This window comes from Stegostoma tigrinum, chromosome 10 (genome assembly GCF_030684315.1).
Source record: "Stegostoma tigrinum isolate sSteTig4 chromosome 10, sSteTig4.hap1, whole genome shotgun sequence".
Lineage (NCBI taxonomy): Eukaryota > Metazoa > Chordata > Chondrichthyes > Orectolobiformes > Stegostomatidae > Stegostoma > Stegostoma tigrinum.
The window spans coordinates 82,808,511-82,952,689 of NC_081363.1; the positions used below are offsets into that span (position 1 = coordinate 82,808,511).

Genomic DNA, 144,179 nt, shown 5'->3' on the forward strand with positions numbered 1-144,179 from the left:
AGCGCGGTCTCCAGCCTCTCTATGTGGACATGGCACTGCAGGGTAGCCAGCACCTGAACCTCTCTTCCGTGCCGTCCCTGAACTACTCCGTCTCGATTTACGGCCAACGCCATCTGCGCAATTTCATCGTCGGCAACTCGCAGCCAAACACCATCGCCGGGGGCTCAGACACCGATGTGCTGGAAGGACGTGGTGGAGATGATACTCTCCAGGGTTCGGCCGGAGAGGACTATCTCTCCGGGGGCCAAGGAGCTGATGAAATCCACGGCGGTGAAGGCACGGACTGGATCTTAGGCGGCGCCGGCAGTGATATCCTTTACCCTGGGCTGGGGGCAGACCGTGTTCACGGCGGAAGCGGCTCGGACACCTTGTTGTTTGCGGGAGACCCCGAGAAGAGCAAGGGAGTGCTGGTCAACCTGGAGCTTGGCTTCGGCATCGGGGCGGATGCAGACGGTGATTTATACTACACGGTGGAGAACGCCATCGGCACCGGTTACGCCGACGTGCTGATCGGCTCCGGAGGCGACAATATCCTGAGCGGGGAAGGTGGAAACGACCTCTTCCTCCCTTTGGATGGCCGGGATACACTGAGGGGTGGAGACGGAGCCGACCTCTACAACCTGGACGGCTCACGAGGTCTCAAAGTGATCGACAACTTCGCCAAAGACCTGAAATACGATACCATTGTCCTGGGCAGTCGGCACACGAAGGACAACCTCTTCCTGGAGAGAAGGGGTGTGCACCTCATTGGGAGGCTCTTAGATATCCAGGAAGGTGACTTTGCCGGCGCATTCCTAATCAGGGATTGGTTCATGCTGCCAGAGAACCGGCACATCGTTGTGCAGCTTGACAAATCCTATAACATGGAGGATCTCATCTCAGAAAGTGTTCACTCTGGGATAAATCGTCGTCTTCACCTGATCCTTAGAATCTTACGTGGGAAACATGAGGAGTCACACGTGTTAAGACCCCATGTAAGGCCCTTTAACTTACCTGACTTAGATCTTCACCATCCAGAACAAACTTAATTTAACGGCTAAATTGAGTCAGAAAATCACAGCCTAATTCCTTTAGATCTTGATCCAGCACAGTTGACTTGCTGATTGTTCAGCATCATTTCTCGTGTAGCATGAACTATTGCACGCTTTGAATTTTAATATTCTTGGCTCAGTCTTGAACATCAGCAAGATGCAAAACATCAACAGCAATTTTATTTTTAATAATGTTCAATTTCTGGATAAACAAAGAAGCATTTGTTGCCCTAAACCAGAGTTATAGTGATGATCAAATCTGAGTAATCAACCGCACAGCTTCAATCAAAAGGAATGAGTTCAGCACTTAGAACAGTTCGTGAATTAGAGTCATAATGTCACAGAGATATACAGCCCAAAAACAGAACCTTCAGTCCAACCCATCCATGTCAACCAGATATCCTACATAAAACTCATCCCATATGCCAGCATTTGGCCCAAATCTCTCTAAACCCTTCCTATTTGTATGCCCATCCAGATGCGTTTTAAATGTCGTAATTGTACCAGTCTCTATCACTTCCTCTGGCAGCTCATTCCAAGCACACACCACCCTCTGTGTGAAAAAGTTGCCCCTTCGGTCCCTCTCATATGTTTTCCCTGTCAACTTAAACCAATGCCGTCTAGATTTGGACCTGCCCACCCCAGGGATAACACCTTACTTCTTTACCCTATCTATGCCCTTCATGATTTTTTTGAACCTCTGTAAGGTCACCCTCAGCCTCCAATGCTCCAGGGACAATAGCCCCAGCCTATTCATCCTCTTCCTATAGCTCAAACCGTCCAACCCTGGCAACATCCTCAAAAGTCTCTTTTGAACCTTTTCTAGTTTCTCAACATATTCCCTCTCGGAGGGAGACCAGAATTGCATGCAATACTCCAAAAGTGGCCGAACTAATGTCCTGTGCAGCTGCAACATGACCTCCCAAAACCTTAAATGGGAAACATGGAGAGCATTTATTTCCCTGGCCCTTTCTCCATGGCAATGTCTTGGTCATTGAATCGACTTGCCAACTGATCTGCACCTACATTTCTCCTCTCATGTAAATTGCTGCAATCATTTGAAATTTTACATTCTTGTATTAATCCTGATGAGTGAAGGGCAAAGCGTTTCATCAACATGTCTCTCCATGCAGCACTAAAATAAAGTGTATAAATCTTCAAAACTGCTTCTGAGAAATTGCTGGTTATTTTAATTTGGTACTGTTAACAGCCAGATTGGCTTCTATTACAACGAATCCAAGAAATGATAATGATAGCAGTTTAGGATGCTTCTGCAATGGTAAAGGACTTATTTGGAGTGTTGTTGGGATAATCAGGAGTCCATTGATGAAACAGTTCATGAAGAATACTGCCATATATATTGCCGTATAATATACAGCTCCCCCTAGACCCCATGAGATCTAACTGTCACCACCCAGTCTACCATGGAGAACTTTGTCAAATGCTTCACTGAAATCCATACAAACAACGTCTATTACTCTGTCTTCATCAATGTTCTTTGTCACCTCTTCAAAATATTTAATCAAGTTAGTGAGACACGATTTCCCATTCACAAAGCCATGTTGAATGTCAGTAATCAGTCTTTGCCTTACCAAATGCAAGTAAATCCTATCTCTCAGGGTCCCCTCCAACAACGTACCCATTGCTGATGTCAGGCTGACTGGTCTCTCATTCCCTGTCTTTTCCTGACTATATTTCTTAGAAAAAAAAATCAGAACCACATTAGCCAGGCTTCAGTCTTCCAGCTCCTCACCTGTGGTTATCAATGCTACAAATGTCTCAGTGAGGCACCCAACAATGTCTTCCCTAGCTTCTCATAAAGTTCTGGGATACACCTGATCAGGTCACAGGGATTAATCCACCGTTAGGCATTTTAAGATTTCTAGAACCTCCGCTTCTCTAACATGAACACTTTATGAGATATCACTATTTTTTCCAGAAGATCTCTCGTTTCCAGATCCTTCTCCACAGTAAGCACTGACATGAAGCATTTGTTTAATATCTCAACCATCTCCTGCTGTTCACGGAGAGATGGTCTTGGTGATCTTTAAACATCGATAACACAACTTGCGTCAAGCAGCTGCTTCCCAGCATTGACGGATGAAAATATGAAATGACCTTGTAATATCCATTGATGTACTTTGAGGAATGATGTACCTTTGGTTCATAACCTGATGTTCAATTCCATCATACACATCTGTTCAATTTTATAATTAACAGTTTGGCTCTGTCTCTCCCTCTCCCTCACTCCGTGGCTCCCCCACTCTCTCTGGCTCTCTCCCTCTCCCTCTCCCTCGCTCTCTTTATCTCACTCCCTGTGCTCTCTCTCTCTTTCTGGCTTTCTTTTTCTCTTTTCCTCTTTGAGGATCCCTCTCTCTACATGTTTCTGTGGTTCTCACTCTGTTGCGCGCCCTCTCCCTGTCTCTTTCTGCCTGTGACTCTTGTAATCGTACTGAGCTCCCTCAGAGTGGAAGATGCGCATGCTAAGAAATGTTTTTGTTCTTTCTGCAATGTGTTTTTGAAGTTACTCATATTTCTACAACAAACTTGATTTTGTTAAATCAAGATTCCTGACATTATCCACATTAAATTGAGTAATTCTACTGCAACTGTATCCAGGCACCTCCAAGTGAATTGTTTTGTGAGGAGAGTTGATGTTTTCCAAAGAAAATTTATCTCTTGTACAGTGATGCAGGGAGGGCACCAGAGGGTGGCATTGTATCACGTTAAACACAAGTAGGACAGACTCAGCATTTGATCATCGCTTTTTCATTCATTCATTCATACCTCCCTTCACAACAAAGTGTGTCCTGTTGCAGGCAGAGATAGACACATCTGTGTGTGTGTGTGTGTGTGTGTGTGTGTGTGTGTGTGTGTGTGTGTGTGTGTGTGTGTGCGTGTGAGAGAGAGAGAGAGTCCAAGCAATCTATGGTGACCCGGGAGATAGAACACAGACCAAGTCTGAATATCAAAAACATGGTTTGACTCGAAAAGGAATATGTCATGCCTTATGCCTTCTTTCAGAAACTGATTTCTTGAGGAACAACTACATTAAGCCCACTGCAAAGCCTCTTCTAAGGATGCCAGCCTTCCTGCTCCTCTGATGCTGCTTTGCCTGCTGTGTTCAGCCAGCTCTACACTTTGTCATCTTACATGAGCAATTTCATTCCTTTAATCACATGTGTATGCTGTAATGTAGAGTTTTACTACACCAGGTTATAGTCCAACAGGTGTATTTGAAATCAGTAGCTCTCGAAGCCCTGTTTCTTTGTCAGGTGCAGGGCACATCACAGAGATTTAAAACACGGGTAAACATGGAGAGAACAGGTTTGGCCTTCCATGGGACAAGCAGTTTGAAATGTAGAGTATTATATCATGTTAAATTCTTCTTTCACTGAAATAAAATTAAGTACAAATAAATTGATTTAGGCTGATCATTGAGGTATGTCTTATGATTACTTGCATTTCAAAACATTGAAGGATTATTTTGAGGCATGAGAGAAAATGAAGACATGTAGGGTTTTTAACATTGATAAGGGAAATGAAAATCTGGGCAGGATTCCTCCTGCATTTTTTTTAATTAACCACCACTGAACACTCATCACTCATCAGACTCAATCTCCTGAAAGCATGCCTAACAATCATTTTTGCATTAAGTTGTGAAATATGATAAGTTGGATGATACGGTAAGTTGTGGAAACAAACACACGCAGGTAGTATTTATAATGCCAGTTTGTTGAAATCCTGTAAGGAATCTCATGGAAACCATTACAGCATTTAGAAAAAAATAATTTTCAGAAACCCCTCACATCATCAGTGATTCATAATATATCCTGCACACCAAGCATTCAATGTTATACATCTAATCTCTTCTTGGACTTATGCTAACTTCAAAATGTAGAATGAAGTACACCATTACACCAAGCCATTTTTTTTAAACAAAAGCACTTTGTCACATTGCAGTCAATTGTCAGTAGACTAACAAGGTACTCCTATGAGGATATGGCCTACATTAACGGTAAAAGATCAACACTGCAGCCTCTGTGATCTCCTCTGATGCACTCCATGACCGATGTGTGCCAATCCCATCCCAGTCAAAGGCTGTGAAATCTCCACACCGCCTGGGCGATGCCTCCGGAAAGTGTCCTCCACCCCCGATACACTCCTAGACATAAACAATTCGGAATATTTCAACAGTCATATTCATCAGCATTTCGATGGGCAAAATCGCGAGGAAATGAACTATTGAGAGTCACAGGCTGAATTGCACTGATTCAGAAAGCCGCAGATGCAGATTCCACACAAGTAACAGGAAGTATAATGTGGGAAGAGGTAAGGTTATGCACTTTGCCCGTAAGGAGCTGAACATTATTTAAATGGGGCCTCCACTGAACCGTGATAATTCTGTGATTCTGATCGCTCACTCGTACCATCCACCCACTGCTCTAACATCCCTCGTTTTTGCAGTCCTAGTACTCACATGCTCCGAATTGCATCCAATGTGTTTCACTCCAGAACACATCGCCAGTGCTGCTTTCTCATTGTTGAATACCCTGAATTGCACATATCCTGGTTCAAATTCGCCTGCAAACACACAACAAATCGCACGATTATTTAAGTATGAAAAAAACGCATTGGGTCTTTGAATGTCACGGTTTCAACAGTCACAGTTGGAAAGGAGAAAGACATTAACAGATCGTTGCTGCTGTGGCCAGGCCTGCTGAGGATTTTCAGAATTTTGTGTTGAAGGATCTTGGGTGATTAGCTGGGTCATTTCAGAACCTGTTGTTTTCGCTTTATTCCTGGCAAGCCCATGTGGAGCACTCTCGCCCACCCGCCCCCCATACCCCGCTCAAAATCTTGCCTCACCTCTTCTGAACTGAGGTCAATAATGAGGTCTACAGGTGAGTGGCCCTGACAGAAGGTTAGCTAATCACTGTTCATCCTTACATAATAATGTCATGATTTGAAGCATGATCATAGAAACAGGAAAGATGCTTTGGCCTGTTGATCCATTCAATGAGATTGGGACTACGCTACATGTGACCTTCACAGCGACTTTGCAGTTGATTCTTGATTTGAACTCAACAGTCTCCAAAATCCAAACTCTCTTGCTCTTTTCCAAAGTTGCACCAAGCTTTAGGTAACCAATTGAAGGTGATGCCCATTGTTGCTCGTATAGATTAAATGAAGAATTCTGCGCTTACGTTGACTGAAAGGCCCGTACAACTGTTTTATCTTCTCATCGTTGCCGAAGTCATAAGTGATGCGACTTAATGGGCCGTTATCATCTGGACCTTTCCCTTTGTTGTATTCGACAGGGTGTTGCTCAAATTGAGAACATTATTCTCAGGCTGAAAGATATTCGACTTTATGTCTTGCTCTTCTGTGACCCTTATTCATTCTCCCACAATTTTCCGAACTTTGCAGTTCTATCCTCCCCAAGCATCATCTTCCTCCCCAATCCTGTCCAATCTCACATCATCCATGAAGATATTACTGCTGTCTCTGTTGAATGTCCCATGATTTCCCTATTATTAGCTTGGGTCAATAGAAATTTGGTGTCTGGTAGGCAGAAGGTTGTCGGGACAAGTTCCATGTAGTAGCTTGGCCACACAATCTAGACTGTGCGGTACAGAGGGTCGGTTGCATTGAGAGATGGGGTCACATTGATTGAAGGACATCCTTTGCTAGATGATTTCTTTTTTCTGAAAATAAAATGTTGTTGGCACAGGTAATCCCATAAGTCAATTAAATAAAAGGACGGCAATCCCAATAGTCTGCTCATCAATATTTATTTCCAAAGTCCTCGGACAGAAGTAATTCATCCTTTATCCCTTTATGATTTCTCCCTATTGCTGTGGTTCTGCACACCTAAACAATTTAAAATAGATCTAATTTATTGTCTGTGAGGAAATTACTGGCAAAGTGGCGTTTATGAGGGTAGGGAAATAACGCAACACTCAATAATCTTTAATTTTGAACAAGATAAGATTTTGGATACGCAATTTTTTTGTTGGAATCATGAACTGCAATCTATCCCACGCAGCTGTAAGTGCTTTCAAGGGGCAATGTGCTAATTTCCCATTTTTTTTCTTTCTTTTTTAAATGTTGTGCTGGGCTTCAGCGAATTAAATTTGTAGACAAAGCCCATTAACATTGGAACACCGGAATTTATTTACGTCTCTGCATATTACAGTGAGCTTGGAAGAAAAGTCAGTTAAAATAGCTCATCGTTTTTCCCATTATGATACCGACTAAACATCAATACAGTAATTGTTAGTAAACTATTTTGACACACACATGTGATGAAAAATACCATTGAAATGCGAGTCTTTTTTTGAAATTCAACTCACCGTTATTCAGTGTTCACCTGAATCACAACAGTGCTGACTAATGAGTCGGGGGATAGGACATAACTCTTGTTTTCATACTGTAGTGATTCTGAATTTATGAAATGCAGGCACTGCTGAGATACTCACTTGGAACAGCTGACACAAGTTTCCCCCATACTGTTGAAGGAAGGTGGTTTCAATGTGATAGCAGAGGATTGCTGCATCTTTCCAGCTGTTCAGCGGTGTGTCATTGGGCACGTGCCAAATTGATATGTCTGAAGCCTTTATGTCACCGTAACCTGAGTTCTGTTTGTAAATAGACACAGGTCGTCACAGCGACAGTTGAGCAACGTTCATGAGCATCACTAAGCCCCTGCGCACATCCTCACTCATTAAAGTGGGAGCCTCATTCTTGTTCAGTTAAATTCTAGCCCAGTGTTACAGAATAAGGAACCTCTATTGCAGTGATATCATTTCACAGGCAAAGTGGCCTGTGGATAATATTCCCTACCAATGTCCTCCCACAGAGTCATAGAAACACATTTTCTCTTCCCTTGAGGCAGGCAACTAACCAAAATCAACCATTCAAATGAAAAATACCACAATCTCTTCATTCATAAGGCAGCAAAATTGACTGGCAATTCAAATGAGACATTTTGGCATTAAGAACAAACCACTCTCAGCTCCTCCCAATGAATCTTTTGTTCTTTCAATATTTATTTGTGTTGCTTCAACTTTGGTCAGCTGTCCCATTCACACTAAGTATGACAAACGGTTGTTTTAAATAAAGAGATTACATAGAAGCTCATCACCTTCAGGTCATCACTTGTCGCTCCTTCTGGTGAACCAAACGTTGCATAGTTGGACCATGACCTACCTCCTGCTGGAGAACTGGCATTGCTCCCTTGCTGGCTGGACCAGCGATCTCCTATGGTGCATTTCCCAAGTATATTGTTCTCATGGACACTTGCAATTAGGGTCCAACCTCCTCCATTCGTCGTCATGTCACAGAAGGCTTGGTAGATTTCACCATTACTGGTTTGAATGGATGGACACCATCTGTATGAAGAGGATAAGATAGGCCATTCAATTGAATAAGAGCATTCCAGACCAGCAATGGCTGCGTATGTCAAATGGTTGGAACTACCATCACAACTGGAAGGACGCATTGGAGATGCTTTCCCTGTAAAATAAACGAGGTGTTGAATGAGTGAATGGAAAATCAGGACCAAAAGTAGATGACAGTGTCAAATGTGGTTAAAATATTGGCTTAAAAAAGAAACCATCTCATAATAATGAATTGGATTTGTGCTGTAGACTGGAGTGTCTCCAATCACTTCACAATTCATATAAGTACAAGAAACAATTGTATGTGAGCATGTGATTGTCCTTTTTTTTCTCAATACCTCCCACCCAGCTGAAATAATAAATCCCTGTGCACCTGCAGGAAAATGACTTCATTTACTTTGTACCTTCCCGTTCTCACAAAATTTCTGTCTCCCAGCGATGGTTTCTGGAACTGGTCAGAGGAGCCAAGAGCATCCACTCTGTCCTTCTTCATTGAAGGTTCCAATGTTCACACACAATCAAATATTTTTCTGACTCTGCTGCATTGGCAAGGAACATAGTTGTGTTCACCAGTTTTCCTTAAGAAAGTTACAGTCGATGGGTGCAGCGACCACAGCAGCAGGTCAGAAGCTTGGAACACTGTGGCATTTAACACATCGCCTGACTGTCTAAAACCTGTCCGCCATCTACATGTCAAGAGTGGAATACTCCACACTTGCCCAGATGAATGCAGCTCCAAAAACTCTCAAGAAGCTTGAAACCATCCAGGGCAAAGCAGCCGACTTGATTTGCACTACATCCACAAATGTCCATCCCCCTTTTTAAAAAATCTGCAATATGCCTAATTGTGATTCTTGCCTCCTTTTAAATCGTAGATCGTGCTTGCATATTTCCTACCAAAATGCATCTTTTCATGCTTCTCTGTGTTAAAGTTCATTTGCCATAATTGTCCCATCTTCAGGTTTGCAAAAACAAAGTTTTTCTTTCTCACCTCAGTGATGATCATCCTTGCTAGTCTGTTATTTTGCAGCGGTCCTCCTCTCTATTGCTGCTCCCGTTGTTGCTCTCATCTGCGCATTTAAGAATTGCGTTTCGTTTCTACAGCCCAATTGTGAACATTAATGATCTCAAGCAAGGACCTGAACGTCGCACCACTTCACATCGTCTGTCACGTAGCAATTGTTTCCTTCCCCTCTCTGTTTTGCCTTGAGGCAGATGCAAGAAATACAGTCCCCATAATGTTATTTAAACAAGTGCAGAAATCACTGGTGCTCCCGCCAACTTTAACCCAACAACGCAGAATGAAAACTGACTTACATTCATCTCACGTCCTGTTTGATGGCACATTGTACGCACCGTTGCTGTCGTCCTTGACTGTGTAACAGCAGTTATTGCTGCAAAAAAATTCTCCACCGGCTACAGAACCCTTTAGGACCTCTTGAAGGTGTGAAATATGCCACATAAATACAAGTTTGATTCCCCTTTTTCCAGAATTCAATGAGAGTTACAAATACTGGCTGAAATTAATGGCAGAAGAGGTAATGAGGCACGGAATACTGGTTATTTTTCGTTTATCTCTGCGGCAGTGAACGGAACTGTAGCCATACTGACTCTTCAATAGCTTAATGAGGCAATTGTATCTTCTGTTGAAAACATTTACCTTTCGTCACGTGGTATTTCTCTTTGAGTTCCCGGCAGCTCCTGGTTAAATTGTGGTGCTCGTCGGGTTTATCCGGGCAGCCATTGTTGTTGACTTCGAAGTCACCCAGGACGTTGAGAATTGCAATGTCATGGTTTCCAATGCCAACTTCATCTTAATGACAGAAAAGACACATTCTGTATCAGTGCCGGTGAAAGACGCAGAACAGACAGAAACATAGCAACATGGAGGTAAAGGCACAGAGAAACGGACAAGAGGAAACACAGAGAGGGATGCAGAAAGGTGACAGAGATCAGGATGAAGATATAGCAGTAAACAAGAATGATAGAAAGTCAAAGATACTTAGAAAAGAGGCTTCAGGGATCGTTACAAAGAGTTGGACAGAGGACACAGGGATGAAAAGGAAAACGAGAGGGAAATACCAACAGAGACAGAGATGGCAGAGATGCATGAAATGGAAAGGAAATAGCGAGGTGCGGTGACAACAGGAAAACGCGGCGGGGCAGGATTAAACTCGAAGTATCTATTCTGAAAAAGAGAACAGAGCCAGAGACCGATTTAGAAGATGAGAGCGAGAACATGAAACAGGAGAAGGAGCTGAAACGATGAAGTCACACATTGAAGCGCATAGAAAGAATAGCACATATTGAAGCACGTAGAAAGAATAGGACAGACAAAGAGAAAACCATAGCAACACAAGGACAAAAGGAAGAGAGAATGAAGGGAAAGATTTATGTTGGGTTGCAGCTCAGAGGCACCACTTGCCCTCTGGCACGCTGTTGAATTGATTGCACTCCTGATGGGAACACCGCACCGACCACCTGTGGAGTCAATACCCTCTTCAACTAACAACAGAGATATAACTCCTGGAATTTCTTGGGAAGGGATATAAATCCAGGGTTTGGTGCCGACATTAAACTCTGGGGAGTGGGGAAACCCCCTGAGAAAGGGTGAAACGGTACAGACCAGGATCCAAGCTTATCTGTACTCTCCCGCCTATTGTATCTCCCAGTTTAAATTCACAAAATCAAGTACAAAAACACGATAAAGTCACCACTTACCTTAGTAATGAGGAGGGGATTGCTCAGTGTTGGCAATGGCAAGGAGTAGAAGAAGGATGGTCTTCATTTCTTCACAACAGCTTTTCTGTCAAGGGCTGTAATTTTGGGATCGTTGTCAGCAAGAAGGGGAGAAACTACATTACCTCTAACTGGCATTTGGAACGTTGCATGAACACATTAATTCTTCTATTAGGATGGATGAAGTCAGTTCCTGCTTTATTGTCGAAAATTGCTGATGGATAACACCGGACCTCGAAGTCAAACTGGCATTGCTGCAGTAACTCACCTCAATGCCTGTCCACCATCTAATGCACAAATCGAGATCGTGATGGAACACGTTGCGCTCATCTGAGTGAATGCAGCTCGAAGAGCACTTTAAAAAATTAACACCATCTAAGAGAAAGCAACCTGCTTGATTGACACCTGATATTCCACTTTAAACTGTCTCTCCCTGCATTGGTAATGCTCAGAGGTGGACCATACCCACTCATACTCGTCTCTCCCGCAAGGGAAACGTGCTTTCAGCGGACTCTGTCGAGTTCCCTCAGGCTTTTCCACGTACCAATAAGATCACCTCTCATTCGTCGAATTGTTGCTCATTAAATAATTCCTCCATCACATCTGAGAAAGTGAACTCCTCTGAACTGCATCCAACACATTTCTGTCCTCCCTTAAATGAGGAAGACCAAAAATGTTCACAGAATTCTACAAGCGCTCCCAACAACAAACCAAAAAACTGCAGCAAAACGTCACAACTTTTCTGTCCCATTCCCCTTGTAAAATACAGCACCCTACAAATGATCTGATCTTGCACATCACCTGCTGTCCCTGAGGACTCATTTTATGTGATGCATGTACAAGGGCACCCAAATCCCTCTGTAGCTCAGGTCCTCAAATTCTCTCCAATTCAATAAAATGCTGTTTTTCTCCTCTCGCTGCCAAACGTTTCCATTTTGTACTCCATCTGACAGAGTTTTAATCACTCACCTCTCCCAACACTGAGAGGCTCCTGTATCACACACCGCATTCGACTCTCACCCTCACGTTCCTATCTGACCATGTAACACTTCACCCTCCTGTCCATCAAAAATCCATCTAACTCTGCCTTGAATAAATGCAATGATGCTGCCTTCACCACTTTCTGGAGACTTACGCCCCTCTGGGATAAAACGATTCTCAACACCTCTGTCTTAAAGGATCGCCTGCACCTCTCGAGGTCTTAGAGGTCGCAAGTCAGAAATTTTACTTTTAATGAGTTTGAAAATGAACATCAGCCCATTTACAGATGAACATCAAGAGGTCATCTGGATTTGCTGTAAATAATTGCCTTTTTTTACCGTAGAAATGTTCATGAATTTAACAGATTCACCTCTTCCCTGACTTTGGGCTGAAGCACGTCATGTGATTGTTCCACTTTTTCATCAGCCTCTCAACAGTAAAAGCTGGGAAGTAGCCGATCAGTACAAATTGCATTAAAGATGGTTAAACTCAGGGCGGTGTCAGTTACTGCACACAAAGTTTATTATGTGTCTGTGCTTGTGCGTCAGTGTGTTGTGTTTCTGCCTCTATGTATGTGCGTCTCCCGAAGCATGCCTGTCTGTGTATGTGTCTATATGCGTCTCAATGTTTCTAGTTCTGCTTCTGTTTGTGCGTCTATCTATACCTGACTATATCTGTGTGTATAAAAGATAACAAGGGGTCTTGACCCGAAACGTCAACTTTCCTGCTCCTCTGCTGCTGCTCGGCCTGCTGTGTTCATCCAGTTGTACACCTTGTTATCTTAGATTCTCCAGCATCGGCAGTTCCCAGTATCTCTATATCCTATGTGTGTGTGTGTTAGGGTATAGTTAGTGTGTGTATTAGGCAGCCAACTTAATCAAAGACCACTTCCATCCCGGTTATAATCTCTTCCAACCTCCCCCATCGGGCAGCACGTAACAAAAGCTTTTAAACACACATTCCAACAGTTCATGAATAGTTTCTTCACTGCTGTTATTAGACTTCTGAATGGAACTCTCAAATTTTAAAATTAATGCTGATCTCGCTCTTTGTGCGTTTACTCTGCAGCCATAAAATTTTATTCCTCACTCTGCTCTACTACCCTAATGAACTTTGTATGGTACGATCGGTCTGTACAGCTCGCAAAATGAAACTGTTCACTTTACCTAGGTACACGAGACAGAAATCATTTGAAATCAAAGTATTAGTGCGTGTTTCTATGTTTGTGTGCATCTCAGTTCAATGAGGTCTCTTGCTTCAGTGTGAATCCTTTGACTGGGTGAAACACCCACTCGTTCCGTATCTCTGTTTCTGCTGTGTTCAAAGTGATACAATACCATCCTCTAGTGGCCTCCTCATGCCACTTCACAAGCAGCAGGCTTTGGTTTGCAGTATCAATTCTTGTGAAACTCTCAGGTTGCGCAAGCATTTCTTCAAAGAACGTCTTTGGAGAGCCAAAGCAGATCTGTCTGATTCCCCTTAATGTTGCCCCTCAGATATAAGCAGAAGGAAATGAACATGCTCAGTGATGGTCTCACCCCCTCCACTTTGTGCGTCCCTGTGGGTATCTGTGTCTGTTTGTGGTGTGTGTCTGTGTCTCTGTGTCGATGGTGCTGTGAGCTACTCACTCCCTCTCTCTAATCGAATCCTCGGTGACTTTTTTTCACCCACCACCACCCCTGTGCAGTGGCGTGTGGAGGCTAGCAGACGGTGGCATTGTATTTTCGCAATTCATCCGCACCCCCAATCCCTGCAATAACAACCAAAACAGAATCCCCATCGTTCTCACGTACCACCCCACCAACCTCCGCGTACAACATCATCTTCCGAAACTTCCACCGCCTGCAATTCGACCCCACCACCAAAGACATTTTTCCCTCCCCACCCTTATCTGCCTTCCGGTGGAACCACTATCTTCGTGACTCCCTTGCCCACTCCACACTCCCCTCTGGCCCCACCACACACGGCACTTTTCCCTGCAACCGCAGGAAGTGCTACACCTGCCCCTACACCTCCTCCCTCACCCCCATTCCAGGCCCCAAGAAGACTTTCCACATCAAGCAGAGGTTCACCTGCACATCTGCCAATGTGGTATACTGCTTCCGCTGTTCACGTTGTGGGAACGGGGAAACCAAGCGGAGGCTTGGGGACCGCTTTGCAGAACACCTATGCGCGGTTCACACTAAAGAGCTGCACCTCCCAGTCGCGAACCATTTCAATTCCCCCCCCCCCCCCAATTCCTAAGACGACATGTCCATCCTGGGCCGCGTGCAGTGCCACAATGACGTTGCCCGATGGTTGCAGGAACAGCCACTCATATACTGCTTGGGAACCCTGCAACACAATGGAATCAATGTGGATTTCACAAGCTTCAAAATCTCCCCTCCCCCTGCCGCATCTCAAAACCAGCCCACCTCCCTAACCTGTCCTTCCTCCCACCTATCCCGTCCTCCCACCTCAAGCCCAACCCCCATCTCCCACCGATTAATTTCACCGAGCCCCATTGACCCGTCTGTCCTCCCTGGACTGACTTATCTCCTCCCTACCTCCCCATTACACTCACCTTCACTGGCTCCATCACCGACTCTTGGAATTGTCTGGCTCCTCTCCACCTATCTTTTCCTCTATCCATCTTCTGTCCACCTCCCCCTCTCTCCCAGTTTATTTCAGATTCCCCTGCCACTTCCCCTCCCCAATTTCTGAAGAAGGATCTCGGCCTGGAACGTCAGCACTCTTGCTCCTCTGATGCTGCTTGGCTTTCTGTGTTCATCCAGCTCCACACTTTGTTATCACTTTAAACACATGAGAGCAACTGCAAGTGTCTCTGAACTTCTTCCATTCTTCACTCTCTCACACACGCATTCGATCTCCTCCACACTCTCTAGCTCTCCCTCCCTTTCTCATTTTCTCTCTCTCCCACTATATCTTTCTTTCTCTGTCTCATTTCCTGCAGCCCATCAGTATCCCCACCCGCCCCCCCCCACGTTTCTCCCCCGATCCCCCAGTCCTTCAGCCCACAGTCTCGAAGACTGATTTACTTTCATGTCAAAACTCTCTCTTTATCTTTGCCTATCTGGAAATTTTATTAACTTTACCATTTTTACTTTGATAACTTGCAGCAATGGTTGTGCAAGATACCAATCTTCATCTTGTTTAATACCAAAGCTTTATAGCTGGTTATTTTTAAATTAAAACATCCAAGGAGGTCAGATAAAGCAATACACATCAATCGTTCATTGAACACTTTGTGGACTCAGTATGGCCATGGCATGGGACCCAGTTCAATGGTAATACTCTTGGGATATCTCACTTTAGGAGGCAGAAGGCAACAGTTAATTATACTGCACCCCATCGTTACCACGTCAGTTTCCCCATGATTGCACTTGTTTGTTCAACTGAATGCAATGAACATCAATAATGGTGTAATTGATATCGCACTGGAGATTTTATGCCTGTGTAAATACAAAGCTCCTCTCAGTTAAATCTCTATATTCTGAGATTGTACACTCTGCTCCTAAATCGACACAACACTCTGGAATTGATGAAATATGAGAAAGGAAGAGTGCTAATTCATAAATATATGTTATATACGAACATATAAATGCAAATATATATATATATATATATTTGTTGTCAGAAGGTTATTAAAGTCTGTGATTGTGATTAGAGTGAACGTCACAAACAATTACAGCCAGAGACAGCTAGGACACATCTGAAAACTTTGATTGAACGAGGTAGTAGTGACAGAAATATCTGTGTTCTTTCTTTAAACTTCAGGAGGGCATCTGTGAGTCAACTAATTAAAATTGAAGCTCACAGGGACTGAGGGAAAATTACTGACTCCATTATGAAATTCACTGCACGGCACAGACGAGGAGGGATCTTTGCTGAGCCGGTGTGTTTGATCATAGACGTTTCGTCACCCTGCCAGATAACATCGTCAGTGCACCTCCGGTGAAGCGTTGGTGATCTGTCCAGCTTGTTATTTATTGGCCTGTTTTGTTGGGGTCATTGGCATCACTTCTGCTTCTGTTTTTCAGTTGTTTGTAAATCGGCTCTAGTTCAATGTGTTTATTGATGGATTTCTGGTTGGAGTGCCAGGCTCCCAGAAATTCCCTGACATGTCTCTGTTTGGCTTGTGCGATTAAGGATGTATTGTCCCAGTAGAACCTGTGCCTTCTTTGTCCATGTATGTTGAGACCAGTGAGAATTGATCATGTGTCTTGGTAGCAGTTGGTGTTTGTGTATCTTTATTGACAGTTTTCTTCCTGTTTGGCCTCTGTAATGTTTCTCACAGACCTGGCGTAGTATTTTGTATATTACATTGGTTTTATTGGTTGTAGGTATAAGATCCTTCACATTTATCAGTAGCTGTCGCACGATGAATTTTAGTTTTAGTGGGCAACCCTGATACCTGGGGGTCTCAGCAAACTTGTGGCCATCTCCGATGTGTCTGTTTATTATAGTGTGTCTGGCCATGTTGTGGTCGGTTGCAGAGGTAACAGCGGGTTGTGCTTTTTGGGTATACATTCCTTTTAAAACAAACAACATAAATGCTCCTGTTCTGCTTTGCACAGTTCAAGGTCACTGCAGTGTGCTGTGGCTTGTTTGAATAACATCCTGATGCAGCTTCATTTAAGGGTGTTGGGATGGTTGCTGGTGTAAGTATCTGTTGCGCATGTGTTGTCATTCACTGCATATGCTAGTTTGGAGTTCCCCATTGTTCTCATGTTCTACCGTTATGTCTATATCTCACCTTTTGTGAATTTTATTCTGGTGAAGATGTTATTTAATGGCGGTGGGTTTCTTCTAGTCTTGTGTATTTGATAATAAGGAAGGTGTCACCTACACAGCAGATCCAGAGTTTGGATTGCATAATATGCCAACAATGTGCAGTCCTTGTGGAGACAAAGTCCCACCTTCACATTGGGAATAACTTCCATCATGTTGTGTGGTACTGTCACTGTGCTAAATGGGACAGACTTCGCACAGATCGAGCAACTCAGCACTGGGCATCCATGAGGTGCTGTGGGCCATCAACAGCAGCAATTGTACTCAGGCACAATTTGTACTCTCAAGGGCCTGACATACCACCACACCAGGGGATCAGTCTTGGTTCAATGGAGAGTGTTGGCGGGCATGCCAGGAGCAGCACCAGGCAGACCTGAAGATGAGGTGTCAATCTGGTAAAGCCACAAAACAGAAGTGGTGCCACATAGATAATAGATTGTTTTGTCAGTAATCATTAAGAATGAACTAAAAGCAAACCAAAATTTCGCTTCCTTCAAATGCATGTAATCACAGTGCTCTTACCTGTTTGGGCAGGAGATAGAAAATGTCCTTTTTAAGTCTGTTTTCTCCCAGTATAAAAGGTACGCTTGACTTGCGTGTCAGCAAATGTGCAATGCAAATATTTGAGAATCCCCGCGTTCATAACCTTTCCTGTAACAGCACTCGTAACTATAGAGTCCACATAACTGGTTCACCTCGATTTCGAGCAGCTCTCAGGGTAACGATAACATGTATTGCAGGAACAGTCATTCATTGAATGGGAAGGAGAGATTTTCGATTCTTCCTTTTTCGAGATTTTCATTGCCTCGCACTTGTGTGGCACAAATGTTATTTGCCACTCGTCAGTCCAAACCCGGATGTTGTCAAAAACTTTTTGCATTTAAACAGGGACGACTTCAGTCACTGAGAAGTCACAAATGACGCTGAGTATTGTGCAATCATCAAAGTACAGTCCCACGTACAAGCCACAAAACAGGACTACTTGTACAACAAACAAGATAAGCATCAAGTGACAGACAGAGCTAAACGATCCCACAGCCAGCCAATCAGATCTAAACTCTGCAGTCCTGCCGCATCCAGTCGTGAATGATGGTGGACAATTAAACAGCTTACTGGAGGATGCTCCACGAATATTCTTGTCCTCAATGATGGAAGAGCCCAGCACATCAGGGCAAAACATAAGGCCAAAGCTTCCACAGCAATCTTCAGCCAGAAGTGTCAAGTGGATGGTCCATCTCTGCCTCCTCCAGTGGTCCCCAGCATTACAGATAACAGTCTTCAGCCAACTTGATTCACTCCATGTGATATTGAGAAATTGTTGGAGACAATGGTTACTAGAAAGGCTATGGACCCTGACAGAATATTGGCAATAATATCAAAGACTTGTGCCCCAGAACTTGCCACTCCCCTGGCCAAGCTGTTTCAGCACAGTTATGACTCTGATATCAACCTCACAACGTGGAAAATTGCCCAAATATGTCCAGTACACACAAAGCAGGACAAATCTAACCTGGCCAATTACCGCCCCCATCAGTCTACTTTTGATCATCAGTGAAGTGATGGAAGGTGTCAACAGTGCTATCAAGCAGCACCTGTTCAGGAAGAGCCTGCTCGGTGATGCCCAGTTTGGGTTCTGAAGCGCCACTCAGCTCCTTACCTCACTACAGCCTTGGTTCTAACATGGACGAAAGAGCCGCAATCCATACGGGAGGTGAGAGTGACAGCCCTTGATATCAAGGATTCATTCGATGTGCGTGGTATCAAGGAGCCCTGGCAAAACTGCAATCAATGGCTATCAGGGGGCAAACTTTCTGATATTTGGCTCATACCTGGCATATCGGAAAATGGTTGTGGTTGTTGGAGGTCAATCATCTTAGCCCCAGGACATCTCTGCAGGAGTTCCTTAGGATACTGTCATCGGCCAAGATATCTTCAGTTACTTCATTAATGACTTTCCCTCCTTCATAAGATCGGACGTGGGGCTGTACTTTGATGATTGCACAATACTCAGCGTCATTTGTGACTTCTCAGTGACTGAAGTCGTCCCTGTTTAAATGCAAAAAGTTTTTGACAACATCCGGGTTTGGACTGACGAGTGGCAAATAACATTTGTGCCACACAAGTGCGAGGCAATATAAATCTCGAAAAAGGAAGAATCGAAAATCTCTCCTTCCCATTCAATGAATGACTGTTCCTGCAATACATGTTATCGTTACCCTGAGAGCTGCTCGAAATCGAGGTGAACCAGTTATGTGGACTCTATAGTTACGAGTGCTGTTACAGGAAAGGTTATGAACGCGGGGATTCTCAAATATTTGCATTGCACATTTGCTGACACGCAAGTCAAGCGTACCTTTTATACTGGGAGAAAACAGACTTAAAAAGGACATTTTCTATCTCCTGCCCAAACAGGTAAGAGCACTGTGATTACATGCATTTGAAGGAAGCGAAATTTTGGTTTGCTTTTAGTTCATTCTTAATGACTACTGACAAAACAATCTATTATCTATGTGGCACCACTTCTATTGCCCAAACTAGTGGGTCTAAGCCAGGTGGGTCGTAAAAGTATCGAAAACCTGAAATAGTTTGATTCCAATTAAAACGGAAAGTGTCGGGACGGGCGAACAATTTATTCACGGGAGGCCGGTTGGTGATTTAAAGGTGATTTAAAAGCGTTAGGCTGGAGCTGTATGCCTCAGAATTCAGTAGTTATTTCAAACTCAACCTTGGTTCCCAGGCTATGGGAAACGTAGCAGTTAAAAGCTGTAAGGACGGCTGGTTTGAATTGGTGCCTTTTCACAATGCTCATGCACTCAGTTTACCTGCTTCATTTACTTTCCCCATCATGAGACAAACCACAATCATCGTTTTTAAAATTCACTTGTGGAATGTGGATGTCGACGGCTGGGCCAGTATTTATTAGCTGTCTGCAGCTGCCCAGGAGAAGGTGGTGGTGATCTCCCTTCTTGAACCACTGTAGTCCATGTGCTGTAAGATGACTCATATTTCCATGAGAGAGGGAATTCCAGGATGTTCTCAGTGAAGGAAAGGTGCTCTATTTCCAAGTGTCTCCCAGGATGATTCATTGACTTTAATTGTATGCCACCAGTTGTCAATGTCCCGCACTGCATTCCAGTGCTGTGATACGGTTTAAGAACCCTCCAGGAGGCTCAGAGACAGACTATTCAAACGGCAAAGAACGCCAGCCTCCGACTGTTTAAGTCAGTGCTCTGAAAAAGCCCACAAATGCTCATTTCTACGAGACCCTGGATGATTTTCCACCTGAAAGGCAAAAGTGCTGCTAAATGTGGCCAGCTTTCAAAAAATAGTTCAACAGACAGAAATGCAAATCGATTGGTCATGTCGATCAAAAAGTAAACAAACTTTTGAAACAAAACACTATTAATCAGGACAAATGCAGTGCAGATGTGACATTCTGTGTTATAAGGTTGGTGCATATTATACAGCGTCACCAATGTTTAATACAAAAACTCACAACATTGTTTCTTGGAGTACAGGTGACCATTCTGCGCACTCATTCTGTGCCAGCTACTTACAAAGCTCTCCTAATGAGTTGTAGTGTTGCTCTCTGCTTGATGTTATGATTACCATCTCAACCTTCTTGATATTTTCAACATCATCTCAGAATGCGCTGACTCTGACTCATGGATTGGAAGCTGTGCTACTTCTGGCTCGTGTCTTTTCTATTGGTGTGGGAGATCCAGGCTCCTGGGAACAATAATGAAGGTGATCATTACAAAGTCCTTGTTTGTCTTTTATTGAAATCCAGGCTGATCCAACACCCCCACATACGTGTGTCAATGTTTTACTCATGGGACCTTAGACATTAGAATAACCGTGAAGGGTTCATGGATAGAATTGACAGTAATTTTCTGGCCTGCTGTTGTTTGAGCTGATGAAGTTGTTCCTGGATATGAAGTATCTTCGTCGGACATCTGATCCATATCTTCAGCATGTAGAGACATCAGCAGTATTTAAAGTTGTTGCAACTGTTTTCTTGCATTACTGTATCTGGCTGATGCCATCAAAACTCCTCAGCCACTTAGACAGCTTTGCAAACATTATTAGCAGCGATTGGCCATAATCTGGAATGTACTGCCTGGGACAGTGAAGGAAGCAGATTCAATGACAATCGTCAAAATGACATGACTATAGACATGAAAAGAACAAGGGCTATGAGGATAGAGCAGAGAAATAGAAAAAAGTAATTGAATTTGCTTGTTGAAAGAGCAAGCATGTATATGAGGGGCCTGATGGCCTCCTACTAAACTGTACATTTCTAACTTCCTACGATTTAAATCTAAGTATTAGGAATAATTTCTAGACCAGCTTTCACATAGAAATAAATAACTTCCCGTAAACGGAAAATGTAAAGTACACTCCTTGTGGAGCATCAGCAACCAGTCAATGTCACTCACATACCCACATCTATTCCAATTTTGCGAGCTCCTGCTCTTTGACTAAGACAGAAAATTAGTGCATCATTACTCCTAGATGTAATCTCTCAAGGAATACAGAGTCATCAAGTCATACAGCATGAAAACAGACCCTTTGGTACAACTCATCTATGCTGACCAGATATCCTAAATGAATTGAGTCCCATTTGCCTCATTTGGTACTTATCCTTCTCAACAATCCTTTTTATCTGCACATCATGATGCCTTTTAAATGTTGTAATTGATTCAGTCTCCACCAATTACTCAGGAGAGTTCATTCCACAAACACACCACCCTCTGTGTGAAAAAGTTCACAAATCTTACAAATCTTTCACCTCTCACCTTAAACCTCTGCCTCTAATTTTGGACACCCCTACCTGGAAAAAAAGACATTGTCTATTTACTGTATCCATGCTCATCATGATACAATAAATCTCTACAATGACACCCCTTGGCCTCCAAAGCTCCAGGGAAAATAGCCTCAGCCTGTATAGCCTCTCCCAAGAGCTCAAACCCTCTAACCGCATCAAGACCCTTGTAAAACCTTTCGGCACCCTTTCAAGTTTAACAACATCTTTGAGATCATATATTAAGGGAAAATATATAGTTAATGGCACTACCATTGACAGCATTGATGTCCAGAAGGATCTTAGTTCATTGTTCCATGAAACTAGCCACATACACAGGTAGGGTGGTAAAGAAGGCATATGGCATGCTTGCCTTTACTGGTCAGGGCATTGAGTACAGGAAGTTGTGTTGCAGCATTATGAAACTTTCGTGAGGCTGCACCTAAGAATATGACATTCAATTCTGGTCACCACATTACAGGAAGCGTGTGGAGGCTTTGGACAGGGTTCAGAAGAGGATTGCCAGGATGGTGTCTGGATTAGAGGGTATGAGCTTTAAGGAGAGGCTGGACAAACTAAGATTGTTTTCTCTGGAGCAGCAGAGGCTGAGGGAAGACCCAACAGAAGTTTATAAAATTATGAGAGGCATAGTTAAGGTTGACAGTCAGAACCTCTTTCCCAGAGTTGGAATGCCTTATACGGGAGGACATGCATTTATTGTAAGGGGAGAAAATTCAAAGGAGATGTGAAGGACATGTTTTTTGTCACATAGTGGTCGGGGATTGAAATACGTTATTGGGGTAGCGGTGGAGTCAGATGCAATAAGCACATAAATAAGCAAAGTATAGAAGGATATGGACGTTGGGCAGGCAGCAAGGATTAGTTTAATCTGGTGTTATGTTTGGCACAACATCGTGGATCGAAGGGCTTGTTCCTGTGCTGTACTCGTCTATCTCTGACTTTCGTACAGCAGGGAGACCAGAACTGATTTCTATATTCCAAAAGTGGCCCAACCAATGTCCTACAAAGTTGCAACATGACCTCCCATCAATTATATTCAATAACTGACTAACAATGGCAAGCGTATCAAACACATTCTTCACTACCCTGCTTACCTGCAACCCCACCTTCAAGGAGCTATGAACCTGCACCAAAGGTCCCTTTGTTCAGCAACACTTCCCAGGGCCCTATCAATAAGTGTATAAGATCTGGTCTGATTTGCTTGACCAAAATGCAACCCCTCATATTTATCCAAAATAAACTCCATCTGCCCACTCATTGGTCCATTGGCCATCTGATTAAGGTCCCGATGTGCTCTAAGATAAACTTCTTCACTGCCTATTACACCACTCATTTTGGTGTCATCTGCAAGCTTGCCATTCCCCTTATATTCTCATCTAAATCATTCATATAAATGACAAAAAGCAGCGTACCCAAGCCCTGATCCTTGTGGCACACCACTGCTCACAGTCCTGCAGTCCGAAAAACAACACTCTACCACCACCCTCTGTCTACTACCTTGAGGCCATTTTTGTCTCCAAATTGCTCTCCCTGGATTCCACATGATTTAACCTTGCTAAACAGTCCACCAGGCGGAACCCTATGGAACTCCTTGCTCAAGTCCATAAAGTCAATGTCCATTGCTCTGCCTTCATCAATATTCTTTGCCAATTCTTCAAAAAATCTCAATCAAATTCTTGAGACCCGATTTCCCACAAACAGATCCATGTTAACTGTCCACAATCAGTCCTTGCCTTTCCAAGTATATGTGCATCCTGTCCCACAGAATGCTCTCTCACATCTTACCCATCACTGATGTCAGATTTACTGCTCTGTAGTCCCCTGACTTTTCCTTACCACCGCTCTTAAATAATGGCACCACTTTGGCACCTTCCAGTCTGTTGACGCCATATCCGTGGCTGTTGATGATACAAATATCTCAGCAAGGGGCCTGCTAGTCACTTCTCTAGCTTCCCACAAAATTCTGGGATACGTCTATTCAGGTCCTGGGGATTTATCCACCTTCATGCATTTTAAGACATCCAGCAGCTCACCTTCTTTAATATGGACACTTTTCAATGTACCACAATCTATTCCTCCATGTCCTCTAGCTTCCATATCCTCGTCTACATTAAATATTTACATGCAATACAAGTTTAATATTTCAACCATCTCCTATGGTTCGACACATAGATGGCATTGCTGTTCTTTAAAGGGCCCAATTCTCTCCCTCGTTCCTTTTTTGCCCATAATGTGTTTGTAGAATTTATTTTGGATTCTCGCTAACCCTATTTGCCAGAGCTATCAGATGTCTCCTTTTTGTCCTCCTGATTTCCCTCTTGAGTACACTCCTACTGCTGGTATAGTCCGCAAGGGATTCATTCAATCCCATCTGTCTGCACTTGCCACAGGCCTCCTTCATTTTCTTGATCAGAGCTTTAATTTCCCTCATCATCCAGCATTCTCTTCACCTTCCAGCTTTGTCCTTGACACTAAAAAGAATATACTGCCTCTGGACTCCAAGTTAACTGTTTTTTGAAGGCCTCCCACTTTCCAACTATCACATTACTTGTAACTAACCTCTCCCAATCAACTTTTGAATGTTTTTTGCCTAATACCATCAAAATTGGCCTTACTTTATTCTACAACTTTAACTGTTAGATCAGGTCTATCCTTTGCCATCACTATTTTAAAGCTGATACAGTTATGATCACTAGCCTCAATGTGCTCTCTCACTGACACTTGTTCTGATGTATTTCCAAGAAAATGTTGGGTTTTGCTCCTTCTCTAGTAGGTATGTGCACATACTGACTCAGAAAATTTTCTTGCACACGCTGAACAAATTCCTCTGCATTCAAATCCTCAACATTATGGCAGTCCCAGTCTACACTTGGAAAGTTAAAATCCCTTACTATTACAACCCTATCTTTCTAATAGATCTTTGAGATCGCCTCACAAATTTGCTGCTCAATTTTCTGCAGACGGTTGGGGGAGACTTTCGTATAATCCCAATACGTTCCACCTAAACAGCTTCACTGGACATACTCGAAGGAGCATCCTCCCTAAATGCAGCTGTAATGTTATCCCTGAACAAAAGATGTCACTCCCCCTCCTCCCTCCTCCCCATTTCTATCATTCCTCGATCTCCTATAACCTGGAACAGTAGCTACAGTCCTGCCCTTCCCTGAGCCATGTTTCTGTAATAGCTATTGACATCCCAGTCCCATGTTCCCAATCATGTCCTGAATTCAAGATAACAAGGTGTAGAGCTGGATGAACACAGCAGGACAAGCACCAGAGGAGCAGGAAAGCTGACGTTTCGGGCCTAGGCCGTTCATCAGAAATGGGGCAGGGAACAGGGATCTGAATTAAATAGGGAGAGAGGGGGAGGTAGATCGAAGATAGATAGAGGAGAAGATTGGTGGAGAGGAAAGAGACAGGTCAAAGAGGCGAGGATGGAACCAGTAAAGGTGAGTGTAGGTGGGGACGTAGGGAGGAGATAGGTCAGTCCAGGGAAGACAGACAGGTCAAGGGGGTGGGATGAGGTTAGTAGGTCAGAAATGGGGGTGTGGCTTGAGGTGGGAGGAGGGGATAGGTGAGAGGAAGAACAGGTTAGGGAGGCGGACATGAGCTGGGCTGGTTTTGGGATACGGAAGCGGGGGGTCAGATTTTGAAGCTTGTGAAATCCACATTGATACCATTGGGCTGCAGGGTTCCCAAGGGGAATATGAGTTCGGGTAGCATCGTTGTGGCACTGCAGGAGGCCCAGGATGGACATGTCGTGTGTGGAATGGGAGGAGGAGATGAAATGGTTCACGACTGGGAGGCACAATTGTTTATTGCGAATTGAGCATCGGTGTTCTGCAAAGTGGTGCCCATGCCTCTGCTTGGTCTCCCCAATGCAGAGGAAGCCACAACAGGCACAGCGGATACCGTATACCACATTAGCAGATGTGCAGATGTACATCTGCTTGATGCGGAAAGTCTTCTTGGGGCCTGGGATGAGGGTGAGCGAGGAGGTGTGTGGGCAGGTGTAGCACTTGCTGCGGTTGTAGGGAAAAGTTCAGGTGTGGTGGGGCTTGAGGCAAGTGTGGAGTGGACAAGGGAGTTATGGAGAGAGAGGTCCCTCCGGAGAGCAGACAAGGGTGGGGAGGGAAAAATGTCTTTGGTGGTGGGGTTGGATTGTAGATGGCAGAAGTTTTGGAGGATGATGCATTGGATCCAAAGGTTTGTGGGGTGGTATGTGAGGACGAGGGGAATTCTTTTTTGGTTGTTATTGTGGGGACGGGGTGTGAGAAATGAGTTGTGGGAAATGCGGGAGACACGGTCGAGGGCATTCTCGACCATTGCCAGGGGGAAGTTGCGGTCCTTGAAAAACAAGAACATCTGAGATGTACAGGAGTGGAATCCCACACTCTGGGAGCAGATGCAGCAGAGGCAAAGGAATTGAGAAGAGGGGATGGCATTTTTGCAGGAAGGTGGGTGGGAGGAGGTGTATTCTAGGTAGCTGTGGGAATCAGAGGACTTGAAATGGATATCGGTTGATAGGTGAATGCCCGAGATAGAGACAGAGAGGTCCACGAAGGTGAGAGAGGTGTTAGAGATAGTCCAGGTGAACTTTAGGTTGGGGTGGAAGGTGTTGGTGAAGTGGATGAACCGTTCGAGTTCCTCGTGGGAGCACGAGGCGGCGCCGATACAGTCATCAATGTAACAGAGGAAGAGGTGGGGTTGAGGTGCCAATGTAGATATGGAAGAGAGATTGTTCCAGGTAACTTATTGGGCCCATGAGGGTAACCATCGCCACCCACTTTGTCTGTAGGAAGTGGGAGGAATTGAAAGATAATCCCTCTTCCTCTACTTTCCATGGAGAGTACTTCTTGGCATCAGATGTACAACACACCCCTTCAAGAGAAAGTGGGTAGCTTTATGTGAAAATTTGATTTACAATCTAACCGACTCTCTTGTTTCTGCAAACTTTGGCACTCATTCAGCCAAATTCACTGGACTTACACTGATGAAATTAATGCAGACCTAATCCTGTAAGAGCCCCTTAAAGATTGACAGAATATTTTAGCAGTTTATTTGACAGAGAGTTTCAGGAATGTCTTACATGTTGCCCTAAGAACTGAGTGAAGTCAGTCACCTTTAAAGGGGGATCATGATGCACATGGAATACTTTACAGGAGATACAGGGAGAAGGTGAAAAGAGGTAATTAGTAAGATAGAAGATATATGTGGTGAATAAGCATTGGTATAGACCTGTAGGTCGAATTGCCTGCTTCTCCGCTGCAGATTCTAAATACAGTCTGTTCACCCACAGTTCACACCTTCCAACAAACACACTTATCAACTTTGCAACTACTTGAGAGAACAAAGTTGCAGTTTACTTTGGAGTGCAAGGCTTCAGGAGGAATCCATTTCCAACAAACCTGCTGCCCAAACTGTCATATCTCTGCCCCTCATTACAACATTCAAGTCGCATTGTCAACCATTGCTTGTATGATTCTCAACCCAACAGCCAAACTCTGGGTAATACACAAAGAATGACATCAATGGTTTTAGACTAAATTGTCTGTAAAATATGTGGCTAAATGACCATAATCCATTCAATTGGGTTGTGACATGTGTTTAATATGACATTGTTAACAAGTATACCTTGCAGGTTGGGCTGAAAACTTGTCGTTTATTCCAGCATCTTGGGATGAACCAAGGTTACTGAATACATACCCACTGCATGTAGGATAATGGTTATTATGTGGGATGCTCCTGTCACTTAAAACATCATTTTCTTCAACAGGAGTTCCAGACAATTTCCGATTCATAACTGAGCATAGCAACAACATTCAAGATGCAAAATGGATGGTGGAAGAACAGAAGTAAGTAGACAACAATAATTATATCTTGCACAACATGGTTCCAAATCCATTTCCACACTTAATGGAAAGATATATCAACAAGCTGGCTGACATATCTAATAAAGCTTGGGGTACGTACGTGTATATGTTCTTACCTGCTCAGGATGGAGATAAGCGACAGTGAAAAAATGGAATCAAACTTATATTATTGCGAGTCAATGTCAGTCACAGAGTCATACAGCTCGGAAACAGAACAAAAGGAAAATCAGGAGAGCAAAATAAGGGAGCATAAAAGAATAATAGCAGGTGAAATTTAGGAAAATCCTCTATTCATTTACAAATACATTAAGGATAAAAAGAGAACTATGAAGCATTAAGGACCACAAGGATAAGTCGTGTGTGGAGCCAGAGGGCATAGGCAGTGTTCAAAATGAATATTTTGTGTCAGTGTTCATGAATGAAATGAATGCTGTGGATATAGAAATCAGGGAGAAGGACTGTGATCCACTGAAGGAAATTAGCAAACAGAGAGTAGGTCTTGAGTCATCTGGCAGGCTTTTTTATCTATAGATTCAAAGAATCCCCACAGTCTGGCAACAGGCCAGTCAGCCCAACAACTCCACCCTAATCTTCTGAAAATCATCCGATCCAGACCCTTCTCCCTACCCTATCCCTGTGACCCTGCATTTCCCATGGCTGACATACTGAACCTCAGCATCCCTGAACAATGCGGGAAATTTAGCATGGCCAATTTACCAAATCTGCACATCTTCGGCTTAAAAGTAGATGCATCTACAGGGCCAGATAAAACATATCGCCGACTGTTGAGCGAGATGAGGGAGGAAATGGACCATCGGAAATAATTTTCAATTACTCTTTGGCTACTGGAGTATTACCCAAGGACTGGAGGAAAGCCAATGTGGTACTGTTATTTAGAAGTGAAGGTGGGATAAACCAGGAAATGTCAGGCCAGTCATTCTAACCTCAGTGGTGGTGAAACTGTTGGAAGCAATTTTGAGGGACAGAATTAATCTGCCCTTGGATTAAGTACAGCTGACAGTAAATTTGTGAAGGTGTCATCGTACTGATCAACTTGCTTGAAGTTTTTGAAGAGCTACGCAGGTGTGCAAATGACTTGGACATTTGACGTAATTGATTTGGGCTTAAACAAATCTTTGGACGAGGCCATGCATACGTGACAGACACCGAATTTAAGAGCCCGTGGGATCCAAGGAAATGTGACAAATTGATCCAGGATCGGCTAAGTAGCAAAAAGCAGAGGGTCATGATCGAGGGGGATTTTGGAAGTCCGTGTACCTCAAGTGACGAAACACACAGATACATGACTGAGGCGAATTAAATTATGAGGGGCATAGATGGCATATCCAGGAAGAAACTTATCCCCGAGGTGTGATCAATGCTCAGGGGTCATAGATTTAAGGCAAGGGCAAGAGATTTAGTGGGGATGTGAGGGTGGTGGGAATGATGGCTTTTATAAGTATTCAATGTACACTTGCAAGACAAAGGCACACAAGGCCATGGGCTGAGTGCTGGAAAATGGAGAATAGTTAGGCTATTGTTTTTGTTCAGCATAGAGCTGATGGGCCAAAGGAAAACTGACAGAACTGTGGATGCTGTAAATCAGGAAAAGAAACAAAGTTGCTGGAAAAGCTCAGCAAGCCTGGCAGCATCTGTAAAGGAAAAAACTTGAACTTGCTCAGTAAAGAATAGGGCTTGTCTGTTCCTGTCTAAGTCCCTGTCAATCCACAGTTACTGCTCAACAATGCCTTTGGCACTGAAAATTAACTTACACAGTTCGGAGTCTCATTTTATCAGATTTTTATTTGTTTCGGCAATTATTTCTGAAAAGGTGAAAGACACTATTTTGATTTGGCTCTCATTCTACCTTCAATCTCTCAATGTTTCATTCTCTCACTTCGTTTCCCTTTCTACAACTGATTTGATGATCAATTCAGTAACTTAATCAATCAATTCTGTTTCGGACATCCTATTCTTTAAGAATTTTTAAAGATGATTTGTTAAGTAGGGGCATAATTTCTTCTTCTGCCCAAATGAGGCCCAGGTGCTCTCAACAGGGCACTGTGCTGTGCTAATGTCTCTTTAACTGCAGTAAATTCAAGTGCAAAGCTCTACAGGAAATCTATGGGCAACTTCTAACGTAACAAACTATGCCTTCAGAACAATATCCTGTGCAATTAATGTTGCCAGTCACACAAAAAATCCACATATAAGTAGACATGGAGAGAAATAGTGCAAATAAATAAATATAGCATGCAGGCCAGGCACCTACAAACAGGTACAATCAAGTACACAAACTTGAACAATCAGCCTCACAGGCATTCCTGGAAAGATATTCAAATACACGTGGGCATACTCCAATCCCTCACAACACATTCACATAATCACACATACAGGTAGACATACACAGACACACATGCAGACACATAGACAGGCACCGACAGACAGGTTCACACAGACACACACACACACATCCACATACATACAAAGCAATGGAAATATATTAAACACTCAAAAAAACCAATCACACAGAACTCAGATATATACATATATTTGTACAAAATACAATTTGCATTTCAGATAATGTTTACATTTACCTTTTTGTTTTCTAGAAAAGCACGTCAATTATTGAACCACTGGAAAGATGCAGATGTGACTGGCACATCAAAGGTACAAAGGTCTTGAATCAAATGCCATTAATACATTGATTGGTCCAATATTACTTTTCCCCATGAATCTTATGATGCATGTTAGATTTGGAAGAGGAGGAAGTCTGTCACCACATACTGTTGTTCTAGATAATTGTTAAAGTGATCAGGTTATTGATGCTCAAGGGAGATACATAGACATCATGTGAATATAGAAAATATCACTTTGTCTATTAGTACAACACATCATTTAATCTGCTCTCATGAACAGAGAGGAGGGACATAACAACAATTTAATATAAAACACACACATATTATCATTTTTGAAGTGTTTAAACATAGGTCACTTGATTTGGAACTCATTGTAAACCATGTTATTCAATGAATCATTTCTGAAGAATCGAAAGCTTTGCCAACACATTGGTCATTTTACTGAACTATAGACATGTTCCTGATGTGGAAATAAAACAAAAGTTGTCAACACAGTGAGTTGATTTTTATGACAGAAAATGAGAAATGCTACAAAATGATTTTAAAAATTCTCACCATCGGAAAGCCTTAGAACTCCAGCATAACCAAGGCACAGGCAGATTCAGACTTTCCTTGGTTTCCACAACACTTCCCACAGCCAAGCATATGTTAAACATCAGGAGAACCTCCCATGTATTGTTTCCCTCAAGCATTCATCCCCTACACCTTGATTCTGTTACTTCTGTGTAGGGGTGGGAGAAGTATTTGGATTACATGATGCCAGTCCCATATGAGGTCGAACTCAGAGTGGAAGTCAGCTATTCCATTCAACACACTGTTGGAAATTGGACACTGGACTTTTTCGTAGAGTCTCCCTTTCTGTTCGTTTCCCCCTTAGGTAAACAACAACAATTTGCAGGAAGCTGGAGGGGAGAATGATGCCATCTTCCCAGAGGGTAAGGATCACACGGTGATCCTGAGGATGGAACCTGATCAGATTGTCACAGATGCATCTGACTCGATCTACAACAAGCAGAAAATCCATGCCGGGGAGTACAGGACCTTGCTGAAATGGAACGGCCAAGAATTCATCTTTCTGAAATCGACATTCCAGGGGAATGCCCCCGAGGTGACCAGCCGCTCAAAGCTGGTGGTAGTTGGCCACGGCTCAAGCCAAGAGAACACTTTGGGAGGAATGACCGCCCATCAGCTGTCCAAGACCATCCTCACTCTCCGTGGAGCTGAATCGCCTCTCGCCTTCCCCAGCAAATCGGTGCAGTCACTCAGCCTGGTGGCTTGCAATGTCGGCGCAGGCCCTGAAGGCGAGCAGTTTGTCCGGGATCTTCTCATCGATCTACGGGACCATGAGCTGGAGGTGGGCTCCCTGTCGGCCCGGACCGCTAAGGTCAGCGTCCTCCCGGACGGCACCAAAGTCACGTCGGATCCTGGTGAAGACTGGCTCAGGCATGAAACCAGCCACCGGCGTCAGGTGAGGCTGGGTGAAGACAACCAGCTGGAAGACCTTAGTGATGAGGACAGCTACTGGACACACACATATGACCCAGATGAAGACATCCACCCTTTGGTGGACCAACCAGGACATTTAATTTGGCACATTGACGGGGAAGAATACCTGGTCCCGGACACGAAGCTGGATGATATCGTTCAAAGTAAAACTAAACAAATATTTGATATGGCCGAAGGTGTGACGGTGGAAGAAGTTGAGAAGACAAGAATTTCCGATCAGAAACAAGAAACTGTTCGAGTGAGAGTATTTGAGACATTTCAGCAATATCTGGCGAACGTCCTCGATCTGATCCGGGAAAGTCAAGTAGCGAGATACCGACTTCTCAGATCAGAATACAATATTAAAAACATACGGACGGCATGGCAAAAACAGCAGCTCCCTTCACCTGACAACATCCTGGATGAAAATGATATGCCTGTAATACGGGACGAAAAGAAATTGATTGAGATATGGGACATGATTGCCATCATCAACAGGATGAGAAGAAGAACAAAGGACCAGGAAACACTAAATAAAGTGTACGAAAGTGTTGTGAATGGAATGAAGAAAGAAAACCGATTCATACAATTTGGTGAGTACACTTTGAAGATCAATCTGGAGAACTTCTATGTTGAGCCATACATCCTCCCGAATGGTGAAGCCCCACCAAGAGAGATCGATTTGACCTACAACAGGCTTTTACGCAGCATGAATGCTGCTGCGTATTTCCAGCAGAATGCTAAAGCCTGGGTGACTGGGGAGCCAAATATGATCAGTAATAATGTCAATGAACATGACGCCGTTATCGTGGTAGCGACCCACTTAGCGGAGGTGGTGAGGAACCCCAGGATGGTGCTGATGAACTCTCTGCTCTGTGGCCAGTCCCGAAATGCCCGTCAATTCATTGCCTCTGACCCCATGGCTCGGGGTGGCACTTGGGGGACCAACCATGCCAACATCGGCTTGCAGTCAGAACAGACTGACGAGGTGCGGGATCTATCACGGGCAGTCTTAAAAAAATGGATGACGAGTGCTTCGTTCGGTTTCTCAATGACACAGAACAGCGAAAACCTGCCACCAGAGGCTGATCAGAATCATTTTGATCACTACATCAACAGCGAGGTTTTCAATAACCTTCCAGAGATTCCAACAATGCAGACCTACTCCTACCAAAGTCTGAGCCGAGATATAGTTGACCATATGCGGCGATTGGAAGACTCGGTGCTAGGGAAGAGTCTCCGACCAAGAGTGGCTTTAAAAATGGCCAACGACATACAGTACTTAGAGAGGGAGGTGACACAGAGCGTGAAATCCCAAGAGGAGGTGGACAGGGTGGAGTATGAGGTTGTGCATGGCTCAGCACGCTTAGAAAAGGGAAGTTTAACTGTCAAAATACAGAGCAAAAGTGGCCCTTCTATCAGTAAGGAGCTTCAAGTCCCAACCAAAGTGGAGAAGCTCACATCAGAGGAGTTGCTGGATGAACATTTCCGGGGTCTGGGCCAGGTCTCGGAGGGTGGAAGCCATGCCATGGAGAGAGTTAACTATGCCCTGGGTGTCTATGGCACCCTCATGGGTTTCCAGGGGGCCCGAGAGTTCCTGGAACAGGGCCGCGATGTGGAGGGTGGCATCATGCTGGCACAAGGAATCCATGGGCTGGGCGAGCTGGCCGGTATCAATGGGGAAGTCTCGAGTCTTCTCGAGCGCTCTGCCCACCGTGCCCTGACCAGCATCGCCACACAGATGGAGGGGAAAGCGGCCCAGAGCCTCCTGGGGAAAATGTCCAAGCTGGGGAAGGTCACAGAGGCACCAGTGCTCTCTACCGCCTTCGCCGCCTTCAACATTTACGAGGACGTGGAGAGGAAGAGCCCGCTCGGTTACGCCGACGCTGCGCTGGATGGTGCCATCTTACTGACGGGGCTGGCCGGGCCAGAGATGGCCCCTGTCACCCTGGCCCTGACCATCATCAGACTCGGCCTGGACCCGCTATACTCAGAGATCAAGAGCAGCCTGGAATCCTTACCCGCAAGGGCATCGACTGGTCAGCGCTGCCTTGCGGTCCTCAAGGGCATCGCCCTCGCTTTACGAGACATTGGCCAGAGCATTTTGGATGTGGCGGCTGAGTTTTCCCCGTGGTCCCTGGCTTACAGAATCCCACAGCTGGACGAGCGACATCGCAAAGATATGAAATTCATCGAGGAGCTGAAGAGCGCCGAGAGTTATTTCACCATCACTGGGGACACCCAAGCCGATGGGTGCCATGGGGTGGTTGATTTCTTATCCGGGCAGGATTCTGCCTTCGGGGGGGCACTGGATGTTGAGCTGGACGATGCCAATTGTATGACGGTCCAAATACCCAATCCCATCGGCTCTGGAACCGTGGAAAAAGTGCATTGCTTCCCCGCTCACTGCTCCGTGAACGACGTGGTCGCTGGCATTGGAGAGACCCACTGGATTCACTTGATTGAGAAATCGGTCACGCTGCTGTTCTTCATCCATGTGCACACCCGCGAGGTCATTGGATCCCTGACCGAGGATCGCAGCACACTTCACGGCTCCTACACCGGCAATTCCCAGCCGAACCGCTTCTACACTGTCCAGGAACTCCCCAAAGAAGCCAAGCTCACCTACTCCCTCTCTGACTATTACTACAATCTCCGGGGAAGGGGCGGGCAGGATGCCTTCTATCTCGGGCCCCAGAGGAGCAGCGTGCAGGGGGGCAATGGTCAGGACCTGTACTTCATCCCTGAGTGGGGAGGAGTGACCGATATCGATAATCACGCAGCGGACGGAGTGACGGACTGGCTCTTCTTCAATGTCTCTTTCGCTCAGATCTCTGCCAGGAAATCCCAGCAAGACCTGAGACTATTCTTCAGCAATCAGCATCAAGTGCGGGTCATGAACTGGTTCCTGGGCAATGAATACCGTCACATGAAGTTCAGGAGCAATGATTACATCACCTTCACCATTGGCGATGCCACCTTGAATGGCTGGATTCAACTCCAAGCAGTGTCACTCGATTTCTCTCCTATTGAAGACAAGCCAGAAACTGTTGACCTGAGTGAAGTGAGATGGAGGTCTGTCATCTCAGTGGTTGGCACTAAGCATGGGGATACCATCCGCGGCAATCATTTGGGCAACGTATTGCGGGGAGGTCAGGGTGCCAACTACCTGGAGGGCCGTGATGGGAGGGACACCTATGTGATCGAGGCTGACAAGGCCTGTGACACCATCAATAACTGGTCGAGCGACGCTGAATCGGACACAGTCCATCTGCCTTCCCACCACCAAAACCTTGCTGTGACTCTCAGGGACAACGGCGACCTGGAGATCCGTGACACTGTTTCCCAACAAGAGGCCTGTGTGATTCTCCAGAACTGGCGAGGTGGGTGGGCCTGGCAGCACATTGTCTTCATCAGCGGCGACTTTGTCATGTTCCAAGTGTCAAACACTACCTCCCCGCCAGAGATCCAGCCGGTGCTTATTGACTTCAGCAGCCGAGAGTCCCACGTGGAATTCGACCTGGCCACATTTCCTGGGAACCAGCAGATCATGGCAGTGGTGGGATCTCCCCATGACGATCGGTTATATGGGAATGAGAGAAACAACGTGCTGAGTGGGATGGGGGGAGCTGACTTTCTAAAGGGGAGAGGTGGCAGTGATACCTACATTATTGACTGCCGTGGGACTCAGCTCAGCCCCATCATCATTGACAATGAGGACACAAAGGAGGCAATGGATTTCCTCTTGCTGCCTGAAGACTTTGAGGATTTGGAAATGGTCTCAAGTTCAACTGATGTCCACCTTCGGTACCAGGAACAGCCTGGCTGTTATACCATCCTGAAAGACTGGTTCACGGGTCGGGCACATCGCCACTTGATGTTGCGGAGTAAGGACGGTGTGGTCTTCACAATCCCAGATCCTCACACAATTCAATTCCTCCCTTGGATCTTACAGCATCCTTTTCAGGTCATCCAGCTCATCCCTCAGGTCTATGCAGTGGACAAGTCCAACTCCAAGCTTGACAGAGTGTTTATAGATGCACGGAGCCAAGCGCTGGCTCAAGCTGTCAAACTGATCGGCTCCTCCCAACAGAACTGGATCTACGGCAACCAGAGAAACAATTATATTGACTGTGGTTCAGGATTCTGCCATGCGGAGGGGGGCAACGGCAGCGACACCTACATCTTGACCAAGGGCAACTACACCATCGACAATTACGCAGAGGATTTGCTCATGGATCAGATTCTGATGCCGGCGACATTTGCCCGAATCCGTGCATGGAACAGGGGAACAGATATACACCTGGACAGCCCGGATCTCTCCTGTACCCTGTCCCGGTACTTGTTCGGGGAGGCGCACCAGCACCTGGTGGCACGAAGCAGCGACGGGATCTGGTTCACTTTCAGCGAGCGCGGTCTCCAGCCTCTCTATGTGGACATGGCACTGCAGGGTAGCCAGCACCTGAACCTCTCTTCCGTGCCGTCCCTGAACTACTCCGTCTCGATTTACGGCCAACGCCATCTGCGCAATTTCATCGTCGGCAACTCGCAGCCAAACACCATCGCCGGGGGCTCAGACACCGATGTGCTGGAAGGACGTGGAGGAGATGATACTCTCCAGGGTTCGGCCGGAGAGGACTATCTCTCCGGGGGCCAAGGAGCTGATGAAATCCACGGCGGTGAAGGCACGGACTGGATCTTAGGCGGCGCCGGCAGTGATATCCTTTACCCTGGGCTGGGGGCAGACCGTGTTCACGGCGGAAGCGGCTCGGACACCTTGTTGTTTGCGGGAGACCCCGAGAAGAGCAAGGGAGTGCTGGTCAACCTGGAGCTTGGCTTCGGCATCGGGGCGGATGCAGACGGTGATTTATACTACACGGTGGAGAACGCCATCGGCACCGGTTACGCCGACGTGCTGATCGGCTCAGGAGGCGACAATATCCTGAGCGGGGAAGGTGGAAACGACCTCTTCCTCCCTTTGGATGGCCGGGACACACTGAGGGGTGGAGACGGAGCCGACCTCTACAACCTGGACGGCTCACGAGGTCTCAAAGTGATCGACAACTTCGCCAAAGACCTGAAATACGATACCATCGCCCTGGGCAGTCGGCACACGAAGGACAACCTCTTCCTGGAGAGAAGCGGTGTGCACCTCATTGGGAGGCTCTTAGATATCCAGGAAGGTGACTTTGCCGGCGCATTCCTAATCAGGGATTGGTTCATGCTGCCAGAGAACCGGCATATCGTTGTGCAGCTTGACAAATCCTATAACATGGAGGATCTCATCTCAGAAAGTGTTCACCCTGGGATAAATCGTCGTCTTCACCTGATCCTTAGAATCTTACGTGGGAAACATGAGGAGTCACACGTGTTAAGACCCCATGTAAGGCCCTTCAACTTACCTGACTTAGATCTTCACCATCCAGAACAAACTTAATTTAACGGCTAAATTGAGTCAGAAAATCACAGCCTAATTCCTTTATTTTTAAATGTTTTTGAATGCTGCCTCATCAGCACATGAATATTTAGTTCCAAAAGCTCACAACCATTTATCCTGAAGGAGAATGACGCTGGCTGATAGCTTGTTAATCAATCCCAACTGACCACAGCATCGCCCAAAAGGAAGCTGTAGGAATCTATTGTCCCTGGCTCATTCTGCTTCTGATTACACAAAGCCACATGCTTTCAACATTTCCCTTTTGTTTCTAGTCAGCTGGTACCTCTGTACAGATACACTTCACTTCCAGCAAGTGTAACTAGCTCTGCCCTTACCATTTTCTGATGAAGGATCTCGGCCCGAAACATCAGCCTTCCTGCTCCTATGATGCTGCTTGGCTTGCTGTGTTCATCCAGCTCTGCACCTTTTTGCTTGGGATTCTCTAGCATCTGCAGTTCCTACTATCTCTGCCCTTACAATATTTCCATTCAAACCAAAGAGTGTCTCTCTTTGGCTGTTCACAAGAGACAAAATACTGACTACAGTGAGTGGGCTTGATCTTGCAAGAATCACAACACGATGTCAATCAATGGATGTGGTTGTGATAGAACAGCTCATCCTGAACAACTCTGAGTGTGCTCACAAATACACAGAAAATACGCTTAAAATCAACTGAAGTGTTCATAACGTGACTCTCATGCTTGGCTGAAGCAGGCCGAAGGAACATGTCCAGATTTACATTATCCCTGAATTCGAGAAAGATTTGGTGACAATAGTTGCCTCATGCATTCTCCATGGTATCAGCTTGATCAATCAAAGTTGACTTGCTGATTGTTCAGCATCATTTTCCCATGTAGCATGAACTATTGCACGCTTTGAATTTTAAGATTCTTGGATCTGTCTTGGACATCAGCAAAATACAAAACTTCAACAAGCAATTTTATTTTTAATAATGTTCAAATTCTGGATAAACAAATACGTATTTGTTGCCCTAAACCAGAGTTATAGTGAAGATCAAATCTGAATTATCAACAGCATAGTTTCACTCAAAAGGAATGTGTTCAACACTAAGAACGTTTCTTGAATTAGAACCAAAGTGTCGTAGAGATTTACAGCACAACAACAGAACCTTCAGTCCAAATCATGAATGTCAACCAGATATCTGACATAAAACTCATCCCATATGCCAGCATTAACCCATATCTTTCTAAAACCTTCCTATTCATATGCCCATCCAGATACCTTTGAAATGACGTAATCATACCAGTCTCCATCACTTCCTCTGGCAGTTCATTCCAAGCAAATGCCACCCTGTGTGTGAAAAAGTTGCCCCTTCGGTCCCTCTCGTATGTTTTCCCTGTCAACTTACACCAATGCCCTCTAGTTTTGGACCTGCCCACCCCAGGGATAACACCTTATCTATTGATCCTATCTATGCCCATCACGATTTTATAAACCTCTGTAACGTCACCCTCGGCCTCCAATGCTCCAGGGACAATAGACCCAGCCTATTCATCCTCTCCCTATAACTCAAACCGTCCAACCCTGGCAACATCCTCAAAAGTCTTTTTTGAACCTTTTCTAGTTTCTCAACATATTTCCTCTCGGAGGGAGACCGGAATTGCATGCAATACTCCAAAAGTTGCTGATCTAATGTCCTGTACAGATGCAACATGGCCTCCCAAAACCTTAAATGGGAAATATGGGCAACATCTATTTCCCTGGCCCTTTCTCCATGGCAATGTCTTGGTCATTGAATCGACTTGCCAACTGATCTGCACCTACATTTCTCCTCTCATGTAAATTGCTGCAATCATTTGAAATTTTACATTCTTGTATTATTCCTGATGAGTGAAGGACAAAACGTTTTATCAACATGTCTCTCCATGCAGCGCTAAAATAAAGTGTGTAAATCTTCAAAACTGCTTCTGAGAAATTGCTGGGTTTTTTAAGTTGGTACTGTTCACAGATTTATTGGCTTCTATGACAATGTCTCCAAGAAATGATAATAATAGCAATTTAGGATGCTTCTGCAATGTTAAAGGACTTGTTTGGAATGTTGTTGGGATAATCATAAGTCCATTGATGAAATAGTTGATGAAGAATACTGCCACAAATATTACCCTCTAATTTACAACTCCACCCCCCCCCCCCGATCCCATAAGATCTAACCATCATCTACTAGTCTACCATGGAGAATCTTGTCCAATGCTTCACTGAAATCCATACAAACAATGTCTATTACTCTGTCTTCATCAATGTTCTTTGTCATCTCTTCAAAATATTTAATCAAGTTAGTGAAACACGATTTCCCATTCACAAAGCCATGCTGAATGTTTGTCTTTAGTCTTTGCCTTACTAAATGCATGTAAATCCTATCCCTCAGCATTCCCTCCAACAAAGTACCCACTGCTGACGTCAGGCTGACTGGTGTCTCGTTCCCTGTCTTTTCCTGACTACATTTCTTTGAAAAAATTTTCATAACCACATTAGCCAGGCTCCAGTCTTCCAGCACCTTACCTGTGGCTATCAATGGTACAAATATCTCATCGGGGCACTCAAAAGTCTCTTCCCTAGCTTCTCATAAAGTTCTGGGATACATTTGATCAGGTCTGAGGAATTTATCCACTGTTAGGCATTTTAAGATTTCTAGCACCTCCACTTCTCTAATATGAACACTTTTCAAGATATCACTACTTATTTCCCCAAGTTCTCTCATTTCCAGATCCTTCTCCACAGTAAACACTGATATGAAGCATTTGTTTAGTATCTCAACCATCTCCTGCTGTTCACGGAAAGATGGTCTTGGTGATCTTTAAACATTGATAACACAAATTGTGTCAAGCAACTGCTTCCCAGCACTGACAGATGGAAATGCGAAATGACCTTGTAATATCCATTGATGTACTTTGAGGAATGATGTACCTTTGGTTCATAACCTGATGTTCAATTCCATCAAACACATCTGTTCAGTTTTACAATTAACAGTTTGGCTCTCTCTCTATCTCTCTCTCCCTTTCCCTCACACGATGGCTCACCAACTCTCTGTGGCTCTCTCTCTCTTTTTCTGGCTTTCTTTTTCTCCTTTCCTCTTTGAGGCTATCTCTCTCTACATGTCTCTGTGGTTCTCACTCTCTGTTGCACCCTTTCTCTGTCTCTTTCTGTCTGTGACTCTTGTAATCGTACTGAGTTCCCTCAGAGTGGAAGATGCTCATGCTAAGAAATGTTTTTGTTCTTTCTGCCACGTGTTTTTAAAGTTACTTGTATTTCTACAATACTCTTCATTTGTTTTTTGATCAACACTCCTGACATTATCCACATTAACTTGAAAAATTCTACTGCAACTGTATCCAGGCACCTCCAAGTGAATCGTTTTGTGAGAAGAACTGATGTCTTCCCAAAGAAAATCTACCCCTTGTACAGTGATGCAGAGAGGGTACCAGAGGGTGGCATTGTGTCACGTTAAGCACAAGTAGGACGGGCAGACTCAGCATTTGATCATCACTTTTTCATTCATTCATTCAAACCTTCCTCCACGATAAAGTGTGTCCTCTTACAGGCCGAGATAGACACATCAGAGTGTGTGTGTGTGTGTGTGTGTGTGTGTGTGTGTGTGTGTGTGTGTGTGTGTGTGAGAGAGAGAGAGAGAGAGAGAGAGAGAGAGAGAGTACAAGCGACAACTATTTCTGTACCCACACGGGAGATACAACACAGACCAAGTCTGAATATCAAAAAGATGGTTTGACTTAAAAACGAGTATGTCAAGCCTTGCGCCTTCTTTTGAAAACAGATTTCTTGAGCGGCAACTACATTAACCCCACTGCGAAGCCTCTTCTAAGGATGCCAGCCTTCCTGCTCCTCTGATGCTGCTTGGCCTGCTGTGTACATCCAGCTCTATACCTTGTCATCTTACATGAGCAATCTCACTCCTTTAATCACATGTGTATGCTGTAATGAAGAGTTTTACGAAACCAAGTTATAGTCCAACAGGTGTATTTGAAATCAGTAGCTCTCGAAGCCCTGTTTCTTTGTCAGGTGCAGGCCACATCATAGAGCTTTAAAACACGGGTAAACATGGAGAGAACAGATTTGGCCTTCCATGGGACGAGCAGTTTGAAATGCAGAGTAATATATCATGTTAAATTCTTCTGTCACTGAAATAGAATTAAGTACAAATAAATTGATTTAGGCTAATCATTGCGGTACGTCTTATGATGAGTTGCATTTCAAAACATTGAAGGATTTTTTTGAGGCATGAGAGAACATGAAGACATGTAGGGTTTTTAACATTGATAAGGGAAATGAAAATCTGGGCAGGATACCTCCTGCATTTTTTTGATTAACCACCACTGAACACTCATCACTCATCAGACTCAATCTCCTGAAAGCATGCCTAACAATCATTTTTGCATTAAGTTGTGAAATATGATAAGTTGGATGATACGGTAAGTTGTGGAAACAAACACACGCAGGTAGTATTTATAATGCCAGTTTATTGAAATCCTGTAAGGAATCTCATGGAAACCATTACAGCATTTAGAAAAAATAATTTTCAGAAACCTCTCGCATGATCAGTGATTCATAATATATCCTGCACACCAAGCATTCAATGTTATACATCTAGTCTCTTCTTGGACTTATGCTAATTTTTGAATGTAGAATAAAGTACACCATTAAATCAAGCCATTTTTTTAAACAAAGGCACTTTGTCACATTGCAGTCAATTGTCAGTGGACTAACAAGGTACTCCTATGAGGATATGGCCTACATTAACGGTAAAAGATCAACACTGCAGCCTCTGTGATCTCCTTTGATGCACTCCATGACCGATGTGTGCCAACCCCATCCCAGTCAAAGGCTGTGAAATCTCCACACTGCCTGGGCGATGCCTCCGGAAAGTATCCTCCACCCCCGATACACACCTAGACACAAACAATTCGGAATATTTCAACAGTCATATTCATCAGCATTTCGATGGGCAAAATCGCGAGGAAATGAACTATTGAGAGTCACAGGCTGAATTGCACTGATTCAGAAAGCCGCAGAAACAGATTCCACACAAGTAACAGGAAGTATAATGTGGGAACAGGTAAGGTTATGCACTTTGCCAGTAAGGAGCTGAACATTATTTAAATGGGACCCCCTCTGAACCGTGATAATTCTGTGATTCTGATCGCTCACTCGTACCATCCACCCACTGCTCTAACATCCCTCGTTTCTGCAGTCCTAGTACTCACATGTTCCGAATTGCATCCAATGTATTTCACTCCAGAACACATCGCCAGTGCTGCTTTCTCATTGTTGAATACCCTGAATTGCACATATCCTGGTTCAAATTCGCCTGCAAACACACAACAAATCGCATGATTATTTAAGTATGAAAAAAACGCATTGGGTCTTTGAATGTCACTGTTTCAACAGTCACAGTTGGAAAGGAGAAAGACATTAACAGATCGTTGCTGCTGTGGCCAGGCCTGCTGAGGAGTTTCAGAATTTTGTGTTGAAGGATCTTGGGTGATTAGCTGGGTCATTTCAGAAATTGCTGTTCCCGCTTTGTTCCTACGCAGTCTCGGTGGAGCACTGTCGCTCCCGGCCTGCGCAAAATCTTGCCTCGGCTCTTCAGAACTGAGGTTAATAATGAGGTCAAGAGCTGACTGGACCTAATAGAAGGTTAGCTAATCACCGTTCATCCTTACATAATAATGTTATGATTTGAAGCATGAACTTAGGTACAGGAAAGATGCTTTGGCCTCTTGAGCCATTCAATGAGATTGGGACTACGCTACATCTGTGACCTTCACACCGACTTTGCAGTTGATTCTTGATTTGAACACGACAGTCTCCAAAATCCAAGCTCTCTTGCTATTTTCCAAAGTTGCACCAAGCTTTAGGTAACCAATTGAGGGTGATGCCCATTGTTGCTCGTATAGATTAAATGAAGAATTCTGCACTTACGTTGACTGAAAGGCCCGTACAACTGTTTTATCTTCTCATCGTTACCGAAGTCATAAGTGATGCGACTTAATGGACCGTTATCATCTGGGCATTTCCCTTTGTTGTATTCGACAGGGTGTTGCTGAAATTGAGAACATTATTCTCAGGCTGAAAGATATTCGAATGATGTCTTGCTTTCCGGGACTCTTATTCTTCCTTCGCCCACAGAGCCAACAATTTTCCTAAATATGCAGTTCTATCCTCCCCAAGCATCATCTTCCTACCCAATTCTTTCCAATCTCACATCATGTATGAAGATATTACTGCTTTCCCTATTGAATCTCCCATTGTTTCCCTATTATTAGCTTGGGCCAATAGCAATTTGGTGTCTGGCAGGCAGAAGGTGGTCGGGACAAGTTCCATGTAGTAGCTTGGCCACACAATCTAGACTGTGCTGCACAGAGGGTGTGTTGCATTGAGAGTTCGGGTCACATTGTTTGAAGGACATACTTTGCTCGATGATTTCTTTTTACCGAAAACAAAATGTTGTTGGCAGTTCAACGGGGACACAGATAATCCCAACAATCAATTCAAATAAAAGGGCAGATATTCCAATAGTGCACTCATCAATATTTATTTCCAAAATCCTCAAGCAAAAGTGATTCATCCTTTATCCCTTTACGATTTCTCACTGCTGCTGCGGTTTATAACCACTAAACAATTTAATATAACTCTAATTTATTCTCTGTGAGGAAATTAAGGGGAAAGTGGCGTTTGTGAGAGTTGGGAAATAACGGAACACAATAATCTTTAATTTTGAACAAATTAAGCTTTTGGATATGCAAATATTTTTTGTTAGGATCGCGAACTTGAATCTATCCCAGGAGGCTATGAGTGCTTTTTCGGGGAAAATTGCTAATTTCCCATTTTATTTTTCTTTTTTTCAACGCTGTGCTGGGCTTCGGCGAATTACTTTTGTAGACAAAGCCCATTAACATTGGAACACCGTAATTTATTTAAGTCCCTGCATATTACAGTGAACTTGAAGAAAAGGTCAGTTAAAATTGCTCATCGTTTTTCCCATTATGATACCGACTAAACATCAATAAAGTAATTGGTAGTAAACTATTTTGACACACACAGATGGTATGAAAAGTACCATTGCAATGCGAGCCTCTTTATAAATTAAACTCACTGTTGTTCAGTGTACACCTGAATCATAACAGTGCTGACTAATGAGTCAGGGGGTAGGACATAACTCTTGTTTTCATACTGTAGTGGTTCTGATTTTATGAAATGCAGGCACTGCTGAGATACTCACTTGGAACAGCTGACACAAGTTTCCCCCATACTGTTGAAGGAAGGTGGTTTCAGTGTGATAGCGGAGGATTGCTGCATCTTTCCAGCTGTTCAGTGGTGTGTCATTGGGCACGTGCCAAATTGATATGTCTGAAGCCTTTATGTCATAGTAACCTGGGTTCTGTTTGTAAATAGACACAGGTCGTCACAGCGACAGTTGAGCAACGTTCATGAGCATCACTAAGCCCCTGAGCACATCCTCACTCATTAAAGTGGGAGCCTCATTCTTGTTCAGTTAAATTCTAGCCCAGTGTTACAGAATAAGGAACCTCTATTGCAGTGATATCATTTCACAGGCAAAGTGGCCTGTGGATAATATTCCCTACCAATGTCCTCCCACAGAGTCATAGAAACACATTTTCTCTTCCCTTGAGGCAGGAAACTAACCAAAATCAATCCTTCAAATGAAAAATACCACAATCTCTTCATTCATAAGGCAGCAAAATTGACTGGCAATTCAAATGAGACATTTTGGCTTTAAGAACAAACCACTCTCAGCTCCTCCCAATGAATCTTTTGTTCCTTCCATATTTATTTGTGTGGCTTCAACTTTGGTCAGCTGTCCCATTCACACTAAGTATGACAAACGTTGTTTTAAATAAACAGATTACATAGAAGCTCATCACCTTCAGGTCATCACTTGTCGCTCCTTCTGGTGAACCAAACGTTGCATAGTTGGACCATGACCTATCTCCTGCTGGAGAACTGGCGTTGCTCCCTTGCTGGCTGGACCAGCGATCTCCTATGGTGCATTTCCCAAGTATATTGTTCTCATGGACACTTGCAATTAGGGTCCAACCTCCCCCATTGGTCGTCATATCACAGAAGGCTTGGTAGATTTCACCATTACTGGTTATGAATGGATGGACACCATCTGCATGAAGAGAATAAGATAGGCCATTCAATTGAATAAGGGCATTCCAGAGCAGCAATGGCTGCTTATGTCAAATGGTTGGAACTACCGTCACAACTGGAAGGATGCATTGCAGGTGTTTTCCCTGTAAAATAAACGAGGTGTTGAATGATGAATGGAAAACCAGGACCAAAAGTAGATGACAGTGTTAAATGTGGTTAAAATAATGGCTTAAAAAGAGGCTCTCATAATTTTGGATTGCATTTGTGGTATAGACTAGAGTGTCTCCATTCACTTCACAATTAATGTAAGTGCAAGAAACAGTTATATGTGGGCATGTGATTGTCTATTTTTTTCCACAATACCTCCTACCCAGCTGAAATAATAAATCCCTGTGCAACTGCAGGAAAATGACTTCAATGACTTTGTACCTTCCCGTTCTCTCAAAATTTCTGTCTCCCAACGATGGGTTCCGGAACTGGCCAGAGGCGCCAAGAGCATCCACTCTGTGCTTCTTCATTGAAGGTTCCAATATTCACACACAATCAAGTATTTTTCTGACTCTGCTGCATTGGCAAGGAACATAGTTGTGTTCACCAGTTTTCTGAAGAAAGTTACAGTCGATGGATGCAGTGACCACAGCAGCAGGTCAGAAGCTTGGAATGCTGTGGCACTTAACACATTCCCTGATTGCCCAAAGCCTGTCCACCATCTACAACTCGGGAGTGGAATACTCCACACTTGCCTAGATGAATGCAGCTCCAAAAGCACTCAAGTAGCTTGAAACCATCCAGGGCAAAGCAGCCGACTTGATTTGCACTACATCCACAAATGTCCATTCCCTTTTTTAAAAATCTGCAATATGCCTAATTGTGATTCTTGCATCCTTTTAATCTTCCACCCTTCTCTAAAGCATAGACCATGCTTATAAATTTCCTACCAAGACGCATCTCGTCATACCTCTCTGTGTTCAAATTCATTTGCCATAATTGTCCCATCTTCAGGTTTGCAAAAACAAAGTTTTTTCTTTCTCAGCTCAATAAAGTTCATCCTTGATATTCTGTTATTTTGTAGCGCTCCTCCTCTCTATTGCTGATCCCATTGTGCATGCAAGTTCCTCTTATCTGCGCATTTAAGAGTTGTGTTTCGTTTCTACAGTCCAATTGTGAACAGCAGTGGTCTCAAGCAAGGACCTGCATGTAGCACCACTTCACACAATCTGTCACGTCGCAATTGTTTCCTTTCCCTCTCTGTTTTGTCTTGAAGCAGATGCAAGAAATACAGTTCCCACAATGTTATTCGAACAACTGCAGAATTCACTGGTGTCCCGGCAACTTTAACCCAACAACCCAGAATGCAAGCTGATTTACACTCATCTCACGTCCTGTTTGATGGCACATTGTACGCACGTTTGCTATCGTCCTTGACTGTGTAACAGCAGTGTGTAACCGCAGTTATTGCTACAAAACCTCTCCACCGACTATCAAACCCATTAGGACCTCTTGAAGGTGTGAAATGTGCCACATAAGTACAAGTTTGATTCCTCCGTTTCCAGTAGTCAGTGAGAGTGACAAACACTGGCTGAAACTAATGGCAGAATAGGTAATGAGGCAAGGAAGACGGTTATTTTTCGTTCGTCTCTATGGCACTGAACGGAACTGCAGCCACACTGACTCTTCAATAGCTTAATGAGGCAATTGTATCTTCTGTTGAAAACATTTACCTTTGGTCACGTGGTATTTCTCTTTGAGTTCCCGGCAGCTCCTGGTTAAATTGTGGTGCTCGTCGGGTTTATCCGGGTAGCCATTGTTGTTGACTTCGAAGTCACCCAGGACGTTGAGAATTGCAATGTCATGGTTTCCAATGCCAACTTCATCTTAATGACAGAAAAGACACATTATGTATCAGTGCCGGTGAAAGACGCAGAACAGACAGAAACATAGCAACATGGAGGTAAAGAGGAAACACAGAGAGGGATGCAGCAAGGTGACAGAGATCAGGATGAAGATATAGCAGTAAACAAGAATGATACAAAGTCAAAGAACCTTCGAAAAGAGGCATCGGAGATAGTTACAAAGAGTTGGACAGAGGACACAGGGATGAAAAGGAAAACGAGAGGGAAATACCAACAGAGACAGAGATGGCAGAGATGCATGAAATGGAAAGGAAATAGAGAGATACAGTGACAAAAGTAAAAGGCAGTGGGGCAGAATGAAAATCGAAGTATCTATTCTGAAAAAGAGAACAGAGCCAGAGGCCGATTTAGAAGATGAGAGAACATGAAACAGGAGAAGCAGCTGAAACGATGAAGTCACACATTGAAGCACAGAGAAAGAATGGGACAGAAAAAGAGAAAACCATAGCAACAGAAGGGCAAAAGGAAGAGAGAATAAAGCGAAAGATATATTGGGTTACAGCTCAGAGGCACCACTTGTCCTCTGGCACGCTGTTGAATTGATTGCACTCCTAATAGGAACACCGCACTGATCACCTGTGGAGTCAATGCTCTCTTCAACAAACAATAGAAATGTAATTCCAGGAATTTCTTGGGAAGAGATATAAATCCAGGGTTTGGTGCCGACATTAAACTCTGGGGAATGAGGAAACCCCCTGTGAAAGGGTGAAACGGTACAGACCAGGATCCAAACTGATCTGTACTCTCCCGCCTATTGTATCTCCCAGTTTAAATTCACAAAATCAAGTGCAAAAACATGATAAAGTCACCACTTACCTTCGTAATGAGGAGGGGATTGCTCAGTGTTGGCAATGGCAAGGAGTAGAAGAAGGATGGTCTTCATTTCTTCACAACAGCTTTTCTGTGAGGTGCTGTAATTCTGGGATTGTTGTAAACAAGAGAGGAGGAGAAAGTACATTACCTCTACTGGCATTTTGAACATTGCATTAACTCATTAATTCTTCTGTGAGGATGGATGAAGTCAGTTCCTGCCTTATTGTAGAAAATTGCTGATGGATAACACCGGACCTCGAAGTCAAACTGGGATGACTGCAGTAACTCATCTCAATGCCTGTCCAGCATCTAATGCACAATTCGAGATCGTGAAGGAACATATTGTGCTCGCCTGAGTGAATACAGCTTGAAGAACACTTGAAAAAATTGATACCATCTAAGAGAAAGCAACCTGTTTGATTGACACCTCATCTTCCAACTTAAACTGTCTATCCTTGCATAGGCAGTGCTCAGAGGTGGAGCATACAGCAAAACAGCAAGGCTTTTTCAATGATACCTTCCAAACACACAACGTCTGTCTTGAAGGACAAGGGCAGCAGATGCATGGGAAGACTGCTACTGGAAGAGCCCTCTTCAAGCCATTTGTCATCCCGACCTGAAGTTAGAACAGTGCACCTTTACTGTTGGTGGGTCAAAATACTTGGTGTCCTTCCCTAATGGCACTGTGGCTCTAGGTGTTCAATCATGTTGTTCAATGTCACCTTCTCAAGGTAAATAAGGGATGGACAAGAAATGCAGCCATTGTTAGCACCACATAAAAAACAAATCAAATAAAACACTACCAACTTTGGTAAAGAATAAATATAGAAGGAAATAAACAGTGGAATAAGACAAAAAAACAGAACTCAGAAAAGCAATTTCTATTTTTGATGTTGTCTAAACAAGACTTATAACCTCGACCAATAAGAGTCCAGATTTGTGTCATGGACCTTGACTGCTGTAACTAATGCATCTCTGTGTTAAAAGGGCACTTTGACTTGAAATGGCCTCACTGCCTGAGCCAAATGTATTTTACACTCATATTATTCAACAAAATTCAGATCATTCAATGAAATGAAAGGAGGAGTGAGACAGCAAGGAGCCACTTTCAGGACACTAACAGTAAAGAAGCATATCTTCAATAGTAATTTTTTGTGTTCTACATTTAATTTCATATTGAAACTTGCCTGAAGCTGCTGTGAGATTCATATAGATATAATGAGGTCTTTAAGATCTAAATTAGCAAATTTTCCATCAATATTACATTAAACAGCGCCTTTCCAAAGTATCATTATTTACGATGTACTGTTCACACATGAATATGGATATATTCCATCCTTACCCACAAAGTTCAATCCGATTCTGGCGACCTGCTTCCTGGAGGCCTGATTTTGGAAACTCCTTACCTGTCTCAACAGCTTGATAGCAAATGCATCTGCATGGCAGATATGGGGGACTATTATATTCTCCAACACCTTCACCATCTAACAATAGGTGGATGAAAGATGGGTTAATGTAAAATGATACCAATTTATTACAACTTCCTGAAACACTCAATAGGATATCTAGGACACTGGGAGATCAGTTTCTTTAACTCTGTATCCAAAACCTGATATTGCTTAGCCCCATTTAGATATTGGATGCAATGACAAAAAACATGATATCAACATCCTGTGTTTGTACAGAGACTTTTCACAGAAAAAAAAAAACTGCCCCAAGCAACTTCACAGAAGTCTTTTCAGAAGGAAACATTGGGAAATAAAGATCAAGGGCCAGAATTTGAGAAAAGAGTTCAATTTCCAGGAAGTCTTAAAGAACAAGAGGGGATAGGTGGATTATGTCATTTGGGTGGATGTTCAGTTGACCCAGATGGGTTCCACTTGCAATTGGCAAGGCAACAATACTGGTTACTATTTGAATTCATATAACACCTGTCAGACTTTAAGGCACCTTAGAGGAATGTCAGAAACAAATTACAAACAAGCCCCACGAGACTTCATGATGTGGTCAAAAAGTCTAGTCATACAGGTATCTTTTATGCGCCTCCTAAAAAAAAAGAGCTAAAACTTGCTGGAGGGTTTATAGAGGAAATTCTAGAGCATAGGGCTTCAGTATCTGAAAGCACAGATGCTAATGATGGAGTGATGTGCAAGAGGCTAGAATTGGAGGAGTGTAGACTTCTCAGTTGGAATCAGTCTCAGGTACAAAAATAGGCAAGGCTTTGGAGAAGTTTGGAATCAAGGATGAGTTTTGCAATTGTGGCTTTGCTTGGCTAATGTGGGGCAATTGAAGGGAAAACAAGGTGTGATCTGAGTCGTGTCAATTGTTTCAAATTCATTTTTCGACACTTAGAGTGCTGACCATATCTGTTACAGCAAGGGCAATTAGCAGCTGAAATATACAAAATCTGTTAAAGCACAACTGTTGAGATTACAAAACAAGGTGATATCATACTCAGAGATAGTAAGAACTGCAGGTGCTGGAGTCAGAGATAACACAGTGTAGAGATGGATGAACACAGCAGGCCAGGCAGCATCAGAGGAGCAGGCAAGGGTCCCGAACCAAAACGTTAACTTTCCTGCTATTCTGATGTTGTCTGGACTGCTGTGTTCCTCCAGCTCAACACTATGTTATCTCTATATTAAAGTGACATCATAAATTGAATCTGATCAATCAAGGATTGAAGGTACATTTGCACTTCATTAAAATGGTCCATGATATTCCCTTCATTTGAAGGTGAGAAGTGGGGATGGTCGCTGATGTATGTACGATGTTCAGAACCAGTCGCAGCTCCTTGCACTAAAGCAGCACATGTCCATATGTAGCAAGGCTTGGACAGCATCCAGATTTTGTTACAAAGTGGCAAATGACATTTATTTTACAGAAGCGCCAGGCAATGACCGTCTCCAATAATCTCCTAACTATTTAATACAAGCACTCTCTACAGCCCTAGTTATGTGCATCAGCTGGACTCTGACCTTAACATGATTGAAGTGAAGACTGGTCTCAATTGTGTAACTCCCCTTTTCCCCTATTTGGGGTCACCAATAAATCACTGCTTTGACATGCGAGAAAGATCCCACAGCAGTTCTCCCATAATACTTATCAAGAAAACAATAAATACAGTTATTGTACCATGAGGTGATATTTAAGAAGGGAGGCAGTGCTGAGTAACACAGGCTTTGTAAACCCTTCCTAAAAGTTCAAGCAAAAGTCAGCCAATGTGGTTGATTATAACATGATCAGGTTACAGGTGTGTGTCAGTTCCATAAAGAATTTCAGACCTGTCATTGTATCTAGCCTCAAGCATTTCAAAGGCAGAGCTAAACTGAGTGACTACAAATGGGTGTTTAAAATTAATGCTTCCACAATAATAACTTCAGACAATCACAAGCACAATATCATTTGCACCTTTTGAAATTTGCTTGAAGGTTGAAGGACAAGCCCTGATCTGAGTGTTTTTCTTCATATAATCACATATTTATTTTTGTTTTATCTCATTCCTGGGATGGACACATCACTGCAGTGGATTGTCTTGTTTATTATTTATTGCTTATCCTCAATTGTCATTGATGGGAGATAGGGGAGCAAGTAGGGAATTGACTGCTTTGTGCTGTAGTCAATGAGGCATAAGTAAGCCAGGATGCCTGTGGGGACAGAGTTTTCCAAATCAGGACCAGCAATATTGAAGGAGCATTAAACAAGAAAGCGTGGCTTTGAGGGGAACTTGCACGTGATGTTGTTCGAATACGTCTGAAGGTCATTTTCACCTCTGTGGTAGAGGTCCTGCATTTGGAAGATGCCCAGAGACGTGTTGAGATGTTACGATGCATCTAGATGGTACACACTGCTGCAAGTCTACGGTGTTCAGGAGGGCATTGAATGCTGAGGAATGGCACAGGGCTGAACAAATGGGCATTTTTCTCCTAGAGCAGATTGAGTTTCTTGAATGTTGCAACTTCACTCAAACAGGCAAGTGCAGGGTATTCCAATATTCTCCTGACTTGTGCCTTTTGAATGATGGACAGGCTTTGGGCAGGTTTAGCATTATAATTCAAATGCTGAAAATTGCTTATTATCTGATGATACAACATGATGGTCTGTGAAAACACAAGTTAGAATCATACAATCCCTACAAGTGCAGAAAAAAGTCATTCAGTCCATCAAGTCTGCATCAGTCCTCCGAAGGACATCTGACCTCATCAGCCTCCATAGGTATTTTTTTTAAAGCATGATCAATCCATTTACCTTAAACATCTTAGGTCTGTGAGAGGAAACCCATGCAGACCTGGGGAGAATATGCAAACTCCACGGTCACCCCAATGGCTCAGATTGTAAATCAGCCCTCAATTTGGCAAATGTGGTTAATTCCTTGTTTTAACTCCTGCTGTTCATGCTATATAGCTTCCATTTCTTCCTGCCTTATCCTTCTTTCTGCCTCTCCTTTCTCCTTCGTGATATTCTTCTCTTTCTCCCCCCTTTCCCATTCAAGTTCTCCATCTCCACCGTTCCCCTTATTACGGGGCATTGCCTCATACTTTCACTGTCTGCATAGGGAAGGGGTCTATCCAGCCACTTCAAGCTTGGGTATAGGGAGGATTTCTTTTCTGATTCTTCTACTTCTGTAGTCTGATTAACATGTTCTTTGGCACCCTTCCTGGTCACAACTGGTGCCTGATACGTTTTTCTCAACTCGTCCCCTTCTTTCCTAAAAAGTTTTGATATTTCCGTCTCCTGTTCCTTTTTTTACTTCTTTTTTCAGATTTATCTGTTGGTCTGTAGCTCTTAATTAACCCTTCCATTTCCTCGCATATGCTAATATGAAAGGTACACTCTTTTTGGCCATTTGGTCAGTAACTTTTCAGTCCTTTTTGCCCATTTCTCAGAAATTTTTGTAATGTCATTTTTTGCCACTGGAAACTTTTTACTCAGTATTTCAATTGCAGTCCCTTTATTCATGGCTAAAGTCATATCAGTCCAAAGTCGTTGTCTTCTTAGAGCTCTGTAATCTGATGCTGCTTCTAAAACTGCGATTGTTCCCTATTACTTTGTTCCAGCCAATTACTAACAATCTATCTCCCTTTAATTTAAAACAGATTCAATTGTACTTTCAGTACAGCACTCTTTACTCTACTTGTTCTGCCCGTACAGACTCCTGCTTTTCCAGAACGGTATCCACAGAACACATGCCCTGCCTGTTCAGACCCTTGTTACCTATGACCTGGTATCCACAGGGACTTACTTACACCACGTGGAATTTTTATTTCAGATGTTCTTTTTCGTTTCACACTTATTTGTCCCTTACCCCATTACGCAGTGTTCTTGAACAGTCCTCCACGTCTCCTTCAACTTTAAATTACCACCCGCTGCTTGGATCTTTCGATCTGAGAGAGCCTTGGGCAGTTTCCCCGCACTTCCGAGTCCCCGATGGCCGCCCCAAGGTAACAGAATATAGTCTGAATTAGAAGCAAAAAATGCTTACTTTTTTTATTTTGGGTGCACCCTTATTCTGTCACCGGACCAGGAAGCGCCCTGTTGCTGCCATCCCTCTTCAGGTAGGTCTTTTCACGACCCTGGTCGTTGCACCAAATTTGTTGTGGAGAAAGACCAGGAGACGTAGAGAGTTCATCAAGAAAGTAAACCTTTATTTGCAAACAAAGGCTGTGACAATCAGAAAGTGGTTTTCCGATCGCCCCGATCCACGAGGCTTGTTATGTTTTATACATTTTCAGTTATCATGCTCTTTCTCAGGTTACCAGCATAACCAATTGTGTTAATTAGCGTTATCTCTTCAAGCTATTCATCTGCTGAATCATCTCTGCTACAATTATTTCTCAACTAATTAGACTATGATTATTGTCTGCTGCAATGGTCTCTTCTACTTCAAATTTAATCGATAAGATAGTGATTATTTATTACTACATCTGCCACAATGGTCCTTCGCGTCGGGTTGACCCCATTACATCATGCTAGCCCTTGTCTCGGGTAGGCCCCATTACATCATGCTCATCCTTAGTTCTATGTTACATGCTTTAATTAACCTAATTAAGCTGCCGTTAATAGCTAGCCTAGTTATACTACTATTGTTCTACACTCCCTTGACCTATGCTCAAGCACCTCATTCTATTAAGGTACAGCATTTAATTGATTATTGTAACATTCCATAATTCAGTACATCTTACTGATCACTGTAAGATTTAACCCTTCGTCTGCCCCTATATTTTTATTTTCAATCAGGAGGTGTGTTACTGGCTGCAATATTCCTAGCCTCTGACATGCTGTTGTAGCTACTGTGTTAATTTGGTGAGTGCAGTCGAGGTTCTGATCAATGATAACCCCCAGGATGTTGATAATGAGGGATTCAGTGAAGGTAACACCACTGAATGTCAAATAGCGGTGATAAGATTTTGTCTTATTAGCGATGGTCATAGCCTGGCATTTGTTTGGGCTGAATGTTACTTGCCACTTGTCAACCCGAGTTTGGATATTGCCCAGATCTTGTTGCATTTGAACATGGACTGCTTTAGTATCTGAGGAGTTGTGAATGGTGCTGAACATTGCGAAGAACATCCTCACTTCTGACCTTATGATGGAGGAGAGGCCATTGATGAAGTAACTGAAGATGATTGGGCCTAGGACCATTCCCTGAGGACCTCCTGCAGAGATGCCCTAAAGCTGAGATAACTGACCTCCAACAATCACTATCATCTTCCTACTCATCACTTATGATTACAACTACTAGAAAGTTTGCCTCCTGATAACTATCGATGCAGTTTAGCTCAGGCTCCTTGATGCCACATTCAGTTGAATGCAGCCTTGATGTCGCGAGCTGTCATTCTCACCTCACCTCTGGAATTCAGCTTTTTTTGCCCATGTTTGAACTTGGGATGTAATGAGATCAAGAATTGAGTTGCCCTGGCGGAATCCCACCTGGGCATCACTGAGCAGGTTATTGCTGAGCAGGTGCTGCTTGATATCACTTGTTGATGACACCTTCCATTAGTTTACTGATGATCAAGAGTAGACTGAGGGGGCGGTAATTAGAAGGGCTGGATTTGTCCTGCTTTTTATGTATAGGGCATACCTGGACAATTTTTCACATTGTTTGCTTGGTTCCAGTGTTGTAACTGCACTGGATCAGCTTGTTTAGGGGAGCAGCTAATTCTGGACCACAAGTCTTCAGTACTAATGCTAGACTGTTCTCAGGGCCTGTAACCTTTGCAGTATCCAGTCTGTTCAACTGTTTCTTCATATCATGAGGGATGAATCGAATTGGCTGAACACTGGTATCCGCAATCCTGGGGACCATTGATGGAAGGCGAGATGGATCATCCACTCGATTCTTCTGGCGGAAGATTGCTGTGAATGATTCAGCCATATCTTTCGATGTGGGGCTCTTCCGTCACTGAGAATGGTGATATTTGTGAAGCTTCCCCCTCCAGTAAGTTGTTTAGTCATCCATGGCCATTCACAACTGGATGTGGCAGGACTACAGAGGATCTTGGATCTGATCCGTTAGTTGTAGGATCATGTAGCCCTGTCTATCACTTGCTGCTTAGGCTGTTTGGCGTGCTAGTATTCCTGCTTGGTGGCTTCACCAGGTTGACAAATCATCTTCAGGAATGACTAGTGCTACTCTTGGCATCCAATCCTGCACTTTTACCCTTAATAAAAAGGGACACAAGTGAGAACATAATGGGGAATTGACCTGATCTTTCACATTCAAAAGTTTCAAGGATCACCCTTCTCAAAAACTATTTTGCACGGGGCTGAGAAAATTGGGGTCCATTGTGTGTCTCTCCCTCTCTCTCTCTCTTTATCCCTCTCTCCCCTTTTTGTCTGTCCTTAAAACCCACTCCTGTGAACATGTTTTTCCTCACCCAGTCCTAACAGTTTTTTCATATAAACATGAAAACAGAAAGTCCTGGAGAAACTCAGCAGGTCTAGGATCATCTGTGGAGAGAGAAGAACAGTGTTAATGCTTCATGTCCGACATGACTCTTGTTTGGAATTCAGTATCGTTTTACATCATTTGGTGTCAAATTTTGTTTATTGACATTTTTCATGCGGCGTCTTCGGGATAAGTTCCAAAAGAGATAAAGAATTGGATTCGTAGCTCAACTTTCGCAGCCTCAGGCCATTCTAAAATGATTTACAGTCTGTAAAAATGTTTCTGAGGTTTGGCAATCGATGTTGGGTATGAACTGCCATTCGTGTAGATCCAGGTCCCATAAACAGCAACGCGGTCATGGTAGAATCATATGACGGTGTCAATTGAGGGACAGCCATTTACCAACACACCTGAGAGAACTCTTCAGAATAGTGACATTGGATCACTTACATCCATCTGGGACAGCAGATGGTCAATATCTCATCTGAAAAGTGGAGTCCCTGAGTGTGTGGCAATGCCTCTGTGCCACATTGGAACATCAGGTTTGACTTTGAGCTCCAATTCCTTGGGAAAAAAAAACCTCGAAGACACAATGTGCAGACCCAGAGGTGAGAAAATTCCTGGTTGAGTCATGGTTCACAGGGAGTAGGTTACCAGAATTTAAGGATGACACCTAACCCCTCCTAAAAGGTTTGGTGAGGGTAATCTTCTGAAAAAAAAAATTGAACTTAATGCAGACAGCCCCTAAAGGGCACTCAAATGAAAATCAAAACTTCAAAGAAGTTACCAACTATACATCAAAATTTCATTTTGGATGGTGACATTGCATCCCAGACACAAGTGATTCCAGATGGTCTGAACGTGCTAGTGGACAATGTCTGTTTCCACAATGTGTGTGCTAAGGTCTTGTCCAATTTTAAGGGTCAGAGACCAGTGTGAATTTAACCATTTAAGCAGGTGTTTATTTTGGTTGGTTCTGATTTGGACTTTGGTGATCAATTTCACTGTTCCAAAGCAGATGGAGGCAGACTTTCCAGAATACGCTCTCTCCTGGATACTGGCTTATGAGTTATCTTACTCCATATAGCTCTAGGGGGACTCTTTTGCTGTCTGGAGTCTGCATACCAGCAGCAACTACAATGGTTTGCCGGCCTAGATCCTGAAGAAAATGTTAACTATTTGGCTGAGGCTGGGCTTTGTTTTTGGCTTTAGCTGTGGGTTGACTGAGAGTCCCTCTGTTCAATAGATGCCCCAAGTGAGGCTATGCAACTGCCTTGCCCCAAGTGGTTGTCTCTTTATTCTTATTCCAATGACTTTTTAAAACTATGATTCTGCTTGGATAGGTACTGCAGTAGCTTACTTTTTGACAAATGGTATTGCAATGACTTTTAGTCACTACACCATGTAAGCCATGCTTGGCATCCACACTAGAGGCTGGTCTAGTGCTGTGCTGAGGCCAACACTGAAGGACTCATCCAGGAATTTGAACTTTTCTCTGGCCAATTCTCCTACCTCAGTGAGTCATCATGAAAATCAAAGACATCAGATAGTTCTGATGAAATTAAGCAGAATATTTACTCAAGAAAGGCCAGACTATTAAAAACTTGGTTTAACACCTCAGCAACTATTAAACTATAACTGTAATTACACCACAGACTCCCATTTACACCACCACCACCAACATCAGGCCTGTTCCTTATCCCAATACTTTCCTACTTCCTTCAGACCCAAGACCTCAGTCAGACTCAACTCAACCTAAACTCAAAACCACCCTCACCCGTACTTACCCTGCAACTGTGACTGGACCCAATCCCCATCCTACAGTGGGATCCGAACAGACACAATACCCCACCGGTAGATCTGGCCACCCACTCCCCTTCACACTGCTGGATTAGGTTTGACCTGACCACCGTCTTCCATTGCCAGATGGCACCTGTGCCTCGACTTCCAGACTCAAATCCCCAGATTGGACATGTAAATCCTCTCAAACCATCTGGGATCACAGAGCAATTCTTCTGGATCCTCTGGATACTGGCCTAATCCTCTCAAATCCACTGGGACCCAAGTCTAATCCTCTCAAATTCTGAGGCACCACACTAATTCTCTCTAACGCTTTGAGAGATCTGGCTAGTAGTCTTGAATCCATTGAGACCTGAGCCTAATTCCCTGGAAAAACTGGCTCATTGTTTTTTCAAGATGGTTAATCTGCAGGCCACTTTAATTCCAATCTGTTTCCTGGCGGCTTCAAACTTTTAAAATTTATATCAGAGTTGGATGAAGATATGCTGAAGATGTGACTACTAAACTTGTTGATGGGAGGTTGAAATGTGAGTTATGAGGAGCACATTGCAAGCTATGAAAGGGATATAGGAGCAGTTAAGTGAGTAGGCAGAAAAGTGGCTAATGGAGTTTAATGTGTGGAAATGTAAAATGTCAATTTGGCAGAAAGAATAAAAAGCAAAGATATCCAAATGGTGAGAGGTTGTAGAGCTCTGAGATGCCAAGGAATTGGAATGTTCTAGTGCATGAATTGGAAACATTTATTCTGCAGGTCCAGCAAGTAATTGGGAAAGCTACTTGAATGTTGTTATTTATTACAAGGTGAATTGGATGCAAAAATAGGGAATTTATGCGTCAGTTTTACAGGGTACCAGTGGGATCACATTTGTGCACAGTATTGATCTCTTCATATAAGAGACGATATGAACATGTTTGAAGCATTTCAGAGAAGATTTATTACGCCAATACCTGGAAAAAATGGGTTTGCCTTTTGGATTTGAAACTCCAGTAGAGTCAAGCTTTTCATGTTCAAAGAATATGGGGCATCTTGATAGAAACACATAAAATCCTGAGAGACTTTGACAGGGTAGATGTGGAAAGGATATTTCCTCTTGCCAGAGAATCTAGAGCTAGGGTTCACCATTTAAAAATAAGGAATTTAAGACAGAAGTGAGACTTTCTTATTCCTCAGATTAACGCAAATCTTTGGAAATTCATTCCTCAAAAGGCAGTTGAGATAGAGTTTTTGAATAGGTTTAATGCAGTGGTGGATAAATTGACTAAGAAAATGGATCAAAGGGGCCAAGTAGAAATGTGGAGTTGAAAGTACAATCAAATCAGTCATGACTTTATTAAAAATGGTTGAGGAAACTTGAGAATGACTGATGTTCTTCAATTATCTGTTTGCATGACTCTAAACTCATTTCAACTCATCTGCTGCTGAAATCCTTAAACTTTGAAGGAGTATTACTTACCTCCAAATTTGAAAATTTCAATACTTTATTAGGTGGCCTTGCATTTTCACCCTCTATAAACGCAAGTGTTCCAAAATTCTGCTTCCCAGATCCTGTCCTCTTCACCTGTTAGCCTTATGTTGGCTCACAGTCCAACAACACTCCATCTTGAAAATGACCAGCCTTTTTCATATCCATTCCTGGGTCTTGTTCTTCCTATTCTTTGTACCTTTCTCTGTTGCTACAACAAATATTCTCACTAAGCTGCATGCAACTGGATCAGGCAACATTACTGTAGGTACTGTTCAGGCTTTGTTCCCTTGTGGGTTTTGATCCTCATGTGTGTGTGAAACCTGACCCCCTGGAGTCTTCCCCAGTGTTCAAGACACAGCCCCTTTTGGTCCAGTAAAGGGTGGCTGAAGTTGCAAAGCCAAGTAAAAGAGATTGAAGCTTTGGGAATCCAGCATGGCTCACCTAAATGAAACTTGAAAAAAGTTCACAGAAGCTGGGATCCCATCACCAAGTCACCTTACATTTACATGTGGAGAGATCTTGACACTGATCCAGTCCCTTCAGAACCTCTGACACTCCTGTTTATATCCGTCAGCTAGGGCTCCCTAATTGGGCCAGATTAACTGCCCCAATCAGGGAACTTATCTTCTATGAGATCCACCCAGCTGACTTTGTTACAATCGCTACAGAGCTCAGAGTGTAAAAGCAAGGGTATTGCAGTGAACCTTGCTAAAGGATAAATAATACCTCAGCGGCAGTACTTTAACGAATTCTGGGCACTCACATTAGGAAGGTTGTGGAGGCATGAGAGAGAGAATCAAAAAGGATTTACTGGAAGGCTTCCAGGGTGAGGGCTGTCAGATATGTTTGCACATTATTGATGAGGATGTTGAAAAGGAATTGACTGGAAGGATTCAATATTATGCTGGGTCCACTCAAAACAAATAGGGAACTTTTTCCTCTTTCGGGCTGAGAACCAAGGGGATATCAGTTTAAGGCGGTTAACAGAAAAGAACCAATGAGGAAAACAGTGTTCCTGTAAAATGTGATTCAGGATTGGAATGTGCTGCTTGAGAAACTGGAGGGGATTGTGTCAATCTGACTCCTGAAGGCATATTTGATAATTATATGATAAATATTTACAGGGCTGAGGAGAGTAGGTAGGGGTGAGGGACGAACTGAGTTCTTGCAGGGATCCAGCAGGATATGTCAGGCTGATTGACCTCTCCCTGCACTGTAGCCATTCTACCATTGTTACGATGCTCCGGGGGAAACAAAACTTGTAAAGAGTTGCTATAACCTGAAATGCTGAACAAAAGATGGTGAATGCAATTTTCTTGCTTAACAGTTGCTTTATTTCACTCTTAGGCATTCAGGTTTTATGTGATCATCAGACAAAAATAAACTTTAACATCAAAATCACAATGGGTACATTTAATGCAGATTAACTCACACCCAATTCAGTGTTGCAAACCAACAGGAAAATTGTAGGGTTAAAATGCAGTTTCAGAATTCCGGTAAAATACATACTTGTTTCTTTTATACATAGTGTATTTCACAACTTTGGGCCTTTTCAAAGCATTTTATGCCAACAAATTACTTTGGGAATACAGTCATTGCTGTAATTTAGAAAATTGAGGGATAAAATAGGCCCGTGCCCATTGGAATTTAGAAGAATGAGTGGTGACCTTATTGAAACATGTAGGATTCTGAGGGGACTTGGCAAGGTAGATGTGGATAGGTTGTTTCCCCTTGTGGGAGAGTCTGGGACCAGAGGACATGATCCCAGAATAAGGAATTGCACATTTAAGACAGAAATGACAAGGAATCTCTTCCCTCAGAGGATAGTAAATCTGTGGAATTCTTTATCACAAAGGGTCGTTGAGGTTATGTTGAAAGGCATAACCAAGGCCAAAATAGACAGATTTTTAATCAGTGTGAAAGATTATGGGAAAAGGGCAGGAAAGTGGAGTTTGGGATTACCAGATCAGCCATTGAATGGATGGGCAGGCTTGATGGGCCAAATCAATTAGTCCAATTTTCCTCCTAGATCATGGTCTAGAAATCTCTCACAAACCACAATGAGATAAGAGTCAGACCAATGTTCTTTAAGTGATTGCCAGGATGCGGGGGATCATACTTGAGCTCTTCCTCAAAACATTTCCTTTGAATCTTTTACTCCTGAGAATAAAGGGAAGAATTGGTTTCATGTCTTGTCCAAAGGACAGTGCCTTCGGCAGTACAAAGGGCTTGCTTAACTCAATGGGTTGGACAGTTGGTGTCTGATACAAAAAGATACCAACAGCATGGGTTCAATTCCTATACTGGTGAGGTTACCATGAAGCGCTCTCCTCAACTTCCCTCCTTTCCTAAGCTGTGAAGACTCTCAGGTTAAACTTCCACCAGTTGTCTCTCTCTCTTTCTCAAATGAGATGGTAAGACTGTAGAGCTTTTACCTTTACCCCCTCAGTATTTGTAAGCATGCTAGTGAAGATTTTGTGTTCAAGTATGGCTTAAATATACAACATACTGACAAAGACATTGGAATTACCAATGAGTCAGAGCTGTCATGGCCTTACTTGGGATGAATTTAATTACAGAAAGATAGCTAAATTGAGAACACTACCCTCATTTTGCAGTCATATTTAGATTCCTGATTTCTTACACAAAGAGAGAAAATGTGCGAAAGATGTCAAAATATTGGGATGTTCAATACTTTTCATATATATATTTCACAATATGTGGTCAAGAAAAAACTGTTTTTATTTGCATAAAGTTAACTCTAGCTCCTGGAGTGAAGTAGGGTAATATTTGAGGGGCGCAGATTTGACAGACACAGATTTGGGGAGTAATATTGGTGGGGCAGAAACCTTGAATGGGGTGCAGGGCATTTCCAGGCCAAGGGAGAAAGACAACAGGAGAGGCTGTCAGTGTGTGTGCATGTGTGTGGCGTGTACATGAGAGAGAGAGAGAGAGAGAGTAGAAAGAGAAAGAGTGGAAAAAGACAGACAGACAGACAGACAGAGAGAGAGAGAGAGAGAGAGAGACCGCGTCCTATGGTGGAAACATAAAATAAACTGAGTCTATTTTCGTTTGAGTTAAGAAGAATGAGAGGTAATTTCATTCACACAAGCAAAATTCTTACAGGGATCAACAGCTTAGGTAATGGAAATACTTTTGCCTGAGTTGGAAGTTCTAGAATCGGGGACAGTCTCAGAAAAATGGGCAGATCATTTAAGACTGTGGTGAGGATGCACTTCTTCTCAGAGGGTTTTTTTTGGAATTCTCTGTTGCAAAAGGTTGTGGAGTTCAGTCATTAAATATCTTGAAGACTAAGCTCAATGGATTTCTATGTATTACAGAGATAGCAGAGGAAAGCTATGTTGAAGTGGATGATTAGCCATGATCTTATGAAATGGTAGAGCAGTATCGAAGGGTTGAGTGGCTTTTCTCCACCCGCATTCTTAAGTAAGAGCCACCTTCCTATAGAGCAGATAAGTGGGAGAGACACCACCAAAGAGCCAGCACCGAAAGGATGGCCATCTTCTGTGCTGTACAAGATAACAAGGCGTAGAGCTGGATGAACACAGTAGGCCAAGCAGCATCTTAGGAGCCTGCTGTGTTCATCCAGCTCTATACCTTGTTATCTTTGATTCTCCAGCATCTGCAGTTCCTATAATTTCTGTGCTGTACAGTTCTCTGATTCTACATCAAAGGGTCATCTTTCTTCACTGGATTCAACTTGCTAATCTTGTACACACTGATATTTTTATCCTCCACTCTGTGGACAAGTTCACAGTTAAAATGCTTAGGCAAAACCTCCTCATGGAAAGAAGTGGAGTGGTTCCCTCTGCGTAATTTGGTAGAGAGGTAAATGATGGTCGGTCCATAGCTGAGATGCAGCAGAGTCTTTAACAGCAATGGGTAGACGAGGGAGGTGTACACAATATCCGCACCCAGGATGAAATCGTAGTCAGTTGGAAAGTTGATATGGTCCTTACCCCAGGAAAGTGCGCAGACCTTTGAACGATGCCTACAGTCTGCGGGTATGTTGACAGAGACATTATGTTCTATCTGGCTCAACACATTCTCTTTGTCTGTCATGGTAACATCTCCACCTGACGCGAAGAATGAAACATTATCAGATGGAATATTATCATTCCCATTTATGTGATAAATCAATTTCCAAACTTGACTGATCACAGAGAAAATGTTTGCGTTCTAAGCTGACGTAATGGAGACTGGCACACAGCGTTGGTTATACATAGGGTTTTGAAGTGCAGAGTCTGTGCCATGCTGAGACTGTGATGTCAGGGTGGCTAAAGTGTACTGTAATCAGACCCTCTTATCTTCAGAATGCAGCTTTGCATTTGAACTGATTTAGCCAAACACAACCCACATCAAGGTGGCAAAAAGCCAATCAGCCTGGAAAACCTAGCTGTGGATAATACTTCTAGTGGTGAACAATCAGTAAACATAAATTTACACAAGGACAAATTTGAACTAACGTAACACTTTATATTGTATTGGTATGTGTTGAAAAGAGCAACAAAATGTACAGCAATGGAAAAGAACAGAAAAAAATTGGGGTGAATGGATAGCAAACAAAAATCCAGCACAGACCTAATGAGGCAAATTGCCTCCTTCTGTAAAATATGCAAATATTTTATAACTTCTCCCAGTCCAGAAATTGTTTTTTTTTTAATCAAAAGATCAAGGTAGCACTATTGTATGGCATTTCTAGCTTTCTGAAATTAAAAACTTTCAAAACAAATCTTAAAGAAATTATTATCTGATGGCAGACCTCATTTACTGCTGCACTGTCATCTGCCCTTGTGCATTACTGTTGTATACATTGTCTACAAGTGATAATGTGGCAAAAGCCCTTTAAATCTACAGGATGTTTTGGTTCTGCTGTATCTAATTACTCTCTTCAAAAACACAGGGTAAAATTAACCAGGAAGAAATCTATTCCAATACTTATTCTTGACGTACTCAGCACTCACATGTGTTCTCTGGTATTCAGCATTTTGTAGTTATTCACAGCAGATGGAGACAACAATTCAAATTTTGCATACTTAGGAACTAATGCTGGTATATTCTGACTCTTGTGATCAAATACCGTGATCTCAGTGTTACATTAAAAGGACATAGAAAACAATTTGCTTAAGTGCTGATAGTCTGTCCCCAGCTGTCCTTGTCACACTATATTTTTAAATAGGTTGTAGTGTAACATTACTGCAGGTGTTATTAATATCTTCTGAGAGAACATTCCTGCAAAGCTGGGTTCATGGCAGAGCCAAAAACATTTAAAATATTCAAAGTAGTATTTTTCACTCTCTATGAGGAGGCTGCTCAAATCAATATCTTTCCCAACATAAAGGAGGTGTGTGTGTGTGCGCGCGCGTGCATGTGTGTGTACCTGTCTGTCCATCTGTGCATATGTATGCTTCCTACATTGCAGTTCTTTTGTCAATTAATGCAAACCATAAATGCTAATTGCTGACAGACCGTTTCCTTTCTTTATTGCACTGTGTGCAGCTTTGCAATCCTCTCGTCATTTTAATGATTTTAAAATATTGCACATTAGTGTCACTACTAATTGTGATATAATCATGCTTACGCTTTAAACCCTGTTTGTAATATGACCTAGTTAGAAGTAATTTGATCGGAAAAAAAATGTGGTTTGAGGTGTTAGTTACTCTGGAGGTTTTAACAGTGAATAAATGGTCAAAAAGCTAAAACACCAGCAGGAATTTAAGTGACATATGAAACCTGCTATGTGAATAATGAGTATCTCTATGAAATTGCAGAAGCGATGAGACAATAATCAGTCAGACCCTCTGGTTGGAGCCAGCTGATTGGACTGAGAGTCCTTCTCTGGCTTCTGGTTGTTGTCGTCTTTGCAATTTATTGTCCTTGGATGATGTGGTAACCCTATCAGCTCATCCCTAACAGATGGAAAACTGTTTCTAAGACAGCAGAGAATAGTGCCTCACCAGCAAAATCTTCTAACCGGACACATCCAGCTTGCCAGTCTCAAAATCAACTAATTAAAATTTTCAACTTAGCAGCCTTAAGTGGCAAATAGCATGATCATGTGAAGCAAAACACTGATGAGCGACCCTTTCTAACAAATCGATATGTTGATGGATCAGTATAGTACACGACAAAGTTTACAAACAGAGAATATCAATATCCAAAAGAAAGCGTCATTATCAAAAGATCAGGGTAGCGCTATTGTGTGGCATTTCTAGCTTTCTGAAATTAAAAACTTTCAAAACAAATCTTAAAGAAATTATTGTCTGATGGCAGAGCTCAATTACTGCTGCACTGTCATTTGCCCTTGTGCATTACTGTTGTATACATTGTCTACAAGTGATAATGTGGCAAAAGCCCTTTAAATCTACAGGATGTTTTAGTTCTGCTGTATCTAATTACTCTCTTCAAAAACACAGGGTAAAATTAACTAGGAAGAAATCTATTCCAATACTTATCCTTGAGGTACTCAGCACTCAAATGTGTTCTCTAGTATTCAGTATTTTGTATCACAGAAGAGCTCTACCCTACTAACAGTTTATTTCGGGCTTTGCATAGTTCTGCTGGGGACCCTGAATGCGTGTTGAAGAACCCAATCCAAAATTTGGGCAGCATGCTTCCAACACTTAATGTGCCTGTATGGCATGTCCATGGTCCTGGATGCTGATATGTCATTTTAGGGCACAAAGCATGTGATTTGTTTCTTGGCCTGTGCATAAAATTGCAGACTGTTTGAGATGGAATTGCAGAATATTTGGGATTGAAAGGTAACATCATATTAATAACAAGGTTGTCCTCTGAGGAGAGTTTCGTTTGATGGTGTCTGCATTTACTGGAGTTTGGAAGGATCTGATTGAAATATATAAAATTGTAACAGGGGTGAACAGATTAGATACTGGAAGGGTGTTTTCTCTGGTGGGGTGATCTAGAGCCAGTGGATACAGTCTCAAGATGCAGAGCAGACCATTTAGGACTGAGAATGAGGATTTTTATTCCCTCTCAAAGGATCATGAAACCAGTAGAAATGTCTACCAGAAAATCACTGAATATATTCAAGAAATAAACAGGTACTTTTTTTTATTTTACAGGCAGCAAATGCTAAGGGAGCACATGGGAGTATGGTGCATTGAAATAGAGAATCAGCCATGATGTCTGCGTGTGTATGAATATATGTGTGCATGTGTATGTATGTTTGTCTGTGCATGTATATATGTGTATACGTGTGTGTGTGTCATCTGCATGCGTGTGCATGTACGTGTGCACGTGTGTGTTATATGCAATTGACATCTTCTTCACCATTGCACATTATCTTTCGCATTATAATCTAAGTCTGCAATCGCACTTTAACTCACCCAACAGAACAGCTAGAATACCCACAATTCCAGTTCCAGACCCTAGTTCAATCACCTTCCTCCCAGTAAAACTTATCTTCTCTTGTTCAAAGTACTGACAAAGAACCAGGGCCTGGAAAGAAAAATCAGACTGTCACATCAGAATAAATTAATTGAAAAAATGATTTAAAAAACTCTTATTGTAGCTATTAGTGGGTGTTGGGGAGGGGAGTCTTGGAGATATGGGTACAAACAATTCCCTGTAATGATTCAGGGAGCTGGGAATGGGAGGTTTGCTTACCTATCAAACACATGCATTTCAAGCAGCTCTGTGACGCCGCACTCTGTGCTCTACGGTCTATTCCCCGTGATGCACACCGAGGCAAACATCAGTTGCGCCTGGAGGACCATCAATTTGGTGAAAGACGCTCTTTGGTCTGCCCGAAACTTGTTGATCTTCCAGAACAAGGAGTTGACCCCGACCGCGTATTGCAGACTGGCACATTCCAAGGCCGAGGGCTACATGCTGAGGGACACACTAAAACTTGGGGCAGCTGCTGCCAAGGTGCAGTGGGGAAAGACCACTGTAAATATTAGTATTCCATACTTAAGCGAGGTCTTTGGTTTTTTTGGATAGGGTCAAAGTCCAATGTTTTTACTTACTCGACAGGCAACTGCACAGAACTGAATTACATTTGTGACTATGTATATATACAAACAGAGTTTTACGCATAAAGTATATTTTTGAAATAATAAATATCAAACATATGCATTTCCCAGTGGATTCGGAGCAACATATGATCAAGTCGATTAAAAGCACCATTAACATTGCTGTGCTAAAGGACGGGAGCGACCACAGTGAAGAGGAGGCCTGTGTTCAGAGGTTAGGGAAATTGCTGAGCTAATTTTCTTTTTAGAGTGCATATAGAAGGCTGTAAGATTTAAGAACTGGAAGTCTATAGTGATGGTGTTGGGTGGAGTGGGTGTTGGAGGGGGCAAGAGCTGCTGACCGTCTAACGAAAGTTAATGAGCGTGAATCGGAAGGATGAATGACCAAGTTACGGAATAAACAGCGCAGTTGTGGCTGAGCTGCTCTTTATTGGGAGGAAAGGTCAGAAGCAAACCGACTTGACAGTGACAAAGGTGTGCATGAAGATAGGAAGGAAAATGAGTGATGTTCTACCTGGTGTGATGAAGTCATCTTTCTGATGGAGGTAAGCAAAGCCCAGCTTGTCAACACGGTGTATCATCTGGTTCAGCCTGGGCCAGTTTCTTGAAGCTAATGTAAGACTTTCGAGCTCAAAGAATAGGTGCATGTGATTCTATACATTGGCTATGTATAACAATACAGATTGTTTAGAATAGAAAAGTAATGAAATGGCAGGACTGCCCTCTGAGGAGAACTTGATTTGACTGTGCCTTTATTCTAAATTCAGTAATACACAAATAGCATTGGTAATGGATCAAATTGATGAAGAGTTTGGTTGTCCTGGTGTTTAGGCAGAGTAAGCTATGACTCATGTTTAACTCACTGTCACATCTCTTCCAGACTGCTTGTTTCAAAACAGTTCCTCCAGGTTGAGAGATGATGCTTCAAGTGGAGATCCATTTAGTGTCGCAAGAGCTTTGGGTTCAAATCTTTGGTCTGTACCCAACTGCATTATTACAGACCTGGCTGCACCAGGGATTTTATATTTCTTCTAAGCACCACTTGGTTGATGAAAAGAAAAACAGTCAAGTCTCCCATTGTTAAATCAGTGACTAATTCAGAATATTAACAGAGCAGGGGAGTTAATCTTAACATTGGCTTGGCCATTTCTGGAGGAAATCACAAAATATTTTTTGCAAATAGGTATAGGGTCCATTAAACTTCTCAATTCTGAGCTTGTTGAATCTTATTAAGGCAGTATATCAAGAGATATAGAGAAAGGTGGTGTAAATAAAATTAAGGAATTGGATCAGCCACAATCTAATAGAACAGAGGAACATAATTGAATGGCTGAATAGTCTTCTCCTGTTCCTATTTATTTTCAATGTGGTCAGTGTGGAGAGGGGTGAGCTAGTTGAAATACATTGCAATCTACTACAGGCATTTGAATATAATATGTACATGACAGTCATAGAAGGATCATTTCTGCCAGCCTAAACAATGGGGTTGGCATCCAAGGCCAAGTGACTTACAGCTTCCCACACAGTGGCGGAGAATCCCAAATTGCCACCAAAGTGTCGAGCGATGTTTAGAATGTGTCCGCAGAATTGGAACTGCTTCTCAGAGATGAAAGGCTGTGGAAAGAGCCATTCAATGGTTTTGGAAGTGCGGCCAGTATTTTCCCGGCACTGGAAGCTCACCATCCTCTTGAACCTTTCCTTGAAACTTTCCTGGTTGCTGGTGGCTGCATTCTCAACACTGGGGAGATTCTGGCCTGAAGCCTGACTCTGGCTTGGCTCAGTTGGAGCTTGACTTGAGTGAGCCTGTCTGATTGAAAAAGACGAAACTGTAAACTGGAAAAGTCATGAAATTGAGAAAATCAATAGGCGAGGTGAAACCAACTTTTTAAAATCAAGTCGGCCCCACTTTAATGATGTCAAGGAAGCAGCAGTGGCAATCTGACCTAACCACAGTCCTCAATGTTTCCAACATCACCTCTTCACTCCTAATCACTACCATAACCTCTCTCCACAGAAGAGTGGAGAAGCTAAAAAAGAAAAATATTAGACTGAATAACAAATAAATACTTTGAAAAATTCCTCTCTTACATCCCTCTGTCACTATCCACTGATAAAATCAATCAATCCAAGAGATCACTTAGAATATGTATTATCCAGAAAGACAACTTCAGTCACTTTCAATCTGAAGGCATCCTTACTCCAGTCAAGAATGAGTCCAGCTCTGTCCTAAAATGATGCAGGCAATTGGCACTCACTACAAACATCTTCCATCCATTCCAGAGGATTACCATTCACTGGGACTGGAAAAAATAAATCACCTAATACTCTGTCTAGCCCTAATCTTACATAGCTCAAATTCACTTCTACTGGCTAATAAACTGAAATAATCTATTAATAGGTATGGTAACCAGTTAGTGATTTTCCAGACCTTCACCAGGACAAATCATTACATTTTAAATAAATTAAGGTCAATGGACCAAAATGATGAACTGGGTTTCTTCACATTAGTAATAAATCTTGGAGCTGTCCTCTGGCCTTCTCCAAAACCATTATCTCACCAAAACCGACGAAATTAATGAGAAAAGGCACTTTTGGTTTATACTGTAAAATTCAGTTAACAGAACACAATATTTAATTATAATTTTCCTACTTCAATCATGAATCTATTGTGATCTATGTAAAATAACAGCAAAATATCTTTACCCTCTTTCAGTAATTTTTCTTGAAAGTGATACATGTTCTCTATTTTGACCACACTAACAGTCCCAGCATTACGTTTATCTAATTTAAATGTCATTTGCAAATGTGCAGTTCACTGCTGAAACACCACTACCTTTTTTTGCATTTGATTGTACTCCCCTACTGTCTTAAACTTTGTGCAATGTCTAGTTTACTCCTTTGTTTAAAAAAAAATGTCAGTATAACACCAAAGTCAAGACCCATTATGTCATGCACATTGAGGTTAATTAACATGGAATGTTTGAATGTTTGGAAGTTTAAATGCTTGGAAAAGAACTCCAGAATTTGCTAGCAGCCTTTGAGTTTAATAAAGGTGATTGTCAAACTTGAAGTGTGCACAATTTTCCCCAGTAGAAATTAAAAGCTTGTTAGAAATTATGCATTTTGTAACAAAGGGCAATCATATTTTGAAACTACATGTAATTCATGGCTCAGTAAATGTGTTTAATTATATAATAGGCAGCTAAAAAGACTTATTTATTGTCTGAAGAAGATATATTTTGCTGAAGCTTTTCATCTTGAACTCATTGCTGATTGATTTTCAAATGGTCTATAATTAGTAGAAGTGATGCAATGGAGAATAAGACTATAAGACCATAAGAGATAAAAATGTACTGTTAATGATGCCTGATAATTACATTTCAATCTTTTTTTAAGCATTCAGTCTAAATTTTACATCAGTTACATTCTTTTTATTGGATCAAGGCAATATAATTTGCCACCAGAGTCAACTTGTCAACCAATTAGTACTCACATTTCATTCACAGAGAGAATATAGTACATAGAACATAGAACAGTACAGGCCCTTCGGCCCACGATGTTGTGCCAAACTTTTACTCTAAACCCAAATTATATCTTACCTCCACCCCTACCTTATACTATCATCCATATGCCTATCTAATAGACACTTAAATGCCCCTAGTGAGGCCAACTCCACTACCCTCTCTGGTGATGCTTTCCACGCCCCTTCCACTCTCTAAGTAAAGGACATATCTCTGACATCTCCCCTATATCTATCTCTACTCACTTTAAAACTATGCCCCCTCACAATAGCTACCTCCACCATAGTAAAATGTCTCTGGCTGTCCACTCTATCTATACCTCTGATCATTTGGTACACCTCTAACAAGTCACCTCTCATCCTTCATCGTTCTAAACAGAAAAGCCCTAGTGCTCTCAACCTTTCCTCATAAGACCTTCCCTACATTCCAGGCAACATCCTGGTAAATCTCCTCTGCACCTCTTCCAACACTTCCGCATGTTTCCTGTACTGAGGCGACCGGAACTGGACACAATACTCCAGATGTGGCTGAACCAGGCTTCTGTATAGCTGGAGCATAACTTCACAGCTCTTGAACTCAATCCCTCTATTACCGAAAGCTAACACATCATACGCCTTCTTAACAACTCTATCCACCAAGGTGGCAGCTTTCCGGGAAGCTGAAATATATATTCAATATATTGTTTTCCTTTGGTATTTATTACAAATTGTCCTTGAGTACAAGATAAAAATCTTTGATAAACTGTGTCTTTTTTCAGTAAGACTTAAGCCCGGCCCTACCAAATGACTAAAATTTTACTTGTAGTTCTAGCTGGTGTTACTTTATCTGAAAAATTATTCAGATTATCAAGTATATGTTGAGAACAATGGTAATGTGAGTGCTAAGATTACTATCTAGGTCAAATAATCTGATCTGCTTTTTGAACTGTCGCTCTTTGTCCGCATTCATTCAGCAATTACAATAAGAAGTGATCAGATATCTTTATTGCCTAGAACTGACTGATGAAGTGATATGCTTCAATTTGTGGAGCAGGCTCAGAGTCAGACTGCTCCTAAGGCCTATGTCTCATGAGAGAGATCAGAGAAAGAAGCCAATGGAGGTACTGAAAGGAATATGAAAGAGGTCCAAAGATCACCATGAAGCTCCAACGGCAATCAAGCAATCACACAAGGACGGTCAGAGGTGTAAAACAAATGAAAAACTCTTTTAGGGAAATCAAAGAGTCAGTCTGAGGAATTAGAGCAGTGAAAGGATAATGCAAAGGCTCAAAAGAAGAATCAGTGAATATAAAGGAAATATAGTGTATTCAAAAGCAGAACTGACAGGAACAAGAGGAGAAACAGACTGAAAAAGAAGAATCAGAAACAGAAAAAGGAACAATAAGAAATACACTGAAAACTAGAGCAGATGGAATATTCAGAGGTAGAGCAACAAAGTTAGAAGGAACAATAGGTGACTTGGAAAGTTCACATGGAATATCAAAGGTGGAAGAAAATAATTAGAAGTGGCTTAACCAGGTCCTAGGATTCAGTTCAGAGGCAGAAAAAGGAGTTAGAAGCAGTAAAAGGAGAAAGAAAGGCAAAACAGAGACCAACAGAAGTGTTGAAAGAGGAAACAAATCAAAAAATTGGTGGCAGGAACACCGGGAGCAGAAACAGCAAATCAGCGACCAGTGATTTGAAAAGGAACTTAGAGGCACTAAGAGGACAAGTGGAGGATCCAAAACAAAGAATCCAAATCAATTAGAATCAATTTGAATCTAATTTTTTGAATCAATTAGAATCACATTTGAATCAATTAATAAGGAAACAGTGCCAGCAAATCCAGAACAGAAAGTCAATGGAAGAATCAGTGAAACATTGAATATTTGGTTGGGGGTTTGGGGGTGACGGGCTAATGAATCAAATGCTGAAAAAGGAGTTGGAGAGGTTTTAATTTACTTGTAACCGTTACTTCATTGAATTAAACTTTGGGCTCAGAGTTGATAAGGGGAATTGAGAGAATCAAATGGACAATAGACCACCAAATGGATGGTAGTGGTACAAAGGTGATTTTGGCAATCCACACTTTTAAAATTCTGAGGACATGTGTTTGAACCCCACCATGACAGAGGGTTAAACTTGAATTGAATAAAAGTTGGTCTGGTGGTGACTGCATAAACACTCACTTGGAATTAAACTCAATATTTGCAAGTCTCCTGAATTAAACTCATCTGGAATATCTGTGTCCATAAAATCTCTGAAAGTTTAAACTTTTGAATCATTCTCTGTGGGTGGGGAAATCCTCCATTGTCACAAATTAGATAGACTCCTTGTCTGGCATCCAGTTTTAATGAGGAAAAAAATTCTCCAACTAAACATTTGTACCGGGTACATCATCAAAATCACCAACAGCCCACAAACTCCATCCCCTAGCAATCAGTTCTATACCTCACACTGTCAAATAGCCAATTCTGGAACTTATTGATCACTGTATTGATGTCATATTTGGTTCTGAGGTGGCTTCCAAGCATATACCAATGCTATCACTACATCTGCCAGTGTAGCATTGTCCAATTTCCTGAGCCCTTGACTCATCAGTTGCTGAAACCCTCCTCTATGTATTTGTTATCAAAATCTTGAGTATTCTCACACCTTATCTTCCAGGATTCAAGGTTCTATGAACCATAAATTGATATCATTCATGATTCTGCTCCTATTTGGCATAAAGACCATTTCATCATTCATGCCTGTGGTCTTCAATGGAAACTGGTTAAAGAAGTGTAAATGTTTCTCCTTACTTTCAAACTTTTCCACTGAATCACCCCTGCCCATCTCTGTAATCTTCCAAGACCCTTCATTTTTTAGAGGTGCCTGCACTCCACCCACTCTGTCCTCTTTCGCAAATTCAATTTTAATCCATCCACTATTGGTGACCATATTTTCAACAGCCTGGGCCTCTTTCTATTCTTTTATGACACTTTTCTTTGAAAAAGTATTCATGCATCTCCCTTAATGTCTGTTATGTGATTTGAGAATATACATCATTGGTTTGAGAATTGTTTTATAACAACCATGTGAGCATAAGGAATATTTTATTATGTCAAAGATACTACACTCCAAAATTCCTTTCTCTGCTTCTGAGTATCCTTTTGGATCCTTCAAGTCCTGTTTTGCATTTTTGTTTCTTTTTGCTTTAGCAGTTTCTGGCTCTTCCTTTTGGATCTCTGCTTTTCCTCTTGTCACTTTTCAATGTTCTTCTTAGATCTGATAAGTTTTATTTGTACTGTCTGACTCAATTTTAAATTGTTGTTGGCGTTATCCAGAAAATAAACAAAAGCAGGTTACTTGCTGAGATATCCACTATGCTAATATAAATATGCGTCTATCTATACAACATGAACTGCAGTGGTTCAAATAGGCAGCCCCCGCCACCTTCTCAAGGGCAGCTAGGGAAAGGAAATTAAAGTTGTCCCATGAGTGAATTAAGAAAGAATGGACCTGACTACGTAATGCTTAAGTGACTACTTTGCATGGCAGGATATGTTATTAGGCTGGAGAGGGTGCAGAAGAGTTTTACCAGGATGTTACCATGAATGGAGGGTTTCAGTTACAAGGAGAGACTGGATAGGCTGGAACTTCTTTCACTGGAGCATAGAATGTTGAGAAGTGGCCTTGCAGAGGCTTATGAAATCATAGGGTGTGTAGATAAAGTGAATGGCAGGTGTTTTTACACTAGGGTTGGGGTTTCCAAAGCTGGGGGCATTTTTTAAGGTAAGAGGAGAACGATTTAGAAAACACATGAGGACCAATTTTTTTTTTAAAACACAGTGATTTGTGCATGAAATGAACTTCCAGAGGAAGTGATGGATTCAGGTAGAGTTACAATGTTTAAAAAAAACATTTAGACAAGTACATGAACAAAAAATGTTTGGAGGGGTATGGGCCAAGCACAAGCAGGTGGGACTAGTTTAGTTCGGGATTATAGTCAGTATACTGAACGGTCTGTTTCCATGCTGTATGACTGTTACTTTATATTCTTACACTCACCAAAGAAGTCCAATGGGTCAACTCATTTGAGCTATTGAAGTTGATCTCAAGCAATGATTTTACATTTAGGGATAATGCCCTTAGAAATTAATGAAGATATGTTAATCGTCACTACTTATTTAAGCCTCAAGTTCATTTTTGTTAAGCCATTTAATACTTTACTAACTAATGACTTCTGTCCTGTGAGTTTCCCATCTTGCTCAATAAGATTACTCAAAGACACTGCTCAAGTCCTGACAACTGCACATACAGAAAGTGCCGTTAGTTGGGGCAACTTGAGCTCTGAGGTTTGAAGCTTCATAAGCAGCTGTTCCCCCTGTGGTGCACCCACAAGTTTGTAAGATTCATGGACAACATACTTATAGATACAACCATGCTGCAACAAAAGGATATGTTGGCAGAGAGGGAATGGAGGACTATTGAATAAGGGAGGACCAGGCATGTATTCTGATCTAAATCCTGGTGAGAAATATTCTTCCTACGTGAAACACACCTAGGGTCACCATAATGGCCGGATTACCAACATAGAGAGCTGGAGGAAGAGTAGCAAAATAGAGTAATATAAAATACTTCAACCAAGAAAAGAAATAGGCATTTCTGTTGCTGCAGATGTGAATTCAGGGCTACATTATGTCACTATCCTGCCCAGAGTCCAACAAACAACTTCAGAGCAATGTGAGGAAGGGCAAAAAAACAAATTTGCTAGAAAAGCTCAGCAGGTCTGGCAGCATCTGTGAAGGAAAAAACAGAGTTAATGTTTCAGATCCAGTGACCCTTCAAGGGCAAGGTCATTAAACAACCATTGGTCACGGTGCAAGTTGAAAGGAAAAATGGCAGGCAAAGTTTTAGTAGAGCAATGATCTGCAATTAAAGAGGAGATTATTTGTGCACACCTGATGTATATTCTTACAATGTGCATAGATAACACCAAAAATGGCCATACTCCCTGGATGAAAAACAAAATCTAAAAAAAAGTAAGATGAAGCAATAAATTAGTGCATATGATAGCTGCCACTTATCAAAATTCATACTTAGAATGTGGGCATCCCTGACTGAGCCAACAACAATTGGCTGTCTGTAATTATCCTGAAGAAGGTGATAGTGAGCTGTGTTCTTGAACCATTGCAGTTCATCTGGTGTAGGTACACCCATAACTGGGGTGGCAGAAATTACAGTAGGCCAAATGGATTCCTTCTGTGCTGTCAGCATTTCTATAACTCTTTGTCCGTATTAAGTAGAAAGAATCAGTTGTGGCAGACTACTTGTGTTTCCTGTGCAATTGAGGAGCTGTTGGGACTGCCACGCTGTGTGGCTCATGTCATCTCCACACACTATAGCACTGAGGCTGACCCCGAGAGTGGCCCTCAATGAACCACCAAGGCTAGTCCTCAGTTATTCCAGAATACAGAAAATCCCTTGTGCCAATATCTAACGAATTCCCAGCCACATTACTCAGCCTTGAAAGAACTAAATCGAAGTATCAGTCCACTAAAAAAAAAATCAGATATTGACATGCGACATTATGTTTGCTCCATCATAACTTCTATTGCACTCTGGTTGATGTCTTCATATCAGTGAAGGCCATATTTTCATCCTTTTCTTAACACAGTAGTCCCTCAATACAGAGAAATGCTGTTACGATGTATATGATGGGTGGTGGGTGGTGAGTAATGCCAAGCACTTCTACTATGATCAGCTCCCGCTCTTCCCTCGTTTCCATTAGTCAAAATCTCACCAGATTTAAGTTGTGCTGTTAATTCTTAAAGTGGGTGGAAAATATGTTTTTTTTTCATTGAAAGCATCCAAGTTAGTCCCAAGAAATGGGGAGGGATGAATACTACTGATCAGGTAACGGCAAATCATTTTAAAAGGCTATGGAGAACATAGAACATAGAACATAGAACACTACAGCACAGAACAGGCCCTTCAGCCCACAATGTTGTGCCGACCATTGATCCTCATGTATGCACCCTCAAATTTCTGTGACCATATACATGTCCAGCAGTCTCTTAAATGACCCCAATGACCTTGCTTCCACAACTGCTGCTGGCAACGCATTCCATGCTCTCACAACTCTCTGCGTAAAGAACCTGCCTCTGACATCCCCTCTATACTTTCCACCAACCAGCTTAAAACTATGACCCCTCGTGCTAGCCATTTCTGCCCTGGGAAATAGTCTCTGGTTATCAACTCTATCTATGCCTCTCATTATCTTGTATACCTCAATTAGGTCCCCTCTCCTCCTCCTTTTCTCCAAAGAAAAGAGACCGAGCTCAGTCAACCTCTCTTCATAAGATAAGCCCTCCAGTCCAGGCAGCATCCTGGTAAACCTCCTCTGAACCCTCTCCAAAGCATCCACATCTTTCTTATAATAGGGCGCCCAGAACTGGACGCAGTATTCCAAGTGCGGTCTAACCAAAGTTTTATAGAGCTGCAACAAGATCTCACGACTCTTAAACTCAATCCCCCTGTTAATGAAAGCCAAAACACCATATGCTTTCTTAACAACCCTGTCCACTTGGGTGGCCATTTTAAGGGATCTATGTATCTGCACACCAAGATCCCTCTGTTCCTCCACGCTGCCAAGAATCCTATCCTTAATCCTGTACTCAGCTTTCAAATTCGACCTTCCAAAATGCATCACCTCGCATTTATCCAGGTTGAACTCCATCTGCCACCTCTCGGCCCATCTCTGCGTCCTGTCAATGTCCCGCTGCAGCCTACAACAGCCCTCTACACTGTCAACGACACCTCCGACCTTTGTGTCGTCTGCAAACTTGCTGACCCATCCTTCAATTCCCTCGTCCAAGTCATTAATAAAAATTACAAACAGTAGAGGCCCAAGGACAGAGCCCTGTGGAACTCCACTCACCACTGACTTCCAGGCAGAATATTTTCCTTCTACTACCACTCGCTGTCTTCTGTTGGCCAGCCAATTCTGTATCCAAGCAGCTAAGTTCCCCTGTATCCCATTCCTCCTGACCTTCTGAATGAGCCTACCATGGGGAACCTTATCAAATGCCTTACTGAAGTCCATATACACCACATCCACAGCTCGACCCTCATCAACCTTTCTAGTCACATCCTCAAAAAACTCGATAAGGTTTGTAAGGCATGACCTACCCCTCACAAAGCCGTGTTGACTGTATTTGATCAAGCCATGCTCTTCCAGATGGTCATAAATCTTATCCCTCAGAATCCTTTCTAACACCTTGCAGACGACAGACGTGAGACTTACCGGTCTATAATTGCCGGGGATTTCCCTATTTCCTTTCTTGAAGAGAGGAATTACATTTGCCTCTCTCCAGTCCTCAGGTACGACTCCAGTGGAGAGCGAGGATGCAAAGATCTTCGCAAGTGGCGAAGCAATTGCATTTCTCGCTTCCCAAAGCAGCCGAGGACAAATCTGATCCGGGCCTGGCGACTTGTCAATCTTAATGTTTGACAAAATTTTCAGCACATCAGCTTCGTCTATCTCTATCCATTCCAGCATGCACACCTGCTCTTCAAAGGTTTCATTCACTACAAAGTTGGTTTCTTTCGTAAAGACAGAAGCAAAAAACTCATTTAGGGCTTCCCCTACCTCCTCAGGCTCCACACACAAGTTCCCTATGCTATCCCTGATCGGCCCTACTCTTTCTTTGACCATTCTCTTATTCCTCACGTAAGTGGAAAATGCCTTTGTGTTTTCCCGGATTCCTTCTGCCAAGCCTTTCTCGTGCCCCCTCCTGGCTCTCCTCAGACCATTTTTGAACTCCTTCCTTGCCTGCATGTAATCCTCTCTAGCTGAACTTGACCCTAGCTTCCTCCACCTTATGTAAGCTACCTTCTTCCTTTTCACTAGAAGCTCCACCGCTCTCGTCATCCAAGGTTCCTTAATCTTACCCCTTCTTGCCTGTCTCAGAGGGACATATTTACTCATCACTCCCAACAACTGTTCCTTAAACCGTCTCCACATGTCTATAGTTCCCTTACCATGGAACAACTGCTCCCAGTCCATGCTTCCTAACTCATGTCTAATCGCATCATAGTTTCCTCTTCCCCAATTAAATATCCTCCCATTCTGCCTAATCCTCTCCTTCTCCATAGCTATGTAGAATGTGAGGCAGTTATGGTCACTATCACCAAAATGCTCTCCCACCACAAGATCTGATACCTGCCCCGGCTCGTTTCCGAGCACCAAGTCTAGAATGGCCTCTCCCCTCGTCGGCCTGTCAACGTACTGCGTTAGGAAACCCTCCTGAACACACCTTACAAAAACAGCTCCATTCAAATCTTCTGCTCGAAGGAGGTTCCAATCAATATTAGGAAAGTTAAAGTCACCCATTACAACAACCCTACTGCGTGCACACTTTTCCAAAATCTGTTGACCTATGCTTTCTTCAATCTCCCTGCTGCTATTGGGGGGCCTGTAGTAAACCCCTAACGAGGTGACTACTCCCTTGCTGTTCCTAATTTCCACCCATACTGACTCAGTAGGCAGATCTTCCTCGACAAAGGAAGCTTCTGTAGCTGTGATACCCTCTGGGCTGGAGAGTGGGACTAGCTGGGTAGCTCTTTCTGAATCCAGTGCCGTCATAGTGTCAGAGTTATAAGTCCATGTTCGGGGCCAAACTAAACTAGTCCCAGCCTGCTCTTGACCTTTATTCCCCCACCGCCCCCCACAGACCTTTCCCATTCATTTAGTTATCAAAATGTCTTTTAAACTCTGTAATTGTACCCACATCCACCACTTCCTCAGAAAGATCATTCCACACATGAACCGACCTCTGTGTAAAAAAACCATTCATGTCTTTTTAAAATCTCTCTCCTCTCACCTTAAAAATGTATTCCCTAATCTTGAAATACCCCAACTTAGGAAAAAGACACTAACCATTAACCTTATCTATACCCCTCATGATCTTACAAACTTTCGTAAGGTCACCTCTCAACCTCCTTCCTTCTGAAAGGTAAAATTCTATGCCTCCATGAACCTATAACAGACTCAGGTTGCGCTGCTGTCTGGCGAGGTAGAACGATGATCTTGGACAGAGCAGCTTGTTGAAATGTAAAGTTGGTTTCTTTCCCCCGCTGTGTTACCTGATAGAGCACTGTTGCACAGTTACCAGCTAATCTTCAAGCAATTTGCATTGATTGAATTTAGATTACTATTCAGCATTTCAATTCAATTCTACAGATGCGTGGAATGGCCGGCTGTCGTGAAATTTTTTCATTAACATATTGTGTTTTATTATTGCTAACAAAGTATGGAGCTGGATGAACACAACAGGCTAAGCTGGTGGTACCGCAGCGTCTGCTGTGGCTGTACAGGCCCACACGGGAGTGACAGTCTTGGTTACAGCGACTGCATTTGTGGACACTCTCCTCCACTGTTGCCGTGTTGCTTTCTTTCTGTCAAGCACGCTTTTCCTCAGTGGCAAGCCTCAGTTTCTTCTCTCCTCGCTCCAGCCCTCTGCGTCGTTCCCGTCTCCAGCATGAACGATCTTTTGCAACGTCTTCCCATCTCTCGACGTCCAGGTCCATTGACTTCATGCCCCTTTTGCAGACGTCCTTGAAACGAAGATGAGGTTGTCCTCGTGCTCTCTTGCCACTGGCCAATTCGCCGTACAGCACATCTTTCGGGAACCTACCCAGAAACCTGCCATTAACTGCATTAATCCTGCCCTTGTTTGTTTTAGGCCCAAAACATCAGCTTTTGTGCTCCCAAGATGCTGCTTGGCCTGCTGTGTTCATCCAGCTCCAAACTTTGTTATCTTGGATCTCCAGCATCTGCAGTTCCCATTATCTCTCGTGTTTTATTATTCTTGTTTATCAAGGGACAGCGCACAGGACAGTCCCACGCCCACAACTATTCTGATTCAGTCAAGGAAGCAGAAATTACTGTTTCTCTGCTCCATGGGGCCTGGAGAGCAGAGCACTGTGATATACACCAGACGTCACTGGTATCTGTCTACCCGAGTCTGCGGAGCTCTGTTTAAGAAGACCATATGGGCACCGATGTGTGTCCCTCCACCCAGATTCAGAATTGTCCAGACTCCATCAACATGTGACACTAGCAGCTGTCAAATACTGAACTTTCTGTCACTTTATGGTGTGCCGTGTCTGGATCCAGGCCACCGCTGTGAAATATCAGCGTTAATTCAGGTAGGCCCACTCCCCAAAGCATGTGCTCGTTCCTGGTTCACTTTCCCTTTCAGGATGCTCCATTTCAGTAGTTTCCGGATGTGGAGGGAATGAATTCAGGTCCCCAGTTTAAACGAGGCCAGCTCCGACATGGCCTACTTTTCGTTCTTTATGCTTTCTCCAAATTGTCATTCTTTCTGGTTTCACTTGAAATCCGGGTGTAACTTGGCTGCTTCAGTTTTTTTTCTAAAAGCGAGTATAGTGTTGCTTCTTCGATCAGCGTTAAATTTGCATCCGTTATGCACAATCACCCACGTCTCCTGCGTGTCGGGTAATGTCAGCTTGATTTTATTCTTAAGATTCTACAATGTCTTGCTGTCCTCTTGTTACTGCCTGGAGACAGGAGCCTAATCGGTCGAGTGTGGTCCCCAACCATCCAGTGTCACTTATACAAAGTTTATTTTTGTACTTGTACAAAGTTAGCTATTCAATGGCTTACCAAACTTCATACACAATTTTGACCAGAATATCTTCTCTGATCAGTAATTACAAGGGAAGAATTAACAAGTACCAAAAGATGACCCTGAGTTTTGAAGGAGAGTCTGGTTGGACTCAAAATGTTAACACTGTTTCTCTTTCCGCACATGCTGCAAAGCGTGCTGAGCTTCCCACCACCGTCTGTTTATACTGGTTCTGACGATTGGTCCAGGCTCGCTAACTAGATCCGATTTCTCTGCAGTTTTCTACTCACTTACTAAATGTTGAGATCAGAGAGTCTTAACATCATAATATATTCGGCCCAGCAAGTTTGTTCTATCATTCATTGAGGATATGACTGATCTGATAACTCTCAACTCGACGTTCCTGCCTTTCCATCACAACCTTTAATTCCCTTACTGATTAAAAAAAATCTCTGCCTTAGATATACTTAATGTCACAGACTCTCTATAGTAAGGAGTTCTGCAGATTCACCACCTTCAGAGAAACGAAATTCTTTTCATCTCTATCTTAAGTAGGCAACCTCTTATTCTGAGATTCTCTGCTCTCAGACCCTTCCACAAGGGGAAACAGCATCTTCATATCGATCCTGTCAAGATCCCTAAGAGTCTTGTTTGTTTCAGGAAGGTTGCCTGTCATTCTTCTAAATTCAGAATGAGTATAGGCCCAAAGTACTCAAACTCTTTCATTATCAACCTCGTATCAACAAAAAGATAGTTCCTCCACATCTACTATCAACCGAGTGAACCCTCTCTGGACTACCTCTAATACCAGTTTACCTTTCCTTAGGTAAGGATCCAAAACTGTTCACTATATTCCAGCTATGAACTAACGTGCCTTGTGTAATTTTAGCAAGCCTCCCTACTTTAAGATTCCATACCTGTTGAAACGACGACCAGCATTCCATTTGCCTTCCCTATTATGCACTGAACTTGGATGAGCTTTATGTGATTCGTGCACAATGACTCCCAAATCCATCTGTCTGTGCCTTTCTGCAGTCTTTCTCCATTTAAGTAATGTTCAGCTCCTCTGCTCTTCCTGGGAAACCTCACATTTTAGCACATTGCATTTCACCTGCTACTTTTTTGCCCATTCTTCCTCTGTAGTTCTGAAGCTTCAATCTTAGTGCTTATCGTTGACAGATGATTTTTTTTTTACAGACCGAATCACTTTTGTGCTTGTTCTCTAAGAGTGGTAAGATTCTTAAATTGTAAATATTGAAGGAATGTCTTGATGCTGTCATATGGAACTAGTAGGGAGCAGTCTGAGATTTAAAAAAGGAGTAAGACTACTGTCCAGATCCTCTTTAAAGACACCATTACAGAGATTGTCAGTGCCTTATACTCAGTTGCTAACACAAAATAAGCAGCATCCTGCTTAAGGTAAGAGCGTTTTCTTAATCCATTGGCAAGTAGATTTCCTCACTCCAGAAGTGTGTCCTGAAAATCCCTGACGTGAAAGAGGATGGTAGCACAAACCGAGTCAAAGAGAGCAAAAGGGCAGACAGCTTTATACAACAGGATGGGTGATGAGGTCTGCTCCTGCAACAGTACCCACACACTGGGTTAATATCATCAAGCTGGTGTGGATTCAATGGAATGAGGTTAGAGATAATGAATAAACAGGCTACAAAGAGTCTGAAATTGGGCCACCATGGCATTCCAAAGTTTTGCTGCTGAAAGAGGGAAAGAATAGCCCTTCATGCATATTCCCTGTTGTTGCAGCAAACACTATCTAAAGAATATCCATTCAATTCTCACAGTTTGAGATCATCATGACAAGCAGACAGGGACAAAGTATCTCTCCCCAAGAAAAATTTCAGTTTGTTCATTTCTCCCTCTCAAGTGATTTGTAATGTCCTCTCTGGGGATTAATTCCATCCTTCATAGGCAACACAGCAGGCCACATAAGTAGAAAGTGCAAAAACTTTTCTCACAGAAATGAAATGAAAAGGAAGGCAGTATTGGTTAGGTTAACTAGCACCCTTCAGAGGCCATGGAAATGGAGCCAAAAGTATGCTTTGAATAAATGAATGAGAACTCACATTTTCCCAGTGACTTCCACAACCAATAGACAACCCAAAGTGCATTACAAGTAAGCTGAAGATACTGGTGCACCACTGTGGCTCAGTGGGGTTAGCACTGATGCCTCAGAGTGCCAGGGACCCAGACGACTGTCTGTGTGGAGTTTGCACATTCTCCTCACGTCAGCATGAGTTTCCTCTGGGTGCTCCGGTTTCCTCCCACAGTCCAAAGCTGTGCAGGTTCGGTGGATTGGCCATGCTAAATTACCCGTAGAGTTTAGGGCTGTGCAGATTTGTTAGGTTATAAGTCTGGGTGGAATGCTCCCAGGGTTCGTGTGAACTTGTTTGGCTGAAGGGCCTGTTTCCACACTGTAGGGATTCTACCATCCACGACCTGATACAATATAGGGCAGCCCACAATGAAAGCACAGGAAAATCCCTAAACACCTGCATTTCACCTCTTGTTTCTTGATGGTTTCAAGTTTGAGTGGAATGACAGCACCTCAGACAGTTCACCGCATTGCGTTGGGAGCTTTCTGTCGTCATGTCTCTGTGCTAAGCCCCGAAGCCGTGTCTCTTGGTGAGGGGGCGACCTCCTCATTCTACGCTTGAGGTTAATTGGCCGAACCATATCCATCACGAGAAGGGAGATACATAACAGAAAGGGGTGAATGAGAGAGGGGTTTGTGCATTGTAGTTTTGCAGTGAACATCATGGTGGTGAAGCAGAGCGTTTTGTGGTCTGTTTAGGTTTGCAGTTACATTGAACAATCATTGGATTTCAACTGGAAGGCTGTACTCCCTGGTGGTGGTAGCCAATGGGTCGCCTGGGCTGGTCGGAGTGGACTACTTGGACAGAAGGGTCTGCTCCCATGCCGTATGATTCTAGTTCGTTAACCTCTATGTAGGGCTACTACAGTTCAAAAATGCGATTCTACCAAGCACGCTCACAAGTCATAAAGTCCTAAATAATGAGCTAAAGATAACCGACTCAATAAAATGCTGTGACCAGGCGAAGCAGGTGTCAGACGTATTCATAGACTGAAATGGTTTCCATTTCGCCCAGCGCTGGAATAGAAACTGGGGCTTAATTTTCACAAGGTCTTTAACGTGAGAGCACGTCCTAAAGCCCTTAACAATAGTAATTTAGCACAAGGCTTTCTGGCACCGAGACGTGCCAGGAGAAATTTGTGTTCAAGAGGAGGAATGATTTGGAGAGGGAATTCAGAGTCTGAGCTAAGGTATCTGTAAGCAGAGCAGACAAGCGTAGGCACATTAAAACCAGGGGTGTACAGAATGCTAGAATCTGGAGTATGGACAGCTGTAAGGTTTATTGTTGGTCATTTATAGGGTCATTGCAGGACAGATATGAATAAAACAAATGCAGTCCCATCCAGCTAGAGAGTTTAACAGGGAGTTGGCTTGGGTGGTCTGCTCAATTGAATGTTGTGGACAGATTGAGGAAGAGATGGGGCTGTTTATCCTGGTCATTGTCACAGCTTTTAACAATGGCATTTTAAGCATTGCCCTGGGAGTCTGATTGGCGGAATCGGAGGAAACAAGGATACGAATTTGAGGAACCAAATCTCATTGAAGGCTTTTGGAAACAGAAGGGAGGTTGGGCTATGACTATCAGGGAGGTATTTTGTAGCGATGAGGGGAGCAAAAGATTTGGACAATATTAGCTGAGAGAGTCAGTCAATGACGACGGGTTGGCTGCGTCTCAGGCGCAGTTCAAGGCCACACAAAACATTGTTAGAGTTGGAATGGAGTCTGGAGTTTAGGACACGCGAAACAGGGAGGGTGAGTGTGAAGGCTGCCCGAAGGGCAAGGGAATGAAGTTGTACAAGGAGCTGAAAGGATGGGCTCGATCTCGGCGATTAACGGGTAATCAACAACACTGAGGGACTCCGCCAGCTCCGGTCGATAATAGTGCAGCTCAACATTTTCGAGGTACCGAGATATTTGCTAGTCAGGCCTTAATCTGTGACTGATTCCAAAGCACAGCTAAAATGGCGCTGGTAGAATGGTGTGGTACGTTTTCCGGTGATTTATTTATAAAATCTGAAGTTGCCTTCATATTAGTCCCATTATGTGCAACCCATGGGCATTGGTGGCTAATGATCCCGTTGTATTTGCTTTGTCCAATCATTTCAGAGTGAGCAGTGGCTTATTCTCGGTTATTTGTGCGGTTTGAGCATTAACCATTAGTCAGGACCATGTAATTGCAGTAGTCTGATTCCGGGTGCTAGCAAGTCCTCAAGAAGAGGAAAGATTGAGTGAGGACTCTATGGACCTAGCGGTTAGGATGTACTCCGATTCAAGTGAAGAGCCAAGTTTCTGATATCATTTCGCCCACCAACTACAAACGGACAATATCCGTTTTGAATGTATATATACTCACTGTGAAGGAGCAATTACACCGAGTGACTTTGGTGAAAGAGTGATTGATACCGATTGATTCATCAGGTAAGAATGCGATGTTATTTCCAGAGATTGCTGGGGGAAAAATACTCAGCAGGTCCGGCAGCATCATTGGAGAGAAAGCACAGTTTCGGGTCCAGTGAATTGTACCATCGTAAAGGTACAATTATTAACCTGTACATGCTTCAGGCATCATAGATCACTGGTTAGGAGCTCCTGCTGACTGACTAGGGCACATTTCACTAGTAGGTAGTTTTTACAACACTTACAGGATCCCTACAGTGTGGAAGCAAGACATTTAGCCCACAGCGACCCTCGACAAGCATCCCACTCAGAGGCACTCCACTACCGTATGCCTGTAACCCTGCATTTCCCACGACTAATCCACCTAAACAACACATCCCTAGACACAGCCATTTAGCATGGCTAATCCCTTTAACCTGCACAATTTTAGACAGTGGAAGGAAACTGGAGCGCCTGGAGGAAACCCACGCAGACACGGTGAGAATGATCAATCTCCACACAGACGCCAGAGGGTGGAATCGAACCTGGTCCCTGGCACGGTGAGACACAAGTTGCTAAACTGATCCACTACTTGCACAGTAAGACTGACGTTGCTTTTCACGGTATATGTTTACAAACACTTCACTCCTGGCTGCTGTGTATAACAGCCCCGGCTACAAAGCCAAGTCTGCGATACATCACATCATTCTGCCATTTTAACGCAGATATAAAGTAGTTAGATCTTTAAAATACACTCGCAAGTTGCCAGTGGCTACTGCAGGTTGTTGTTCATGGCTGCGTGAAACCATATTCAACCTTTTTCATTGAACCAGGAATGGAAGGCTCCGGTTCTAAAACTTTTTTGTTGTTTGCTGGGTTGAATGGGGTGCAATGATAAGCTTCCAACTGTTGGCCGCGACAACTCCCTTAGATCGAATTTATTGGAATTAATAAAGACGTGGCAATCCTTGTCGAACAGCAAGTTATACCCACTCCTTGTTCACCAGGGGACAGATTCCTAGGCTGAGGAGGGAATGGAAAAAAAGTGGGATGCTCAAATCATACATTTAAAAACTTTTTTTGGTTCCTCGGCATTCTCCCTGTTATGTCGTACGACAGCTAGCTTTAATAGAGAATGCATTTTTTTCGCCTGCTAAATAAATGACAGGCTCCAGAGAGGTTAAATTTACGAAGTTACTTTGCTTCCACATTCACACGTCATTTTCTTGTACTCACTGAAAGGCAAAGTGACTCACCTCCAGTTTCTGCACAGCTTGGCTCTAATTGTCACTCACCTTACTGAAGATTCGCCGCCGTCCGGAGCACCTTCCTTACCACATGAATGAGAGGCTGGAAGAATAAGGCTTTTGTTTTCCCCAAACATTTGGGAGGGGAGGGGGTACATTATTTTACCCCCAGGAGGGCCACACAGCATGCAATTAAACTTACAAAATTAGGCATATGCTGTTAAGCTCCAAAACAAACCGGCCTCAGTGTCGGCAGGGTAAAAAGAGTTAGAGCATTTCTGACAAACAAAAATGTTAAGAAAACGGGTTGGATGAATGTTCAATGCCTGGCCGCAGCCAGATTCGCCTTGTGTCCCAATACACTGTAACATCACTTGGAGGCGAGACGGAGGAATGCCAAACGTGGACCAATTAGCAGTACTCTGGGGGAAGTGGGGGGATGGGGGGTGTGGGTGGTGCGGGGAAGGGTGGAAGTAACTGTGGCCATACCTGATTCACTGGACCCGAAATTTTCAGGAAATGGAGTAGAGTCCGTTAGACAGGGCTCGCCAGCGGCATCTCCGCCTTGCTTTCCCCCATTCATTTATTCTGAGAGTTTCAAGCGTGGCAAATACAATGGCCGAGAAGGGAATGCTACACAGGCTAGAAACGCTCGATCGCTAGAGAGAAAATTTTTAAAAAGTCGGTGCAGCGAAGGGAGAGTGTATTCGACTCCACTCCGCGTTGTGCCTCCTCATTTACCTCATCCTTCTACACGGGAATTTAAACCGGCTTGTGGTGTCCTTACAGCCTCACTGTGAAGCTGACTTTTGTCCCACCAAGAGATTCTCGTTGCCTGAAGGTTTGAAAAGATGCAGTGAACAAATCTGCGTTTTACACCACCAACCACCACCCCCAACACGCCGGGGTCCTCTCGCCTCGCCCGCAGGAGCCGGCTGGTTTTGCGACTGAGCTGTCATTAACGGCTTTTAAGTCGTTCTTAGTTATTTTTAGTGCGGGGGGGGGGGGGAAGTTGTCCAGTGGGGGTCAAATACTTTCGAACTAAATTCCAACCACGGCTATTTTAATTCGGTCATTAATCTGTTTATTTCAAATGGGTTAATGATTGCAAGCAAACTAGGGTTGGCAGCAAGTTAAACTAATAGTTTTGCCAGCTGCACTATAAATAGCACAGTCCTCTAGATTTACATCTGAGTGTTTGGAAGTGACCGAGAGTCATCAAGGTTGGGGGGCGTGGGAGAGCGGATCCTGTGCTTTAACCAGTTGCGCAACATCGTGCGGATACCGAACTTCACATACTACGTGCTATCATCCACAGCGCCCTGAACCAGTCTCTCCTCAATCCCAGATAGAATTTTTAAAAATTCTTAATCACCTAGCTGGTCATTGTCACTTTGTGTGAGGGTGAGTAGTCAGCATGTTTCGAACAGATACATAACATGAATTGCAATTTAAAATAAAAAAGCCAAATATAATGAACACTCGTGGTATTCCCTCTTCTTCCATTCTGGCCAATTATTGATGGGTGGTTATTAGTATGCAGTGTTCTCCAAATGGGAAAGTCACGAGAGTGGTGACACATTGGGTTAACGGGAATATAATAAGCAGACTTGTCCAGGCTGCATCTTGCAACATTTTAAAGAAGTGGATTCTATGGTTATTGCGCAAATTTCAGATCAAGTGTCCGACATTTGTTTTAACGTAGCGTCCAGCAGGTATATAATGCACAGTGAAGTGTATCAAAATATTTTAATACATCAGTTGTGGTAGGCCATTTGATTCGTCGAGCCTGTTGAACTATTTAGTAATCTAATGGTCAATCTTCTGCCTTAACTGTGCACTCCCGGGATATCTCCACACCCTTACTTATTAATTATACTGATTACTCAAAGGTCTGATGACTTCTGTCTTCAATATACGCAGAGACTGAGTTATTGCTTTCTGCGGCAGAGTATTGCAAAGATTCACTACTCTACAATTGAAGAGCTTCCTCACTCTCTAGGAACTGAATGGTTAATGGCTCAGTCTGAGATTGTGACCCTGCGTTCTGGGATCCCCGCAATTAGGCAAAAAAAAATCAGTACCTACCTTGTTAAATGTCCGAGGAGTTTTAAATATTTCTGAATACATACCACCCATCCTGCTTTGGGATCGGAGTTTTCTGAACACAAAGAATAATGGGCCGAGATTAGTCAATCTTCCCGGAACGAGAATCGCCTTGTCCACGGAACTAAATGAATGTTTAGTGATGTATAAAGTACAGTCAAAACCATCTAAACACAAAACATTTTCCAATTTCTCATCATTCCAAAAAAACCATCCTCGATTAATTGTTCCCACCAAACACTGTCTAGGTTTACCTTCCTATTGTATTAACACATGGTTATTTTCCTCACATTCTCCTTATCAAAGTATTCTTATAAATTAGAAATAACTGAAGTAGAAATGTTGACCTCTGTGGTACACTACTAGACCCAATCTGTCATATTAAAATAGCCTTATTTATTCCTACTGTTCATCCAGCCTCACATTTTATTATCTTGGAATCTCCAGCATCTGCAGTTCCCATTATCTCTATTCCTACTGTCGGTTTTCTACCAATTAACCAATCCCCAGCCCACACTAACATTTCATCCCAGCCCCACGCTCTAATTTTGTGTAATAAGCTTTGAGTAACGTTGCTGAATTTCTTTCGAAAATCCAAATGCACTGCAACCATTTAACTACCTAACTCCCCCTAACCAGGTTATGAGTTGCACCACCAAAAATCTACAACACAGCTTTTGAATCTGATTTTCCTTTCATTTGTGCTGACTCTCGAATAACATATGGTGTGCCAAATCTTTCAACTTCCAGCAATCCAGATGTACCAAACTCCATGGGAGTTGCCTGTATTTTTAAAAATTTCAACGAGCAATTCTCCTGATCCCCGAGGTCCACCCCATACATCACTCTGAGCTAGAGTCAGCAGCTTCAGACAGTTCTGATGTTATTACATTCAATGTTACCCAGGAAATGTTAGACAGAAAATATCTAGCCTAAATCCTGGGTAACTGAAGAGCTAAATAACACAAGTCTTTTCCCTATGGTGATAAAGAGTTTAAAAACTAGACAGCATATTTTTAAGGTGAGAGAAGAAACATTTAAAGGGGACTTGAGTGTAACTTTTTCCACACAGAGTGGTTTATATGTGGAATCTACTGCCGGAGGAAGAGGTTTTGACAGGTACATGAATAGGAAAGTTTTAGTGGGATGTGGGCCAAACACAGGTAAACATGTCTGTAAATGTGTAAACTAGTTCAGTTTGAGAAACTTGGTCGGGATGGAGAAGTTGAATGGATCTGTTTCTCATCATAGAATTCCTACGGTGTGGAAACAGGCCCTTCGAACCAACAAGTCTACACTGACCGCCAGAGCATCCTACCCAGACCCATCGCCCCATAAACCACCTAACCTACACATCTCTGCACACTATGTGCAATTTAGCATGGGCAATCCACCTAGTCCGTATTTCTTTGGACTGTGGGAGGAAGCCTGAGCACATGGAGGAAACCCACACAGACACGGAAAGAATGTGCAAACTCCACACAGACAGTCATCCAAGGGTGAAATTGAACCCGGGCCCCTGGTGCTGTGAGGTAGCAGTGCTAACCACTGAACCACAGTGCCACCCTGTGCTGTATGACTCTATCAATCTATAAATGCTGGTCACTCATATTGAGCCATTGATTTCCCTTTTGACAACTTGACTGCCCAATGTGACCCCTGAGTACACATCAAAGCCACTACCCATTCTACCATTGATGCCAAATTAACCCTCAGCCACTGTTGCACACTGATTAACTCCTGACACACAATCATCCCATTAACACATGAGCTACAACCCCAGTCCCACATATACATCACTTCTTACTACTTCGATACCCAAATACATCCACAAAACTGCAACTATCAAGCCTGACTCCTCAATGAACCCTCATTCGTCTCAAACAACGAGCAGCCCTTTCTGGCCTTCCTACTATTCACTGAACCTGAGGCTAATCAGCCATCTGACTGCCCTCTAATCTTACCACTTACCTTTCCTCAACACTCAATACAACTCTATTATCAACTGTGCTGAGATGACCCCTCTATCCTCTATCGCACAGCTACTTTGCCTTCCTACCTCACAACCCTCCATATCCAAGCAAAAACACTTACTACCTGATTCAACTACTCACCTACCCCCTCATTTATCTACCACCCTACTGAAGTATCATGTCACCTACATACAACATCACTTACCTGATTTAGCAACCTACTACCAGACCCACATATTACCTCACCCAATTGCAATCAAAACTACCTGTCAACTCACCCATGTACTGCCCCACCCAACCACAGTGCACATACCTTTCTCCTCAACCACCCTAGAAACCTATGCACTTAAATTACTTAGCACAGCTGCTTATACACTTACTGCAATCTATTTACTACCTACTTAGTCCTTAGTTCAGTCACCCATTCACTAAAATGCAACCATTCACTACACTCAAACTGGGCCCTTAAATATGTAACTAGTGTCATAAAAATGAGGCAATTACTGTCTGTGCCAGTTCCCCACCTAACTCATAAGTATTGAGAGAATCCTTGCCAATTTGCACTCTACACCACATTCTAGGAAAATTGTTTCTGAAACCAAGAAGAAATGGAAAGCAGTAGTAAAACTGGGAAAAGTTGACGCAAATTAGCAATTCAAAATGGGTGCACTTCAGAGAATTTTCTAAGTGTCCATTCCTACAAATCTAAATTGGATTAGAGTATTTGTCTTTTGCTGCTGCTATGTCAAAGAACCTATCTTCTGTTGTTTCTGTCTTCCTTCTTTATTACATAATATCTTATAGATTTTCAGATTCTTTGAAAGTGCCTTAAAGTATGAGAAATTCTAAATGACATGTGGGTGAAGCATTTCATCTTGCATTCACCAGGACAATTGCAAGAATGCCCCAGATTTCAAGCAGTCACTATAATTTATACTATAGGAGAAAAGGATTGGTCTGCAAGTCAAATTGGAATAAGGAAACAACACAGAAAGATAAAATCCCCACACTCCTGAGCAATTTCAGAAAGGTTCAAGACTTAAAACATTCCTTTTGATTGCACAAATTGGGTCCCTCCATAAGTCATTTCCAGCAAATGTAAGTGAGTCGCATTACAAGCTGGAATGAATACCTTAAGTTGGTCTGTAGTTAACAATTAGTACACTCAGGATTGTTCAGCAAGTGCTCTCCAGTTTCAAGATCACATCCAACAATATGTTTTTTGATTTGGCTTTAGAACACAGGCTGGTTCAGTGTGGTCTTCGCTCCGGCTATTACAAACAACCAAAGAGTTTGATCTAATCAGTCTATTGTTTGGATATATGACCTACATTGATGGCATTGCAACAACATGGAAGTTCATGTTTGGATGTTCTTAATTGCATGGTAGGCATGAACAGCAGCACCCTGTTACAGGAAAACATTACTCATATATCCACTGCATTGTAACATGAAATAGATACCTGAAACTGTTGTTCAGATTTTTGAGATGCTTTACCTTTTCAGGGCAATTGGAAGTAGAGAAGGTCTCTGTCATATCTGAAATTAATGGCCTTGGGCCCATTTTTGTGTCTACTGTGATAGCTCCAAATTTGGCATCCTTATATTTATGGTGATGACTGCCAGATGAAAATCTTTGGCAATGAGTCTCTCTATCCAGCACTTTTCAAGTTTTGTGCAACCAACAGAATGCAAACTGAATGATCAAAAAAAATCCATTTGCTATCTTTAAGACAACTCTTTTGAAAACTATGGGATACAGGTCTTCAGGTCAAGGTAATTTATTTGCATTTAGTCCCATTAATTTATCTAGTACTACTTCTCCACTAATATTGAAGGATTTATGTTTAACATTGTACAATCCCACTGGTCCTCCGATCTCATTATATCAGGAATGGAGTAAGAGAAAAAAAATTCGAGAAACTATGCTGGGGCTTCTGAGCTACACAAAGTTCAATCAGATCAAGTAAAACCACTGTGGGTGTATTTGCAATAAAAACACTGCAGCAGCTCAAGTAAATGCTTCAGCAGCAAGATCCATTAGGAATGGGCAATAAATGTTGACTGAGAAAGTTATGGGTACAAACCATCAATTAATGTAAAATACACATTCAAAAAATAAAACAGGAAAACTACTAAAATGTTATAAATAATCTCTGTGGGTCTGTATTCAAGAAAGTGGAAGTTTATGGTCCGTGGTCTGACACTATAGTTAAATTATACCTGAAGAACTGGACACATCAATTGGCCTGGAAACGCTGGCCTCAGAGGAAGGAAAATTAAATGAAAATAGAAATATTGTGAGGAAAGACTGCATTGAGGTCAGTGTCTTGTATCACAGAGTGTGTCCAAATGGTTCTTTTCAAATTCTATTGAATGTGGTGAACAGAAGGCTTGACAAGAGCAATTTGCTTAAGTACCAAATATATTGAGTAATAATAGAAGTCAAAAAAGGAACATTTATTAAGTAAATTAAAAGAATGAAAAAGACAGGAAAAAACAATAAACGTCATGCCCTTCTGCCCCTCGGGGACCCTTTGATCAACAGCTGGTCTGGAGGCTGAGGTTGTTCCTGGCACCGTTCACAATCCCAGTCTGAGGTGAAGTCCAGTGACTTGGAGTAAAACTCTCCCTCTTATACAGTGTAACGAACAGTAAGGCACAGGAGAAACAACTGCAGAAAAAAGCACGTTGATTGAGCCGTCTTCGGTATGTACATGAATTGAGGATCATGCAGCCGTCAAATATCATCACCAAGTTTAGCCCTCCGGCCCATCCTACATAATCCACCCCGATGATATTTGACAGCGCACGTTACAATTGCAGATGCTGACACAAATCCGCAACAGCCACATAATAGCATATAATAAGAGTATGTAACCTACACTACAAGATTAAAACTACAATGAAAATAACTAGCAACGATACAAATAATGCAACAATAGTCTGTATCATCAGATTGCAGTGGCCTTTAGGGATGAACCCTTAACATGTGTATCCCATCTCTGATATACAGTAAAGGCTGTGATGGAACCAGCCAGTCATGCTACCAGAATATCACCATTATTGAATCCCTCCAGTGTGGAAACGGGCCCTTCAGCCCAACAAGTCCACACAACCCTTAAAGCATCCCACACAGACCCATCCCCTCATAGACAATCTAATGTACACATGCCTGAACACTATGGGCAATTTAGCATGGCCAATCCACCTAGCCTGCACATTCGGACTGTGGGAGGAAACTGGAGCACCTGAAGGAAACCCACACAGACAAAGGGAGAATGTGCAAGCTCCACACAGGTAGTCTTCAAGGGTGGAATTGAATCAAGGTCCCTGGCACGATGCCGCAGCAATGCGAACCACTGTCCACTGTACCGTACATTAATTTTCAGTTAATTCTTGAAATAATGAGATCAGAAGGGCCAGTGGGATTGTACAATGTTAAACATAAATCCTTCAGTTAATGTATTTACATAATTTGCTCTAAAATTCAGTATATTCCAGATTCATGTCAGTTAATTTGTGTTTTAATTAAATCTCCAGTTCCCTATCCACAGATTTGTTCACACAGTAACAATAAAATAACTTCATGTATGGACTCAAAACTTCTCCCGCTGTCTTCATCTGTATCCATCTTGAGGATACTTCTCCAAAATGTTTCCTTCCTTGCCAATTGTATGAATGTTTGTATCATTGAGTGGTAACAACTTCCGAATGCAGGTACCCCCTTTGAGCTATAATGTACGCGGTAGCAAACAATACAGCTCTAACGTTCATTAGTATTTACCTTCAATTTATACTTCCTGCCTTTTATTTTTCCCAGGGTTCCCTTACCACAGTTTCCTACACTACCTGACTCTTAACTCAGCCTTCTTTCACATACACTAACTGTCCTAACACTGTTCAATTCCACCTACTGGTTTAAACTCTGGAGTACATGCTTCCTATAAACGCTCAAGGTAGGGTATCTGTATGTGCCCTTAAATTCAGTCTACTATTACTCCTACCAGAGTCCATATACTTTCATTTCTGTAATACTTTGACATAAGAGCCAATCACAATTTTTATTTTGATTGTAATTCTTTTTGCATCCCATACACTAATACTACTTCATAGTTTTAAAGTCAGTTTCTCTATAGATTTTGTGCCAGTGTCTTATTGTTTAAATTATGTTTCTGTGTTCTTCCAAGCCACACTAATCCTTTCATCAAGAAGGTACATGTCTGGGACCCATTCTTCAGTGCATGCTTTTTTGCACTGTCTCATGTTTATTACCTCTGAAGTAACATTTACTTTTGCACACTTACATCACTCTCCCACAAACATGTCACACATTCTTGACTCCCACATGATTTTATCAAATGATTTATGTAGTTTTACTTATCTCTCCACATATAGACCCGATCCCTCAGGCAGTGGATTGATCACCAAATCAGTTCTCTTGAAAGGACAGACAAGGATACAAACAACACCATGAGAAAGCTATCAGTTTACTGCTCTCATCTAAATCTCCTTTTCACTAATGAAACATTTTAACCTGAATTACCACTTCAACACATTATTCTAGCATTTTGTGTCTTTTGGCACCAGTCTCCACCATTAATTTCATCATCTCATTCAATTCTGTAACTTAACTGTTACCAGTCTATCTAATTCCAGATATCGGTGGAGATTTGAAGTCCATGGAACATAATCTTATAATGCTTCTGCCTGAAATGGAGGACAGGTCTTGTGAAAAAAGGTTGAGGGAGGCATGACCTTTTTTTTATTGGAGTGAAGAAGAATGAGAGGTGACTTGACAGAGGTGTACAAGATGATGAGAGGCATAGATAGATTGGATAACCACAGACATTTTCCCAGAGCGGAAATGGCTATCACGAGGGGGCATAATTTTAAGGTGATTGGAATAAGATATAGGGGAGATGTCAGAGGTAAGTTCTTTACACAGAGAGTGGTGGGTGCATGAAATGCCCTGCCAGCGATGGTAGTAGTCAGACACATTAGGGACTTTAAAGCGACTCTTGGATAGGCACTTGGATGATAGTAAAATGAAGAGTATGCAGGTTGATCTTAGGGGATAACAGGTCAGCACAACATCTAGGGCTGAAGGGCCTATGCTGTGTTGTACTGTTCTATGTTCTATGTTCCCCAGCACTGACATGTGTTATTGATGAATGGCTTGATGGGTTAAGTATGCCTCATTCATCACTGCCTTGAAATGTTGAAGTTCTGCAAACTGGTTCCGCCTTCAGTATCACCAATTTCTAAACAAAAAATTTCCATCCGCTCCGTGTTAAGCAGCATGTGTAATTAGTAGTAATCTACTATGGTTTTACATCATCTGTCTCTCCTCCTCCTTAAAGGAAGGAAAAGCCCATCTCTTTGTTAAATTTGCCTTTCTGAAACACAGGGAGTTGCATTTTCAACATTCCAACGTCCCTATCACTTGGATGTTAACAATGAGTCAATCTTATCATCCAGAATTAAAGATTCACTCATGTTAAAACAATATTTGGAAATTCACTCTTGCCAGAAAACGAAATTCCAAACATAGTCATTTCAAGGATTAGAATCCATCCAAGACCAACACAGCATAGAGTCAAGTTAAAAGATAAATTTTTACCAAGCTTTACAATCCAAATTTTTGAACCAACATTTCTCAAGTTTTAGCTTTACACAACCATTGATGGTTTCTTAAAAGGATATTACATTAACCATACATGTCCCACACTGATACAGGCACACAACACCCATTCAAATCACTGTACATTCCCAAAATGCAAGCTAAAATTTCAAAATATCCCAGGTCTTGAGCAACCAACAAGCAAAGGTACATCCAAACCAGACCATAAAGAGTTAACAATTCTACAAGATTCAATGCTTTTGGACAGCACAGAAACCTGGCCTCCAGTTCTCTCTGTTCCCGGTAGTAACTATCCCCCATTCTTTCAGGGATCTGAATCCAGAGTCTGCCACATTCCATCCTGGATTACAGAAGGTCTCCAGGACATCAGGCTGCTTTTCCCTTCTCTTACACATTTCACATCCTCATTGCCAAAAATGTCTTGAATCACAGTGTGCATCCAAGTGGTTCTTTTTGGATTCAGTTAAATGTAATTAACAGAAAGCTCAAAAACAGCAGTTTGCTAAAATACCAACATTTATTGAGTAATAATAAAAGATGAGAAAAATAAAGGAACATTTATTAAGTAAATAAAAAGATTGAAAAAGAGAGGGGAAAAAGAAAACAATAAGGCTCACGCCCTTCTGGCAGTCAGGGACCCCTTGATCGCTGGCTGGTCTGGAGGCTGAGTTTGTTCCTGGTACCATTCACGATCCCAATCTGAAGTGAAGTCCAGCAACTTGGAAATAATCTCTCCCTCTCTTATACAGTGTAACAAACAGCAAGGCACAGAAAAAAAAACTACAGAAAAGCACATTGATTGTGCCATCTTCATAATGTACAGGAATGTTCACAGAACTCATTGAAGGTCATGCAGCTGTCAGCAAAATGTTTTACCCTTCAACCCATCTTATACAGTCGGCTCACCTCAGGTTCAGAATAAAAATGATTGCTGCATTGCTTTGAAAGATAACTAATCACTTAATGAGGTAGATAAGAAAGTGGAGGGAGAATCCACAACAATTTGGAATTAACTTAAAATATGAGTTTAGCTATTGTCAGGAACTATACACCACAGGTTAGCCAATAATTTTTTTTAGAGTAGACCAAGCTATACATGTAAAACAATGAGAGAACTTATTTACACAATGGATTTAAAGTATCAAAATGACCCTTATGTCTTCACAGTCTCATTATAAAATTCCAGGTGATTTATAGAGATATTTGGCCACATAACCAAACCTACAATCAAAAGGGTAGATTTTAAGGACTGACTTAGAGGAGCAAAGAGAGGCATAAGGGCTTATTAAGGAAACTCCAGAACTTAATCCTCACACAGCAGAAGGTAGAGTCACCAATCAGAAAGAGAAAGGTTATGAAAGTTAGGAGAGGTTTTGTAGCTTTGTAGTATGCAGTGATCTAAGAGGTTGAGGGACAGGGTATTACAAATGATATGAAGGTGCAAGGCAAGAGAAGAGTTCAGAACACAAGGATTGGCTTTCATATCAAGGCTTTACTGATTTAGAACCAAAACAGGACAGGGTGATTGTTGCACAGGGTTTGGTGCATGTTAGAATAAAGCAAAAAAACTTTGGATGTGCTAAGTTTTATGGAGGGTAGAAGATGGAACATCAATTACTCAGGAACATTGAAGTAGTTAAGTATAGAATTTGCAAAGGAGTGAATGAGAATCTCTATGTCAGGTGAACTGCGACAAGAATAAAGCACATTAAAAAATTGTGGCAGTACTGTGTCATCTGATGCTTCAAGTCTATTGCATGATTACATGGATTGACTTCTTTTTGCCTGTCTCTAATGGCCCTTTCATTTTGTGGAGATCAAAATCAGCCTTGAATAAAATCAATGGCCAGCCCTCTACAGCTCTCTACAGTAGAAAATTCAAGCAGCAATGATCCTCTGAGAGAATACGTTCCTCTTCATCTGCATCATGTATGGGGACCCTGTTATTTTGAAACACTGGCCCCTAGTTCTAGATGCTACAGTGATTGGAAACATCCTCACAGCATCTATCCAATCAATGGCCCTCAGAATCTTCAATGCTTCATTAAGATCTTCTTAATTCCAATGAGTATAGGCCAAGCCTACTCAGCCTTTCCTCATAATCAACAACTCCATCCAAGGAATCAATCTAGTGAACCAAATCTGAACTGCCACCAATGCAAGTAAACCCCTCCTTAAAGAAAAAGTTCAGAACTGTACATAGTTCACTCAGTGTCAAAACACCCATACCCAGTACAGTTGCAGGAATGTTTCAATACTTTTATAAAGGGTCTTGTAATAAAGGTCAACGTTAATTTTATATTCCTAGTCACTTACAGTACCCGCTTGCTCACCTATGTGATTCATGTCCAAACCCACAAACCCTCTCCAGAGAAGTTAGAGTTTCTCAATTTAAATTATATTCTGATTTTCTATTATTCCTATCAACCTGGACAATTTCACCTTTTCTATTTTATACTCGATCTGAAAAATTTTGCTCATTCAGTTAACCTATCCCCCCCAACTTCAAAGTCTCATTGAAGCGTCACAACTTGCTTTCCTACATTTTTAGTATCATCATCAATTTTTGATGCAATGTAATCAGTCCTTTCACCCAAGCCATTAACATAGATTGTAAACAGATGCCAGGACTGATTCCTATAGTGCTCCACTAGTTGTGTTTTCCCACCTGAAAATCATTAACTTATTATAACTATGTCTCCTGCTAGTTATAGAATCCTCTGCCCATGTTGCCCTCAACCACTTTTCCAGTATCTTTTTATCTTACCTGAGCTAATACCTTTTAGAAATCCAAGTGGATTAAATCTACTGATAGCCTTTATAAACACTTACAGTTACAACTTCAAAGGATTCTTAATGTTTTTCAGACATGACTTCTCTTTCACGAAACCATGTTACCTTTGTTTGATTTTTAGGTGGAATGGAGGAGTAAGAAATGGATGATCACCTTACTGGGATACTAATATAGACCCTTATCTCAATAGTCAGTGAGAAATTTAGAAGAAAATTTCTAAGGAGATCGCAGTTATCTGTAAGAATAATAGAATGGTTATTGGAGGGCATTTTACCTTTCCAAACATAGACTGGGACTGAGCTAGTGTTAAGGGCTTGGATGGAGAGGAATTTGTTAAGTGTATAAAGAAAATTTTATGATTCATTATGTGGATGTCCCTACTAGAGAAAGAGAAATACTTGACATTCTCTTTGGAAATAAGGCAGGGCAGGTGACTGAAGTGTCAGTGGGGGAACAATTTGGGGCTGGTGGCCATAATTCTATTAGCTTAAAAAAGTGACGGAAAAGGGTAGACCAGATCTAAAAGTTAAAATTGTAAATTGGAAGAGGGCCAATTTTGATGGTATTACGTAAGTAATTTCAAAAGTTGATGTGGTGGGGGAGCAGATATTCGCAGGTAATGAAATGGCTGGAAAGTGGAATGCCTTCAAAAATGAGATAACCATTGTCCAGTGACAGAATATTCCTGTTAGGTCGAAGGGCAAGGCTGGAAAGGTGAGGGGGAGCTGGACGACTAGAGATATTGAGGTTTTGGCCAAGAAAAAGAAGGAAGCATATGAAAGACAGCAGGGATTGCATGAATCCCTAAAAGAGTATAAAGGTAGTAGAACTATACTTAAGAGGGAATACAGGAGGGAAAAAAGGGGACACAAGATTGCTTTGGTGAATAGGGCTAACGAGAATCCAAATGGATTCTACGAATACACTTAAGGACAAAAGGGTAACAAGAGACAGAACAGGGCCTCTTAAAGATCAGCCAGGCCAACTATGCGTGAAACCACAGGAAACGGGGGCAAGATACTAAATAGGGGGAAATATACAGCGACAACTTGAAAAGTGTCCAAACCACACAGGAGGAAATCCTGGACATCTTAAAATGCATAAAGGTGGATAAATCCCTGTGACATGAACAGGTGTTCCCTAGAACTTTATGGGAATCTAGGGAAGTGATTGCTGCGCCCCTTGATTAGATATCTGTATCATCAACAGCCATAGGTGAGGTTCTGGAAGACTGGAGGTTGGCTAACATTGTATCACTACTCAAGTGTGGTGGTAAGGAAAGGCAGGAAACTGTAGACCAGTTAGCCTTTCATCAGTGGTGTGGAAGTTGTCGAAGGGGATCCTGAGGGACAGGATTTAGATGTGGGGAAACGCAAGGACTGATTAGGGCTAGTCAACATGGCTTTGTGCATGGGAAATCATGTCTCACTAACTCAACTGAGTTTTTTTAAAGAAATAGTGAAGGGGATTGCTGAAGGCAGAGTAGTGGACGTGAATCTTGTGGACTTTAGTAAGGTGTTTGACAAGGTTTATCATGGTAGATGGGATAACAAGGTTAGATTCAATGGAATAGAGGGAAGACTAGCTATTTAGATACAGAACTGGCTGAATGGTAGAGGACAGAGGGTGGTGGTGGAGAGTTGCTTTTCAGACTGAAGGCCTGTGACCAGTGGTGTTCCACAAAGATCAGTGCTGGGTGCACTGCTTTTTGTCATTTATATAATTGATTTGGATATGAACAAAGGAGGTATGGTTAGTAAGTTTGCAGATGACAACAAAATTGATGGTGTAGTGGACAGGGAAGAAGATTACATCAGAGTACAACAAGACCTTGATCAGATGGGCCAGTGGGCTCAGGATTGGCAGATGGAGTTTAATTGAGATAATTGTGAGGTGCAGCATTTCAGAAAGGCAAATCAGGGCAGGACTTATACACCTAAATGTAGGTTCTGGGGGAATCCTGGAAGAGACTTTGGAGTGCAGGTTCAATGTTCGATGACAGTGGAGTCACAGGCCAACAGGATAGTGAAGAAGTCATTTGGTATGTTTGCCTTTATTGGTCTGTGCATTGAGTATGGGCAGTGGTCCACGTGCACCTTATTTAGGGCAATTAAGTCAGTTCAATAAATGCTTGTCTAGTTAGCAGGATCTGCCTCCCACGAAAGAATGAGAAACTGCTTTGGTGTTGGATATCTATGGATGTCCATGGTTTCATAAATATCTACCCTGATGTAATTTTCTGAGACGTATTTTCACTGTTTTGGTTGAAATAAAGCATCTCCGTGCTCAGAAATGTATGAAGGGAGAGGAATGAGCAAAAACTTCATTTTCTGGTGTTGCAGAGAGGTAGTCAGCCTGTGCTTGAACATTCTGATAGCTAGCACTTAGTTACTGGCATAGTGGTGATACAATTAGAGTAGAAACCTACAACACTGAAGCTAATGTTTGAGAGAAGTGTTTTCAACTTTGCTGAGATGGTGACCATGAAATTATTCTTGCTTGCTCTCAGTAAAAAAAAAACTGCTTCATTAATGCCCTTTATCTCTTTTCAGGAAGGGAATATGCCCTCATCACCTTGGTTTGGTCAACATTTGACACCAGACTCAGCAATGTTAATGACTTATACATTTCATGGTAGGGTCCTGTGGAGTCTTGCAGAACAAATAAACTCTGCATGTAGGTTCACCGTTCCTTGACAATGGAGTCACAGGTATACAACATGAAGAAGTAATTTGGTACACTAGCCTTTATTGGTCAGTGCATTGAGTGTAAGAGGACAGCCCAGAAATAAATAGAGGGAAGAGAGTGACACTGGGGAAAGGTAGGTGGGATGGTGATAGGTGGATGTAGGTAAGGGGTTATAATGATTGGTCAGTTGGAAGGATGGAGCAGATAGGTGAGTAGGAAGATGGACAGGTTAGGTTATGTCAGGTCAGCAAGGCGGGACATGGGATAAGGCTGCAGCTGGAGAGATTTTGAACCTGGTGAATTCAATGTTCAGAGTCTTGGGCTGTAAGCCCCCAAGGTGAAATATCAGGTGTTGTTCCTCCCCAGTCCTGATGAAGGGTTTTGGCCTGAAACATTGATTTTCTTGCTCTTCTAAGGCTGTCTGACCTGCTGTGTTCCACATTTATTGGGTATGAAAATAGGAAGGGTTTAGAGGAATATGGTCCAAAGTTTGGCAAATTGGACTAGATTAATTTAGGATACCTTGTCAACATGGATGAGTTGAACTGAAGTGTCTGTTTCCATGCTCTACAGCTCTACAACTCAATAACTCCTAGACTGTATGATGCTTATCTAAATATCCTATTACTACTTTCTTAATAATGGAGTGAAGTATTTCCCCAATGATAGATGTTAAACTAACTGGCACAATGTGTGGAATTTTCCCATGCTGGCATGGCATGAGTAATGTTGGAAAGTCTGAGCATATCCTGTGACAAAAAAAATGAGAATGACAGCATTGAATGAAAGGTTTGCAATTTTTCCCCTCCAGCTATGAATAGTGATCTCAGAACCGTACTATTGAGCAGCAGTTGCCTTATTTTCATTCATTTGCATTTAATTAATAGCCCTAGTCACCTTATTGAGATGTCACATCTAGTTTTTCTCTACTTCTCCAATAAATTAGAAGGGGAAAATTCCTGACATGTAAATCAGAGTGGGAAAATGGTGGCCCCAACTCAGCAAAACCTCATCCCAGCCACAACCCAATTGCTTTTTCATAAAACAAAATGTGCCTTCACACTCTGTAATAACACACTTTGTCCGTACACATCAGCACAGGCAAAAACCCAGCACTGCTACATCATAATGACTCTTCTCAAATCAACTCAGCCTCCACTTTGACCTTTCAGTTTTTACTTTTGAACTGAGGGGAACCGGGACTGTATGCTTCTACCATGTCATTTTGAGTGCAGGGACATTTATGCATACCTCATATACCCATACAGGATGCATATTATGGATCTTAGATTCTTTTCTAGACCTCACTCTCTTTACCAATTATTTGGAGGCTTCCAAATTCGCTCAACTTCACATTGCTTTCCTAGCATGCATTCACTTGCTTCAACAATGATTCAGGTGCTGACAGTCTCTGTGTCATTGCATTCTTCATGTGCAAAGTTTTTAGCTACCTGCAGCCTGCCCTCTATGGCACACATTGTTCTCCAGCACAGAGGGAGAGGCAGTGGCTTATACTACCAAAGAGATTAACATGTGGTTGTGTGACACCATGTTCCATCAACACTAGACCTGCAGCATGTATATACATTTATGCAACAAACATGCAGTTTGAGGTTCATGACTTGTGAAAGTCAAAGGGGAACTGCATCCATTCAAGAAGTGTCATTACAGTCATTCAGGAAGCTCATCTTATTCCAGTTGAAGGGATTGGTCATGGTAAGTCAGGAGCTTGGCCCTGTTAGTGTCTGGGTATCTATGTTCTTACAGTCTAGAAATTGGATCATGGTCAATTCTGCAGGTCAAGTGCAACCAGGCCAGGAACTACAAGTAGGTCAATTACTGTTGTGTATGGATATTCGACCAGGATGGGGGAGTTTGGTTAATAGTATCAGTCAATATTTCCTACAATGAGACCAAGGGACTGACTATGATGACCATGGAGCAGGGTCTGGTTAGCAGTAATACATGAGCAAGACAGGTAGTGAGCAATCTCCCCTGAATGAGAGAGCAAAGGATTAGTAATTTGGAAGGATAAGGTATATTTAGTGGGCATTATGCATGCAATATTGTAATCCATGAGCTTTGGTAAGAAGTGTACATAATGCCAGAGTTAGATTGAGTAGTGGTCTTTTGAGCATTATGTAGCAGAGAGAACGTGGTACTACTTTTCTTCATGAAACACAGAATATCAATAACTGTCTAGCTGCACCACTGACGTTCTGCGTCAACCTGGATAGAACAATCACAAATCTGCAATTTGTGTCCAGGCTGACCATATGAGGAAAAAGGACTGTGCTTTTTTCTGTCACCTTACCAATCAAGATATCCAGGTACCTGTCATAAAGCAGAGAGCTATTTTTCCCTTTCTCTGAGCCATATCCTCAGTGATGACAGCTGAGCACCACAATGTGAGGGGCAGTCCCTTACTTAGAGTGTCTGAAGTGATGGAGAGCTGGGTTTTAAATGTGGTACCAATGGCATGAGCACTGGAATGTCCAGGCATTGCCAAGATCTTCTGCATCTCTAGCCATGTGATTCCCTGGAAATTTACCCAAGAGCTTGGTTGCACAATTAGTAAAATGAGGAGTGAAGGATTTCATGAGAAGAGTCACTCTGAGCCATGTGGACCAGTACCATGAATTTGTACTGTCAAAACACATTAATTGAAAATGGAAGCATTCCATGCATAATTTTCTTAATCTATCACTATCCTTTCTTGAACGGATGTGTTACATTTGCAGTTTTCAAGGCTGGCACCTTTCTCAAATCATGGAATATTGGTAGATCATAATAAATGCAACTAATACCTATGTAGCCACGTATTTTGGAAACAGTAGGTACAGGCTATGATATCAATGTTGGCATTCCATTTGCTATCCAATACGTTTTTGTCTAGTAATAAAATTTGTTTTAAGTGCTCCCTTCCATTTTGTCCCTTAATTTTCTAATACTCTCACAGCACTCTTACTGTGAACATAGATGAAAAATGTTAGTTCAAATTTTCTTTAGTTACCTGTTTCTTATCATTGGTTCTCTATTCCCACCCTCAAGACACAAACTTTCACTTTAACTATTTGCTTCCTTTTGATATTCATGAAAAAGTTCTTGCTGTCAGTTTTTATAAATTTGGCTAGTTTAATCTGATTTCTCCATCCATATTTTCTTCATTATTCTTTGCAAATTTTTAACATGTTCTTGTCTTTCAGGCCTACCGTTAATCTTTGCAATAGCATATGCACTTTCTTTCATTTTGATATCATTTTAACTTCCTTCGTTTAACTCCCTCCAATAAGAGACTATGTATCCACCACTCTTAGGCCATTCAATGCTGCCATCACTGAATCCCTGCTGTGAACATCCTGGGTGTTGCTATTGATGAGAAAGTGAACTAGACTAACCATATATATGTGGTGACAAGAGAAGATCTGAGACAAGAACACTGCAGTGAATAACTCATCTCCTGAATCTTTAAAGACTGGCCATTATCTACAGGGCTCAAGTCAGGGAAGTGATGGAATACTCCCAACTTGCCTGGATGAATACAACTCCAACCGTATTCAAGGAGCTTGACACTGCCAGGAAAAAGCAGTAGGCATCCACGAACATCCACTCATTCGATAAACAATGTGTGTACCACAGAAATTTAGCAAATATCCTTAGACAGCAGCTTCCAAACCCATGATCACTTCCAAAGAGAAGGATAATAATAACTATCCATCCTGACTTGGAAATATATGGCCATTTGTCTTTGTGGGTCTAAATACAGAACATGGACTGCCCTGGTTCAAGAAGGTAGCTAATGACTGCCTTCACAGGGGTAAACAAGGGCAGGCAATGGATGCTGCCACAGCCAGTAACACCCACACCCCATGACTGAATGAATAATATACCCAAAAATACTGACTTCCCATGTCCACCCAGTCACCTGGCATCTGAAGAATCATCCTGTGCATGGGACATTGCTGGTCAGGAGGATGAAGTTCCCGTTGTTCTGGAAATGAATAAAGAAAAAAATTCCTGGTGCTTTTCTTCCCCACCGCAAAATCCTGGACTTTTTTTTTCTCCCCTCAAAGCTGTAATAACAATATAGCTGAGGGTGCTTCCAAGCTTATTTAGCAAACTCTACTCCCCCCTGCCCCACTTAGTTAAACTTCCTTTTTATTCTGTCACCACATTCTTGATGGATTATCCCTCTCATTTTCTCTGACATAAACTACTCCGCCTGGATCGTTTATTTCCTGAGCCTGGATTCTGCTTCCTCAATCAAATTCTAACCATTTTCCCTGCTATCTAATTTCATTTCACCTCCATTGCAAGCTACTCACTCTTATCAATCTCAAGCTTTCACTTTCAAACTAGTATCTTCAGATCTTCCCCAATAAAATCATCAATCCATCTGTCATCACAATTTCACAATCACTGATAAGTTATAATGCGAACTGCAGATGCTGGAGAATCCAAGATAACAAAGTGTGGAGCTGGATGAACACAACAGGCCAAGCAGCATCTCAGGAGCACAAAAAGCTGATGTTTCAGGCCTAGACCCTTCACAATTACTGATCTCCTTTCCTTGAGACATGAGTGTTGTTGACAAGGCCAACCTATGTTGCCCATTCTTTGTTTTTCCTGAATTGTGTGGCTTGCTTAGGGACATGTCAGAGGGCCCAGGAGTCATAGATTTGTACAGTATGGAAACAGATTCTTCTCTCCAACTCATCCATGCTGACCAGATATCCTATAGTAATCCATTTGCTAGCATTTGGCCCATATCCCCCTAAATTCCTATTCATGTAGCCATCCAGATGCCTTTAAAATGTAATTGTACCAGTCTCCACCATTTCTTCTGGCAACTGATTCCATGCAAGCAAAACCTTCTGCATTAAAAAGTTACCCCTTAGATCCCATTTCTGTCTTTCTTCTCTCACCTTAAACCTATGCCCTCTAGCTTTGGACTTCCCTATGCTGGGTAAAAGATCTATTCACCCTATCCAAGGCACTCATGATTTCATAAACTTCTCTAAGCTTATCCCCTCAACCTACAATGCTCCAGGGAAAATAGTCACAGCCTATTCAGCTTTGCCCTTTCACTCCAACCCTCCAATATCTTTGTAAATCTATTTTGGTCTCTCTCAAGTTTAACTAATTTCCTTAGCAGGGAGATCAAAAGTGAATACAGCCTTCCAAAAGTGGCCTAATCAATTCCCTGTGCAGCTGTAACATGACATCCCAAATCTTAAACTCAATGCACTGGCCAATGAAAGCTAGGGTACCAAATTACTTCTTCACCTTATCTACCTGTGAATCCATTCTCAAGCAACTGTGAAACTACACCCAAAGTTTATTTGCTCCTCAAGACTCCCCGGGACTCCCCTATCATTAAGTGCATAAGTCACATTGCAATGTGTCTGGTGTTACATTTTGACCAGACCAGGGTAATGAGGGCAAATTCCCTTCCTGGGCAGAGATAAAGGACACAAACAATGCAGTTTTTTTTCTGAGAGTAACCAAGAATAATTTCGTGGTCACCATCAAAGAAAAGTTGAAATCATGCCTCCAGAACATTAGCTTCAGTGTTGTACGCTTGTACTCTAATCGAATCACCACTATGCCAGTGACTAAGTGCTAACTATAAATGCCCAAGTACAGGCTGATACCCCATTGCAACACCAGAATACAAAGTTTTGACTCATCCCTCTCCATCCATGCATTTTCTGAGGACAGACATATTTCAACCAAAATAATGAAATTATGTCTCAGAAATTAACAGCAGGGTAGATATTTATGAAACCATGGATATCCAACACCAAAGTAATTTCATATTCATTAATGGGATTAGATGTTGCTCGCTAGGCAAGCGTTTATTGCACATACCTAATTGCCCTAAAGAAGGCTTGTAGTGTAATTGTCATTGAGAAATTCTAAAGATTTTGACTCAGCGACAATGAAGGAATTGAGAGAAATCCAAATCAATGCTAAGTTTCAAGCCGGATGGTGTGTATCTTGAGGGCGTGGGACATTTTGGACGGTAGTGCACCCATTCTTCAGCAACCCTTGTTCGTCTAGATGGCAGAGATTGCAGCTTGGCAAGGTACTGTCAGAGAAATCTGAGTGAGTGTTGGAGCAGGCTGGAGGGTCCAAACAGCCTACCCCTATTCCTATTTCTTATCGTCATATAAAGTAGATTTAAATAAACAGTTCCTTCCATTGTCACAGAGATAGTAGGAACTGCCGATGCTGGAGAATCTGAGATAACACCGTGCGAAGCTGGATGAACACAGCGGGCCAAGCAGCATCAGAGGAGCAGGAAAGCTTGACGTTTCGGCTCAGGACCCTTCTTCAGAATTTCCCGACACGACCCAAAACGTCAAACTTTCCTGCTCCTCTGATGCTGCTTGGCCCGCTGTGTTCATCCAGCTTCACACCGTGTTATCTCAGTTCCTTCCATTGGTCAGTCTCAGATTATTTATTTTCCTATTTATATTTGTCTGTTTTTATATAGTCCAAGATCATTCAGAAATCAGAAAACCAAACAGAAAGTTATGAATGTGAAAATATATTCAAAGATCAAGGCCAACAATCTAATCACAATCTGGGCTGTTTGAAAATGTAAATAGTTGTACAGGTTGGTGTGTAATATATTCGCACAGGCCAACAAACTACCGACATTGCTTCAAGACTGAGATGAGTGACAAAGGTGACTGTCCTCGAGAGCCACAAGGTAGTTTATTTATAATATCTCATCCCTAATTGCTTGCTCTGTAAATCAGCACATTTTATTGTGGAATAACATTTTCTTGGCTTTTGCGTGGCATTAAACAGGAAAAACATAGAATAACATTCGGCTAATCCGGAATTCTGCGCTTGCAAATTCAGAGAAAGATTGCATTGGTTGGCTACTGTTTGTCGAACTTCCGGAGTGAAAGAAAGAACAACCTACAGCGCCACTGACGCAGTTCGGAGATTTCGCCAGTTTGCAGCGCTGGCGCATCTCATGATTGTTGGCCCAGTCTTCAACTGCTCAACATTTAAGTTCTGGAATTCCCTTCCCACACTCCACCAAACTCTCTTCGTCGACTGTAAGAATGAGATTGGAGATAAAAATATCAAACGAGAAAACTGGGGTGGCACGGAGAAGTTGGGCTGAAGGGCCTGTTTCCCTGCTGTAAACCTCAATGAGTCTATGGCTCTATGAGAAGTGAAAAATATAGAAGAAGCAATTCAGAATATGTGAAGAATTTGGCAGCTAACATAAATTGGAGTCCAAGTGTTTTATATAGATATAAATAAGAGAAGCTTGGTGAAACAGAGAGTAGATAAGATGATTGCCCTTAAGGGGAATGTATATTTAGCAATAACTTACATTTATCCTCGCCAATACCCAAGTCATCATAAAATAGTAAGACATTTTAGATACTCGAGGGTGACAGCATAATAAAGGGAAAGTATAAAATAGGTTAGCATCCAATGACATGCACTCACTGATGAATAGGCGATAAAGAATGAAATTGCAGAGGTGCAGATCAAAATTTTCTGATGGTTTTTAGATGGAGGAATGGTGCGAGCGAGCTGGGGAATTGCTAATATTGCAGCCTGTACTCAACGGTGGCAAAAGGCTAAACAGAGTAATTGAAATCGAATCCCAATAGTTGGAAAGTTTTTAGAAATAATAATTAGGTACAAACGTATGAGTCACTTAGTCAAGTGCAGATGAATTATGGGAATGCAGCAAATTGAAGACCATCAATGCTTAAAAAAAAGACTGAGTATTTTGATGATGTAGAGAGTGCGTAAAGTTGTTATGATGTACTTAGACTTCCAAAAGACATTTGATAAAATGCTGTACAAAATAACGGACTGAAAAGCTGTAGGCAGCAGAATAGAAGGAAGAGTAAAAGCACAGAATCAAAACTGGTGCAGTGGCAAGAAACAGAGAATATTGGAGACTGATTATTTTTCCAACATGATGAAGGGCCATTGCCTTTCTTTACGCGCTAATAACCTAGGCTGCGATATACATGGTACGGTTTTAAAACTTGATGATAGTGATAGTTCGAAATTTGGAAGTAATACGAACTGCGAGGAGGATAATGAAAACCTTCAAGGGGGTATAGATAGCCTCCTGAACTTGGCAGTAGATTGAAGAATGTAAGTTATTACAAAGAAGTGTGAGATAACAAAGTGTGGAGCTGGATGAACACAGCAGGCCCAGCAGCATCTCAGGAGCACAAAAGCTTTTGTGCTCCTGAGATGCTGCTTGGCCTGCTGTGTTCATCCAGCTCCACACTTTGTTATCTTGGATTCTCCAGCATCTGCAATTCCCATTATCACTGATACAAAGAAGTGTGAACTGGTTCATGTTTAAAGGGAGAAAGAGGAGAGTCAGATAAAGTGGAGGATATGATTCCAAAGGGAATTCAAAAATAATGGCCCCCGAGGGTTTATGTACTCAAATATTTAAAGAGCAAGCTGAGGAAGCAATTAATAATACGTGAGAATTCAGGGAGATATAAATGGAGGCACCAAGTACAAAAGCAAATAAGCAAATTTTAGCCTACACAAAACATAACATTAACCTGAAGTGGCGTACTGTGTCGGTACTGGGCTGTACACCATATGAAGGCATTACAGAGGCTGCAGAAAAGATTTAAAAGATTGCTCAAATGTTGAAGAAATTCAGTTCGGTTGACAGATTGGGAAAACTGGAACCGCCAATCTCGGAGAAGATAAGGGTCTGATTTGATAGAGGCATTGTAAATACCTCGAAATGGACAGTGAAGTTTGCTCAAATTTTCTTCCTTCCGCAGACATGTTAAGAAGCAAATGTCATTAATTTAAGGAGATCGGTATAAGAACCAATGATGAGCAGAGGAAAGGATATCCTTTCTTCCGCAGTGAGTGGTTAGAATCTGGGATGTACCATCCAAGAGTGTAGACGAGGCGGTTTCAAATGTGGTTTTAGAAAGCGAACTGAATGGTTATGTGATTTAAAAAGAAAACTGCAGAGAAACGAGGCAAAAACAGGGAGTGAAACTTAAATAATTTAAAATTGCAGAGACACAGATGAAAACGTTAAGTCAAAATTATTTTGTGATTTAGGCATTGTATAATTTTGTGCTGCTTTAGAAGTAGGAGTGGACCGTTTAAATCCTCATGGACGATCTACAACACATCGAATTCATAGCAAGTCTCCAACCTCATTCATTAATATGGCTGACTAACAAATAAAAAGCAAACTCAAATTTAAAATGGACAATAGTGTCACTGCCATTTGCAAACTTCGTCCGCCCCTTGCATCAGTGTTTCTTTTTCTATGTGTTTCTCTTTAAGACCGGCTCAAGTTTCCAAAGAATAATCCCTCTTATAGAGATTTATTAAATCATGAAGGGCATGCATAAATTGAATAGCCAAGGTCTTTCCCCTAGGGTAGGGGAAGTTCAAAACTAGAGGACATATTTTAAGCTGAGAAGGACGAAGATTTAAAAGGGCCCTCAGGGGCAACGTTTTTACGCAGAGAGTGGTTCATATCTGGAATGAACTGCCAGAGAAAGTGATGGATGCAGGTACAGTTAGGAGATTTAAAAGATATTTAGACAATTAGATGAATAGAAAACCTTTAGATGGATATGGGTCAAACGCAATTGAGAAACTTGTTCGACATGGACAAGTGCTATATGACTCTGTGACTGTGTCTTAGGAGCTCTTTAGCAAAGGCTTTTTTCTTCCATCACGAACTCATTCTTCACAAACTGTGTTTTCGGTGTCAGTTCACTAGGCCGGACCTATGTGGCTCAGGTTAATTCTAACAGCGGATGGCTCGTTCCGTCGATTAAAGTCAGTCTCTGTAATCACCGTCAGAACCAAGTTGTGGCCGTGATTCAGTGGAGAAAAAGAATAAGGAGCTAACTGTCATGGGGCAGAAAGCCGTAACAAGCCGTGATGTCCAGCATGACTCACAACACATCAATTCAAAAGACTGTGCATATAACTGTAGCACAACTTCTGAACAGTTGAACCCTCGTCGTCTCGATACAATCGTTTACATTCCAATAATTATTAACGAACATCCATCCTGATGACCTTATAACAGCCTGATGACACATGTCGTTGGACCGACCAAGCTTTTGGAGGCCTCCAGTGCTTCTCGCTTTTCATCATTTGTGCCGGCTGCTGGAAATGATTTTGTTTCTGTAACCGCCTTAAGACCGAATTAATGAAAACATGTGCGTTATTCAGCCGGGATTAGTGACCTGTGAGTTGATAGGACAGCTTCCGCTCGGGCTCTCGCTGTGAATTTACACCATGTGAAGAATTGCTGATCTCAATCAGTCCCGCGGATCGTGTGTGTAACTATAGCTGAGCTCTGAATGGTTATGTTAATAATCATTGAACACATTCCCAGACAAGACCCGTCAGTGTGAGTCTCTCGCATCAGAATTTGCAGGCGGGAATGCATTTGCAGTTGATTATCCCCACAAAGCAGGAGGGTTGTTCTCCTAATGTGATTGCCTTATAATTCTTGTTTTAAAGCCATGCTCTTTGGAAGTAGCTTCGGAAATCGGTGCACATGGTCTGTTTCGCTGCAGCGGCTTGTTTGAAGCGTGGAATGCAACAGAGAGAATGCAAAACCACCAGCACTTTCCCTTGGAACAAGGTAGAAGGGGATTACGAGTAGACATTCTATTAACTTTGACTCGACATGCGAGATGCAGGTCAGAAGAAGACCAAATCGGATAGGCAAAAGGAGAATTACCTTGATGCAGAAGAACATGGTAATTTTGAGTCTTCCATTGCTTTATTAACTAGGTTGTAATATTACTGTCTGTAAAACTGCTATTTTACATCAACAAAACCAATTTGTAGAACAAAAATATAAAACTTTAATTGGATCATCGAATTGCTTCAACGCATAGATTCTTCTTAATCTTTGCCTCTTTTCGCACTTACTGATATTAATCTCTGGACATACCACCGGCGCTTTGAAGTTCCCTCGCTGTTTTAAATCTATATCATTTCATTTACCTTCTGACTTGAACTGCCAGAGAGGATAATGGGATGATTTAAGAAAGATAACCAAAATCTCATGTAAAATTATCCTGTTCAATTTGAAGAATTGCTAACCTGGCTAATGTACTGTTTGCTGCAGTTGTCAGAGTGAACGTGCAGCTGTTGATTCCAACCAGCCTTCCGACAAAATATTGCTGCCGAAAAAGAAATTGCTTTGAAAAGCTCAGCAGGTCTGGCAGCATCTGAGGAGAGAAGTCAGAGTTAACGTTTCGGGTCCGGTGATCCTTCCTCAGGCCCTTAACTTCCAGCATCCGCAGTTCTTTCATTGCTGCAGAAAACAACGGCGAACCGTAATGCAATGGTACCTCAGCGTCCAGATCACTCTGAAGGCAACATGTTCATTCAATCATACTGATAGTCTGTAGTTTGCACGTATTTAAATCATGCCCTTTGATCCCTGAGCATCTTAAAACTGTCCATTTCTCTTCAGAGAATTTGAATTCAACTATCGGCTACAATGATATGGGGAGTCCCAGACGTCCACGATTATTTGAGCGAAGTTCAACAAAGCTAAGGTAGATAAGTCTATGTTCTTAATAAAGCCGTGGCGTCTAGTAACTCCGCAAGACGTCTCCCGCCGCTACATCAAGAAAGTCAGCTCGTAGGACATAGAACATAGAACATTACAGCACAGTACAGGCCCTTCGGCCCTCGATGTTGTGCCGATCTGTCATGCCGATCTGAAACCCATCTAACCTACACTATTCCATGTACGTCCATATGCTTATCCAATGACGACTTAAATGTACCTAAAGTTAGCGAATCTACTACCGTTGCAGGCAAAGCGTTCCATTCCCTTACTACTCTTTGAGTAAAGAAACCACTCTGAAATCTGTCCTATATCTTTTACCCCTCAATGATGTAAATGGTGGAGTGGACTTGATGGGCCGAATGGCCTTACTTCCACTCCTATGTCTTATGGTCTTATGGTCTTCTGGTCTCAATTTAAAGCTATGCCCCCTCGTGCTCGCCGTCACCATCCTAGGAAAAAGGCTCTCCCTATCCACCCTATCTAACCCTCTGATTATTTTATATGTTTCAATTAAGTCATCTCTCAACCTTCTTCTCTCTAAGAAAACAGCCTCAAGTACCTCAGCCTTTCCTCGTAAGACCTTCCCTCCAAACAAGGCAACATCCTAGTAAATCTCCTCTGCACCCTTTCCAAAGCTTCCACATCCTTCTTATAATGTGGTGATCAGAACTGTATGCAATACTCCAAGCGCGGCCGCACCAGAGTTTTGTACAGCTGCAGCATAACCTCTTGGTTCCGGAATTCAATCCCTCTATTAATAAAAGATAGAACACTGTATGCCTTCTTAACAGACCTGTCAACCTGGGTGGCAACTTTCAAGGATCTGTGTACATGGACACCGATTTCAAGGATCTGTGTATCATCCTTTTCGTTAACACAAGCACCACTGTCATCGTGATAGGTGCACGCATTTATAAAAATAAAGTGCAGTGAACGAGAGGGGCGATGAGCTGGGAGCCTCACTCATTTTTCGCTTTTTGTTTCCAAAAATCCAACAACTCTGCAATATTCTGCTTTTATCTTGGAACGGTCAAGTCTGAAGGTAATAAGACAGGGATGGTGATTCAGCTGTGATTGACTGGGACAGTAATGAAGATCAGTAACTTTATGGAAATGGAAGATTGTGTTTTCTGGACCTTGAGTAGACGTGGACTTGGAGAAAAATAGACCAGTTCAGCTGCTAAGACTGGGGTTCAACTTGAAACAGTATCTACGAAGAATGTAGAAATGGTTGCAGGACTGTACACTTCGTAACAGAGACTGAAACCTGTCGATTCAGAATACTATTATGATCAATGTGGCAGCATTCGCTACAGGGATCGGAGTTGGTTCAATAATGCTTATCATATGTATAAACATTACAGACGAGAATGTGTGTGCCTCTGGGCGCAGGGATGGGAGAGTGATGATAAGTTATTTTGTGGCTGACGCGAAGATTGGCCAGGTGGTTAGAGTGAAGAAGAATTCCTTAAATTACAGGAGAATATAGACAGATTAGCAGATCAGTGGCAGATTGAATGTAAGACCGAAAACTGTGATGAGATGCACTTTGGTCGAAGTGACCAGGCAAGGGGTACTTAATGAATATCAGAACACCAGGAAGCTCATTGAAACAGAGCCATCTTGGGTTGCTTTCCCATATATCTGTGAAGGCAGAAGGACAGATTAATAGGGCAGTTAAGAAGGCATATGGGTCACTTATCTTTAGTTGTCATGGCATAGATTTTAAGAGCCAGCATGTTATGTTGGAGCAGCACACGACTTTAGTCAGGCCACAGATAGAATACTGTACACAGTTCTGGTCGCCACACTATAGGACGGATGTGATTTCACCGGAGAGAGGTTGCCTGGGATGGAGGACTTCAGCTAAGCAGAGAGGCTGAGAGGTTGTTTTCTTTACAGCAGGGAAGGCCAAGGGGGTACTGACTGACGTGCTTACGGTATACAGTTATGAAGGGCAGATATGAAACAGCTATTCCCCTTCGTTCAAGGATCATTAACAAAGGGGCATTATTTTAAAGTGATGGGCAGAGGGATTGGGGGCATTTGACGATTTTTTTTCGGCCAGGGTTGGGGGTGTGTGGTGGTCCAGATAGGGTTGGGAATCCAGATAGGGTTGGGAATTTGGAATGCACTACCTCGAAGGGTAATTGAAGCATGAAATGTCACAACCTGCACAAAAATGAAAGTACGTGAACAAGCACTTAAAATGCTGTAACATTCAAGACTATGGGCTAAATGTTAAAAAAGTGGCATTAATCTAGATAGCTCCCTCTTCTGCGTTGTATGATTCTATGAGACAGATAGAACATAGAAAAGTACAGCACAGTACAGGTCCTTCGGCCCACAATGTTGTGCCGTGGAATAATCCTAATCCAAAAACAAAATAACCTAACCTACATTCCCCTCAATTCACTGCTGTCCATGTGTATGTCCAGCAGTCGCTTAAATGTCACTAATTACTCTGCTTCCACAACTACCACTGGTAAACTATTCCATGTGCTCACAACTCTCTGGGTAAAGAACCTCCCACTGACGTATCCTCTATACTTTCCTCCTTAAGTTTAAAACTATGACCTCCCACTGACGTATCCTCTATACTTTCCTCCTTAAGTTTAAAACTATGACCCCTTGTGGCAGTCAATCTTGCCCTGGGGAAAAGATCATGTTATGCATGGCATCTTGCTGCTGTGGAATGTTATTCATTGACCCCAGGCATAACTTAAAGCATGAATTGGAGTTTTGGCATGAATTCAACAAGCAAAATTCCATACTTTAAATCTATAAATGATTTGCGAGCATCAACCAATTGGCATTTGATCTTCACTTTGCAATCCATTGCTTGCATTTAGCGTTCAGTTGCAGTTTCAAGATTAAAAAATTTGTTATAAATCTGTTCCAAATAGCTAACTAATACACCCTAAATGCACATCATACTGGCTTATTAGACCCCATAAATTTTGGGCAAGTCTGCACCAGATGAGTGCCTGTCCTTTGCCTGGTGTCTGCTCCATGTTACCAACTCTTGTGTAACTTTGTTTACAGATTGTAGCTCAGTTGTTTATGCACCCCCTTGTCATTCATTGCAAATAAATAATTCACTCAACACCTAGCTTGGAGGTACCTTACAAGACCCCTCAAGCCGTTATCTAGGGAAATAAGCAAACATCAGGCTGTTTCATTTTGCACGAGGCATTGTGCTGAACTGATTTCCAAAAGAAAATCTTATTTCTCAATTTTGAAGCTAATTTCACTTTCCCAGAAAACTGTACCTCTTTTAAGTCTAAGATGTAGATGATGGGACTTTCCCCTTGCCATCCCTGATCTGATCAATTTACAATTTGCAAGCTGTCTTGCTGTGTGGTTCATTTGTCAGTACTGGAAGATAAATGTATTCATGTGCAGGACCCTGCTCTTTGCAGACAGAAAGCGCACACACACTGTGCTTGCTTCAACTAAACAAAATATATGATAGCTCTTTGCTGGCTCACATCTCATGACAAATCATTACAAACCTCCCTGGTCTAAAATTTAAGCAAAACTTGGTAGTTGATTGTCAGTCATCATTAGCTGACTCATCATCAGTGGCAGCTGCTCTACAAATCAGAATCTACTTGTCAACAAGCCATTTGTCTCATAAAGTATAAACGTTGGTTTCCCCTGATATTGGCATGTTTGCCAATTGTCCTGATGAGGGCAACTGGAATATTTCAACAAGAGTTTTTTTTTTCAGCAATGCTCATGTCTTTCTGATCTGTTGGTACACATAACCTGATGAACCTTCTGCAGTTCTCCTCAGCGAGCACTGGACAAATATCCTTGTATGGTGAGACTCCTGCAATCATTTATTGCACTTCTTTCTGCTAACCGAAACATCTTTATGTTGCTCACAAGTCAACTGACACACTCTATCTAAAATTACCTCAGATATTATTATTTTATGTAACTTCATGAGTACCTATCTGCATTAAATGAATAAGGTGTTTTGCCATCACCTACTGTAACCAAAACTGGCAGTTCATGTACCAATCATTAATCGAATGCCAAATCTCACATTGAGCAGAATGGTCAATGAAGTCAATAAAAATCTGATTGGCTGCGTAACCAAAATGTTCCTGGCAACCTCGAGCACCAAGAAAAATCTAGGCTCTGTATACCCAGTCTCGTTCTCTTTATTGCAATGATGGTTTTTCTTTATTGACAGTTATGTTTGATCTACTGGTAACAACGGACTCACTTCACTTTGGGCACCCAACAGCCCACTTTTGCCAACTACCACCACCTCATTTGCAAACACACAGATGCAGCTTACCTCCACACACGTGTCCAATTCACCATAGCTTGGTGGAAAGAAAAACAAGGAACTTTCTGTACGATGGGCACAAAATGAGCAGTATAGTATATTTCAGAATCACAAAACTATAAGTCAATTGTCCAGTGTACATTTGACTCAATGGGGCATGATTGAAATGTATATATAAAAAATGAGAGTGTAGACTGAATTGGTAGGAAGAAACTTTTCCCCTTGATGGAGGGGTCATTGACTGGTGGCGTAGATTTAAGTTAAGGGGCAGACATGATAGGCCTAAGGGCCTTTTTCTCTGTTGTACACCCATACGGCTTTATGACTAACTTAGTTAGTGTTGTATTCTGCTCTCGTTTGCTGGTCCCTTTTAGTTCATGAATCATATTTTTCCTTCTGTCCTTGTCATCTCTTCTCTGTTTGAATGTATTTCTCGTGTGGATTGTGAAGATTTAAATTGATTCCCAAACTCTTAATCAATGCCCTCTTCCACTGCTATTGGTACCCGCCAGCTGGAGTGCTTTAAATGTGCATGTCCATCACCACTTTACTGACTGTATAGGCATTAAACTTGGCTGAAATATAGCACTTTTGTTTCTGTGTGGACAGGTCATGAGTTCAAAATCCAATCCAGGACCATCAGCATGTTGTCAAGGCTGACCCAAGTGCCTGGTATCGTGCCTGAGGTGGCAGATGTTCAATAGAGAAGACAGCACTCCCAGGTAAATGCAAAATTGCATTGTGTAATGAAAGAAAGTGTAGGCCTGCTGGTACCTTGAACTATGATTTATAAGTAACAAAAAATACTCAACCAGGCCGTCTTATTGTTTTGTTTTGAGGTATTACAGTCCACAATACATGATAACACTGAAATTCAAAGTATACTATTTGTTGGAAAAGAGGCTGTGATATCTAATGGTAGCTGAAGTTGCCATTGAAATATAATTGATTTTTTTCCTTTTACTTTTGTGGAAAAGTTTTGGTGGTTGTCATTGCCTCTGAAATAATTTGACTTTAAAATGTTCTTTAATGTGTCTATTTTGTTATAATTCAGATGTTTTGCATTCACATATTTGCCGGTTCTGCTTCATGCCGATTTCCAAATCCTTGCTCTAGACATGTGGATCTTGAATTGTCTGCACAATATATTCAAATCCCGGAGGAGATGTTAAAATGTTGCATCCCACAATGATTGCAGCCAGAACCAATGATGGCAACAATTGCTAACATCTCAAATGTCATTGCCAATGAATATGGAGAGCTTGGCTTTCTAGGGACTTGACACAAGCATTTAGAACAGTTAAGAAGCTCGACTAGTTATGAACTACAAGCTTCATCAGAGAGTCATAGAGCTGTACAGCATAGAAACAGACATTTTGGTGCGACTCATTCTTGGCAACCTAAATTAATCAAGTCCCAATTTCGAGCATGTGGCCCATATCCCTCTAAACCCTTCCTGTTTACACAACTATCCAGATGTTGTAAATGTACCAAAGTCCACCACTTCCTCTGGCAGCTCATTCTGTACACAGATCACCCGCTCCATGAAAATGTTGCCACTTTGGCCCCTTTTAAATCTTTCCCCTCTCCAATTAAACCAATGCCATTTAATTTTGGAATCCTCTACCCTGGGGAAAATACCTTGGCTATTTACCCTATTCATGATTCTCATGATTTCAGAAACTTCTGTAACATTGCCCCTTAGCATCTGAGAGTCCAGGGGAAATAATCACAGTTTATTCTGCCTCTCCCTGTAGCTCAAGCCCGCCAGCACTGGTGACTCCCTCGTATGTCTTTTCTGAACCCTTTCAAGTTTCACAGCATCGTCCCTATAGCAGAGAGACCAGAATTGCACACAGTATTCCAAAAGTGGCCTAACCAATGTCCTGTACAGCTGCAACATGGCAACCCAGCTCCCATATACAATGCACTGGCCAAAAAAAGGCACGCATGCCAAAAGTCTTCTTCACTATCCTGTCTACCTGTGATTCCACTTTCAAGGAACTTAAGAACCTGCACTCCATGGTCTCTTTGTTCAGCAACACTCCCCAAGAACTTACCTTTAAGTGTATTAGTCCTGTGCCATTTGCCTTTCCAAAATGCAGAACCACACATTTAGCTAAATTAAACTCCATATGCCACTTCTCAGCCCATTGGCCCCTCTGATCAAGTTCACATTTCGTTCTGAGGTAACTATCTTCACTGTCCATTACACCACAAATGTTGCTGTCATCTGCAAACTTACTAACCATGCCTCTTTAGTTCGAATCCAAATCATTTCTATCACTGACAAAAAGCAATAGACCCAGCATCAACCCTTGTGGTACACCACTGGTCACAGGCTTCCACTCTGAAAAGCAACCCTCCACTACCACCCTCTGTCTTCTATCTTTGAACCAGTTCTGCATCCAAATGGCTAGTTCTTCATGCTTTCCATGTGATCTAGCCTTGCTAACCAATCTACTATGAGAAACTTTGTGAAAAGCCTTACTGAGGTCTATGTAGATCATGTCCACTCCTCTTCCCTCATCAATCTTCATTGTTACTTCTCCAAAAAAACATAATCAAGTCAGAGAGACACAATTTCCCAAGAACGAAACCATGCTGACTATCCCTAAGTTTTTCTCGTCTTTCCAAATACATGTCAATCCTGTCCCTCAAGATCCCCTCCAATAACTTCCCACCACTGATGTCAGGCTCACCAGTCATAGTGCCCTGCCTTTTCCTTACCACCTTTCTGAAATAGTGGCCAATGTCCAGTCTTCTGACACCTCACCTGTGGCTATCAATTATATAAATACCTCAGCACCTTGCCAAGCAATTACTTTGCTAGCTTCCCACAGAATTCTAGGGTAGATCTGATCAGGTCGTCGGGACTTATCCATGTTTATGCATTTTTAGATGTCCAACACATCTTCTTCTGTAATATGGACATTTTTCAAAGTGTCACTATTTATTTCCCCACATTCTCTATCTTCCATATCCTTCTCCAGAGTAAACACTTGTGCAAAATATTGATTTAGTATCTCCCCCATCTCCTGCAAGGCTGCTGATCTTTAAGAGATCTCCCTTGTTACCCTTTTGTCTTTAATATATTTGTAGAACTCCTTTGGATTCTTCTTAAGCCTATTTGCCAAAGCTATCTCATGTCATCTTTTTGCCCTCCTGAGTTCCTTCTTAAATATGCTCTTCCTGTAGTTATACTCTTCTAAGGATTCACTCAATCCTGGCTGTCTATACTTAATGTATTCTTCCTTCTTTTTCTTGTTCAAAACCTCAATTTCTCTAATCACCCAGCATTCCCTAAATCTATCAGTCCTGCCCATCACCCCAACAGGAACATATTGACTCTGAACTCATGTCATCTCATTTCTGTAGTATTCCTATTTTCCAGCCATCCCTTCACCTGCGAACATCTGCCCCCAATCAACTTTAGAAAGATTTTGACTAATACAGTCAATATTGTCCTTCCTCCAGTTTAGAACTTTAACTTCCAAATCCAGTCTATCCTTTTCCAGCACTAATTTAAAACTAGTAGAATTATAGTCACTGGCTCTGAAGTGTTCACCCACTGACACACGGGCAACATGCCCTGCCTTACTTCCCACAAGTAGATCAGATTTGCACGTTCACAAATAGATACATCCACATACTGAACCAGAAAAGTTTTATTGTACACACTTAAAAACGTGCTCTCCATTCAAGCACTTAGCACTGTGGCAATCCCAGTTAATGTTTGGAAAGTTAGTGAAACCCACAATAACCACCATATTGTTCTTACAGATAACTGAGATGTCCTTAAAAATTCGCTTCTCAATTTTCGACGATTGGGAGGTATATAGTACAATGCCAATAAGATGATCATCCCTTTCTTATTTCTCAATTCCACCCAGATAACTTCCCTGGCTATACTCCCAGAATTATCCTGCCTGAGTACAGCAGTGATGTTACCGCTAATCAAAAACGGCAACCCCCATCCTCTCGTGCCTGCGTTTCTATCCGATACACCAGAATTGAGAGACACTGGAAAAAAACCTCTTAACAAATTGGTGGTGGGTTTGTTGGGGTGGGGACAGTGGGGCACTGTAGTGAATTAATTGTCAATGCAAGGAGGTTCCGGAAATATTGCATTGACGTCAAATGTAGTTGTTGATTTTAAGAACACGATGTCTTGGGCTTCACCACATAGTAAGTCCAAGTTTGTGGATACATTAAGTACAAACGTAGCACCAAAGACGATTTCATGAACTGGTCAATCGTTACAATTCGCGCGAGGCCGAAAATGTGGCTCTTCGGCTGTTCTATTATCAAGGACACGAAAGATTCCCTGTCTCAGCCCCTGCGGTGTCAAACTTGTCTCCCATAAACCACTACTTACGGATTCATGTCCGTGATTAGCTTTTGAAGAGACGAAAATACTCGTAATGGAAATTCCTAGGAATTCCAAGAGTGATACATCTTCCTTTTTCAGAGCCTACAATATAGCATTATCGTCAGTAGAAAACACCAGCTCACGTCAATCCCTTCAAATTGGTCATCTTCTTGCTCTATGATCTAATTATTAACACATGAGGAAACTTCCCGCTTTCTTATGTATGTTTTGTTTGCAACGTATTTTCTTTTAAAAAGTCAATCTTTGATCAAACTGAATGTCGATACCTTTTGAGTTGTGGGAGTGCTACAAATGTGAAATTCGTTGATAGAAATTACATTGAACAGTGACCCTTCAAGAGCAGATAGTCGGGATGCTGTCCCTGGAATTTATAACATCCCAAAATGTGCAAACAGAATTCAAGATGGTCAATACGTTTAGCAGGGTTACAGATTTCAGATAACGAAGTTTCAGAATTGGAAAGGGGACATTTTTATTAAAAAATAGATTAAGTCCAAGTTATTTAGATGAAGGGAATGAGCAAACTGACTGGCGGTATCATGTATGTAATGGGGCTCAACAGTATCCGGAAGTTAAAGAGAAATAACAGAGTGGTAGGCCAAGTGTCAGAGAGTTAAAAGTTGCCTATTGTCTAAAAGCAGCTAACTGGCCAGCAAAGTTCTGCTATTCCCACCCAACATCTTTCTATCCTTTCTGTGTAGATTTCGAAGTGTCAACATGTGTTACTATCGTTGCACAGGCAACTGAACCACTCATATACCTTTCTATAGGGGAATAATTCGAAGTTGTGAGTGTTGTATAGAAACCACAAGCAGTGGTTGCTTGGAATAGTTCCGAGCAGAGGCAATTCAATCGCGTATTGCTAGGAAGAATCCAGTACCGTTACTACAGGTTCGCTTTTGATGCTTATTTTCCGTCTAGTTCAGTGGTGGGACAGTGCCTTTATTAATGCAGACATTCAAAGGAGATCCCAGTTAAAATCTATGCAGGAACGGGAGGTGACAATCAGCAGAATTGCTCTGTTATCCTCGGCTAAAAGCATTCAATCGCATGGAATGGGGAGAGGTGGGGAGAACGTTCTAAATGGAGTATTCCAAGGCCTACACAGTACAGGGAAGACAAATGCCAGCAATATTTTCTGACGAAGGGCCTAGGCCCGAAACGTCAGCCTTCCTGTTCCTCTGATGCTGCTTGGTCTGCTGTGTTCATCCAGTTCTACACCTTGTGGTCTCAGATTCTCCAGCATCTGCAGTTCTTACTATCTCTGTCAGCAACATTTGTCGGCTTTAAGTCACCTGAATGCGAAGATCAAAACAGAAGGGCCCAGACCCGAAAAGTCAGCTTTCGTGCTCCTCTGATCCAACTTGGCCTGCTGTGTTCATCCAGGTCTACACCTTTTTCTCTCAGATTCTACAGCATCGCAAGTTCCTACTATCTCTGAATTCATTTCTAATTGCTTCGGCGAATGTGATGAGTAGGCGGACTGATCATCCAGGGGAACTGAAGCGAAGAGATTGCAAACGCAGAAAATTTACGATACAGGAAGCCTCTACTGTCCATGTCGGCCGAAAACCAGTTCGCCACTGTCATCTCTTAAACTGTGGGTGGCAGCATTTCATGGGTTTATAATGCAATGAAGTTTGAAGCGTCTGCCACATTTTAAGGCAGCAACTCTACTGATAGCAGTGTCTTCTGAGAGAAAACAAAGCCCAAAACTATTGTCTACATCTACATCGCCTGGCTAAGGAGAGTCTACCAGTAGATTTCAGCTCCTTTCGATGCAATCCATAATGTGATAAAACTCAAGCAAATCTCCTTCGAGCCTCCCAAGTTTCAAAGAAAACAACCCCAGATATTTCCACTTGACTGTGGAAAAAATGGTCCGTTCGTGGCAGCAGCCTTGTACATTACCCTTGACTCTCCTGCAGTGTGAGCAATTCTTCCTGTACAGTGGATTTGACATAGTAATCTTTCTGAACCCAATAAAACTTGCAGTCCTTTCCGCTCTATGTAAAGCGTTGGCAGCTACATGTTGTAATTTGACAGAAAGACGCATGGAAATGATGCAGTATGGGTGTAAAATAAAAGTGATTCAAGTTGCAGAGGTGACTTGGCTCGGTCGTGGCATCCCAGACTTCATCCTGAATTTACGAGAGGGCGGAACCGCAGATTCGCTGTCACATCTGATTGAGTAATGCGAGGAAAGACGTTGATTTCGTACAGCGGGGCTCTGAGATTCGGTTCAAATCATCGGCTGGATGGGTGGTTTGAGAAGCAGTGTGATGCCAGCAGGGTGGTTTCAATTCCCGATCCCTGGCTGAGGTTGGCAGGAACGACTCTCCTCCTCAACCTCAACCTCTCCCCTCACTTGAGGTGCGGTGGCCCTCGCTTTAAATCGCGACCAGTTGTCTCTCTGTCTAATCAGAGAGCAGGCCTGGTGAGACTATAGCGACACAATACGCTTTTAACTTTTAACATCCGTTATGCTACTACTAGTAGAAGATCAATGGAGGACTCCTGGCTATCAGCAATCACCACAACCCCCTCCACTCAAACTCATACCCCTGACCTCCGCCCAACCAGCCCAACTCGAGCCTGCCGACTGCCTAGCTCTGCGTGTGTGATGACATTTCATTGGCTGCTTGGAAGTTTGAGCCGCCCCAAGATCTCTTGTGCTAATGTATAAATGCAAGGTTCCAAGTTCAGAGGAAGCTTCCCAGTGCTTGTAGACCTGAGGCCAGAACTAAAACCCATCGCAGTTCACAGAAAATTCACTAGAGCAATCCCAGGTTGGAGAATGGCGACAAACAGCCAGGAAGAGTCCAGTAACCATACCAAGAAGGAGAGGGACACCGATTACAGTATGGTGGTTTTGGAGAATGCATACCAGTTCTGCGGATTCAATTTGAAGATTAATCGATTCATCAACGCGAATCTTGGCTATTCTGCCTATGTCTGGGACGCAGTAAGTAGAAGCGATCATCCTGTTAGACGCAATTTTGTTATACTTAACATACCTGCTTGTTTGTCTTTCACCTCAGTGGACAGTTCTTTTTTAAACTTTAGTTCTTTAGTTCGGGTAGCCAAGCGATTTGTATAACTTGCTGAACGGGTCCATTATAACCTGGATGTTCTATCATTTCAGGGCATTTTTCTTTGTCAGTACTTTGAGAAAGAGAACATCAATTTTATTGGGAAGAAGGTGATTGAGCTGGGATCGGGCACTGGAATCGTAGGGATTTTAACGGCTTTACTTGGTAAGTTTAGGAACAACAAGTACAATATCATATTGGTAAAGTTAGCAAGCAGCACCCTTAATAATTGCCAGGTGTGTCTATATCGGGGAAGTAGGTATGGCCAGTCTGGGATGCTTGGAGGATATTGACTAATGGCCCGGCTACTCCTCCAGGTCGAGTTGGTAGGAGTATATTTAGAGGATTCAGTCCCATTTCTGTAGTCGTTTGGTTCTTCTATTCAATTAGAAACATTTCCACAGTTTATCGACTGTTGATGAAACCATGCCCAACGGACTACATTGGCTCTCGGATAAATGACGTTTAGACTTAAAATTTCCTTCCTTATTTTCGAATCCCATTATGGAATATCCCTTGGTCTCCTTTATAATCACTCGCATTCTTGCAAGATATTCCTACGCGATTTGAGACTACTCCCTAAATCTGGTCCCTCCAACCTTCCGAACTTCAACGTGAGTCGCTCTAATGTTAGCGGGTGCCTTCAGCTGCTATGCCGTAAACTGTGGGCGTTCCTTCTTAAACGTAGGTGTCTCTGTAAAGGCCACCTCTTCAAGTAAGCCTTTCGTCGTCGATACTCCATGACGACGTCGTCTAGCTCCAGTCCTGAGTTTAAGAATAAGCGGTAGGCCATTTAGAACAGAGTTGAGGAGAAACTTCTTCACCCAGAGAGGTGAATAAATGGAATGCTCTGCCCCAGAAGGCAGTGGAGGCCCAATCTCTGGATACTTTCAAGTAAGAGATGGATAGAGCTCTTAATGATAGTGGAATCAAGGGTTATAGGGATAAGGCAGGAACAGGATACTGATTGTGGATGATCAGCCATGATCATAATGAATGGTGGTGCTAGCTCGAAGGGCCAAATGGCCTACTCCTGCACCTATTATCTATTGTCAATTGTCTATTGCCTATTGAATGCAAATGATTCCATTATGATTCCGAGAAGAGGACAGTTCTTCTTAAATGCCTCGTCAATGTTTACCACTCAACCAGTGCCACTAAAGCAAGTAACGTGATCATTTTCCTTTTACCGTTGTAGTAGACTTACGTGTGCAAATTAGACGTGAGTCAATTTGACATTGACTTGGCTTGTGGGTGTGTTGCTGAATTAACATTTCCATTTGATGTTTAGAAATCCTAACCCCAATCTTTCTGTTGACCCATCCCTCTTTGCTCCATAAAGTGGCTCTTACAAACCTTCCTCGTCAGTCATCTTTCGTTCGTCTGTGATATATGTCCCATAATGCAGCTCGGTGTCAGATTTTGAGTGGTGATAACTCCTGCGAAGTTTGTACGCGCCTTTGCCGACGGCATTGCACAAATACAAGTTTTTGTTGCAATGGTACTTGAATGATCAATATATCTAGCCAAAATTACTCAATTATGCAAACAAGAAAGAAACCCAGGCGGCGAAACAAAATAAGTGTGCAACTTAATTGTTTCTTTGTCAGCGAACAGCGATATCATAATTGTTTGTAGTCTTTGTTGCAAGTATCCCCTAAAACAATATAGCAAATATAACAGGGAGGGAGACATGATGCGCTTTTGAATTTGAGAATTAAATGCTAGGCTTCCGATAATTGTGTATGGAATGCAAACCCTAATAATAACCTACAATTTTATAGTCTCAATAACTCAGGAAACGTCACCGGCATTTCAGTGGTGCACAATATATCAAACCTTTCGATCACTGAGAAGTGGATTATTAGATGGGAGCCTAGGAGCTTTGTTAGACATAGATTTGGGAAAACATTTTAAATTCGAAGGCTGAGAACGTGAAAATTTTAAGGAGAGGAACTGAAAGATTAGAGCGTTGAGCCCTATAACGTGGAAAGTTTCCAGCCATATCCCAGCTACATATACCATGGTTGATCCAATCCAGCCAATTTTTCCCAACCGCGATTTTAAGATGCACTATCCTCCAATAACCTGCTTACCCCTGCTAAATCGATCAGCCTCCAAGAATCATTGCTGCCTTGATTTAAACTTGGTCAAAATGTGTTGAATTATTAGGCTGAGGTGAGAGTGACTGCCTTAATATCAAGTCAACACCACTAATATTTGATTAGAAGGAGATTTGCCAAAATTACTGTCAGTGGGAATCAGGGTGAAATTACTTCCTCTCTCCAATGGTCAGATTCAAACCTAGCACGAAGTAAAGTGGAGTTGGTTGTTGGAGGTCAATACCTCAACTCAATTCAGCAATGGCTTGAACCCAACAATGCTCTGCTGTTTTAGCAATGAAATTGCTTTCAATATAACATCAGATGTGGGAACGTTCACTGATTACGCAGTGCTCAGTGTCACCACTGGCCAGAAACTTAAATGAAACAGTCACTGAAATACTATGGCTACAAAAATGGGCCAGGGTTTGCGTAATCCACAATAAGTCACTCACCTCCTGACTCCTCATATAGCCAGTCTACCAACCAGAAATTAATTCCTTTTTGATTGAATATTTTTCATTTTCCATGAGTGTAGCCCCACCAACACAGGAAGGTAGTTCAACACCATCCAAGTTAAACGCACCAGCTTTGATGCCGCCTCGTCCACCGTTGTGAACGTCTACAGCCTCCAGCCGAACGGCTGGGGTATGCCCCAGTGGCAACAGCAAAGGACATGGCGGAAAATGACCAATTACCTCTTCGACAACACTTTCCAAGACTTGATCCTTACCAGGTGGAAGGACAAGGGCAGCAGAAGGATGAGGATGCCACCATAACAAAACTTCTTCAAAGCATGTGCTAATTTGACTTTGAAAATATATCACAATTGCTTCATGGCTGGCTGCCTAAAATCCAGGAATCTTGCTGTCTAGGACTCCATAAGCACCTTCCTCATGTGGACTGCCAACACTACCGTCTCAACGTAATTAGGAATGGCATTGTCATGGACACTCGCATCGCGTGAAGAAATTCATTTTGAAACATGGGCAGAACAATTGTGCACGAACACTGAGGCCGAAAGAGCTCAACAACACGAACAGAACTCGCTGGGAAAGAAAATCTCACCTGGCCTGGCAGCATCCGTGCAGAGAAAGCAAAGAATATAGAATACGTCAGAATAAAAATATGTCGTGAAGTAAGTATTACAAAGAGGCATATGAGCTAAAGCGTTTTTTTTCATGCGACACCAGGCATCAATGTAAAGGCTATAAGTTCACATTGAACCAAGCGTTCCCCACTGTGCACAGACAAGCAGTCTGAGCTGCTGTGCTGGGGTTTTGATGATTTCAAAGCAAGTGGTTTAGGCCACGCCCCAGTACAGAGTGCCCCCTGGTGGAGCAACGGAACCTGTTCAGGGCGGGCTGTTCACGTCCGCTTTTGTGCTCCTGAGATGCTGCTTGGCCTGCTGTGCTCATCCAGCTTCACACTTCATTATCTTCATTGTAGTCGTTTCTTGTACTCCAAAGAACCCTGTAATCGAATGCATATCGAAATGAATCTCGATTGATTACTTTATCCTCTTTCTCTCTTCCACTCAGGTGGAGATGTTACCATAACAGATAAATCGATTGTCATGAAGCAAATCGATAACAATATCGCCATCAATGTGCCCGCTGCCTGTAGACACCGTATCAAGGCCCGTCCCCTGATGTGGGGAGAAGACCACACAAACTTCCCCACTGGCTATGACTTCATCCTGGGATCGGATATCACGTACAGCTCCCTGGCCCACCCGGCTCTACTAGAAACATTGCGTTATCTCTCCCGGCAAGGAACCACAGTTTACCTCTGTTCCGAAATACGAACCAAGAATGGCTGCCTCTCTTTCCAGAACGAACTCCTGCCTCAGTATTTTACCTGCCAGGTTCTTGCCAGGTCAGAGAGCAAAGATATAATTCTGCACAAATTCACCAAAATTGGTGATTCAAGCCGTGGAGATGGGGCCGTAAGTGAATGCAAATGATTTCTCGATGCCTGGGATTGCACTCGCCTCTACATGGTTGACATTATACCTCACCCTACTACCACCTACTCCGCCTTCAAAACAAGAAATGTTCACTAATCTATTTTACAATTACGCCCTGTCTCTATTTCTGCCTTCCTATCAGGTGAAATAAACGCACAAGTGTTGAGTGTTTTTTACACATATTGACTGCAGCTCGTTTCCCTGTGTGAGGAGAGAGGGGTGTTATTGGCGGCTCAAGCCGGAATGAGATTATCAACAGGCCACCCTTTCTGATTCAAATGGAAATCGTTATGCAAGTGCTATGAAATACTCCGGTTGTACCAGGAAAAATTATCTTGAAATAGTTGCAGCCAAAAGTTCATTATTACTTCAAGAGACTCCATTTATCTAATCCCACCCACCCCCACGACATGTCAGACTTTTAAAGTCAACATCATCACACGTCATGGGACGCCTTGCCATTAACCTGTTCCCTATCAATACTGTGTGCATCGCTAAAACGATGGGATAACATTCCAGAACGGATAATTGGAATTGACCCAACAGTAGTAGCCCTGCATATCAGAGGCGGCCGTCAGTCCAGAGCTCAGCTCATTCTCATGTGAACAACGTAGTACTTCAGTGTTTTCCGATTGCTGCCGATAGTTAACCGATAATCCTCGTGAGAAAAAGAATATTATCTTGTTGGAGATATTTATCGTGACATGATGCTATCAATTAATTTGAAGCCTTCTAGCTCCTTACAAAGCAGTCCATTTTTAAAAAGAAAATCATATGAATGCAACCATTTATACAGCAGCCTCCCTTTCGGGAGAACGATAACCAATAAAAGAGTATACCCACTCCAAGGACCGACACTCGTCCTATAACATCTAGAAGAATATCAAGTTGATATTTTATATGCGGCGATTTTATGCTCTGAATTCACTTGACGCAATGTTATCGCGTGTCCCAAAACATTGGTTGGCACTACTTCTCATGATCGAATCATACCATGAGCTCTTGGTATCATTCTTTTAAACAGTCTTGTTAGCAGTTGCATATAATTTACTTCCACCATTGTAGGTAAGAAATTAGCCAAATAGTCAACTGTTCTGGGTATCCATGCGTTGTTTGAATTAAAGCCTTCGACTTGATGGGGATTTAATGCTTGATCTACATTTTAAGTAACGAACTTTGCCAATTTGAGATAAATATCTTTGATTTAGACGTAGCCCATTTTGTTTGAATTGTTCATTAATTACATGAAAATTTTGCAATCTTAACGAAGGCCTCACAGTTTACACTCCATAGTTCATCCTCCCTACGAGATCCAAATGCATACACTGCACTGACGACATCATGTGAGCAGAACCCATGTTGCCGAGTGGACCCTTCAGCCCCAGAGCCCAGAAGAATCAGTCTTTATTGCTCCGTCAATATCCAAACGTTTGCAAATTAGTTCCTAAAACTCCAGTGACCACCCTTCACGCTCCCCATCTCATTGTCCATTATTTACAGTTGACAACACAATGGCCACAGTACAGTGCGCCTCACTTTCAACACCTCCACATTCACATGCTAGCGATCATAGTCGACGATGCATACTCTCTCAACTGTTCGCATTTCTCCTTTCGCATGTAGTGTCTGTAATACACTGTTCAATTACAGCAACCTGGCGCTGACCGCTATCCACCCGCCCCTGCTCGATATGTATTCCATTGTCCACTGCTCGCTACTGTTCGCACCTTATTAAAACCTGACTGGTCAAACAGTGATATCCTCCCCCGTATGTACTGTTGCCGACAGCCCACTAATTGCTTGCACCACTCGCACCTAATTCCTTTACCCATATTAACCACACACCATCGTGCTCACCGTTATTTTATCCGTGGTCCACAGCCAACAACCCACACGACCCCTCATTATTCACACACCGCTAAGCACAACTTAATCACCATGCCTCACGATCCACTCGTTACAGTAGCAGGTTACGTTGTCGTTATCCCATCATACAAACCTTACAATCGTACACAGCTCTGCATTCATCCAAAGTCTGCACCCCATAACCCACACCGGAATGTTCACAAAGCACTCTCCAAAACCTCTCTGTCCCAACTGCCCACATCTATGTCAGAGACAACAAAGTGTGGAGCTGGGTGAGCACAGCAGGCCAAGCAGCATCCTAGGAGCGCAAAAGCTGATCTTTCGGGCCTGGACCCTTCATCAGAAAAGGGGGAGGGGGTGAGGGTTCTGAAATAAATAGGGAGAGAGGGGGAGGCGGATCTATGTATTCACAGGCCACGTGCTCACTCAGACTCCATTGCTCACTGCACCACGCTGCTCAGGTCCCGGTCTTCACAATGAACTACTCACGCCATAACATACCCCCAATCTGCATAACAATGTCCACATCCTTCCTTCTCTCCTGTATTCTTCACTCTTGGTTCAACACATGGGATGATGTGGATGGCATTGTGTCAACTCGTCTGTTCACATGCATTCGCCTAATCTTCACTATTTATCCCTTAAAGTCCACATCCTTCGGTCCACGCCATTTTGCCTACGACTTTCTGTCCACGCGTAGTATGCCGGATACTTAATTAAACAAACCGTTCTATTCAATCTATGTGGTCTACATTATAACAGAACCTAGACGGTTTGTGTCCCAATGATTTCCTTTAACTGCCATGCAATCCTTTCGAAACACCATAAAGGCCTATGCATTCCAAACGGCTTAAAGTCACAAATTGTGATCTTCATTCACCAAATGGTTCAAAAGCCTTATTAGAGCTGAATTCAACCCCTATATCTGATCCTTCTGGATCTGTGTTGCCAACTGAGCCTCCTCTCATCCACCCCTACCTTAACAGCCCACCTTCAAACTGTGGATAGAGGGCGTCTGAAGAGAAACAGTAGCCAATATCAACATTGTCTCTAATCTTGGCTGTGTTCTGTATCTTGGATTCTCTTCTGGGCTGCTGGTAATAGTTTGCTGGACAGAAACAGATATAGGCTAGTGCGGTCAAACTGGACTCTTCATCACGGAGGTACATACCAACCAGGCAAACAGAAACGCTATCTCTTTCGGTGCCTCTGACCTTTTCGGTCTAGATAGAACTCAGAATTATAATTTGCAAAACAAAACAAAACTTTGAAAGTTTGTATTCAACCTACTCCCTGTTTGGTTGTACTATTAAGTTCTGTGAGTCAGGTCAATTTCTTGGCAATTCACTCAGAGATGTGCTTTCTTCCTGTATCCAAGCTTCATTTTCTTTTACGCGAATTCCAACAACCAGTGCGGTTTTGGGCTATTTAGTCTTGCCACCATGTCAAGTGCTTTGGTTCTGTCGTGATGAAAGTTGAACTTTTTTCGAGTACGAGCTGCTTGCTAACCATAAGAGGAAATGAAAGTGAAACAATGAACCTGATGCTCCAATGGTGAATGGTCTGTGCGCAGCAGTCTAGCTATTATCAAGTCAATCAGCTCCCAATGATTCCTTGAACTGTTATACACCCAATACGCCGTCTTTTGCAGTACATACTGCAAAAGCTAACTCTAAAAAATGTATATTTGAAAGCAGCCATATACGGTTGTGAAGTGTTTACCGTTTTCAGCCGATTCCCAAACGACGGAGTGTCATGGTAAGATTGATATGAGTGCGGATATGGAAACAATAAAACAATAGTATATAACGCAATTAGATATGTAGCTTCCAGCTCCTGCTTCGCTGAAGGAACAAAAACGGTAGAACCACTGGGCTAATAACTGTCATTTCTATGCCGTAGTTTGCTTCTAGCAGCACCTCCTGCAATTTCAAGACCCCCACACCCACAACTCTCATCTTCCAGCCCCCAGCCTCCCCCCACCCGCAATTCCAACAATGATCACAGATGCGAAACCGATAGATATAATCTCTACATGGTAAATGTGTGACTGTCATCACTATCTCAGAGACAATGAACTCACGCCCGATATCATCGATGAAGAAAGGAACAAAACTTGTTTATGGCGACAACGGATCTTTAATGTATGAGACAATAAATGATTATTCACTTGAAAATTAAACGATACCCTTTTTATATCCACACGCATTCATTTGCAAGTAACAAGACAAATAGGGGAATGAGGAGACTTCTTTACAGTTCTTTTCGTTTTGAATTCTGCTAATCATATCGCAGGGTCTTCGAACGCCGTGATTGTCAATTCGGTAGCTAGTGGGCTGGACCTAGGCATTAATTTACAAGATGGAATCTAGAGGAATACAGCAGATCAGGCAGCATCAAAGGGGCAGGAAAGTTAACGTTTCGGGTCGCGATCTTTCTTCAGAAATGGGAAGCGAGCAAGGAGCTCAGAAATAATTAGAGGAGGCAGGGGCTGAAAAAGGTAGGTGGGATGGTCAGAGGTGAGTGCTGGTAGGGAGTGGGGAGGATTGGTCAGTGAGGTGGGGCAGCGCAGATCGGAGGGAGAGAGGGTGGACAGATTGTGTCAAGTCAAGGAGGCGGGGTTGAGAGGGAGGGTTGGACGTGGGATGAGCCAGGGAATGGGAGATTTTAAAGACGGTGAATTCCATGTTGAGGCCAGCGGGCTGTAGGCTCCCGAGGTAGATTTTGAAGCGTTGCTCCTCCAGTTTGCGGGCGGCGTCATTGTGGCACCGGAGGGGGCCTAGGATGGACATTTCATCCAGGGAGTGGGAGGGGGAGTTGAAATGATTCACGACCGGAAGGTGTTGTCGAGTACAGAGCCAGATGCTCTACAAAACAGCCTCCACTTCATCTCACTTTTGTAGAGGAGGTCACGTCGGGAGCAGCAGATACAGTAGACCAAGTTAACCGATGTGCAGGTGAACCTCTGTCTGATGTGCAAAGTTTGTTTTATGCCTCAAATGGAGGTGAGAGGAAGGTGTAGGGGCAGGTGTAGAACTTCCTGCTGTTGCTGGGAAAGGTGTCTGCGGTGATGGGGAGTGTGAAGCGGATGAGGGAGTCACGGAGAGAGCGTCCCTACAAAGGGCAGATAGGGGTGGGGATGGAGGTATGCCTTTGGTTGTGGAGTCCGACTGTAGGTGCTGGAAGTGGCCCAGAATGATACGTTGGATGCGGAGGTTAGTGGGGTGATATTGGGGTGATATGTGAGGACAAGGGGGATTCTGTCTTTATTTTTGTTGGGGGAAGGCGATAAGGGCAGAAGCGCGGAAACGCAAGAGATGTATTTGAGAGCATCTTCAATCACTGGAGGGTGAAGTTATGTTCCTTGAAATAAGAGACCATATGGGATGGGAGTGGAACTCCCCGTCTTGAGAGCAGGCACAGCTGAGGTGGAAGAATTGGGAGTAGGTAATTTCATTTTTGCAGGAAGGTGGATGAGGGGAGGTGTAGGTCTAGGTAGCTATGGGAGTCGATGCTGCCTGTCCTGCTGTGTTCCTCCATCACTCACCCCTGCATCTGCAGTTCTTGCTATCTCCTTAAGTTACAAGCTTTCTTTTCAGACTATAACAGGATTGTGTCCTTCCACTCACAGAGGGAGAAATAGCCTGGAGAGAGAACTTTTTGCAAGCTTTTGGAGATCTGGATGCCTCTGCTTTCTTCTTTCAGTTCATTAACAGAACTATTAATTTCGATCAATCCAACAACAGTTGCTGGGCAGTTTCATTTTCTATCAAGCACCTGGTACAACTAGTCTCACAAAAGTATCAACTTCAGTTTCTACAACAATTACATGCTTTCCTGTACCCATCGATAGAACAGCATAGTGTTCTACTTTTCCTTGGTGTTATAACATAAAACTAGTTGATACTCTGAAACTCGAAAGTTCAAATTTCAATCTTTCAGTGCATATTTCAAACAAATTAGGAGTCCTCAGAATGGGAGTTTGGCATGGTGAAAGGATATGTGACAAACCCCGAATTCCTAGAATCCAACACGTGCAGATTACGTAGTTTGATGCTAAATTGCCCATAGTGTCTCAGGATGAGCCAGTTGGGTGAATTAGGTCGGCTTACGGTGATAGGTTTGGGGAGGGGTGGATCTATGTGGGATGCGCTTCGGAAGGTCAGTGTGGACTCTGTGGGCTGAATGGCCAGTATCCACAGTGTAGGGTTTCTATGTTTTTGTATTTGTCCGAAGGAAATGCCCCAAATAACATTAGGCTCTAATTTAAAAAGAAATGGAAAGTTTAATGTCTTCTTCCTGGTGTGACAGTATTTGAATCACTCTATGCACTATTTCATAATACTGGGCCTACTGTCACGTTTAGTGATAATGGGAACTGCAGATGCTGGAGAATCCAAGATAATAAAATGTGAGGCTAGATGAACAGCAGGCCCAGCAGCATCTCAGGAGCACAAAAGCTGACGTTTTGGGCCTAGACCCTTCATCAGAGAGGGGGATGGGGTGAGGGTTCTGGAATGAATAGGGAGAGAGGGGGAGGCGGACCGAAGATGGAGAGAAAAGAAGATAGGTGGAGAGGAGAGTATAGGTGGGAGGTAGGGTGGGGATAGGTCAGTCCAGGGAAGATGGACAGGTCAAGGAGGTGGGATGAGGTTAGTAGATAGGAGATGGAGGTGCTGCTTGGGGTGGGAGGAAGGGATGGGTGAGAGGAAGAACAGGTTAGGGAGGCAGAGACAGGTTGGACTGGTTTTGGGATGCAGTGGGTGGAGGGGAAGAGCTGGGCTGGTTGTGTGGTGCAGTGGGGGGAGGGGACGAACTGGGCTGGTTTTGGGATGCGGTGGGGGAAGGGGGGATTTTGAAGCTGGTGAAGTCCACATTGCTACCGTTGGGCTGTAGGGTTCCCAAGTGGAATATGAGTTGCTGTTCCACACCTCCATAGGACCTAAACCCCACCTCTTCCTCCGTTACATTGAGGAATGTATTGGCGCCGCCTCTTGCTCCCCAGAGGAGCTCGAGCAGTTCATCCACTTCACCAACACCTTCCACCCCAACCTTCAGTTCACCTGAGCCATCTCCAGCTCATTCCTCACCTTCCTGGATCTCTCAGTCTCCATCTCAGGCAACAAGCTTGTAACTGATGTCCATTTCAAGCCCACCGACTCCCACAGCTACCTGGAATACACCTCCTCCCACCCACCCTCCTGCAAAAATTCCATCCCCTATTCCCAATTCCTCCACCTCCGCCGCATCTGCTCCCATGATGAGGCATTCCACTCCCGCACATCCCAGATGCCCAAGTTCTTCAAGGACTGCAACTTTCCCCCCACAGTGGTCGAGTACGCCCTTGACAGCGTCTCCCACATTTCCCGCAACACATCCCTCACACTCCGCCCCCGCCACAACCGCCCAAAGAGGATCCTCCTCATTCTCACACACCACCCCACCAACCTCCGGATACAACGCATCATCCTCCGACACTTCTGCCATCTACAATCCAACCCCACCACCCAAGACATTTTTCCATCCCCACCCTTGTCTGCTTTCCAGAGAGACCACTCTCTCCGTGACTCCCTTGTTCGCTCCACGCTGCCCTCCAACCCCACCACACCCGGCACCTTCCCCTGCAACCGCAGGAAATGCTACACTTGCCCCCACACCTCCTCCCTCACCCCTATCCCAAGCCCCAAGATGCCTTTCCATATCAAGCAGAGGTTCACCTGCACATCTGCCAATGTGGTATACTGCATCCATTGTACCCGGTGTGGCTTCCACTACATTGGGGAAACCAAGCGGAGGCTTGGGGACTGATTTGCAGAACACCTCCGCTCGGTTCGCAATAAACAACTGCACCTCCCAGTCGCAAACCATTTCCACTCCCCCTCCCATTCTCTAGATGACATGTCCATCATGGGCCTCCTGCAGTGCCACAATGATGCCACCCGAAGGGTGCAGGAACGGCAACTCATATTCCACCTGGGAACCCTGCAGCCTAAGGGTATCAATGTGGACTTCACCCGTTTCAAAATCTCCCCTTCCCCAACTGCATCCCTAAACCAGCCCAGTTCATCCCCTCCCCCCACTGCACTACACAACCAGCCCAGCTCTTCCACTCCACCCACAGCATCACAAAACCAGTCCAACCTGTTCTTCCTCTCACCCATCCCTTCCTCCCACCCCAAGCCGCACCTCCATCTCCTACCTACTAACCTCATCCCACCTCCTTGACCTGTCCATCTTCCCTGGACTGACCTATCCCCTCCCTACCTCCCCACCTATACTCTCCTCTCCACCTATCTTCTTTACTCTCCATCTTTGGTCCGCCTCCCCCTCTCTCCCTATTTATTCCAGTTCCCTCTCCCCATCCCCCTCTCTGACGAAGGGTCTAGGCCAGAAACGTCAGCTTTTGTGCTCCTGAGATGCTGCTTGGCCTGCTGTGTTCATCCAGCCTCACATTTTATGATTCTACTGTCATGTTTAACCTGGTTTGAACCCCATAAATAGAAGTTGCATAACCCCAGCTATCAAACGGGAATCTTGCTGCAAAAATCATGCCCAAAACATGATGTGTTATCAGCATAAGACAACTCTTAGATGAACACATATCAACAAACCCATCACCAGTGAATTGATGCAAAATCTAATGTACAGTCAGGTGGGGTCTTTGGCACTGTGGCAGTGTCCTTACTCCTGGGCTAAGAAGGCCTAAGCTCCCAGTTCCACTTTCTTCTAGTGCTATGTCACAACATATGCGGATAAATAGATATCGAAGTTCTTGAACAAAGTGTATCAAAACTAGCCCAAAATTATTATGTTGAACCCATCCCCATCATTATATTGTTGAATTTTACATTTGATTGTCTGTTCAACAAGTTCAATTTGTACTTATGTATCCTCACATTATTCATGCTGGGCAGATTCTTGGGGCCCAAACAACATTTTTTTTCCCCATCTCAAGCCCACACAAATGCGATATTCATTTGGGATGGTGGGATTGTGGTTCTAAGGTAATCACACAGCAGGAAGATCAGTAGTCCCATTTCTACTTGCTTTATTTCAATATCACATTTTCTGTTAAATAATTTCAGCGTTTCCAATTTCATTACACGATCAGGATCCATTCCATGCATAGCCCTGTTTAGTTTGAAGGCAGACTTCGCCAAACCCCTATCTACTCTGGGCGGTCTATCTTCAATCCAGAAGCATCAATTAACACGCTTCCTCAACATCACTTATGTATCGAAGGTTTGAGTTATAAAGAAGCGCTGGATAGGCTGGGATCTTTCTTCACTTGAGGGTAAGAGGTTGTGAGGTGACGTTATAGAAGCATATAATACACTGAGGAGTACAGATAGAGATAAAAGTGGCTGTCTTTTTCACTGTGAGTGGAGATTTCTAGACTAGGGGACATATTTTTTAATTTGAGAGGAGAGCGATTTGAACAAAAAAGACGCTAGAGGCTTTTTATACAAAGGGTGGTTCACGTGTGGAATGAGCTTCCTGAAGAAGTGGTGGATGCGGGTACAAATGCTACGTTGAAAAGACATTTGGATAAGTACGTAAATAGGAAAGGTTCGGACGAATATGGGGCAGGAGCAGGCAAGTGGGACGTATTTATTTTGGGATTATGTTTGCCATGAACTGTTTGGACTGAAGGGCCTGCGTTCGCCAGGTTTGACTCTGTGATACTATAAGAGGGAGGCACAAGGATCTTCCACTTTATCAGCTCCCAAGAAGCTGGCTGAATGGTAGGAGGCCAGCACTGACCAGCCTTTCAAGCTTTTGTTTTAAGTGTGTGCCTGATGGATTCCCCTGTCAGGGGACTTGGCAATGAGAACAAGCTGGCATGGAGTATAGAAGCAGATTGTGAGAGTGTCTATTAGTTTTGTAAGTGTGTAAAGTGCAGAGCGAGTGTTGGTCCCTGAACAGTTTGGATGTGAAACTTTATAGTGGTGAATCAATAAATGGCAGAGTTGTTCGACACAGTTCACTCTTCGGTGTCAGTGTCATAGAGCCATACAGCGTGAAAACAGGCCCTTTGTTCCAACTCGTCCATATCGACCAGATTTCCTAATTTAATCTAGTCTCATTTTCCAGCATTTGGTCCACATCCCTGTAAATCTTTCCTATTCATCTACCCACCTTAGCTATCTTCCAGAAGGCAGACAATAGAAAGACCACCTCAGGAAAAGCTGCCAAGTTAGGGACGAAGTGTATCCAGGAGCCGCAGATGAGGTCCATTGCAAGGGCAACTCTATGTCACTGTGTGTCTGTTTCTCCTTGTCGCCAGTGTAAGAGCTGCTGAGGGCCAGAACGAGGTACGGGAAGTGCCAATAAAGTCAGGGGAGCAGCTCTGTTGCACTATTAATACAAGTGGTCTTCAAAAGATATCTCTTATCCACATCAATTATCCATACCCTAATCTCTCACTGCGCTTTCTACAACACACCATCACAATTTAATTTAAGCCTGCTGTATACTTCAGGGTATACACCCCAAAGTGCGTCACCATAAAGATCCATCCGCAAGTACAGTACATAAGCCACTTTCCACACTATGTTCCTTATGCTATTCTGGTAGAGACTTGAAAGACCTTTTTATTCTCTGTTGTAGACCTTTATGACTGTAGAACACTCCACAGTCCAAAACGTCACATTCTCACCCTGCTGCCCTTCGAAGTGTTCAAACATTATTGCCCATAGCGCATATTTGAAGGTTCGCATCACACAGCCCTGGTCCACTGGATCCAACTTAACGTCCATCTCAAGCTGTGCACATTGTTACCATCTGCTGGCCACTCTCCACACTATCTGAAATGCTGTAACCCCCTCTCCTAAATCCACAAGCATGTCCAACCTACAATGAGTAGGATGGTGTGCGCGCACCAGCTTGCTCACTTCACATTGCACGATTTTCTATGCATCCTGCGGTCACATCACACTGTCCAAACGATCTCGTCCACCCACTACTGCTCACAGCCTAATTGCCACATTTCCTTGTACTCACTTCATTCTACACACTTGACCTATCACCTTGCCACACATGGGGCTCTACACACCGCGCTGCCCATGCAGACTACATAGCCCATCCCAGTGTACACACCACACTGTCTCACATCCTTGTCCGCACTTCGTTTTATTTGCCTACAAGGTTCTCACGCAAAAAAAAAAGTTGGTTCGTAAGTCATACTCCGTTGCCCACGGTGCACTATCCTATCCCACTGTCACAAAATCGAATGTCAGCCCTGCCCACGCTGTTTCCTACGTCGACAGCGCTCAATTCCTCTGGCATTAATACACTTGCGCAAAAACGCATTCACTTCCTTACAATTCCCTTGAATGAATCGGCTACAACCTTGTTTCTGTTTACAGAGCAGAGTTGATTAGCAAAAATAGACTGAATGATGCGTTTCGATTCTTGTCGTGGGAACATGATCCAGCAAAGAGTGAACTGCAAACTTCCGCAACTCAAACTGAACGCGATAAATTCTATGCATTAAGTTTAAAGACCATTTGTGAAATACACAAGCTTGCCCAATTCTTTCAACGACGTGTCAGAGATAACGGGGACTGCAGATGCTGGAGAATCCAAGATAATAAGCTGTGAAGCTGGATGAACACAGTAGGCCAAGCAGCATCTCAGGAGGACAAAAGCTGACGTTTCGGGCCTAGACCCTTCGTCAGAGAGCTCTCTAATGAAGGGTCTAGGCCCGAAACGTCAGCTTTTGTGCTCCTGAGATGCTGCTTGGCCTGCTGTGTTCATCCAGCTTCACACTTTATTATCTTTCAACGACGTATTCATCGTCTCACTCATTGGGATTGGGCATGACGTTTAATTCAATGATCTGCCGGCCACATTACTTCGAACAAGCTCTGAAATAGTTTATCTGTAAAGTTATTTCACTTTGACTCCTGCCTTAAACACGTAATCAGTTCTCACGGGACTGCTGAAGTGGCTCGTCTCCTGCTATTAATTTGCATCCATGTTGCCCTTAAATTCGTAAGATTCTGTTTCTGCTGCTCATTGGCTTTATTCACCTTATTGCAGGTATCACGCAATATGCATTTGAATTAGATGCTATTTCACCCAACAAGCTTTCCTCTTCACTTTTCTTAAGAACTAACATTAGCTTAGTCAACATCTGACCTATTTCAAAGCCTGCTATTACTATTCAGACCACTATCATCTCATAGGGTTTGCATCATCTTTCCCACTACCACTGGTGGCTACATGTTTTGGGTATAGCAGTGCTAGTCATCCTTGTGAGGGCTTCTGAGCTGTTTGCGTTTGGTGAAGTGCATGGTTCTCAAAGATTCATTAATTCGGGCTAATGTACCCTTTTCCCAAACTGGTGGAGATTTTTCTTCATTCGTGAGACATGGGCATCGCTGGTTGGCCCGCATTTAATGGCTGCCTCAGGTTGCCCTTGACGACGTGGCCAGTGAGCTTCTGAACAATATCCGCTCCTCTGCACGTGAACAAACGCATGTGGCATTCCATCATCTCCCTGAGACTGACACTCAAAAAGTTACTCAAAAGTGGCTTTGGCGAGAGAGACCAGAGTGACATGCAAGGAATTGGAGAGCTTGCTGTCAAAACAAGAACGTGCAAACCCCAATGATCCGCATTTAAACAGCTACCAATCACTGTGACAGGTATTCAAACAGCGCCATAACAACATCGCTGTCATTCGCGCTGGGAATTGTTTTGGCGCGTGACATCTGACATGTGGTTCGATGGAATTTAAGGACGGTTAATGTGATAAATGTCTTCACCAAGTACATCAACAGAAATAACCCAGTTGAAAATAACTTGAGAGCTCTGTGCTGAAGAGAGGAAGACGAGAGTCCAGAATTGAAGACCCATGTATTCCAGCACATGTGACGCAGTGCTTAGCAGCATCCTTCGAAATTTATGTCTCCATTTATAAAGCCGAGGATCCAGCATGCGCTTTCAATCGCTTTCTCAACTTGCCCTGACATCTTTAATGCAGGATGTACATATACCCCCAGCTTTTTATTTGCTCGCCAGGTTCAAAATGGTGCCTTTTATTTCCCATGGTCTCTCCTCGGTCTTCCTACCAAGACGTGTTACATTCCGCTTCTCTGCAATGAAGATGTCCTCTGCAAATCTGTCAACGACCTCGTCACGGCTCTCAATACTCTCGTCGTCTGAAAAGGTTGCAGTTGCGCCTTGGACCCGCCAACTTGAGTCAGTATTGTACATGCATTACTCCAATCAAGAAATGTATTGTTCCTGTTGCAAAACCCTGGGAACAATAATGTTTGTGTCCCTCCAGTTCCAAAACCCAATGTTCACCACTTACATTGTTTTCTGTTACTCAATCATGTAGCACAGGGTACTAGAGTAAACGGAAACTCGCATTGAAATGCGGGTGTTTATTTTCAGGACACTGTGTTCTGTACTTCCCTTCGCCAGCACCAGTTCCCTTGTAGCATTCCATATTTTTTAAGCGTCTCAGGAATATCTCAGGCTCCAACTCCTCTGGGATCCAGGCGGTCCGAGCGTACGTTTCACCTTCTGAGTAAAACTCCAAGCGAAGCGGAATAAGAGGCTTCTGTTCTCGCCGCTTCAGATAGGAAATTAACTATTGGCGACCAAAAAACAAGAACAGGCAGATTGTTGCATCCATTTGATCTTCAGTCACTACAATCGGCGCTATGCTTGAGCTTTTTCTTGCGTTCGGTTGAAATACACATCACCCCATCAATCAGTGGAATCAAGAGTTATGGGGATAAGACAGGAACAGGATACTGATTATGGATGATCAGCCATGGATCATAATGAATGGTGGTGCTGGCTCGAAGGGCCGAATGGCCTACTCCGGCACCTATTGCCTATTGTCTAATCGCTCCCCATCCTCCATCCTCGACTCTTTCCCCATCACCTCGTATAAGAAAACAGTTGCCACTGCTTCCTAGTTGACGGTTGACTATGTAGCGTGTGGAATCGTATCCGAATGTCAGAGCTTCAAAAAAGAACGAGATGTATTGCAGGAGAGCCAAGCGCGTGAATCCCAGCATATCTTTGTATATTTGCGACCGCGCGTTTCTCTCCCAAATCATCCTTTCCCACCAATTGGATTCGCTTCCTGTTGCACATGACCGCCCATTCTTGTACTGTTTTGGTGATCGGGGTTTTGAGGTAACTGTTGGCAACAAATAATGCAGGTAAACTTGCGCAAAAAGATTCCACAGACTGATAAATGCAATTACAATGCAGTTCTAAGGAAGGGTCACCGGACCAGAAAGGTTAACTCCGTTTTCATCTCCACAGACGCTGCCAGACCTGCTGAGCTTTTCCAGCAATTTTGTTTTTGTTCCTGATGTCCAGTTCTTTTGGGGTTTTTTTTGATTAAATACAATTCTAGTGTCTGCTGCCACCATCTCCCGATGAATGTAAAATGACCCAGGTCAGTATTTTATAGTAAAACATCCCCCAGCCATCACCAACGCTCTTCCCTGAGTGGGTACTGGTGACTCATGTGAAATTAACGAGGTTGCTTGAGGAGTGACT

At 42.8% G+C, this 144,179-nt stretch overlaps 5 protein-coding genes across 11 annotated transcripts; 2 read left to right on the forward strand and 3 right to left on the reverse strand.

The window, feature by feature from the left end:
- Window positions 1-5,043: 5,043 nt before the first annotated feature.
- Window positions 5,044-16,596, reverse strand: LOC132210109 (intelectin-1-like). The gene is given in 11 exon segments (XM_059649467.1): window positions 5,044-5,196; window positions 5,512-5,615; window positions 6,239-6,359; window positions 7,514-7,672; window positions 8,179-8,414; window positions 8,417-8,425; window positions 10,095-10,247; window positions 10,517-10,622; window positions 11,442-11,503; window positions 13,279-13,320; window positions 16,569-16,596. Coding segments are annotated over 11 exon segments (1,173 nt in total).
- A 2,512-nt stretch (window positions 16,597-19,108) lies between these two features.
- LOC132210071 (uncharacterized) lies at window positions 19,109-39,126 on the forward strand. 2 transcript variants are annotated; one of them, XM_059649314.1, is made up of 5 exons: window positions 19,109-19,357; window positions 20,592-20,692; window positions 27,547-27,625; window positions 30,256-30,313; window positions 31,160-39,126. In XM_059649314.1, the coding sequence occupies exons 2-5, from the start codon at window positions 20,611-20,613 to the stop codon at window positions 37,202-37,204; spliced, it is 6,264 nt and encodes a 2,087-aa protein (XP_059505297.1). In that variant the 5' UTR covers window positions 19,109-19,357; window positions 20,592-20,610; the 3' UTR covers window positions 37,205-39,126. The 2 variants fall into 2 exon arrangements, with proteins under 2 accessions (XP_059505297.1, XP_059505298.1); XM_059649315.1 differs by lacking the exon at window positions 20,592-20,692.
- Window positions 39,127-41,695: 2,569 nt separating this feature from the next.
- Window positions 41,696-87,954, reverse strand: LOC125455413 (intelectin-1-like). Its single transcript, XM_048537325.2, has 8 exons — window positions 87,861-87,954; window positions 48,082-48,184; window positions 47,074-47,226; window positions 45,124-45,371; window positions 44,460-44,618; window positions 43,160-43,280; window positions 42,442-42,545; window positions 41,696-42,126 (listed from the first exon to the last, which is right to left on the reverse strand). The coding sequence occupies exons 2-8, from the start codon at window positions 48,146-48,148 to the stop codon at window positions 41,974-41,976; spliced, it is 1,005 nt and encodes a 334-aa protein (XP_048393282.1). The 5' UTR covers window positions 48,149-48,184; window positions 87,861-87,954; the 3' UTR covers window positions 41,696-41,973.
- LOC125455414 (EEF1A lysine methyltransferase 3-like) lies at window positions 62,821-87,976 on the reverse strand. Of its 6 annotated transcripts, none has more exons than XM_048537327.1 (4): window positions 87,168-87,480; window positions 68,766-69,060; window positions 66,606-66,717; window positions 62,821-63,332 (listed from the first exon to the last, which is right to left on the reverse strand). In XM_048537327.1, the coding sequence occupies exons 1-4, from the start codon at window positions 87,305-87,307 to the stop codon at window positions 62,920-62,922; spliced, it is 960 nt and encodes a 319-aa protein (XP_048393284.1). In that variant the 5' UTR covers window positions 87,308-87,480; the 3' UTR covers window positions 62,821-62,919. The 6 variants fall into 6 exon arrangements, with proteins under 6 accessions (XP_048393284.1, XP_048393285.1, XP_048393287.1 ...); XM_048537328.2 differs by lacking the exon at window positions 87,168-87,480 and adding an exon at window positions 85,850-86,099 and having other exon boundaries at window positions 68,766-69,056; XM_048537330.2 differs by lacking the exon at window positions 87,168-87,480 and adding an exon at window positions 87,861-87,976 and having other exon boundaries at window positions 62,822-63,332.
- Window positions 87,977-125,413: 37,437 nt separating this feature from the next.
- Window positions 125,414-129,776, forward strand: LOC125455867 (EEF1A lysine methyltransferase 3-like). The gene is made up of 3 exons (XM_048538393.1): window positions 125,414-125,581; window positions 125,762-125,873; window positions 129,352-129,776. Exons 1-3 carry the CDS (start codon window positions 125,414-125,416, stop codon window positions 129,774-129,776), a joined length of 705 nt encoding a protein of 234 aa, XP_048394350.1.
- The last annotated feature ends 14,403 nt before the right edge of the window (window positions 129,777-144,179 follow it).

What these genes read in the sequence shown, in the direction of transcription:
- LOC132210071 (XM_059649314.1), top strand. Translation starts at nt 20,611, where the DNA reads ATGGATTGGAAGCTGTGCTACTTCTGGCTCGTGTCTTTTCTATTGGTG. An exon ending in TGGATGGTGGAAGAACAGAA is followed by an intron (nt 27,626 to 30,255) that starts GTAAGTAGACAA and finishes TTTGTTTTCTAG; the next exon opens with AAAAGCACGTCAATTATTGA. An exon ending in ATGTGACTGGCACATCAAAG is followed by an intron (nt 30,314 to 31,159) that starts GTACAAAGGTCT and finishes TTTCCCCCTTAG; the next exon opens with GTAAACAACAACAATTTGCA.
- LOC125455413 (XM_048537325.2), bottom strand. Translation starts at nt 48,148, where the DNA reads ATGAAGACCATCCTTCTTCTACTCCTTGCCATTGCCAACACTGAGCAA. An exon ending in ATCCCCTCCTCATTACGAAG is followed by an intron (nt 47,227 to 48,081) that starts GTAAGTGGTGAC and finishes TCTGTCATTAAG; the next exon opens with ATGAAGTTGGCATTGGAAAC. An exon ending in GTACGGGCCTTTCAGTCAAC is followed by an intron (nt 42,546 to 43,159) that starts GTAAGTGCAGAA and finishes GTGTGTTTGCAG; the next exon opens with GCGAATTTGAACCAGGATAT.
- LOC125455414 (XM_048537327.1), bottom strand. Translation starts at nt 87,307, where the DNA reads ATGCTGTGTGGCCCTCCTGGGGGTAAAATAATGTACCCCCTCCCCTCC. An exon ending in CCGCCACTGTGTGGGAAGCT is followed by an intron (nt 66,718 to 68,765) that starts GTAAGTCACTTG and finishes TTTTCTTTCCAG; the next exon opens with GCCCTGGTTCTTTGTCAGTA. An exon ending in TATTCTAGCTGTTCTGTTGG is followed by an intron (nt 63,333 to 66,605) that starts GTGAGTTAAAGT and finishes TCTTCGCGTCAG; the next exon opens with GTGGAGATGTTACCATGACA.
- LOC125455867 (XM_048538393.1), top strand. Translation starts at nt 125,414, where the DNA reads ATGGCGACAAACAGCCAGGAAGAGTCCAGTAACCATACCAAGAAGGAG. An exon ending in CTGCCTATGTCTGGGACGCA is followed by an intron (nt 125,582 to 125,761) that starts GTAAGTAGAAGC and finishes CTATCATTTCAG; the next exon opens with GGCATTTTTCTTTGTCAGTA. An exon ending in GATTTTAACGGCTTTACTTG is followed by an intron (nt 125,874 to 129,351) that starts GTAAGTTTAGGA and finishes TCTTCCACTCAG; the next exon opens with GTGGAGATGTTACCATAACA.